The sequence below is a fragment of the Thamnophis sirtalis genome, unplaced genomic scaffold, assembly GCF_051295495.1.
Source record: "Thamnophis sirtalis isolate CommonGarterSnake01/CBP01778 unplaced genomic scaffold, rThaSir2_p1.2 scaffold_7, whole genome shotgun sequence".
NCBI classification, from domain to species: Eukaryota; Metazoa; Chordata; class Lepidosauria; order Squamata; family Natricidae; genus Thamnophis; species Thamnophis sirtalis.
Window position 1 is genome coordinate 35,969,036 of NW_028261387.1, and position 144,179 is coordinate 36,113,214.

General features: G+C 40.4%; 1 protein-coding gene and 2 long non-coding RNA genes across 4 annotated transcripts; 2 read left to right on the forward strand and 1 right to left on the reverse strand.

The window, feature by feature from the left end:
• The first annotated feature begins 1,967 nt into the window (after positions 1-1,967).
• On the forward strand, positions 1,968-12,905 carry LOC106540421 (uncharacterized). 2 transcript variants are annotated; one of them, XR_015697387.1, is made up of 5 exons: positions 1,968-2,265; positions 2,873-2,978; positions 8,556-8,676; positions 9,514-9,649; positions 12,200-12,905. It is a non-coding gene; the product is annotated as an uncharacterized LOC106540421 (long non-coding RNA). The 2 variants fall into 2 exon arrangements; XR_015697386.1 differs by lacking the exon at positions 2,873-2,978 and having other exon boundaries at positions 1,968-2,481.
• Positions 12,906-13,434: 529 nt separating this feature from the next.
• LOC148044601 (uncharacterized) lies at positions 13,435-60,021 on the reverse strand. The gene is made up of 3 exons (XR_015697388.1): positions 59,902-60,021; positions 14,489-14,615; positions 13,435-13,821 (listed from the first exon to the last, which is right to left on the reverse strand). It is a non-coding gene; the product is annotated as an uncharacterized LOC148044601 (long non-coding RNA).
• Positions 48,075-49,007, forward strand: LOC106544788 (SRR1-like protein). Its single transcript, XM_014061175.2, is given in 5 exon segments — positions 48,075-48,097; positions 48,289-48,496; positions 48,606-48,738; positions 48,741-48,837; positions 48,839-49,007. Coding segments are annotated over 5 exon segments (630 nt in total).
• Positions 60,022-144,179: the final 84,158 nt, after the last annotated feature.

A 144,179-nucleotide genomic window follows, 5' to 3' on the forward strand; every position in this document is an offset into this window, starting at 1 on the left:
ATGATCTTCCTTTTCAACATTCTGTAACGGTTTCCCAGCTAGTCTCACAATCCTTGCTCCCTCCATCACCCAGCAGCAACCACTTACCTGCATGCTGGGAAGTAGGAAGAAGGAGGAAGAAGGAGGAAGAAGGAGGAAGAACAGGAAGGGGCGAGTGGGAAGGAGGGAGGATTTTCAATGTTCCCTGCCAGCTTCTCACAAGGAAACTCAATGGTGCATCTGGAAGGAAATTGGAAGTCACTGCTTCTTTTTGGCCCACCTGTGGTCAGTCTGTTTCTCTGTTCACATAATGATATATCTCTGAAATAACTCAACATGGCACACTGAACTAGTACTTATTAAGAACAATATAAATAAAAGATATTATGGCACATCCTTGATGCAGGGAAAAAGGTTGTCTTTGGAAGCAAAATACCACCGGTTCAGATTTAAAACACTTTATGGCTCAGCCACAGGATTCATTATGTTTGTCCAGCTCTAAGATTAGCATTGAAATGGATCTGGTATTCTTTTTCACCCAAAGCAAGTAAGATGATAACACCAAGATTAACCCCAGACTATAAATTACCAAAAGTAACAATTGTGCTTTGAAAAATAGGTCAATCTTTGATGTGAATTTTCATCAAGATAGTTAGAATCTGACAGATCCAGCTTCTAAATTAGACTCCTAAAATTTTATCAAAAGGAAGCAGGGCTTTTTGAAATCATTAGAATAGTTTGATTGCATTTCCTCTATAATAGTAAATACCTATGTGCTCTTTAACCTCCCATTTTAAACATAATATCCCTCCAAATAACACCAGCAACAAAATGAAAGGAGCAGACCCTGACTCACCATAAAGAGAAGGTGAACACTGAAAATTCACTACCATTTTAATGAGAGTCCCAACTTTATTTATTTAACTAGGGCATATTTCTGAACCTTAAGGATATTAGTACTTCCCTGAAATGTTAGCATTTGTCCCTTGTTTCTTTTATCCTAAGAGCGTGTCACTATTCACTATAATGACATAAAGGAAAGATTCTCTCTTGCAGTAGATCAGCAGTTATGCCTTTGCGTATGGACTTTCTATTAAAGTAATCAAAATATCAGGTGAGAAAATAACTCTTTTTCTGAACTACACATAAGATAATGTAGAATGCAGAATTCCAGAATGGGGGGAGGGGAATAAAATACAAATAAAATAAATAATCCTGCACATGATTGTATGTAAAGTTTACATATTTGGCTTTACGTTTATCATCCTTCTTCTTTGAATTGATTGGAATTAGTGAAAAGAAACAGATTCATCATCGTCTACTAAGTAAAATATTGGTTCTAGTGAAATGAAGAAAAAAATATTCCATCTTCTGTCTAAGCACCACATTGTACCAATCATAGCAAGCATTTTAGGCAAAATTGTTTCTGTGACCAATGGAACAAATCTAAGTTCGTCTTGAAAAACAACCAATGCTAACAATATGTCTCAATCCGATCTATGCCAATATTTTACCTCGTAGATGATGATAAATCTGTTTCTCTCCATTGTGGAACAATTCCAACAAATTCAAAGAAGAAGAATGCTAAACGTAAAGCCAGATATGTAAAGCAAATGTACATACTGCTGTGCAGGATTATTTCCCCTCCTGACTCTGGAATTCTGCATTCTGGATTATCTACATGTGTAGATCAGAAAAAAGGTTTACTTTCCCACCTGATCTTTTGATTGCCGGAATTTTAATAGAAAGTGATGCCAATCATATTAAGAGTATTTGGGAGAAGAGCACAAGGGACATGTGAAACCATTTCAAAACCATAGAAGCTGAATCTAAGGTGATGAACAGATTGATCAAAGAATATTTAAAAAATACTAAGTGCCAAATGCTCATCAAATTTCACTTAGAATGCACAATACAAACACTTGGAAGATGTGTGTTGGAGAAAATACAGCCTTATTTATTCTCTTATGTATTCTATATACTGCTATCATCGCTAGAGACCCCTGGCAAACAATAATAATAAAGCAGCCAGACAGATACATAGTAGTAAAACATCCCTGTATCAAATCATAAGAACCAACTGCATTATTTTTATTACCTTTTTGCATTATAAGATTTGCATTTAGATATTCCCTCCCTACCAAAAAAAAAAAAAAAACCCCACCAGCAGAAACTCTAAAAATAGAGAAATCACCATCAACTTGATTAACATCATCAGCCTATTTTCTGTGATCTCTGGAACTAAGAGCATTGAAAAAGAAACGCAACCCCTGGGAGCAAAAGAGGGTAACTGCTTATTACTTAAAATAAATCCAAATGGAATATATAACTATGACATTTTGAACAGTTGCTGCTCCATTCTGCACCCACACAGTATTTCCTGTTTCCAGAAAATGCAGCTCAGACTCTCACCCTTCAATAGCCATTCATGGTAAGCTCACTTACGGTGTCTACAGGATATGGCCAAAAAAAAAGTGAAGACAGCAACCATCACAGTGTTAGGTGTGTTGTACATCTATAACCGAACCTTTGTTGTTGTTGTTGTTGTTGTTGTTGTTGTTGTTGTTGTTGTTATACCTTCTAGACATTTCTGGGTCAGTCCCTGCATTCTTTTAAATGAGAAGTAGAGACCTTTCCCTGTTCGTTTTCAATTACCATGTTTGCTTAAAATCCAAAAGCTAGTGTTATTTGAGGGTTGATGTATCAGAGTGAGAGAACAATTAGAGAAATACCAGTTCAATTTGAACTCTGTATGACATTTCTTGGATACTTGAGTCTCCCTATGTCAGGTTAAGGCTGAACTCAAAAGTCCCCTTATCCCAGCACTAGAGAAATCCCAAAAACTATTTTCAAGCAGACTTGTCCAGCATTTACATAGCTACCTATTTCATAGAGATATGAAAACAGTGAAGTGGGGAGAATGAAGGAACAAGCACTTTATGCCATCCTGAACGCCTTGCAGGAAGAAGGAAATTGAAATGAATCTAAGGATAAGAGAGGCAAGTGATAAAAGAAAAAAAAGGGACCTTTTTTCTATTTTGACAGCCGTAACATGCAAGCGAGCTCCGCTTGCTGCTTCTGTGGATTCTAAAGCATATTTAAATAAGAATGTTTCTGAATTTAAGCTTTAGTTGCAACATCGGTTCATCTACTTTAGCTTACAAAAGGAAATAAATAAATCACAGTTGAAAACCTTTTAAAATATTCTTTTGTTTCATACTTTCATTGGTTTTTTTGAAGATACATTTTTCCAAAGCAATGTGGCTCTTTTTCAGTTAGACTTTGAGATTTCTTTCACACCCAGACGCCATAACTGCTAAACAGGCTCCCATCTGCCCCTCATTAACCTCTATCTTTTGTTGTTGTTGTTGTTGTTGTTGTTGTTGTTGTTGTTGTTGTTGTTGATCCGATTGGGCATATTTCCAACCAAACAAAAGATTCCTTATTTCTAAGTCCGTTAGTTGCAGTTGATTTTCCATTAATAGTTTTAATGTAAAGTGTTAAAGAAAAAAAGTAACACAAAGAGCATCATGGAACCACAAGCGCTAAACAAAGAATATCTAGGCCCATTTTAAACGAATACAAGAAACTGTTACACTGAGACAATTTTGGGCTCCGTTAAACTTTGCATTATCTAGACAAGTGGATAAGTTTTTCTGTAGTTTTTCCCAACCATCCTAAAAAATGACAGGGAACCGTTCTATTTTATGATATAAATCATACAGTTACATAAAAGCTAAACAATGACCTGTTTTAACACATAAATAGGTCTAGATAAGAGGAATCGTACTGTCGATAATTCCTTGTTCTGTATTTCAGTTAACCTTTAATAGTTTCTTTCCCTGTCTTCTAAAAATGCTCACTGACAAAGTCATCCTTATTTGAACAAGCCACCTCTTCTTTTCAAGAAATACTCCTGAGATAATAACCATGTGACTCCTTTAATTGTCATTTATCCATCGTTGCCCACACTGGAATATGCTATGTTATAAATCAGAAATAAGTTACAAATTTCAAGATTTTTTAAAGTGACAACTATATTGCTTTGTCCTTGGCTTGTTGTATTTTAATGTTTAGGAAAACATAATACAAAATAAAAAAGAAAAAATTGAGTGTTTCTCTTATCCTCACCCCATATCACCCCTTCATTAAATACATTCTGCAAGTCTATTGTTCTGGCATGCTCCTTGCACACTCTCCTTTGTATAAAAAATAAGCCTAAAATCCTGGCGTAGTGTGGAAATGGTTTGCTGCTGCTTTTGTGATATTCCTTCAAGATATCAGTATAGTTATAGATCTGGGTTCTTAAGTGGTCTCCCATCAAAGTACAAACCAGAGAAGGGAGTTGCTAGCTTATATTGAACTTATTTAGAATTTAGAAGAACAGAATTGGAAGGGACATTGAAGGTCTTCTAATCCACCCCCCTGCTTAGGCATGAAAACCTACACCACTTCAGACAAATGGTTATCAATATCTTCTTTAAAACGTCCAGTGTTGGAGCATTCACAACTTCTGTGGGCAAGTTGTTCCACTGATTAATTGTTCTAACTGTCAGGAAATTTCTCCTTAGTTCTAAGTTGCTTCTCTCCTTGATTATTTTCCATCCACTGTTCTTGTCATACCCTCAGGTGCTTTGGAGATTAGCTTGACTCCCTCTTTTTTGTGGCAGCCCCTGAGATATCAGAACACTCCTATCATGTCACCCTAGTCCTTCTTTTCATTAAACTAGATATGGAGTCGTGATGGGTCAGACACGACTTCGCAACTAACAACAACAATAAGACATACCCAGTTCCTGCAACTGTTCTTCATATGTTTTAGCCTCCAGTCCCTAATCATCTTTGTTGCTCTTCTCTGCACTCTTTGTAGAGTCTCCACATCTTTTTTATATTGAAAAGTTGGTTGAATATTATCAACTTTTCCACTCAGATCCATCTATCATTTATACAAAGTCAAAATGAAAAAATAAATCTTGAAAACATCTTTAAAAATATTCTTTATATTTTTAAAATTCAGTTGAAGGGACCTTTGTAATTAATCAACTTATTCCTGAAGTTTCTTAATTGCCAACCTCACACTGTGTCTTGGTTGGTTGGTTGGTTGGTTGGTTGGCTTTATTTTTCTTATTGTCTGCGATTCAGAATAAAATAAGACGTTCAAAGTAGAAGCCCTAGAAAGATAGAAATGCAGATTGGAGATATATGTAAATAAGATTTACATGGAATATGTATTTTCTTCTATCCTTCATTTCCCTGGCAAAGTGTTATTTAAAACTGTAGTGGAGACTGTTGTCTATTGGAGCAGAGGGCACAAATGATTTCAGCTAGCTAGTTTGAGTTTATTGCCTGGTTCAGGTGTATCTAATAAGTAACCTCAAGGTCATTTCCCATCATTAAAAAGGCCATAGTCAAGGAAATGATAGTGAGATCATAAACTTATATTGACACAAGTAATTGTGCTATTGGTTCCTGCTATAAGGAGTTTATTTTCTCCCCCAAACAACTGGGGGAGTAAGTCTTAAAGAAAGTCCCATCTTTTGTCAAACCCTGCTTAACTTTAGCTGCTTTCCAATGTAGCTTAGATAACAAAGGACAGAGATGACCTCACAGTTCTTATGTTTTATACAGAGAGAGAAAAAAGCTTCAAATAAATACAGTGAAAAATTGAGTGAGTTTCCTGAATTATCCTTCCTTTACCAAGGACACCCATTATAAGACTAAGAAGCTATACTTGTGTTCTCTCTCTCTCTCTCTCTCTCTCTCTCTCTCTCTCTCTCTCTCTCCCTCCCTCCCTCCCTCCCTCCCTCCCTCCCTCCCTGTCTGCGTGTATGTGTGTGTCTTTCTCTCTTCCTTTTATGAGTATAAATATTAAGTGTTGTAGAAGTTTTATATATTTACTTTGAGAAGGGAAAAAATGATGTTGATGATATGCCATTTCATTTCTGAATGTTGTCAGAATTTGGGGGAATCATGAATTGGAACCAGGTTATCAGCCAAAACAACCGATAATCTTCAACTTGAATTTGCAGAAGCAGCAAATGAAACAACTCCTTTTTCCAGAGCAAAAACTAGCTTTGGTCTTATAAACTTAATTTTTCTATTTGCAAAATAATCTGTGAGTGTGTCTGCAAGGGACAAATAAGAAGTTTCTTCCCACCCAGTGATCCATGGCTCCGAGTTGATTGCCATAAACTCCAATGTGGTCAGAGATTTATTGTAAGTTGCCTAGTTTTACACTGAGGTGTCATATAGGAAATATTAACTAAACTATTATGCCCGTGAAAGCCATAGTTGAAGATTAAGCTCAGTTTTGACTCTTCCCGTACTCTGGGAAAATCAACATCAATGTTATATTGTGCTACTTACTACCATTCACACCACAAATATGGCCTTTTTATATGTATCCTAAACCAGTATAATTTGTACTTATTTAGGCTAACATTAGCTGGTTTAAGATAGCACAGGAGTTCATTCATAAGCAGAGAGACTTGGCTTTTGTACTTTATGCTTTTTTATGGTTCATCGCAGAGTCAGACAAATGTTTAAACTGGATTTGGCATTTTTATCCATCTGTCGAGATATTTCCCAAAACCTGAAATTATAGACAAGAAGACTTCACAAATTAATTAAAATCTACTTTGGAGTTTTCATACACATACCCACAAAATCTCAAGTGCAGTCAAAGTCTTCCATGCAATTTCCTGTGAGTATCTGAGGTAGTGTATGCAAACTGAACCAGCATTTTATTTTGTGCAAATAATTGTGTTTCTCACAAAATAGATTATGATGCTTTTCAGATGGGCATCAGAAAATAGCTCTGATTCCAGAGCCACACAAAATGAGCCAGAAAAAAAGAACCAGTAATGAATAAGATGCAGGCTTAGAAACAGTGAGGTCTAGTCCTGCCTTAGGTATGAGTGCCAGCTGGGTGATTTTGAGCCAGTCATTCTCTCTTAGACCAATTCATCTTACAAGGTCATTATTGTGGGGAAAATGGGAGGAGGAAGGAGTATCATGTATGTTCACAATATGAGTTATGTGTACAATAATAAAGGTGGGATTTTAAAAAACATCTAAAAATAAAAGTCCCATCATAAAGGCATTCATAGATTTCTAGCATTCAGAACTAATAGCCATAATAATTCTTTCATATATGAATGGCATAGAAAAATCCAAGGAAATAAAGGGCATTCATTTGTCTTTGAACAAATTCTTTGCTTGGATTCTCATTAATCTCAGAACAAGCTACATATTGCACTTGTTACACTGAAGTAATGTTCTCTGTGTGTAAATGCACATCAAGTAGAGATTTTATATTTCCTCAGGGTAGATAATAGATAATAGAATGTCAATCAATGCTGAAAATAGTAAAGCAGAAAATATGATTGCATTGACTGACTTAAGAAACAGAAATAAAGCAGGAGAATAACTTAACAAGAGCCGAGGTGGCGCAGTGGTTAGGGTGCAGTACTGCAGGCTACTTCAGCTGACTTATCTGCAGTTCAGCAGTTCAAATCTCACTGACTCAAAGGTTGACTCAGCCTTCCATCCTTCTGAGGTGGGTGAAATGAGGACCCAGAGTGTGGGGGCGATATGCTGACTCTGTAAACCGCTTAGAGAGGGCTGAAAGCCCTGTGAAGCGGTATATAAGTCTAACTGCTATTGCTATTGCTATCAACAGTTTCTGTCAATCTGATTTATTCACTGCTTTTAAATAAGCAAATTACACCTATATCCATGGGCATTGCCACACAGCATATAACCAAAACCAAATTGACTGTATTATTGGCGGTAGAAAGTGAAAAAGCTCAGCGAAATGGCAAATACGAGGTCATAAGTTGGACTATGAAAAAATGGAATAGAAAGAATATTGTTGCCTTTGAACTTTGGTGTTGGAGAAAACGTCAGAAAATTTCATGAATAGCTAAGGAAACAAATAAACAGATGGATCATAGAACCAATTAATTCAGAGTTCTCACTTCAGGTACAAACTATCAGCCACATATTATCCTGTTTTGGAAACATTAGACTTATCTCTCTGAATAACTTTATAATGCTGTGGGGAGGGTGAAAGAGAAGAGGAAAATAACCAGCGATGGTTGTGATGAGGCATCATTGGAACAGCTGACAAGCCAAGTTGAACCTAAATCATTTTGAAGAAAGGTGATGTACTCACTAAGAGTCAGCACCTACAATGACCATAATCAATCAATCAATCAATCATTATTGAGTTTTGGAAATATTTTGGAGGGACTACTGTATTGGGAATGTTTGGGGAAAGTCTTTCTTTCTTCTTTATTGAATCGGGGCCACTTAAGAAAACAGCTTGATTTGAATGAAAGGGCTTAAAACTAATTTCTATAACAATATTACTTCTATTTATCGTACACGGGGATTTGGGGCGGGATAGAAAGCCCTCGCGTAGATTTGGACACGACTGAATGGATAACATCACCATCAATTTTGCTTAAAAACCGACCAAGTAAATAGAGTTTTATTTTTTAACACCCAGGGGGCGCAATGGGATTATTCAACAGTCAACTAAAGCAGCTACTGCCTTTTTCCAAACTTTTAAGATAACAAAAGCAAGTGGGATTTTGAAGTAAAGGGATTTTAACAAGGCGATATTATGGCAAGGTCAAATGACTGACTTTTTCGCCGATCGGCTTTTCACGGACTAACCTCCCTCTGCAACAGGTAAATTTGCTGTTTCGATGCAACTCTCCTTAGCTTCTCACGTCGAGTTCAACTTCCCTCCCGCGCGTGTTTTGGGGAAGCTGTGGGGTGTAGAAATTCTGCTTTGATCCCATTTTCCAACATAAAGATAGGGGCATTTTCTTTTCTTTTCTGTAAAACAGGCTTATCCACACGCAGCCGGGAAACTGTTCTTATGTCCAGCAATGGCTTGATAAAATGCATATTGTAATATGTGAAAGTCCATTGTATTATTAAAGATAATAGAAACATTTAGGAAAATTCATATTGTATAACTTTCTTAAATTTTAACTGTGGGGAAATTGTTTGGTATTGTAACCGTGCTATTTGGAAATATATAAATTGCAGATACCCCATTTAGCTGTCCTTATAAAGCTTGAAACTAAATAAGAATGTAAATATAAATATTAGATATAAATTATCCTACATCTAGTTCTAGGAAATATGCCCCATTGAAGACAGTTTAAAATATGTAGATTGGACTGTTTTGTTTATATAATCAATTATCACAATCCTGTCTATACTTAACAATAAATGCCATTTTTGATCAGTTTGTTTCTAGTAATATACTGCATAGGATTGCTGTCTAAGAAAAATATCATGACAAGTAGAAATTTACTGAAACTGCAGATGCTCTATTTCTAATAAAAACCTAAACATTTTCTTTACTATATGTGTCACACTATATGTAGACTATTAAAAATAATTGCCATTTCCTCTTCCCATTTTTTTAAAGAAAAGTAGTAGATATAAAAATGAAATACTAAAAAAAATATTTTAAAAAAACAATTTAATGGAGAAGTTCTTTCTGTCTTTCAGAGATATATGGTACATTGTGTGATTTCACTTGGTACCACTTGTGCTGAAGAAAAAAAAGTTGGGCAGAATGGCTGCTTGCGATGTATGATGGCTGTGTCACACATATGATCCATTGTATGAAATAAGAAAGGTGCGTGTGAGTTGAACCAATACAGATGAATTGGTGTTTTGCAACTAGCTTTCATAATAGTACAGTTCTCTCAGAGTTCTGTGGTACTTTAGGATATGTGTAAAACTGGAAACTGAATGATTTTCTATTAAAGATTGCAATCACAGCATTAAAAATAAGCATATAAAGTTTTAAAAAGATATAAGAATAAAAAAGGGTAGAAGCTCCAGAAAAGAAAGAGAAAGAAAAGTAAAAATATAGCCGAGGAAAAATAGAAATATATAAAGTGATTTTCACTTTCATCATAACAAATATAAACAATTTTACTAACTTATCACCTTCTATATACAAATATATAACAAATGGTCTTTTCTTACCATATCCCATCTCTTATCTACAAACAAATCCATAAAGCATTGTCGCTATAAACAAATCCATAAACCCTGCCATCTTTTCATTCAGTATATCATACAGGTTATTTTGATAGAATGAATATAACTAGCATTGTGGTCCTCTTTCAGTCATTTTGCCCCTCATTATCCTGTTATATCTTTATTTAATACTCTTTTGTGTGCTTTGAAGTTTTTTGTAAGGTTTACATATTGTTTTGTTTTCTTAATGCAACTTTCAATCTGTGTTGCTCTTAAAACCCCTTTGATAGGGAGAAACAAGCATAGCTTATTGGACAGTCCAAATATTTCCTTTCCTCCTTTTCTCCTCAATGTTTATATCTATTTGCCGTATTGCAAATAACTTAATGTTGATTGATTGATTAATAATCCTGTCACATTTTCTTACTTTTAGACAAAGCATACCTACAAGGACATTGTTTTTTATAACCTGATGAGCAGTTATGGGAGAGAAGCAGTGGGGCTTCCCTCTGGTAAATGCTTAATGCAGGTTTTTTTCAAGCTTGGCAACTTTAGAATATGTGGACTTCAATTCCCCAAATTCCCCAGCCACACATCTTAAAAGTTGCCAAGGTTGAAAAGCACTGGAGACACAGGAATTCTGTTTGCTGAGACACACTGCTTTAACCTCAAGAACTACTAAACCATATTCACTCACCAACCAACCTGCAGCTTAAATGTCTGTTTAAAAGTGGCTGAGTTTATTTTAAGCCAGTAACTTTTCTCAGGGTTCTATGAAATGTCAGGTTGAAAAAGACAGTTTATGATCTCCAATCAACCAATCATTTAGATTGTTACAGCTACACTACAGAAAGCTAAGCTGGAAAAGGAGGAGCTTTCATTTCAGCTTTTCCTACCAAAAAACAAACAAACACCAATTTGCAAACTTTTCTGGAGCTGTGCCATTATCAAGCTGGCTCCCTTCAAACCCCCCCCCCCTTTATTTTTAAATTGCAGACATAAATTTCAAACATACTACTTTGAGTCATTGGCAAGATAGGCCAATTTGTCTTTGAATCCATTTGGTTCTCTATCACAGATGATATTATTTTAAGCAAACAAAAGAAAATAGAAAACCAGGGTTCTTAATTTGTTTCATTTCTTAATTCCCTGTATGAAAGTCACAGCTACTTTATAAACTAGTCTTTTCCATACAAAATCTCCCCCAACCCCTTTTAAAAAATAAATTTTTGAGGCTTTGAGATGCAGAAATTCCAGGGGATTAAAATTGACCAGTGTCTCTTTAAAAGTTCCCAGTTCCGTGTTGTAAAAATGTAGAAGGAAATGGTGCAATAGCTTCTTCCCATAGAAACTTTATATAAGGCGCTTTCAGTTTTTTGCACCTTTAACAACTACTTTAAAGCAAATATTGTAGAGAATCAACATTCCTCAAATTTGAATGTTTCTCTTGATCACATTTAAAATTAAAAATTTGATCCCCTCCCTTTCCTTTGACACGAAACTGCTTTTATGGATATTATAAAATTTTCAGAAACCTCTAGTAGTTTCTTGCCCTATGTCCAAGTGCTTGGCATAAGTCATCTGGATTAAATGGTGTTGTGATATTCACTATATGGTTTATCTCTCAACGTGTGATGCACGGGAGATCTAAAATGCCTTAAAATCAAGTGTTCCTTTGCTCTTAGGTCATTCTCATTCAGCTGGGGATAGTGATGATTCACCACCTGCATTGAAGTCAGTAGGAGGGCTTTAGTTAAGATCTTAGTTGTCTTAATGAGGTTCTGCCTCCTCTAACGTGTATGATTCCCCTAACCATGGAGTTAATGAGAGAGGATGCCCATGCCATGCACCCCCAGACAGTCTGCCACATGCATAGAGCTAACTCCAAAGTGGTGGTGAAGTACCCTCCAGTATTCCCACTCCCTTTACCCTTTACCCTGGTGATTATTCAGCCTCTTATGACCCTCCTGTCTATCTCTTTTATCCTGGCCTCTATGCCTATTCTCCTTGGCAGACACAGCTGAGCCAATGAAGAGTGCAAAGGAGTCCCTCCATCTGCCACTTTCTATGTGTGCCCCCACTCTAAATATAAATAAGGGTCATTTTTCTGGATCACACATCAGGGCCACGACAAATGAGTCCCAAAGGCTTTGATGCCTATGTTTGGACACAAGCAATTATCTCTAATTATTGTTTTTCTTTTCAGTTTGCCCAACATTAAAGAACCCTGTGAAGCAGCTTTAAAAAGGGAGCTCGGGAGAGTGAATAATATATTTCTTTAGACGATTGGGCCCGGCACATACACCTCCTCCTCCTCCTTTGTAACCTTCCCCTCCCTCAATGTTTCCATATCGATGGAGACACAATCTTCACAAATGTTCAACACATAATATGGATTCGGCTTGTGTGTGGGACATTTTTTTAAGAGCGTCCATGTGTGTAGATGGTTTTTAAGACAAGATGTAAACATTTGTATAAATAAGTTTCAGATGGCAAAGAACACGAGAGAGGAATATCTGTTAAAGGTGGTGAAAGTAAAAAAAAAAAGATAAAATTTTAAAACTTGTTTTAAATGTTTAAAATATTAACACTTTTCATGAGTCATAAAATATTAAAATATAGTCAATTTTCTCCACAAGCAAAAAAGTACTTAAAAATGAAAAACAATCAGTGGTTTATAATACATAATAGATTGAAGATAATCTCTGCAAACATATTCTGGATATTTTATAGACCATATTGTTAAATGTCACTATTAATATATCTGCATTAATGTCTATGAATAAAGGATGGACATGCACACAACAAACACAACCAAAAAATGTTCCAAACTTTGGAGATTTCAAACTGCATTTATTTAAGATGATTATACCATTGTTAATTTTAATAAAACTGAAAATTCAGCCAATAAACATTTATTTGAACTGTACTTACTAATGTTACATACAAAATCATAAGTATTGGATTAAAGCAAAAACAAATGTGGGTGGCTTTCTCCATGAATTTGTCATTATATGAGTATAACAAAATAAGTTTTGTTCTCTCTCTCATTAATGGTTTATTGAACCCTTGAAGCTTGTTTAGCCATTCCCAGTTGTAGGATAAACTTAAGTGAAAATGACTGAACATCATCTATCATCATGCCACTCTTTCTCCTTAAATGAGGATTCTTTATAACATTAGTTTAGTATTAATCTGAATGCAGTTTGTACATCTCTGTCCTTGCTCTTATGTGCCAATGAATCAAATGTACATGGAGATGTGCATTTTGGTTAAGTTTTAGACATAATAATTCCAACTACTCTCCATTAACAGCCTCTCACAAGGAGTTGTCTTATTTGGGGTTTAGATGGATTTGGTTCTTTATGCTGTATTTTTCCTTCAATGTTCTTGGGGAAAGACACAATAAGTTGTGAGGTGGACGAACACATTGTTGGTTTGGGCGGCTATCTTGACAAGGTTTTATGCGGGCTAGTTTAAAGAAGGATAATTATTTGATGGAATTTCATTCTCAGTGATAGAAGATGAGGTGCGAGTGGGATTATTTATTAGCGGTTCAACTAGTGTGAAATATTTGTTTATCTTTAATGGAAAAATACACAGAGACCAAAATGTGTCAATACAAATCATGTGCATATCTACATTTGTGTAATTTATCTACAATTACATTATATATAACATATTATTTGGCCAAAACTGTTATCCATATGTTTGAGAACTAAATGATAAAAGATGATTCCAAACGTCTTTTCTGTGTTGCAGAAAGCCGGGCAGGTAGCTTCATTTTGCCAACATTGCTTCTACTCAGCCTGTAGTAGGTCTCTGATCCTAGGAGATAGCAGAAGGAAAAACTATGCTAGGAAAAAAGTTCTGCATAAATGTAGATCCTCCAATCACATAATATATTTGTATAATTCTTTTACACAAGTGCCAAAGGTAATGCCACAGCACACTCCCATCAACATTTCTATATCTTTTAGATCCAGTCCAGAGGTGGGTTCCTACCAATTCGGATTGGTTCGGCCGAGTAGGTAGTAACTCAGCCTGCCATGCCCCTGAACCGGTTCTATCGGCCATCTTGATTTTTGGTTCTGCGCATGCACAGAACAATCTTCATTGCAAAAAATTAATTTTTTGCCTTTTCTAACATTGTGCACATGCGCAGACCTTTTTAGGTGCAAATGCGCATGCACGTGGAGCTGGAAGTAATGTCGGCAGGAACCCACCCCTGATCCAGTCCATGTGTTACACCAATTAACACAGAAATCAACAGTTTTAGGTAGCTTAACCAAAGACCTCACTTAGTTTAGAGCTACAACTTAAAAAGGTATTTATTCAGTGCAATCCAGTACATATGCATTATTTACTGATCAGAATGTCTTATTGAATCATAATTGGGCTTATTTCCAGGCAAGCCTGTCTAGGATTGCAATATTAGTTAATTCATTAATGGGGCTGGAAAATGAAAGGACACTAGTTTATTTTTTTAGGGTACCTTAAATGCCATAAGAATGTAATTGGTGCAAGGCGATTGACATGTTCCCATGATTGGAGGTAAAGCCTAGAGGTAACACCAACAGGAATCTTTTATTGATAGCATTTTAACCTCCATCTTCAAATAGCTAAAGAAAAGCAAAAAATAAAAGAAATCTGGACTGAGATGTCGAAATTATTTCCATGCTTCATACTTGGAGTGCTTCCTCTGGTGGACGATTGATTTGTTAAGTACTATCAATGTTAAGCAAGAAATAGAAGTTTCCAAACAATTGGATTTGAGATCGTGGAAAAATACATGTGGTGATTACTTTTTAATTAAATATTTTATTTGGCCGCATCCAGTATAATAAATACAAGGTCCTTTGCTGTAATTCTGGCAAGCTTTCTTCCTGGGAGGTTCTCCCTTTCGACTGTCTGCCTTTCTAAAGTGGCTTGACAGGATTTGCTATTGTCTCTTTGGATTAGGACAGAGACCTTACCTTCTAACTGCAGCGATGTTTTCTGCAGCACAGGAAACTAGAATCAAAACCCCAAGCTACAATTAAGAAATGGAACTGGGAAATGCAGCGAATTAAAAAGTTGCAGCTTAAAGGCAATCCATATGTTAGCAAATGCTTTCCAAATGATCTAGCCTCGACCCCCTGAGTTGCAGAAGGGAGGGGGGACTGGATGGGGCTCCAGATTGCATCTATGATCTGTAGATTTTACTTAGCTCCAGCTCTGCTGCGGTGTGGCATGACCCTTATGCCAGGGGTCGGCGCACTCACCCTGGGGGAGTGAGCATGGAAGAATGGCAGCTCCCCCTCCCTCGGACCCAGTGTGTGGGGTCTCAGCTCTGAACTGCTAATTAAACTCATTCACAGTTCCAACATTGCAGCCCCCATAGCCAAAAATCAGCTTTCTATCACTCCAGCACCCCTTGAGACCACACATAAGCAGGCGGCATCCCAAACCTTTGCATGAAAGCAGGAAAACTGAGGAAATCATAACGGGGTAAGATGCAAGCAGAAAGAAAGGTGTTATATACCCCTGAAGAAGGAGGAGAAAGAGCAAGGAAATCCTGGAGTTAAGCAAGAAGGGGCTAAATCCAGAAAAATTAATTTCTGCAATCCATATAAAACAAAACGACCAACCCCAAATACAAGTTTCCTAGTCCAATCCTCTCATGGCAACCAGCTGCAAACAACAACTAATTTAATGCAGTTACACTTCTGTCAAAAGATGCATTCCACCTATTCGGAAGGATCAGAAAAATATTTCATTAGACAACCACTCTTTGAATAGATAGAATATTTCAGTTTGCTGTCACCTTTTATGCCACAATATAATATAGTACACCACAATTCAGATGAAGGCATTAAAACTGATTATTAATATTGACATATGAATATGAATAGCAGCACCACAATTAAGTCGTTTTAGGCCTAGATCGAATGACTGTATACTCTACCCATTTCAGATATGTAGCTAGATCTCATCCAGAAATATTGTAGCTAAGTCATTTTAGATTAATTAATAACCCAGTTCTCTGGAAAAGCTTCTAATGCTGAGAAAGGTAGAAGAAAAAAGAAGAAGAAGAACAGCAGCAAGGTATATGGTTACAGAGGCTATGGGTGCACTATTGGGACACATGAAAGAACAGCTTAGGGAGCAAAATCTATGTTGTCATTAGGAGTCAAATAGCTTGGTGGTACATAATTATTTACTCATAAAGAACAAAGCATTTTTTTCTGGAAAAAAACTATTTCAACGATCTCATCTTGTGGACATTGTTCAGTCTATATAATATAAGGTAAAACTTTTGGTAACTTCATTGAGACTTCTATGTAGGATGAATATCAGAAGTTACTTGCCACACAATTTTTGCATGTACAAAATTTCCATTTTCTTAAAAGAACCATGTTGCCTCTCTTTTTCCACCTGAGAAATAGACAGACAATGCAAGGGATCCTGAGGGAACAAAAGAACAATGTATTTTTACTATGTTCCATCCAGCCTTCTCTCTCACCAAATTACATTTTTTCTCAGATCTAACTTTCATCATGGAAGCAATATCTTGATGCAGTATAAATTTCTCACCATAGACATTGTTGAATTTTGATCCTGCCTTTTCTCCAAGATCTAGAAGCCTCATGAGTTCTCTTTAACTAAGCTATACAACAACCCTGTGTCATAGGCTGGATTGAGAGAGAAAGACTAGATAAAAGTCACTGAGTTTGCACAATTGATGATGGACTTTGAACTGAATCTCTCCAGTCCCATTACCACACCTTAAATACTAGGCTATGCTGCTTCTCAAGTCATGCATCTAGATCTTTCTAGATGTAAAGATTTTTATTCTCTGTGTGTAAACGAAGATGTATAAGTTAAGAATATGTCATCGAAATAGTATTTAAATAAATGTTTCAAAATGCCAATTTACCTTCATTTCTTCACATTTTATTTTTCTGAATGGTCACATATTGAATTTTTGACATACTGGTACTAATTCATGTTTAAACAGGAATTTTATGTTTGTCAAAACTGATAATAAAATATGAATGTATTATTAAGTTACTACTAAAACAAATATTTAGGGCAAGCCTTTGCAAACATACTAGAGATTGATTACTGTAGATCCCTAAATTTGCTTCTCCATTCCTACAATTTGCTTTTGTGTGTAGGCTGAATTTCATTTTGTAAATTATTTAACATGCCTTCTTTTCCTGGATATAACAGTTTCATATATCAGCAATACTGTAGAAAGTTGATTGTAATATGTATAGTTAGAATAAAGGAATTGAGATTTGATTCAGGATCAGTTGATTCCTGCTACTGACTTGAAATTTCTCTAGCTCATCAGATGCATTTTTCCTAAATCATCACAGCTGTGACATAAAATTGTCCTTGAAATAGGATTACTCATGGGGTCTAAGACAACTCACTGGGACCAACTTGCTGTGGCCATCTTGCCATGGCTATCTCACTGCAGCCAACTCACCATGGAATAACTCACCAAAGACAATTCCATGTGGAATAACTCAATACAATAAATATTATCCATTATTTATTTGCCATCATTTCCATTGACAAAAATGAAAATAATGTCAAAAAATTAGTGCCAGATATTTATCGCATTGAGTTATATCACGTGAATTGACTGTGGTTTGATGTCCCACAGTGAGTTGGCCACAGCGAGATAGCTGGATGAATTGTCTCTTTCTGTTAATCATATAGATGTGGTAATAATGGTATTGTATTCAATATCAGTAAAAATTAAATAACAGTACGGCTTAAAATATTACTGTAGACATGTAGTCTTTGAGATGTATTTACATTCTGAAAATCCTAGTTTTAATCTGCCTTAATATTTCTGGCACTTCATTTGGAAAGAACACCATATTACTTACTACAGAAGACCTGCTTAGAAATTGCCTCTATGTCATTCAAAACATGATAATATAATTAAAAAGAAACTAACTCTGAAAATTAAACATATGTTCAGCATAACTGTCTTTCATACAGTTAAGACTATGTCGTGAATCTATCCTTATTCTAATAATATCACTACCATTAACAAGCAAGTACAGCAATTACCACTGTTTCTTTTAAAGGATTTTGAATGTCGTCAGAACTCGCCATTACACATATAAAGAAATGTAATAATGATAATGATCTCATCCACCTGATAGATTTTTTCTCTGTTTATTTGACTTGGAAGAATATATGATTAGCATTCCCATAAGATATACTATTTCTATGCTGTGCCATTACAGACTGTAGAAGTTTGTTTTATTTCATGACTTACTATGTTTACAGCTCATCTTTTCACAAAAATTACTCAACAATTATCTTAACCTATTTACAGATTAAGAGCAGCAGTAAAATTCTCAAGCATCAAAAAGAAATGGAATACACGAAGTAGCCAGCTTTTTGAAGATAAACAGATGTGAGTCTATATTTGGATGGAAGAATACCTGGGAATCTCATAATTTTGAATTATCTGGTGGAAGACAGAAGAAGTTTTACTATTTTCATGTCCTTGTTAGCTGTGCAGTCCCAAGGCAGTTGACTGATTCAGTTCCCTTCTGGGTTAGGAAAATATTGTTCTTTAAAATAGAGCATGGTTGCTAATTCAACTGGTAGGCCAGGCCAGAAGTTTTCCAGAATACTATGCAACTAATGCTGTATAGAAAAGAAGAAAAGGAGGTAGCAGTAGTAGACAAAATAGTTGATTCTAATACAAATATACTCTTAAGCTACATGGGATTCTCTACATAAATACTGATAATTAAATTCTATGCTTTATTTGACAACACAATACTTAAGTGTTAGAAATGAATGTGTTTTTCCAAGGAATATGATCAGCCTATGAAAATGTGCATTTCTTTTTACACTAGTGTTCCTATCATTCAGTAAATAATTATGAAAGTTGTGGGATATTTTTGGCCTAGGTCAAGTACTCTTCAAGAAAAAAAAAACATGCTAATGTGAGGAAATTAGTACAATGTCAAATGTCAAGGACTACAGAATAGCTGTTGAATATATACTTACTAAGACTCTTCTGGGAAGAATTGACATAATTACATGCTCTTAGCAAAAATTACAGTTGTTTGGTTTACTAGTAGCAATTTCAAAGTGAAGCATGGAAAGTGCAAACATTCTGGGAATGAAAACTGTGTGTCTAGATTGATCATGGTATTAAAATCATTTCATAAATTTACTTGCTGATTTGCTCTTCCAAACATTCCATACATGACAATTGCTTATTTTGGTGTGCCTTCTGCTTATAAATAGCAGCAAATTCCCAGATGATTTTCAATTTTGAAGATGGATTTGATCATAAAAGATCATTGTCTTGGAACTCAGCTCTGTCAGTTGACTGTAGTTAAATTTAGGATTAATTTTAAGGTGCAAAGGTGAAATGAAGGAAACCCACTGCTCAACAGTTCCAGCCTACCAACTGTTTGTTTAGACTGACTTCTCAGGCAGGTTCAGAAATATATATATATTAGAAAGTTGATGCAATTCTTTCAAAGTGTGAGCTACTATGATGACAATGGCCAAAACTAAGATAAAGCTATTTTATGAGTAAAGTTTGGAAACAGAATTGTTTCCTTGTTGTGGATTGCAGTGCAAGTAAAAAACACAATTAGGGACAGATCATGATGGGAAAAATATGTGTGGGAACCAGTATTTGACAGCTTGATGGCACGTAATGAAGAAACAGAATAATGGTCATTAATTGGTCAGTAATCAGTGAAGGCAAAAAACAAAGCAGAAATATTTAGTCAGTCCAAATGAGTTCTTGAGATTTACTGGCTCAAGAGAGGGCAGTATTATAATTCTACATTTTTTTATTCAAGGCCTAGCAGCCTGTGTCTTGACAATGGGCAATACAGATATTTATTCCAAACATTAATATTTCTTGGAAGAGAATTTAGAAACTTGAAAGTTTTGTGTACATGTATTACTTGCAAAGTTAATTAGCATATGCATTTAGGTAAATTGGCTGACCACAAGAAATATGGGAAGATAAAAAGAAGTATTCTGCCACAGTGCTCTCAAATCTGTTTGAAATCCACCCTTTTTTTTTCTAAATTGTTGCTTTGTATCTCCATTTTGACATCCATACTCACTTCCAATGTTGTTTCACCAGAAATGTACCATAGATCAGATTTTGGTTTTTTAAAAAAGCCTTTTTTAATACCAGGAAGGATGTTTCTGTCTTCCTCTTTATATTGTCAAGCAGTTTTAATCATTTGGAGGTCAATAACCATCAAACACTGTTAATTTCCAACAAATTATCTAATCCAGATGGTTGAACAATTTGGATAAACATTGGACCCAATAGGATCATAAAATAAATAAGCATGAAACAGTTTAAGGTTTCAGCTCTCGGCTCACCTAACCTAGGACCTCTGCAAGCTTCCCATCTTTCCAAACAGGAAAATGTAAATACGGTAATATGTAGCACGTGTTTGCAACGGGATCAACTTTCTGCTAGCATGGTGAAAGCCCACACACATAACTGCCTCAAGGGAGGTAAACTTCATTTAGATTAATATGTTAATCATGAACCAGGCCTAGTCTTTTTCCCTCCCTACTCTGTTACAGCTATTCAAAAATATGAATAAAGTAACAGGAAATAAGGTGTTATTCAATAGAATTGGATAGATTATTTTTACATTTCAGGCAAGAAAATGATAAGAATGCTAGTAATTTAGAGGATTGGATATAATAATGTAAATTTTTAAACTTTGTAATTCAGAAATGGTTCATGATACTTCATTTGAAATATATGCATCATCTGATTTTAGTTTAGTTAATTTTTCTAGCTTGAATTTAAATTATAAATAAATAAATCTGAACATTATTCTTAACTCAGTTAAGAATAATGCAGTTACTTGATCTTTGTTACAGAGCATAATAAAATAGGAGGAAGTATTTTTTATGTATGTTATCACAGTCAAAGTAAAATAATGTTCTTTTGTGTCATTATACCAGACTGAGAGTATGTTCCTATTTCCACTTATGTGTTTGTGTATTTCTATGTCAAACATGCATCAGGATGGGGTGCAAGTAATGTCAAATCAAGCCACAGTCTATGGGTTGGCTTTTGAATTTATTACAGTTTGAAAACATCTGTCAAGCACTTTGTGCTCCAGTTGTTGTCCTTTAAGGAATCTGGTATCCTTTTATCTTATAGGATCACATGGCAGTTATTTTGAACAGTTAATGGTTTTCAGATGGGCAACTAGATCTTAGAAAATGCAATTTTCTGTATAACCATGGTAATACAAAAACCAGCATAGTAACTGAAGAAGGGAAGTCAAAAGTTGACAAGATGGTTTATTGGGATTCATTTTTAATGGTATCTGTTGACCTGAAAACAAAGTAAGATCATTTTTACTCATATCTGAGGAAAAAAGAAAAAAAGTGTTTTAAAACATTTTTAAACAGTATTAAAATAGCCAAAGAAAAAAATCATCTCTTCTTTGCTTTGCCTACTTAAAACAAGGCTGTATTTTAGCAAAATAAAATGAGGTTAATAATCTATCAGATGAAGGATTTTTAAAAAATTTACTTCCATTTTAATTGGGATGACATAAGTTAAACAACATTCTCTCTCTCTCTCTCTCTGGAATATGTATGTATGTGTTATAGCAATTTCAACCAAACTTGGTATATAGATGATTTGCTCTCTGGAGAAAAATACTGTGGGAGTAAGACACCTCTAACACCCCTCGGTGTGTGTGTTCTTTTAAGATGCAGCCTATTGTGCCTTTCAATGGCTTCTACTGTACTGCCGTAAAATGGTTTCTACTGTACAGCACAGTGGAGTTGTCATGGTAAGGGCTTCACAGTACTCCACAAGGGGGCTCCCTCGGGTAAGGGGTAAAATCCAACATTAGAAATTACATTTGGTCTGGACATTTCCCCATATAAATAAATACCTGGGCAACGCTGTGCTTCGGTGTGTGTGTGTGTGTGCGCACGTGCGCATGTGCGTTCGTGTGTGCGTGTGCATGCGCACGTTCAGTATCCAATTCTTAATCTTGATAAAGAAGAAATTAGCTTTTACCAGCAAAATGATCATAATGATGATAACCCCCAGAAGTGCACTGATAAAAGACAAACTTTTTTCATCATTAGCATTCCTATTACAAGGCCATTAACTGTTATAGGATGTTATCTTGAAACATTACTATTATATTTCTATCTTGCCTTTTTTATTATCAATAGTACTGGATTTTCATTTTCCTTATAAAACCAAATGGCAGCAATTTATTTATAAGTAGCAAGGTGAAAGATACTACATGGAAATAATGTGGCATCAGGGATTTAATCTCAAAATCTATTCATATCTGCAGAGAGAATTCTATCTCTTTAATCTGACTTTGGTGATTAAATGGTCTAGAAGGAAAAAGCCAAGACTAACTCTTGTGGATGATACATGAAAGAAGGAAATGGGGTGCAAGTCCCTGGTTATTGTTAGCAGGGTGCAGACTTTTGAGCCTGCCTCATCTACATTTCTTGGAAAAATACATGGGAAAATTCCATTCACAGAAAATCCATTTAGGATTAGGATTAGGTCCCCATGAACTCATAGAGCAAAATGGACATCGCCATTGGATTCAGAGCTCATCGGTGTGGTTAGGAATGTACGTAGGTTTCCCAGAGGTGGGTTTCAAATTTTTTTACTACTGGTTCGGTGGGCGTGGCTACATTGGGGGTCATGTGACTGAGTGGGCGTGGCCAACCTGAGCCACTCACAGCCACTCAGTCACATGACCCACTCACCAAGCCATGCCCACCGAAACGGTGGTGAAAAGTTTTGACAGAGATGGGGGCTCCAGCCTCGATAGAGCTAAGGGAGCAGCTGCAAACTACCCAGCAAGAAAAAGAGTTTTTGTCCTCCCCGCCCCCCAGGAACACTCTGCAGGCTTCAGCAGGGCTGGGGAAGGCAAAAACACCCCCATTTTTGCAGAAAATGGGCTGTTTTTCACAAATTGGGAGCATTTTTCCCTTCTCCCAGCCCCACTGAAGCCTGCAGAATGCTTCTGGAGGCAGGGGAAATGCAAAAACACCTCCATGTTTGCGAAAAACAACCCATTTTTCACCCATTTACCTCAAAAACAGGGGCATTTTCCCCTTCCCCCAGCCCTGCTGAATCCTGCAGAGTGCTTCTGGAGGCTGGGGAAAGGCAAAAATGCCTCCGTTTTTGCAAAAAAAAGAGCTCATCTCGGAAACCTCTCTGGGACTGGCATGTGTACACCATTAAAAAAGGGGGGGGGGAAATACATTTTTTCAATGAAGATTTTTCTGTGCATGTGCAGAACAGAAAGTAAAGATGGCAGCGCCCAGGATATAACTGGTATGGTCACATGTCCAGCTGAGTTACTACCTATTCAGCCGAACCCATCCGAACTGTTAGGAACTCACCTCTGAGCTTTCCGCCGTGTTTTATCTACATATTCTAGCAAAATACATCTAGGAAAATCCCAGGGTTAGGGAAGGATCTCCATGAACCTGTAAAGCAAAATGGACATCTCCAATGGATTTGTAGCCTCTGGTTATGGTTAGGAGGGTTCATACTTTTCAAGCCTGCCTCATCTACATTTCCTTGTAAAATACATGGGAAAATCCTATTCTTGGAAAATCCACTTAGCATTAGGATTAGGTCTCCATGAATTCTGAGAGCAAAATCAACAGCACCAATGAATTCGGAGCCCCTCGGTATGTTAGCAGAGTGTAGACTTTTCAAGCTTGCTTCATCTACATTTCTGGCAAAATACATAGGAAAATCGCATTCATGAAAAATCCACTTAGGGTTAGGGTTAGGTCTGCATGAAGTCGGAGAGCAAAATGGACATCACTAATGGATTCAGATTCCCTGGTTATGGTTAGGAAGTTGCATACTTTTCAGCTTGCCTCATCTACATTTCCTGCTAAAATACATGGGAAAATCCCACTCATGAAAAATCCACTTAGGGTTAGGTCCCAATGAACTCGTAGAGCAAAATGGACATCACCATTGGATTCAGAACACATCGGTATAGTTAGAAGTATACAAATTTGTTTAGCCTGCCTTATCTATATTTACTGGCAAAATACATGGGATAATCCCCTTCATAAAAATCCACTTAGGGTTAGGTCCCCATGAAATCACCATTGGATTCAGAGTCCCTATGTATAGTTAGATGACTGCACACTTTTTGAGCCTGCCTCATCTACATTTCCTGGTAAAATACATGGGAAAATCCCATTTGTAGAAAATCCACTTAGGGTTTGGGTTAGATCCCAATGAACTTGTAGAGCAAAATGACATCGCCTTTGGATTTGGAGCCCATCGGTATGATTAGGAGGGTGCAGACTTGCAAAATACATGGGAATATTCCCTTTGTGGAAAACCCACTTAGGGTTAGGCCTCCATGATTTCAGAGGGCAAACTGGACATCGCCATTGGATTCAGAGCCCCTACGTATGGTTAGGTGGGTTCTGTTCAGACCTAGGCTTCCTGTTATAGTAAAAAGCTCACACCTAGTCCCAAAAACTCTCCTTTTATTTTAAAGGCTATGAATTATGTTCATTCGCAGACTAATGAGTCCCAAATAGTTGTAACATGTCCTTCAATAAGCTCCCAAAGTCCTTCAGGATAAGGCTGATAAGCACCCACCTTCATCTTCCTGGAAATGCTGCCAAAGACTTAATTGGCAATTAGCTTGGCAAGACCACACAGAGCAAAAAGTCAGAATGGAGCTTCAGGAGATAAACTCACTAGCATGCACCAAGTTGCTTCCTGCAAAGGCTTATGTGCCTTTGCTCCTCCTTTATGTCTTATGGGAGAGCAAATTACCTACAAGCCTTACTCCTGAGTCATCCCTCGTATCTTAACTGTTCTTGCCTTCTGGCAGCTCTGCATATACGTGTGCTGGGAACAGGAGGAGCCTATTCCTCTGCCTCATTGCTGTATGCTCTGGAGGCAGCACATAATTCCAGGATGGCCCTGCCCTGCCCCCCTGCATCCAACAAAGAGCCCTAATCCAAGCCTTCCCCAGACTCCAGGACTGGCCCATGTTCCTCTTCAACATCCTTGCTGTCTTACTCTACTGCCAGGTCTGCCGGCCGTCAGCAGACCACAACAGGTTCATACTTTTCGAGTCTGCCTCATCTATATTTCCTGGTGAAATACATAGGAAAATCCCATTCGCAAGAAATCCACTTAGCGTTAGGTCCCCCTGAACTTGTAGAGCAAAATAGACATCAACATTGGATTTGGAGCACCTACATATGGTAAGAAGGGTTCATACTTTTAGAGCCCGCCTTTTCCTAGCAAAATACATGGGAAAATCCCATTCGCGAAAAATCCAGTTAGGGTTAGGTACCCAGAACTCGTAGAGCAAAATGGATAGCACCATTGGATTTGGAGCCCATCAGTATGGCTAGGAGTATACAAACTTTTCGGGACTGCCTTATTTACACTTTTTAGCAAAATATATGGGAAAATTCCATTCATGGAAAATCCACTTAGGGTTAGGTCCCCCATGAACTTGTAGAGCAAAATGGACATCACCATTGGATTTGGAGCCTCTGGTTATGGTTAGGAGGGTGCATACCTTTCGAGCCTGCTGCATTGAAATTTGCTGGCAAAATACATGGGAAAATCCCATTCACAAAGAAAAAATACTTATTAGGGTTAGGTCCCTGTTGTGGCCAGCAGAAGCCTTTGGAGCTGCCATGAGACTCCGACAGCGAGGAGCCCTATGAGCCAGCTGTGGAAGATGTGGAGAACCCTGGACAGGGTTCCGACTCCGAGCAGGGCTCAAAGAGGCTGGTTGGCCACCAGGAGGCGCCTAAGCCTTGGACCAGTGGGGAGGAGACAAGGGAGTATGAGCCTGAGGTCAGCAGTAAGTTGTTCCTGGATGCCCGGCATCGAAGAGCTAATAGGCGTCAGGAACAGTTGCGCAAGTACAAGAGGTAATTGCACTCAGCTGATGGTCATTAGGCTCCTCTCCAGACTATAAAAGGACTACTTGTGTACACGCCCCTCTTGCAGAAGTCAACGCAGGAATTAATGTTGGAGAACATTATTGTGAGATTGGCAGGCTGGATTGCTGCCAAGCCTTATCTGTGCTGGATTTCTGCCTAAGCTTGCCTGTGCCAGTTTGCTGCCAAGGACCTGTCTGTCTGATAATTAAATGCCGTAACCAATGTTCCCTCTAAATGTTTTTCAGTGTGTGCGGAAAAGTATAGTGTTTGAGCGACACATTTTCATGCCTGAGCACCTGCATTTTTTTCACAGATGTCACCCAAGACAACAACAAAATCAGTGTTATTTGAAACTCAAAGTTATGTTTATTCAAGGTACTCGCTTAATTAAAAGTGTTACATAATATATAACTATATAATATATATAGTAAGTTGAGGACTACTTGTATTCAAGTTCAATAGATGCAAACCAATACCGTAGGTTAGTTTTCTGTTTCCTGAAAATTATCCCCTTCTTCTCTTGTGCCATTGGTAAAAAAACAGAAGACTAATTCAAAGCATTTAAAAAGAAAATACATAATGACAGCATGCAAGTGTCAGCAAAAGCAGACAGATAAGGGAAAGAGGTATATGACCCTACACTTTCAGAATCAACCAGAAAGAAATCCCTTCCCAGACTAAATGTGTGTGTGTGTGTGTGTGTGTGTGTGTGTGTGTGTGTTGGAAACTGCTGCGTGGCATTTTCTTGACATGACCGCGGCCGCGCAACCACGCAGCTTAGAGGGAATAGTGGCCGTAACTTATCTTTGGCTCGGAGTGTGTGTTGGTGTGGGGCGAGGGGAGTCAGAACAGGTCCCCATGAACTCATACAGCAAAATGGACATCACCATTGGATTCGGAGCCCATCATTAGGAGAATACAAACTTTTTAAGCCTGCCTAATCTACATTTCCTGGGAAAATACATGGGAAAATCCCATTCTCAATAAATCCACTTAGGGTCAGGGTTAGGTACCCTTGAACTCATAGACCAAAATGGATATCACCATTGGATTCAGAGCCCATCATTATGGTTAGGAATATACAAACTTTTCAGGACAGCTTTATTTAAATATCAAAATAAATGGTGAAAATAAATGGGAAAATTCCATTTGTGAAAAATCCATTTAGGATTAGGGTTAAGTCCCCATGAACCTGTAGAAAAAAATGGACAACACCATTGGATTTGGAGCCCATGGTTATGGTTAGAGGTGTGCATGCTTTTTGAGCCTGTCGCATCTCTCATGTAAAATACATGGAAAAATTCCATTTGTGGAAAATCCACTTGTGGGTTAGTGTTAGGTCTCCATGAACTCGTAGATCAAAATGGGCATTGTCAATGTATTCAGAACCCCTGGCTATGGTTATGAGGGTGCAAACTTTTTTCTTTTGATGTATCATCCTTTCATGTTTCATCCACAATAACTTTTCAGTTTTTTATCCCTTTTTTGAACTGCATATTTGTTTATATACAATTCCATATATCTTAGACAACATTTCTAGCAAAATATAGTCCTGTGGCTATCTCACAGTTTAACAGCCATGTCAATTCACACAATGCCTCTAACGTCATATTCATTAACGCTTAGAAATAAGTGCAGAACCACTTAAGTCTATGTTCCTACTACAAGTTGGTATCTCAAGCCACTTAGACATCCAGGAAGGATCAGCAGAATTGTAGCAGAATTGTATCTACAGATCATTGTTTTATGGAGTCCTATAAAAAAATAAACCTCAGTTATAGAAGCTGCACGATTATCGTGTGAATTGGGAAATTCTGCCAAGTAGTACTTTACTATGAATAGTTGGCCTGCTCAAACATAGATACTCCTGGACACTGCGATAAGCAGTTTATCATCAATATCTCTATTGTCTCTTTTTAGTTCCAAGTATTAGTTCAAGTATTAATTCTGAAACTTCATACAGTCGCCTTAAGAAGAAATGTTTCTATGGATAATAGTCCTCTAGTCTAGATTGATGTTAAATCCAGTTGATTAAAGCTGGACTTAGACAGTTCCAAATGGTCCATCAACCATGTGCTCAGCAATTCTTCCACCTATAGTCCCAACTGGTAGTTGCTTGATTATGACTAACCCATACTTAACAGATGATTAAATAATCAAATAAAAGATTGATTAGGAAAGATCAAGCCCAAAACATGGAGAGAGATTTCAAGTACATGCTCATAGGTATTTCTAATTTCCAATCCCAGTTCTATTTTTCAAAACAGACATCATAGTAATATGATCTAACATGGTTCACTCTTTGATTGCACACCTACCTACTTTTCTTTCTATGTATCCATTCCAGTGGATCTCAGGGAGTAAATTAAAGAAAACTATTTTAAAAAATTAATCATGTGTTTCTATTTTTTAAAAAATAATCATGTGTTTCTTCATGTTAGATATAATCCCTATTCTGATTTAGTTACTACTTACAGATTTAAAAAGTACGCTTAAACTAGCCATCAGTTTGTTTACTTTTGAAGGAAAAAATACAACCAATACAAGTTTCTGATCCAATCAGTAACATGTTCTGTACTGGAGCCCTACAGCTTTTTTCTCAAGATAACTTTGCCTATTGAAGATGCTTTTTTTTAGGTGTGAACATGTAATATTTTTCTCAAACATTATTGCAGTCTTCAATGCAAGCATTCTTGATAGGCCCGGAAAACAAGTTGGCATCCAAAATATTTTTGTAGCATGTGACGTGTCCTGCATGTACAGTATATTATATGTATAGTGTAAGGTGACCAGACATAATGCTTTTGGCGGGGCACCCCCGCTTTTTGATGCATTTTCCCGCGTCCCGCCCGCTTTTTTAAAAGGCATGCTTTTTTTGGCGCTGGCAGCTCCCGCCCATCAGCTGCTGGGCTGGCTCATCGTTCTGTTCTATGCTACCTACAAATTTAAGCCAGCCCTGCCTGCCGCTCACTGATTTGATTGGCTGGACTCCAGCCAATCAGTGAGCTGGCCAACCAGCTCACTGATTGGCTGGACTCCTTAGCTGAGGACGCAGAGGAGTCTCCATTTTATTTTGTATTTCTTGTTGGGGTTGCAGCTGCGCTTACTGGTGGTGAGTAAAATTAATCATGTTTTGTAAAAATTTTTACTCGGGAGTAAATTTTACTTACTCCCGAGTAAAAACTTTACTCGGGAGTAAAATTTACTCCCGAGTAAAAATTTTACTCGGGAGTAAAAAGCGGCTGCCGGTCGCGCAGAGAACTTCCACGTGGTTCCATCCAGACTTGCCGCCCGTGCTGGCTGGGAACTCCGCAAAGCCAAAGGGGGAGAAGGCAGGGGGCTGTCTCCTCCTCCCAGCCCAGCAAACAGTCCTTTTTTCAGCTGTGCAGACAACTTCCACGTGGCTCTCGCAGCCCGGCAGAAGCATTTTTTCGGGGGAGGGCTCTGCCTTAAGCAAGAATTGCATTAAAGACCAGAGCAACAGGTATTTCCTTATTTGCCTGGAGAGACAAATAATTCCTAGGGATACTTGCCATGTTCTTTCATCACCATGACGATCTTATTTTTTTGAGCTAAATGTATTTTTCCAGTTTGAATTGGGCATAATCTTTTTTTATTGATCCACTGTCAGGAAGAGGGATTATAATTTAAAACAGATGATTTCAGTGGCATCTTTTTTATTAATTTAAATTTCTTTCCGTTCTCCATACCCATCTTCTTGTATCAAATAATAGCTGTGGATTCATATGTTTGAAGCAGTGCAGGAAATCTTGAAAACTTATGAATTTCTCTCCCCTCTGTGGCATTAGGCCTTAGTATCTGATTTGCTATATAACTTAGCAGTAGTTATTAGCACTCTTGGTGAATGATTCCCTTTTCTCAAATTATCTTGAACAATAGTTTGCAGTGTTTTCATATCTTGCACCCAGCTTTTTAAATTTATTATTAAATAATTTGTATTCTATCAGGGGCTTTCAGCAGTTTACAGCAACAAAAATGCCAAATAAAATTATATTATTATAAAATCATTGTAACAATTCCACAAAAACAATAAAAAGAAAATCCAGTGATAAAACCATATTAAATCCCAATGGCTCTAGAAGACAGAATAATTTGTACAGCCTTCCTGAATGGACAGCAGGTTAGGGCTCCCTGCTCTTGGGGGAGGTTTCCAAAGGATGGGCACCAGCTGAAACCTTCCTCCTGAGAAAGCCCTACCTTTGTCATGAATGGGATTACAGGGCCTCCCCAGAAGATATTTAAAGCTCTGGTAAGATAGCTTTGAGGGGGGTGGTCTTTAAATATTTGGACTTTAAGCTGATTTTGGAACATCTGTAAATTTGAAAGCACAAAAAATGCTATTGGCTTGTTTCCAGATGAGTCATTTACTGTAAGGAGTATAGGCTCAATGTATTTTAAAATAATATTTTATTTATTGTGCATATGATTTTTTAAAATAGTGGTATTCTGTGTTGATTCTTTTTTTAAATTGTCTTAGACTATTTAAAAAAAGATTCTATCCAAAATAAATTGAAACAAGCCATTTTTAAAATTTCTATGCACAATACTTTGAAATGGACTCAGGAGTCATGATTGACACTGAGTGAATTTGCACTTTTAATAATCAGGAAGATACAATGGCATTGAAAAAAGTGACTGATGACCATTTTTCACACTTAGCGACCATTTTCACACTTAGCGACCGTTGTGGCATCCTCATGGTTACGCGATCAAAATGTTGATGTTTGGCAACGGATTCATATTTCTGATGATAGTTTGAAATGGTGACAGTATAAATTATTGCTGGTGTAATACTTAACAATGGTTTTTAAGGATTTCTTTTATTTATAGAATACCTTTTTTATTATTTTGGGGGGATTTTTACTTTTAAATTGTTTATAAAATGTATTTACTACAAGAAATGTTCCTTTTTGCAAATGTGATCTTTGCAAATCTTTGTGATGCAATATGTTCAGACCAGGTTTATGTGTCTCAAAGTGGCTGCTATTCTATGGGCAGGCCAGGTTGGTGCAAGGCAGCTTTGCCAGATTTGGTGTGTTTCACCCTCATTGAATTTTATATCGTATAAATAATGGAAGGAGGAAGGAAGAGAAAAAAGGAGGAAGGGAGTGAGTGAGGAAAGAAGAGGATGGAAGGAGGGAGGGAGGAAGGAAGGAAGAGAGGGAAAGAGCAGAAGACAGATAAGGTGAAGGTAGATAAGCAAGAGGAATGAAGGAAGAAGTGAGGAGTCTCGAGGAGGGGGAAAACATTTAGTGACCAAAGTTACAATGGCATTGAAAAAAGTGACTGATGACCATTTTTCACACTTAGCGACCGTTGCAGCATCCTCATGGTCATGTGATCAAAATTTTGTTTGGCAACAGATTCGTATTTATGCTGGTTTCAGTGTCCTGGGGTGACCTTTTGACAAAAAAAATTTTTTTTAATCAAGCCCCCCCCCCCCCCCCGGGTCAAGGGTGTCCCTCTTTTCCAATCTGAAAATCTGGTCACCTTAGTATAGTGTAACAAGTTACAATGCATGTTGTCCACTTCCTTCTAGATAGGCCACCAACACAAATGTTTTCCTTGTCCAATAGGCAGGCTGAATCCATCTTTCAGCAATTCGTGGTGGTCTCTAACCATCAACAAGCCAAAAAAAACATTTCCTCCAAATATTTGCATTAACCGGTTTCTTTACAGTGTGAAGAAATAAACCAGCTCCCCCTTCCATTGCCGGATTCCCTTGAAGAGAGTTCTTCCACTCCAAAGACTGCGCAGTTGCAATTAGAGCTATTCTCATTTAACTTTTCTGTTCTCCCCCCCCCCCAACCCCTCCTCCTTCTCCTGTAATCTCCATTTCCCTTCAACGTGCATTATTTAGTTTGGGAATTATGTCTATTTACTCTGAGTGGAAGTTGTACAAAGGTTATGTTTATGGGAGAAAATTATATCACTGACAAACGCTGATTGGCGTGTGGATCTTGCTAGGCAAAACGGCAAAGGGTGTTTTCATCAACTTGGAATAACACAATGATTGTGTTTTCAGCAGAACTAAGTGTTCACATACTCCAGTGCTTTCTGATAGTTGTTTATACAAGATACTGTTTCCCAGATCCAGGAAAAAAAACACCTAGAGAGAGATTAATCAAAAAAGCAAGAATAGCATTAACCATAACACATAAGCGGGAATTTTACTTTGGAATTTACATTCTAAATTCTGTAGAAACATTTGTATTGCTGGGATAATTCAGAGTCCTTGCAAGTATGGTGATTGCCTTCTACAGATCCTCATAAGACTGTTGACAAGAATGAATCAGGAAATATTTATTTGTTTGTTTCTTTGTTTTATTTCTCACGTCTTAACTTTCAGAGATTATATTATTCAAAACAAGAATTAAACTCTCATATTGAAAATATCCCTATAAAATCTTTTTAAAGTAAATTAAATAGTCTTGTTTTGTTAGCGATCAAGAGAATTCAGAAAACAGATTTATATAAAAAAAAGTCATTATTTGCCCATTTTTGAAATGATAGATTCAGGATAAAACCCAGACATATTTTTAATGTTTAAATTATCATGCTGTTTTTGCTATTATTTATATTTACTATATGTTTGCTTGTATAAATACTTAATACATATTTATTTTCCATCTTTTTATTTTTTAGAAATAACTCAGAGTGGCAAGCATTCAACACACTTTCCTCTTCCACTTTCCCCACCACAACAAGTCTGTGAGGTGAGTTGGGCTGAAAGAAAGTGATTAGCCCAAGGTCACCCAGCTGCTTTCATGACTAAGGCAGGACTAGAACTCACAGTCTCCCACTTTCTAGCCTGGTACTTTACCCAAGCTACTTAGCCATTTTTTTGTGACTATTTGTATCTTCTTTTTATTTTCATTGAACAATAAACCTATGCCTGGTGCACGCAACTTACAGTCCACAAACCAGTGGTGGGATTCAATTTTTTTTACTACCAGTTCTGTAGGCATGGCTTGGTGGGCGTGGCTTGGTGGGCATGGCATGGCTTGGTGGGTATGGCTTGGTTGGCATGGCATGGCTTGGTGGGTATGGCAGGGGAAGGATACTGTAAAATCTCCATTCCCTCCTGACTCCAGGGGAAGGATACTGTAAAATCTCCATTTCCTCCTGATCAGCTGGGACTCAGAGGGCAGAGAATAGATGGGGCGGGGCCAGTCAGAGGTGGTATTTACCAGTTCTCAAGACTACTCAAAATTTCCTCTACCGGTTCTCCAGAACTGGCCAAAACCTGCTGAATACCACCTCTGCCACAAACCAAACACAATTTATGTATTTGCACTCTGTTTTCGAATCACCAGCGACAGAGAGATACAGAAGGATTTAATTAGCTTGGATAATTAATTGGTTGCTGAACTTTATCAGGTCTGCAATATCTATTCTGGAAGTATCTGAAATTCTAATCTCAAAGCAGATTAATTCGTGCATGGTTCATCATTTGATCCTTCTTCAATTAATTATTTAGCTTGTGGTTCTCATCTAAATCTCTGAACATTTTCCTCAAAGGTAGTCATGTTTAAATTGGTACTGGATTATATGAGGTTTGGCTGAAGGTCATTTAAATGGCAATACCTTATCTGCTTCCATTGAAATAAAAGCAGTAAAGGGAAACTACATAAAAATCAGGCAGGCTCCAGGCCTTGTCTGGTCAAATCAGTAAAGGGATGATTTAAGTAAGAACTGTAGCATATACAGTAATATTTTGTCTGTGACTGAAGACTTTCAGTTTTCACTCTATCTATCCCAGGGCAAACTGCTATAGGGCTTCCCAGAGGGAGGAAATGGAAGATATTCAGCCTTATCTTTAAAGAAGCAAACAAAAACCATGAGCAAGAGTGGCTTGTATTTAAATGATTTAATGGTAACTGTTTCAGTAGTGATATTATTCTATAAAGCTAAAGAAGGGATCGTTCAGATTTATTAAAAGTTGAAAAAAAAAGAAGAAACAAAAACAGAGACAGGAGAAATTTCAAGAATATACGTAAAAATTATGTGGCAACGTTACCAATTACTCTATGAAAGCTATAATAAAATAGCCATGGCTATTACTGAATGCAGAAGGAACTTAATGGCACCCCATATTTCTTGTTCCTCTTTGTAAGATGTTAAGCTGAGAGTGGAATCAGTTGTGCACCTTTCCCTCAGGGTGTGTTTCTTTCTGTGTTCACTTTCTAACCTGCCCACATTTTATTTCTGTTTATTGTCTGGTGCATTCATCTCACCTCATAGGATTGTTGTGTGGGGAAACTAGAAGGAGGAAGGAATATTATGTATGATCACCACTGTTGAGGATTCAGAAAATCCTCCACTTACGACCGGGAGGCCAGCAACAGTCTAGGCTGTGCCCTGATTGGCTGAGGTGCAGCATAGACTGTTGCTAGCCAGCCGAGCCAACCTGATTGGCCAGAGTACTGCGTCAGCAGTTGCTAAACGCTACCAGGCCTCCCATTGGTTCCCCTGTTTGAACTACCTAGTATAAATACCTTGGCGCGGAATTGTTACATTTGAATTGCTGTCACTGCTGTTAAGAATAAACCTTGTTCGTGTTTGAAGTCCTGGCTCTCGTGTCTTCCCTTCAACCCTCGATCTTCTAAAACCACTTTGATTTATTTATAAAAATAATAATAAAGGTGGCTTACAAATAAATTAGTAAATTAAAATAAATCCACTACCATTTTTCACTACAACAGTTCCTGTGAGGCAGGCTGGGTTGAAAGGGTAACTAACCCAAATTTAGTTAGTTAGCTTCATAAGGTAAAGGTAAAGGTTCCCCTCCCACATATGTACTAGTCATTCCTGGCTCTAGGGGGCGGTGCTCATCTCTGTTTCAAAGCCGAAGAGCCAGCGCTGTCTGAAGACGTCTCCAAGGTCATGTGGTTGGCATGACTCAACGCCGAAGGCACATGGAACACTGTTACCTTTTCACCAAAGGTGGTCCCTATTTTTCTACTTGCATTTTTTACATGCTTTCAAACTTCTAGATTGGCAAAAACTGGGACAAGTAACGGGAGCTCACTCCGTTACATGATTCGAACTACCCACCTTTCTGATCAACAAGCTGAGTGTCTTAGCCACTGAGCCACCACTTCCCAGTTAGTTTCATAGCTGAGAGCAATTAACTTCCTGGGCCTCCTCAGAGCTAGTCCAACATCCTATTCACTACACCACAGTGGCTCTCATGATTTCTCTGTCTAATCTATTTTAGGGGGGGGAGGGCAAAGAAAACCCTCCCACTTCTCTAACTGAGAAGGGTGGAAGAACTTTTAGGAAGGCAACATTTTTGAACTGTTTTATAATTGGAGGTGGGTGGTGGTGGTGTTTTTTGCCAAGAAAAGAACATGGACAGAACTTACAGTATTTCTAGTTCAACCTCTTTGCTCCCTGTTATTTCTAACTTTCCAGTCAAATGCTTTTATTAGATTGAAAACTTTCGCTGTTCATTTTCTTTTCTCTTTTAAATCTTAAGCAGCATAATGTTCTACAATTATAAGACTGTCCCAGTGGTTCTGAAGTCTGGCAAAATAATATACTTTTTTTTCCTAAAAGGAGGGGGGAATGTCTGTGTATGTTGCCAATTAGTTTTGCTGTAAATACAGACCTCCATCCATCATCGGTCTCTGGGTGGCTATAACAGATCTAATTTGTTTCAGATGCCCTGCGCTTTCTGAGCTGTTCATCAACTCTGTTGACCTTCTGAGAGGACCAAAAGCTGCAGAAGAATGACTGACAAGGGAGAGCCTTCTCTGCCTATAGAACAGTCTGCACTAACGGTCCCGAGTGAGAATTAGAGGCCATTTCAGGAGATTTACATGCGGTCCCCTTCTTTTTCAGAGGCTCGGTGCTTCAGAAAAGATTTGAAAGGTGTAAGGCTCTCATTAGGGAGGCTACAACATGGTAATGGAAAACCCATTCTCCCCGTCCCCCTCCCCCCTTTCCCTTTGCTTTTACAAGCCTTGCTTAAGACCTCCAGTTCCCTAGGAATTTTATGAATGCCTAGGAGCAGCCAAAATACGCTCGTAAAAGAAAAGTTTGAAGGGAAAAAAAGGTCACAGACCTGTACAGCAAGTGCTAAGCAAGAATTATTTGAAGGAAGAAAAAAGTTTAGGACTGGAGTAGCATAAGATTCTGGCAAAACATCATTTTTTTAGCCAAAAGAAAAAACCAACCATGAATGGGCATTTAGAAAAGGGATTCTCCTCCCACTTCTACCAGTTTTAGCATCCCACCTGCTTTGCACCATTGGTAATGAAGCTTTACCACTAACTCTGAACCAAAGCCTTGATTGTTTTTCAGCTTCTCCAGGGCTGAGTTTACAAACTGTAAGGAGGACTGAGTTTACACAGGCAGAAAATAAACTTGTTGGAAGCTCAGGATCTGACATGGCTCAGAGAATCCATTCAGGAAGGCAGCATTGCTGGAGTTGAAACCTGATTTAAAGAGCAACCTCATCAGGTATTCACACATGATCCTATTACGGTGTGAGGAGGGGTGAAATTCTGGCTATTGCTGAGTTAATAAACCAATAAATTGCTTTATTAAAAGGTTCTGGAATATTTTCTGTTGATGCAAGCTGGGTGATTGTGTACAGACATGATATCCTCTTATTTTTGCTACCAGGTCAGAACCGGGAGCACCCGCACTTGCACTCTTGCTTTGCATGCGCATAACCTTCTGCGCATGCGCAGAGCATCCATGCTGACATCTGGTGGGTTGGTGGGTGGAGCCTCCCACCACCACCACTACCAGTTTGCCTAAACTGGGGCGAACCAGCAGAATACCACCTCTGATTGTGTGATGATCTAGGATATGTTTGACGGTACAGATTGTCATTACATTTTATTTAAAAATTCTAGAGAGGACTCCCAGGGTTTTCCTCTTTCTGTCACTCAAGCAAGGCTGTAGATTTTTAAACCTGTACTTAAGCAAGGTTTTACATGTAAGAAGCAGAAAGGAGAAAAAGAATAAGATGCCCCCAATCTCTGCCCCAAATTATAAATCGCTCTCCTAAATCATCCCCCAAATATTTTACACTCTGGAAGTGACAAGACCAGCCACAGTTTATATGCAAGATAATAATTCTGCTATTGTTCACACGATTGTTTATGCCAGCAGAAAAGAGTGTTAAGTCACTGCCTTTGCTTCGGAAGTATTGGCTCTCATTCAAGCCTCTAGTTTAGCCCTGAATGCATCAGCATAAATGATTGTATAAACAGGACTGTGTTAACACTTGCCAATAAGGATTCTGCCAAATGTTAATTTGAAGCCTCAGTGAAGACGCCTACTGTTGATGCCTCTTACCGCAGACCAAAGGACTTTGTAGAACACACTGCTGCTCGGTAAGTAGATGGGTTGATGTGCCTGCCCCCTTTTCTCTTCTCCTCCTTGGCCTATGTTATACATGGATAATGTCAGAAGTCAGCCTCATTGAATATTCCACAAGACCCATGTCTGTCTAGGGACTCAGCCAGGATTCCAACCAGATAGTATTTCTTTCTTGCTATCACTGCAGTTTCCCTGCTCTCAGCGTGCATATATGTGTAGCAAGTAGATAGAAGGAGAAAGTTGGTATGGCTTAAGGAAAAGAAGGGGAACTTAGTTTGTCCAAGGGAAGTCTGAGAGTTTGAAGCTGAGTTGTGTTGATTGATATACTCTTTAAGTCGAACACTGCACAAAATTTCATGGATGTCCATGGCATTTACCCAACTGGGTAATTGTAGCTGCTACAGATTCCATCACAATCCTGGGAGATTTGTTTCTAAGTTTTATCACCAATCTTTCCTCATTGTGGGGATATGAAGGTATACTGGTAGTAGTGAATTTATCTACCAAAGTGATTTTTATTCCTTGGAAAGGACTCCCAATGTCTTAGGAAAAAGCTCAGCTATTTTTGGATTTTTTTTCTTTAGATATCAAGGACTGATAAAAGATGTGATCTCATATCTTCACTTCCAAACTTTGGAAGGATTCCTTACACTCATTAAAATTCATTCTTCCTTGCATCATCCAGAAACTAACAGAGAATCTGAGAAGAATAACCAACTGTTGCAGCAATATTTTAGATGCAAGACAATTGTACCGATCTTATACCTCTTGCTGAATTTGCCTACAACAGTGCAGCACACTTCTCTGTTGGTAGGTCCCTATTCCAGGAAACTTATGGATTTTACCCATGGCTCTTACCACCAATCAGGCAAAAAGTACCAGTTCTTCATGCCACAGATTTCCTACAAAAGTGGCAAGCAGTCCAAAGCCTCTTAAAGGAACAACTAAAATTAGCAAAGACTGTGCAAAACAAAGGATGCAGACAAGAGTGAAATAGAATTACAGAAGGGGATTTGGTGTGGCTTTCTACTTTTTTGACATCTTCCAAAAAACTAGGCTCAACATTTATTGATCATTTTCCAGTGATTAAGCCAATACACCCAATAGTATTCTAATTGCAATTGCCAGTATCAATGAAGGTTCACTCTGTTTTCCATCAGTCTTTGCTAGTGAAAGAGTCCTTCACTGCCTCAGTGTTTTCCAACAACATCTCCCCCCCAACACACACACTAGTAAACAAAGAGGAACAATATAAAGAGCAAAAAGTGCTAGGCTCTAGGTGCAGAAGGAAGTTGGTTGAATACTTAAAACATTGGAAAGGCTACCCAGTCAGGTCATGGGAGACATGCATGCACTGCAATTTGTGCCTTAATTTTGTGACCAAATACCCTAACAAATCCCATCCTTAAAAATTACCAATGCACGAATTTGGCACTGACCAAAATGAATAGAAGAGATTATTTTATGAGATGGAGGGCATAGCAACAGCCTTGGGGGCACAGTGGTTAGAATGCAGTATTGCAGGCTACTTCTGCTGACTGCCGGCTAACTGCAATTTAGCAGTTCAAATCCCACCAGGCTCAAGATTGACTCAGCCTTCCATCCTTCCGAGCTGGGTAAAATAAGGACCCAGATTGTTGGGGGCAATATGCTGACTCTGTAAACTGCTTAGAAAGGGCTGTAAAGCACTGTAAAGTGGTATATAAATCTAAGTGCTATTGCTAAGAGACCAAGAAAGGGGCATGGAAAATTACCAATTACCTTCTACAATTGAAGAAGCTTCTTGGATGAGAAGCGAAGCGTCTTCAAAAACGTCAGAAAGTCCAGTTGCCTCTTGAAAAAGCACCTTTGGGACAACCATGATCTGGGTGACTGAGAATCTCTATAGATACTTATTTGCAGAGAACACTTCAGTGCTGGTTGAACTCATATATTTATTAATTCACACCCAACTATTCCATTTCATAGTGCCATATAAAGTTCATCCTCTGACTCTGTTCATAGTCACTCGAGGAATAGTGAAGAAAGAGAAATCCGTCTAAATTCTCCAATGTGTTTTATGAGAAAAACCACGATTTCATACTTTGGATTATACAAATTTTCCATAGGGAGGAGCATTCGATCGACCACTCTGTCAGGCTCCTTGGTGAACCAGTCCTTAAATCCTCTATCTTAATGATTCCCGGCTGCTAGATTATAGTCCCCTGGGCACCCCTTGAATCACTAATGTTTTCCTAATGGAAAACACTGTATCTGGCACATTCCTAAATTCTAGTCCAGGGTACTTCTAATGAAATAGCATTCCTTGTGGGAGGAAGGATGAAAAATACAGTCCTGTACATGTATGCCTCTTGGTTTATTTTCATCGTGTTGGGAGGGAGCGATATTCCCTTCAAGCCATATGGGGAGTTTTGACAAACATACAACTGGTAGTGTGGGGCATTCTGCAATGGGAATTCAACCCCTTGCAATTTATAGCAGTCACAAAGTAGCCCCTTTTCTTCCACACATTATTCTGTCAACATTGTATTTTTGTTGGAAAGCCATCTACAATAGTTATCATCTCTTTACTGAAAAGAAATAGACTGCAGGTGCTGTAGAGTTCATCCACGGGATATGAGGAGTTTAAACGTCCCCAAGAAAGGGAAATTTATGTCAGCAATGACTAATTGCTTGGCTTCCATTCACTGTATATATGTATTTTGCAAATTTGCTATTCCTTTAAAAAAAGACACCTCGTGCATATCCTCTGTTCATTTATGTTGAATATCTCTAATCTTTTTTACCATATATTGGTTTTATTAAGCTCCTTTTTCTTTACTTGTTTTTTTTATAAATTGCCTATTTATTTCATGCATTTAAGCAAAGACTAAAAGGAAATGGAATTATTTGGAAAATAAAAGCTGAGGTTAATTATCCAACCTGAAACAAACTAATCTTTGTGGCTGTTTTGTGCTATTGAAAGGCAGACTTTCTTCATTCACGTCAAATAAATGTATCCTATACGTACCAGTGATCTAGGTGTATAACGTTATCGCAAATCATAAATTTGTTGCTTTTCTTTTAACAGCTAGTATAGATAGCAGCCATTTCAGGATGGGTCTCTCAGGCTAATCTCCTAAAACAGAACCTTTTGGGCACCTAGAACTGGTTTCATAGAGAGCATTTTTTCCATGAACTTGGGGGGGGGGGACACCTGGCTTTGCATGTTATCTGGATCCCGTGCTTTCACGGATAGGATTTCGCTCACTTACACAGCCTAGTTCCAGGTGGGCCAAGGAACGGTGCCAGTCCATGAACTGGGATTTGGATAACCCTATTCTAAAATGTCCTGGACTGCTGCCTTTGGATATGAAATATGGAGAGGGTCACCTTGAGAAAGCTACAGATATGCTTAATAGACCCATAATACAACTTAAAAAGTATGTTTATGGTATATTGTGCAATCTAACTTTTCTCCTGAGGTAAACAACAGCTTGGAGGACAACCAGGGATGCTGAGGGAGATAACCTCTCCCTTTGTAGCTGCTGACTTTCTTGGTTTCCCTTTCTCATTTATTTCATTTCATTTATTAAATTTATAGGCCGCCCAATCCCAGAGGACTCCGGGCGGCTTACAATGAAAGAAGAAAAAAAGAAAAGCAAAATAAGTAAAAAAAAATAGTTTAAAATACACAACACACATACGATCTAATCGGGGCTGGACCTTAACACTAAGGTCAACAGCCCCAGGCCTGCCGGAATAGCCAGGTTTTAATAGCTTTCCTGAAGGCCATGAGTAAGGTCCAGACCTCTGGGGGTATCTGATTCCACAGGGACGGAGCAGCCACAGAGAAGGCTCTCCTGCGGGGGCCCGCCAGCCGACACTGACCGGCTGATGGTATCCGAAGGAGGCCCACCCTGTGGGATCTTATCAGCCATTGGGAGGTGTATGTCAGTAGGCGCTCTCGCAGATAGGCTGGTCCTAAGGGCTTTAAAGGTAATAACCAACACCTTGAATTGCGTCCGGAGACCAATTGGCAGCCAGTGCAGCTCACGGAGGACAGGTGTAATATGGGTGTATCTTGGTACACCCAATATCGCTTGTGCGGCTGCATTCTGGACTAGCTGTAGTCTCCAAACGCTTTTCAAGGGTAGCCCCATGTAGAGCGCATTGCAATAATTGAGCCTTGAGGTGACAAGGGCCTGAGTGACCGTCTGAAGTGCCCCCCTGTCCAAATAGGGCTGCAATTGGTGTACCAGGCGAACCTGGGCAAAGGCCTCCGTGGTCACAGCTGACCGATGGTGTTCCAGAGTCAGCTGCGAATCCAGGAGGACCCCCAAATTGGGAGCCCTCTCTGAGGGGTGTAAATTTTCATCCCCCAGGATCAAGGACGGACTGTTTGAACTGTCCCTCGGGGGCAACATCCAAAGCCACTCGGTCTTGTCGGGATTGAGTACCAATTTGTTCATCTCCATCCAGATCCTGACAGCTTCAAGGCATCGGCACATCATGCACTGTTCCCTCTAAGGTGCGCGCGTGCGCGGCCGCGCACATGGAAAGAAATCCCCGCGCAGAAGTTTCTAACTGCCGCACAGAGATTTCTACCAAAGCAAACGTGGGGAAGTCCTTTGCAGGCGGCTAGAACTGGCCTCCCGCAAAGGACCTCCCCAGTCTTGTTTTGATGAGCCGCCAGTCCTCTTGCTTCTTCTCCTTCATCAGCAAAGCTCCCGCTGGCTTCCCGGCCCATGGCAGTGGTGCCTCTCCCTCCACGCGGAGCACCTGAGCTGGCTCCCGCGTTATCCCTCCCCCTTCCTCCTCTGCCGTGCTTTTGAGGCCGCGGGAGCTAGTAGGAAAGCGGCGGAGGTGGAGGCGACGGCAGGGGTAACCCAGAGCCCAGCTGACACACCTTTGAAATGCAACCCCCTGGTCCCGCCGGCCGCGGATTTGATTCGGCGTAAGTGGGGGCCGAACACATGCGCAGTGAGGCGGAGTAATTAACCCCCCCCCCACAAAGAACGTGTGTGTGGGTGTGGGTGTGTGTGTGAGAGAGAGAGAGAGAGAGAGAATTGGATCAAACTTGGTGGCCAAAGGAGTGGAGGGAGGGAGGGAGGGAGGGAGGGAGGGAAGGAAGGAAGGAAGGGAGGGAGGAAGGAAGCCCTGCCCCCTGTGAAAAAAACTGAAGATGGAGCAGTGAATGAATAAACCATAAAAGCAACAAACAGTTAATGCCTAAGTAAGCTGAGGAGCAAGTTCTCAACTAAGGAAGCAATATAAGAAAGAAATATAAAAAGCTCAATATGCCAAAACACTTATTTTAGTCTTCATTTAATTACTTGTATTGTAGTCTGATGTAACGTCTTTTTAAAGTTAACGTTAGTTAGAAAATATAGGGTACAAAACTTAAATAATAAAAAAATTGTACATTCATTTTGAAAAATAAATGCAATACTTGATTAATTTCATATCTTTATTTAAAATAGTTTTGGCATGGCATATGATTTTATTGACTCAGTTGGAAATGATGTGGATGTTGTATCTGATTCTGAGGTATATATATTCTTAAGTAACATAACATATAGCATATTGTCCAAACTTGCTAGACTATTTAATTGATCTTACTACTTTAAAGGGGGAGAGTTTCATGATAAATTATTTTATTACATTTATGTTGCATTTATATATTATATTTATTACATTTATATTCCACATTATATATTTGTATTGTTATTTTAGTGTATATTGTCAATTTCGATAGATATTATATTGATATATCAATACTGATTTTAATCATACTAAATAACAATTACTGCTATTATTTATCAGCATTACATATTTACAGTTTTTAATATCGAGTTAGTCGTATTTTAGAATAATAGCGTTATCTTTTAATAGGATAATTGGCAAAATCTAATTCACATGTGATGGGTTGCATTCCAAAGGAATGTGAGAGGACAGGTTGCCTGCAAAATGCCAGGACCCAGGCCAGGACCCTGTTGGTGCCATGTCTCTCTCTAGCCAGTCTAACAATCTAAAAGCTGAGCAGAGAGACTTTTTTTTTTTCAGGGTGAGCGGAAAAGTATAGTCTTTGAGTGGCACTTTTCATGCCTGGCATTCATCAGGCTGAAACCTCGCTAGCAATCGGCGCTTGACGCTTGGTATGTTGCGCAAATGTCCAGCAGACGTGACAGCAGTTCAAACTGTGGCTCTCTTAGGTGCTCAGGCATGAAACTGTGCCGCTCAAACACTATACTTTTCCGCTCACACTGAAAAAAAATTAGAGGGAACATTGACATCATGTCTGCCGCTACACTGAGCTGGCACGGGGCAGATAGATACAATTGAGTATCATCTGCATATTGATGGTACTTTATCCCGTGCCATCGTATGATCTCACCCAGCAGCTTCATGTAGATGTTGAATAAGAGGGGGGACAGGACCGAACCCTGCGGCACCCCACATTTGAGGGGCCTGGAGGTTGACCTCTGTCCCCCGACCAACACCGACTGCGAAGTACCGGAGAGGTAAGAGGAGAACCACCGTAGAATGGTACCTCCCACTCCCACCTCCTCCAGACATCGCAGGATACCATGGTCGATGGTATCGAAAGCTGCTGAGAGGTCAAGAAGCACAGGATAGAGGAATGCCCTCTATCCCTGGCCCACCAGAGATCATCGATCAGTGCGACCAAAGCGGTTTCAGTGCTGTACCCAGGCCTGAAACCAGACTGAAAGGAATCCAGATAATCCGCTTCATTCAAGGTCCATCGGAGTTGAAGCGCCACCACCTTCTCAACAACCTTCCCCAGAAAAGGAAGGTTGGAGACAGGACGGTAGTTTTTCAGGACGGCTGGATCCAGGGAAGGCTTCTTGAGGAGGGGTCTCACCACCGCTTCCTTTAGTGGTTGCGGGAAAGACCCTTCCTGCAAAGATGCGTTGGTAATCACCTGGAGCCAGCCCCGTGTCACCTCCATGCTGGTCGAGACCAGCCAGGAGGGGCATGGGTCCAGTAAGCAGGTGGAGGCGCTCATCACTCCCATGGCCTTGTCCACTTCCTCGGGGTGACAAATTCAAACTCATCCCAGGAAGTCTGACTTAGACCTACTCTCGGCATCTCTGCTGCTATTGCCCAAGCGGAGTCAAGGTCTGTCCGAAACTGAGTGATTTTGTCCGACAGAAACTGAACAAATTCCTCAGCTCTTCCCTGCAGGGGTTCCCCCACCCCCTCACCTTTCATGAGGGAGCGGGTCACCCTGAACAGGGCGGCTGGGTGGGATCCTGCGGATGCAATAAGAGCGGAAAAATGCATGCATTTTGCCGCCCGTATCGCCACTAGGTAAGTCCTAATAAAGGCTCTTAGTAGTGTTCGATCAGATTCAGAGTTACTAGTCCTCCAACGTCGCTCTAGGTGTCTCTTTTGGCGCTTCATCTCCCGGAGTTCCTCGGTAAACCAAGGTGCCCTCCTGGTTCCACTGCTGCGGAGAGGCCTCAAAGGCGCAATCTGGTCCAGTGCCTCAGTCACCGCAACATTCCAGGCAGCGACTAAGGATTCGGTCGGATTGCGGGCAAGGGAGTCAGGTATCTCTCCAAGCTCCCTCTGAATTCCCATCGGGTCCATCAGGTGCCTGCGGCGGAACCACTTAATCAATTCCACCTCCCTGCAAACCTCAGCAAGGAGTGATCTGACCATGACAAGGGTGGGGTCTCTATTCCCCTTAATTTCAGATCACATTTTCATTTTTTTTTTCATTTTACTTTATTTGTATGCCGCCCTTTTCCCTGAAGGGACTCAGGGCGGCTCACAACTCAAGGGACGGGAAAAACAGACAAAGTTACAAAACATAAAGACCATACACAGTTAAAAAAAAAGCACAACAATCATATCATTCGAAGTGGGGCTGCAAGTCTTTAGCCCCAGGCCTGTCGGAACAGCCAGGTTTTAAGGGCTATGCGGAAGGCCTGGAGGGTGGTGAGGGTACGAATCTCCACGGGGAGTTCGTTCCAGAGGGTCGGAGCAGCCACAGAGAAGGCCCTCCTCCGGGTAGTTGCCAGTCGACACTGGCCGGCTGATGGAATTTGGAGGAGGCCTAGTCTGTGGGATCTTATTGGTCTAGTGGAGGTAATTGGCAGTAGGCGGTCTCTCAAGTACCCAGATCCAATACCATGAAGGGCTTTGTAGGTGACGACTAGCACCTTGAAGCGTACCCGGAGATCAACAGGCAGCCAGTGCAGCTCGCGGAGGATAGGTGTTACGTGGGTGAATCGAGGCGCACCCACGATCACTCGCGCGGCTGCATTCTGGACAAGCTGAAGTCGCCGAATATTCTTCAAGGGCAGCCCCATGTAGAGCACATTGCAGTACTCCAGCCTAGAGGTCACAAGGGCACGAGTGACTGTTGTGAGAGCCTCCCGGTTCAGGTAGGGATGCAACTGGTGCACCAGGCGAACCTGGGCAAATGCCCCCCTGGTCACAGCTGAGAAATGGTGTTCAAAAGTCAGCTGTGGGTCCAGGAGGACTCCCAAGTTGTGGACCCTATCTGAGGGGCATACTATTTGACCCCCCAGCCTGAGAGATGGAACACTTGGCCAATTAGTAGGAGGGAAGCACAGCAGCCACTCGGTCTTATCTGGATTGAGTACAAGCTTGTTAACCCCCATCCAGTCCCTAACAGCCTCGAGGCCCTGGCTCATCACGTCCATCGCTTCATTGAGTTGGCACGGGGCGGACAGATACAGCTGTGTATCGTCCACATACTGGTGGTATTTTATCCCGTGCCGTCGAATGATCTCACCCAGCGGTTTCATGTAGATATTAAAGAGGAGGGGGGACAGGACCGAACCCTGCGGCACCCCATACGTTAGGGGCCTAGGGGTCGATCTCTGCCCTCCGACTAACACCGACTGCGACCTGTCCGAGAGGTAAGAGGAGAACCACCGTAAAACAGTGCCTCCCACCCCCACCTCCCGCAGTCGTCGCAGAAGGATACCATGGTCGATGGTATCGAAAGCCGCAGAGAGGTCAAGGAGTACTAGGATGGAGGCATGACCTCCATCCCTGGCTCTCCAGAGATCATCGATCAATGCGACCAAAGCGGTTTCCGTGCTGTAGCCAGGCCTGAAGCCCGACTGGAAGGGATCTCCACTGCCCCGAGAGAAACACAAGGTCGAGTGTGTGTCCCGCTATATGAGTTGGACCCTGAACTACTTGGGTTAAGTTCATGGTTGTCATGGAGGCCATGGAGGCCATGGAGGCCATGAACTCCTGTGCCTCCTCAGAGTGTTTGCCGAGAGATGGTAGGTTAAAGTCCCCCAGCACCATTAGCCTGGGAATTCCACGGCCAACCCGGCTACTGCCTCTAGTAGCACAGGCAGGGCTGTCATGACGCAGCTGGGAGGTAGGTACGTCATGAACAAGCCCACTTGAACCCCTAGGTCCAACTTCAAGAGAAGAGACTCACACCCCACAATCTCCGGGGCAGAGATCCTGCGAGGAACTAACGACTCCCGGATGACCATTGCTACTCCCCACCCCTTTCCTCTGGTGTCGTGGTTGGTGGAGCACCTGAAACCCATCTGGGCACATTTCTGAGAGGGGGACTCCACCCACTTGGCCCAGCCAGGTTTCAGGTATACATGCCAGGTCTGCCCCCTCGTCTAATATTAAGTCCCGGATGAGGGGAGCCTTATTCACAACAGACCTGGCATTTAGCAGCAGCAACCTGAGACCAGGGCCCTGATCTCCTCTGCCACCAGGTTCTTGAGATGAGCCTGAGGGGCCGGAACAAGGAATCGCTGTAATATAGCAAGTCCTTCTTCCCCCGTAATGGCTAGCCCTACAGCTCCCATCATATCTGCCCCTCCCGGTCGTAACCGAAATGCTACGACCCTCTCCTCCATCCGTAGACCCTGCCCCCTCTCCCATGGCCCCCATTCTTCCCGGCAGGCCACACATACCATTCACTCTAGGGTGAGGGGCGGATCCGGGCTCCCATCCACTTCTGCTTCTGCACTCAGTGGAGGGGGCTCCAGGTCGCACCCCCAGTCCTCTCATGTTCACCCAACAAACATTCTACTCAGACGCACCCCACAGTAGTCATTAAAAATACAATACAATGATAAAAATAATTAAATTAATTAAATTAAAAGTGGGCACATTCACTCTCACAGTCGTACTATCATACACTCAGCACACTAGTTAAAATGCCGTTCTTGAGGCCGCAAAACAAAGGCAGTTCAGCTCCCGCAGGGCTTTGATGGTCGAAATGTAGAGGGTGATGATGTCCAAGTGTCCGAGATGGAGCAGCCGTTGTTCCAAGGCACTTTTCAGGAAGGTCAGGAGCTGCTGCCACTGATTGGTCCTTTCCAGGCAATGTTTCAGGTCTTCCACTGCAGGCTTTGACTCCCGGAAATCATGGATGATGCTGTAGAGCTCCTCGATGCGCAAGCTGGCATATAGGCGGTAGCAGAACCTCTGGACGTGGAACTGCCAGAGCTTCAGGGGGCTGCTGGGCAGGGACTCCCCAGCACTCTCTTGCAGGAAGACCCTGCTGAGCCAGCCGATGACCTTCTCGATCCACTCTTGGAACTCGGCGAGGAAGGAGCGCTCGCACTCGCCCCGGCAGCGCCACTCCACACGCTCCTCAATCATCTCGATCCAGCAGCACGTGGGTCACGGCGTCGGCGCTCACCCGCTCCAGAAGGTTCACCTCATAAAGGATGGCGTTGAGCTGCTGGAACTGCACCACCACTCTCCCCCCCCCCTGCGCAGAAGGCAGGATGGCGCTGAAATGCATCAACAAGTGAGTCTTCATTAGGAAGGCAGCAGTGGCGGTGGGGGGCAGCCGAGGACGAGAGGCCCGAGGCGGTGGGTGAGCAGCAGAGATGGCGGCTGCAGGAGGCGCTGAACCATCTTGCGGGCCCTGCGGAGTCCCCCAGCTGCCCAGCCAGAGACCCCTCTGGGAGAAGCGGCCCTGGGGGCTCCCGGGGGCAGAAGAGCAGGGGGACTGCACTGCATGTGCTACGGCCTCGGGAGCTTCTGCTCATGCGGGAAGGCGCGACTGCAGCTGGCCTTCCTCCTCCTGCTGCTGGAGGAGCTGAAGATTGCCCCAGGGAGCTGCTTCGTCTTCGACCCCGTCTTTTCCATGCTGGAAACTGAATTGCTGGGCGGCCTCAGCCTCACCATGCTGCAGTGGAACGAGGTGAAGTGAGGGGGGTTGGGGGTGGGGAAGCCAACACGCCTGGCCCCACAGTTGGGGTCTCTTTGCCAAGGTCAACCCTGCAGTCCTTGGCAAGCTCTTTGTTGCCCAGGAGGCGAAACGGAGCATCGAGGGCCCCACCCTCTTCTACATGATCCACTGTGGGAAGGCGCTGTACAACAACCTGCTGTGGAGCAACTGGTCTGCGGAGGCCCTGTCCCAGATGGTGGTCATGGGGAACAGCTTCCGGGCTTTGAAGAGAGGCTGCTGGTCAAAGTCTTCTGGGAGAATTATAGCTACGTTGCCAAGGTGTTGGAGGCAACCCAGGAGGAAGCCCTTCCGCCCCGATGTCTTCAACGGCACGTCTGTCCACTGTTTTCCTCTGCAGAAACTGAGGGGCCTCCCCCAGGACTGCTGGGACTGCTGGATGGAGCCCCATTACTCAGAAGACACTCAGCTGGAGATCATCAGAAACAAACCCCAATACCTGCACAAATTTTTCTTTTTTTTTTAAACATATTTTTTATTTCCATTTTCATAACATACAATCACATGTATACTATACATAGTCAGTATCATATAGTAATAAATAATGATTACATCAGTTCCTCTTGTCATCAACGCCAAAAAAATAAAAACCCATTATTAGCTCTTCTGCTCTCTGTATACCTCTTTCTTCTACCTCTCTCCTACTTCCTATCTTCCCTCCATCATCCTTTCCTACTCTACTTCCCCTTCCCTTCTCCTTCTCCTCTCTCTACATTCCACTCCTCCTTATCCTCATCCTCCTCATCTTCCCCCTTACTCTCTCTCCTATCCCTCTCTTCCCATCTTTCTCTCTACATTCCACTCCTCCTTATCCTCCTCATCTTCCCCCCTTACCCTCTCCTCTCCCTCTCTTCCCATCTCCCTTCTGTTTCCCACTCTTCCTCTCATTGGTGCATTTCCGCTTCTGAGCAAACTCCAATCTATGTTGATAGTATTTATACTTCCATAACAATATACTTAACATATTGTAGTTTTAAAGAAAAAATAAGAGAAAACAGTATACATGTGCAATCATATTACATTAAAATCTAACACCCCTCGTCAAACCTCCCTCCCTCCTACCCTCCCCCCCACCCCCCCAGCCTTCCCTCCCCCGACTTCCCAGAACCCATACACGGTATAAATCTTTAACAAAAACAGTCTAAAATATATTGGGGGGAAAAGTAAAAAATTGATAACTTCTTTACATTGAGCTTAGCTCCTCCTTGCTAAACTAACTTTAAACAATTTATATCAGTCCTGGTGTTAATCATAAGCTATCTGGAATTTCTTAGTCCCATATTTATTTTGAATATAATCAATCCATTTTTCCCCATCTCGTTTATCCATATTTATTTTGTATATAATCAATCTATTTTGCCCAGTCTCATTTATATCTCTCATTTAGTTGGTGCTTAAGATATGCAGGTATTTTAGCCATCTCGGCTAAGTTTGTGACTTTCAGTGTCCTTTCTTGAGTTATAGGCAAGTCTTCCTTCTCCCAGTATTGCGCCACCAGCAATCTAACTAAAGTTATTAAGTGCAAAGTCAAATTAATCTCTACAGCTGTACATTCAGTCCATAGATGTACCCTTATTCATATTAAAAACAAAGTATTCTGCTAACAATTTTTACATTCATTAGTATATTTCTCATGTCTAAATAAATTTTTATTCAATCTCCCAACCCCTTCTTGATTGCGTCACCCCTCCCAACTCCATCCAAACTGGGTTATGATCTGATGAAACTCTGGCATATATCTTTATCTTCTTCACATTAGAAAACAAATCATTGGTAATTAGTTGATTGTTTTTTTTTTAATTGTTGATCCATTCGTCTGGTAATCATAAGGTTTTGACTTTGTTCCTTGGCGCCTTGTACTTCTGAGGGAGAGAGATGATCCATAGTTGTGTAGTTTGCTGTCTATCTTGTCCTTCTTGTTCTCTTTCTCTAGGTCCAGGTGGGGCAGGATGTCCGGCCTTCAAGATATTATGGTAAAAGTCTCAAGCTTCCCCTACTGATTTAAGACGGTATCTTTGCCCCTCAAAGATGAATGATAGTCCAACTGGTGCCTCCCATCTGAACTGTAGCCGACGATTTTTAAGCTCTTCAACTAAAAAAACATAGTCTTTCCTGGATCTTAGCATTTGAGGTGGTATCTCTTTCAGAACAATCACTTCCTGACCCCCAATTTGAAGCTTAGTTTTTTAGGACTCTTGCAATATCATATTCCTCATGTCTCTTGTAGTAAAGTAAATCACAATGTCCCTTGGGAGCTGCTTCTATTTCGCCAGCCAGAAGTTAGCCCGATAAACCTTATCAATTTGCCAATCATAATTTCCCCCTGGTCTTCCCAACAGATTATCAAAGGCTTCTGAGAGAATCTGTTTCAAATTCTCCTGACTGTTTTCACGCAAACCTCTTATTCTTAAAGCAAACTCCATTTGTCTACACTGTAGCATAATAATTTCTTTTTTAGCATTTCCAACTTTTTGTTGCACCATGTCTATTTTCTTTTCTTTTTTTATTCTGTGGGTTAGAATATTTTATTTTCGTTTCCATGACATATAATCACATGTATATCATTACATTGACAATATCATGTTATAAAAGAAGACAATATGTGCATTCATACTACTTTAAAGTCAAACCTGGAATAATTCCCCCCCACCCTCCCCCCCGAACCCCCAAAACCTACCCCCCCCTGACTTCCCAGAACCCGTACATGGTATGGATATTTAACAACCACAGTCTAAGATATATTGATAAAAAATAAAAGTAAGAAATTAATAACCTCTTTACATTGAACTTAGCTCCTCCTTGCTAAATTAACTTTAAACAGTTCAAATCATTCCTAATAGCATAGCATAGGCCATCTGGAATTTCTTAGTTCCATATTTATTTTGTATATAATCAATCCATTTTTTCCAATCTCGTTTGTATCTCTCATTTGAATGGTCTTTAAGATATGCAGATATTTTCACCATCTCGGCTAAATTTGTGACTTTCAGTGTCCATTCTTTGATTGTAGGCAAATCTTCCTTCTTCCAGTATTGCGCCACCAACAGTCTCGCTGCCGTTATTAAATGCAAGATCAGATTAACCTCTACCACTGTACAATCAGTAATTATACCTAACAAAAATAACTAAGGAGTAAATTTTTAAAGAATATTTTATATAATCCACCATATTTTTATCCAAAATGCCTTAACCTTTTGGCAAGTCCACCATATATGAAAATATGTAGCATCAAGAGAACCACATCTCCAACATTTGGGTTGTAAATTCGAGTACATCGAGGCCAATTTTTTGGGATCTAAATGCCATCTATAGAACATCTTGTAGAAATTTTCTCTCAGGTTTTGGGCTTGTGTGAATTTCACATTCCTTACCCAAATTCTTTCCCACGTATCCAACATTATTGGTTCATCAATATTTTGAGCCCACTTTATCATGCAATCTTTAACTAATTCTGTTTCTGAATCCATCTGTATTAATACATTATATATCCTCTTTATATGCATTAAACCTTGGTCTCTTATTTGTTTAAATAGATTATCCTCAACTTGGATAAAACCAATTTTTTGATCTATTTTCCACCTGGCCTGTAATTGCCCATACTGGAACCATGTTTGAACGGCCTTCTCCTCTTTTAATACCTCTAAGGTTTTTAGTTGTAGCACCCACCTTTCCAAAATGAGAAGCTGTCTGTAAGTAATTCTATCCTGTTTTTGTACTATATTCATATTTTCAATTGCATGTCTAGGAATTGCCCAAATGGGTATCTTGTCATTTAATTTATGTTGATATTTTTTCCAGACCCGCAGTAAAGCATGTCTATTTTCGATACCATATTAGTCTTGGCATCATTAAGATCTTCTAATCTGTCTTCAATTTCCGAGACATATTCTGTTAACAAATTAACAACCCCCAGCATATCATCCCTGATCTTCTGAACCCGAGTCTCAAGTTTATCAGACAGATCTTTATGCGCAACCAATATCTCTTCCTTACGTTTTTTTTCCATCGTAGCTGCAAAATTTTTAAATGCCTCGGCCAGCTCCTTCTGAAAAAATTCTTTAGTCAGTAGCTCGCCTGTGGGGGGAGGAAGTGAAGACTGTGGTTTCATGCCAGGGACAAACGAACTTTTGAAGCCGGGGGGGGGGGGGTTGCTTAAAAGCCATTCCAAGTCGTAATCTTCTTCAACCAATTAATAAGTCTGTGTTAGTCAGTTGTGCAGCTGTTACTGATTAATTTAGTATTAAATCACTCCTTCCCTTTGAGGTTTTAAACTCCGTAGAGATTCAAAACTCGAGCAGTGTTACGAAGCTGCTCGGCGCCATTTTGAGTATCTCTTTAGAACGCAAGATATCAGAAGGAATTCTTGTAAAAACAAAAACTGAAGCTAAGAATTGATACAAACAATTAAACATTCACATGTATGGGGACCGCTCGTCTTGGAATCAATAAATCAAGTTTTGTTCTGAGGATTTGAGTGTTGCTTTGTGCTGCTAATGCAGCCGGAATTCCTGGCATGGAGGCAATTCTACCATCGGCTGGCCTCCCCCCCCTCCCAGAAACAATCTACGAGAATTGGTTGGCACAATGCCCGGCAGAAAGCTCACCTTATCTTCTGGCCCAAAGAAAAAGGTAAACAAACTGTCAGATGGCTGATGGATTGGTCATCTGACAGATAAACGTAATCAGGATTCTGGAGCTGTAATGACCAGCTCCCGTCAACAAGCAATCTCAAACTGGAAGCCCACAATTTTTTCTTGTATGCGGAATGAATGTCTGTATGTATGAAGATGAGTGATCCCACGTTTTATACTAAATTAATTTTATATTTTTGTATTACTGTTTTATTATATGTTTTTAATGGTTACAGTGGGGTATGTATGAGGAGAATGCCTGTGCGGTATATATGAGAGGACTGAGAGTGCGGCCTGGAGCCCCCTCCACTGAGTGCAGAAGCAGAAGTGGATGGGGGCCCAGACCCGCCTCTCGTCCTAGAGTGAATGGTATGAATGGCCTGCCGGGAAGAATGGGGCCTGGGGGAGGTTGGGAGGGGTCTACGAGGATGGGGGTGGGCCGGAGCATCACGGTTACATCTGGGAGGGGCAGGTACGATGGAGCTACAGGGCTAGCCATCATCGGGGAAGGAGGGTTCGCTACGTTACAGCGATACCTTGTTCCGGCCCTGAAAGCTCAACTCAAGGACCTGGTGACAAGAGAAGTCAGGGCCCTGGTCTCAGGTTGCTGCTGCTAAATGCCAGGTCTGTGATTCATAAAGCTCCCCTCGTCTGGGACTTAATATTAGATGAGGGGGCAGACCTGGCATGTATTACTGAAACCTGGCTGGGCCACGAGGGAGGAGTCCCCCTCTCAGAAATGTGCCCAGAAGGGTTTCAGGTGCTCCACCAACCACGACACCAGAGGAAAGGGGGGGGGGAGTGGCAGCTATTATCTGAGAGTCATTGGTTCCTCGCAGGATCCCAGCTCCAGAGACTGTGGGGTGTGAGTCTCTTCTTGTGAAGTTGGACCTAGGGGGTCAAGTGGGCTTGTTTCTGACGTACCTACCTCCCAGCTGCATCACAACAGCCCTGCCTGTGCTCCTAGAGTCAGTAGCCGAACTGGCGGTTGAGTTCCCCAGACTGATAGTACTGGGGGACTTCAACCTGCCATCTCTAGGCGAACGCTCTGATGGGGCTCAGGAGTTCATGGCTTCCATGACAACCATGGACTTGACCCAGGTAATTCAGGGTCCAACTCATATAGCACGACACACGCTTGACCTTGTGTTTCTCTCGGGGCAGTGGAGACGTGATCTTGAACTAAGGGGAATAGAGATCTCGCCCTTGTCATGGTCAGATCACTCCCTGCTGAGGCTTGACTTCCGGAAGCTACTCCCCCACTGCAGAGAGGTGGGACCGACTAAATGGTTCCGCCCCAGGGGCCTGATGGACGCATTGGGATTTCAGAAGGAGCTTGGAGAGATACCTGACTCCCTTGCCCACAATCCAACAAAGTCCTTGGTCGCTGCCTGGAATACAGCGGCGACTGAGGCTCTAGATCGGATTGCGCCTTCGCGGCCTCTCCGCAGCAGTGGATCCAGGAGGGCACCTTGGTTTACCGAGGAACTCTGGGAGATGAAGCGCCAAAAGAGACACCTAGAGCGACGTTGGAGGGCTAGCAACTCTGAATCTGACCGAACACAACTAAGAGCCTTTATTAGGACTTATTTAGTGGCGATACGGGCGGCAAAATGTACGCATCTTTCCACTCTTATTGCGTCCACAGAATCTCGCCTGGCCGCCCTGTTTAGGATAATCCACTCCCTCCTGAAAGGGAGGATGCGGGGGAACCCTTACAGGGAAGAGCTGAGGAATTTGTTCAGTTTCTGTCGGACAAAATCACTCAGATTCGGACGGACCTTGACTCCACTTGGACAGTACCAGCGGAGATGCCAAGGGAAAGCCTTGATCAGACTTCTTGGAATGAGTTCCAGCCTGTCACCCCTGAGGAAGTGGACAAGGCGATGGGAGCGATGAGTGCCTCCACCTGTTTACTGGACACGTGTCCTCCTGGTTGGTCTCGACCAGCAGGGAGGTAAACAAGGCTGGTTCCAGAGGATCATGAACATGTCTCTGCAGGAGGAAGCTTTCCCGCAACCTTTGAAAGAAGCGGTGATAGGACTCCTCCTTAAGAGGCCCTCTCTGGACCCAGCTATCCTCAAAAACTATCGTCCAGTCTCCAACCTCCCTTTCTTAGGGAAGGATGTCGAGAAGGTGGTGGCCCTTCAGCTCCGGCGGACCTTGGATGAAACAGATTATCTAGACGCCTTTCAGTCTGGGTTCAGGCCTGGATACTGCACCGAAACCGCCTTGGTCACGCTGACCGATGATCTCTGGCAGGCCAGGGATAGAGGACATTCCTCTATCCTGATGCTCCTTGACCTCTCAGCGGCTTTCGATACCATTGACCATGGTATCCTTCTGCGACGGCTGGAGGAGGTGGGAGTGGGAGGCACCATTTTACGGTGGTTCTCCTCCTACCTTTCCGGCAGGTCACAGTCGGTGTTGGTCGGAGGACAGAGGTCGACCCCTGGGCCCCTTAAATATGGGGTGCCGCAGGGCTCGGTCCTGTCCCCCTTCCTATTTAACATCTACATGAAGACACTGGGTGAGATCATTCACTGGCATGGGATTAAATGCCATCAATATGCAGATGATACCCAGTTGTATCTCTCCACCCCGTGCCAACTCAGTGTAGCGGTGGAAGTGATGTGCCAGTGCCTGGAAGCTGTCAGGGTCTGGATGGGAGTGAACAAGCTTGCACTCAATTCTGACAAGACTGTGTGGCTATGGATGTTGCCCCCCAAGAACAGCCTAGATGTTCCATCTCTAAGCCTGGGGGGTGAAACTTTACACCCCTCAGAGAAGATCTGCAACTTGGGTGTCCTCCTGGACCCGCAACTGAGATTAGAACATCACTTGTCAGCTGTGACCAGGGGGGCCTTTGCCCAGGTTCACCTGGTGCACCAGTTGCGGCCCTACCTGGATCGGGAGGCACTTCAGATGGTTACTCATGCCCTCGTCACCTCAAGACTTGACTACTGTAATGCGCTCTACATGGGGCTGCCCCTGAAGAGTGTTCGGAGACTACAATTGGTCCAGAATGCAGCTGCGTGAGCGATATTGGGTGTACCAAGATGCACCCATGTCACACCCATCCTCCGCGAGCTGCACTGGCTTCCTATTGGTCTCCGAACGCATTTCAAGCTGCTGGTTATTACTTTTAAAGCCCTACATGGCCTAGGACCCATATATCTGCGAGACCGTCTTCTGCTGCATACCTCCCAACGGCCGATAAGATAACACAGGGTGGGCCTTCTCCGAGTACCGTCGGCCAGTCAATGTTGTCTGGTGACCCCCCTGGGGGAGGGCCTTCTCTGTAGCTGCTCCGACCCTATGGAACGATCTACCGCCGGAGATCCAGACCCTTCCCACTCTCACGGCCTTCCGAAAGGCTATTAAAACCTGGCTATTCCAGCAGGCCTGGGGCTGTTGACCTCATGTACGAGGTCCAGCCCTGCCTAGATTGAGTGTATGAAGTGATCTTTTAACCTGTTTTTATTCTCTCTTTTTTAATTTTTACTTTTGAAATATATTTCTGTAAGCCGCCCGGAGTCCTCCGGGATTGGGCGACCTATAAATTTATTAAACAGTTAAACAGTTAAACGACCAGCAGGCACCAGCAGCGTTCCTCCCTGCAGCCACAGCCCCCGCCGCCCGCCTCCTCCTCGGCCCTGCCTCCGCTGCCGCGCTGCCACATGTAGAAGCGGAAGCTGCGGCCATAGAAGCGGTGGGTGGCCTCGTGGAAGTCTATGGGGGGCGCGAAGAAGAGGACGGCGTGCAGCAGGGCCCCGGCTCTCTCACGCGGGCCGCCTGGGCAGCAGCGCCTCGCCGGCAACACCCCGCCGGCTTTCTAACCCTTTCCTAAGTATTTGTTTGTATAAGTCATACCTACAAAATGCAATCATGCTCTAACTACAATAGGAATGGTCCAGAGTTTAACACATCATTACCTAAAATTTATTTTTGTTAGTAGTGACATTTCCATATCCAATCTTTTTTTCTCTGCGTAACAAAAACATAGCTAAGTTTATTTCTTAAGAGCAAAGATTTAGAAGCCCAGCATTTGTTTACATTACTTTATTGCTATTTATTACTATTTATTTATTACAATTTTTCCATTACTTTACTACCGTTACCTTTCCACTTCTTTTCATTTCTCCGTGTTTATTGTTGTAAATCACCTAGAGTAATCCCACAGCGAGATAGGCAGCAAATAAATTTAACGAATAAATACATATGCGAAGCCAGGTTAGGAAGGTGTTAGAAAGCGAGAAACTATAGTAAAAACAATACTGAACCGGTGTGCTGACTAAATGTAAAGTGGTCTTTCTGCAAATTAGGTCTGCAACATCAATCTATTAAACACTTAAAATCACATTTCTAAGTTTCCTTTAACACAGTGCAAATTGGTTTGGATTATGCGTGCCCAGATTGGTATTATAAAGACACTTTAAGTAAATAATTTTGAACTTTCAGGAAGGGCAGCTGAGGGCTGTTGGTTCCCACAAATCTCACAGGTAGAGATAAATGTCCCCTATGGGGTCCTCACTTTGGGGTATAAATGCTTCCCATTAATGTATCAATTTGAGAAAAAGTGACATGCTGGACACTTTGATTGAGCTTAATTGAGAAGGAATTAGAAAGTACAAGGGGAATGACAAAGTATAAAGAAAGTTAATAGATGTCACAAATTGCAGACATTTCTTTAAAATGTAATTTTGTTGCCTCATGTAGGAAGAGTGCCTTTTCTGAAATATGTCCTCTGAAAACAAAATATGCTTCTTGCTTTCATGAACAAAATAAATAATTAAAAGTAACGATTGTTTAAAAGGCATTTAGTCAAATTGTATTCCTCCCTCTTTCATCATCTTCATTGTCATCATCATTTGTCTTCTTTGAGTTGACCTGAAGTCTTGGTGACTTCATGGATAAAACTGTTACCTTTCTTCAAACCAATATATGGTGGTTTCCCATGCTATACTGCAGAATGTCTATCTGTGTATGTGTGTATTTGTGTCCTCCAATAGGATGTGTCCCAGTAATTGTTCAGAATAACACCCTTGAAGAGTGTTCGAAGACTTCAGCTAGTCCAGAATGCAGCCGCGCGAGCGATCGTGGGTGTACCCAGGTACACCCACGTTACACTTATCCTCCGCGAGCTGCACTGGCTACCCATTAGTCTCCGGACTCGCTTCAAGGTGCTAGTCATTACTTATAAAGCCCTACATGGCATCGGACCTGGGTACCTGAAAGACCGCCTCCTGCCAATTACCTCCCATAGACCGATCAGATCACACAGACTAGGCCTCCTCCAGATCCCATCTGCCAGCCAATGTCGGCTGGAGAGCCTTCTCTGTTGCAGCTCCAGCCCTCTGGAACAAGCTCCCCGTGGAGATCTGGACCCTTACTACTCTCCCGGCCTTCCACAAAGCCACTAAGATTTGGCTGCTCCGGCAGGCTGGGGGGCTGTTGAAATAGCCAGCCCCACGGTAACTATGAATGTTGTGTATTTTAAATTGTTGTTTGTCTATTTGTCTATTTATCCTCTTCCCTTGTTTATTGGAAGCCGCCCGGAGTCCTTCGGGAGTGGGCGGCATACAAGACCAATAAAATACAAATACAAATAATAAATACAAATAATTAGGGATACACTACAGCAGAAGTTCTTTTCTAGTCCTGGGTACCATTGTATGTTATACATACCCACCAGAGGTGCTATTCAGCAGGTTCTGACAAGTTCTGGAGAACTGGCAGTGGAAATTTTGAATAGTTCAGAGAATCGGTAAATATCACCTCTGACTGGCTCCACCCCCATCTATTCCCTGCCTCCTGAGTCCCAGCTGATCGGGAGGGAATGGGGATTTTGCAGTAACCTTCCCCTGCCACGCCCACCAAGCCATGCCCACAGAGTCATGTCATGCCCACCAAGCCATGCCTACAGAACAGGTAGTAAAAAAAAATTGAATCCCACGACTGATTCCATCCATTAGCAAAATATTTCTTGAGGTATCAAGCAGAATTTTGACATTTCCACACAAAATTGCCCAAATGCCATGGGAATTTGTGATTTGCAGGAACACATCTTGGGAGTTCTAGAAAGTATTCCATTGTTAATTCCTAACTTAGGAAAGTTGGAACTCTGTGGCCCATCAGAAGTTGCACTAAAACTTCAAAAGGATCTCATGCTAGCTAGAGAAGTCATGACTGGAGACAACCAACATTTGAGGACCACCCCTCTTGTACAGTTTTATGAAATGGAGACCACTGAAAAGCATTATTAATGTTGACGACCTGAACTACAAACCTAAATACATTTTAGATGACAGACTAAATCATACCTTCCTTCCTCCCAACACAAAGTATATTCAGAGCAACTTAAAATAAATGGGGAAAATATAATAAAATATAGAATCATAAATGAAAGCCAAGGGTAAAAATATAAAAAGTGGTTTTGTAGAGCTGAAGAATTAAAAGCTCCACTATAATTTTATTAAGGCCACAAGACTCTCTTGTTTGCTCCAACATTCATATTCTCCTCAAAATGGTTCCTTTTAAGTGGTAAAAATCCACAATGCTCCCAAATGTGTAATACTGCTGTTAAGCAGCAAACTTAAGAACACATATGTAGGACTGCTGTCCATTGAATGCAGAGCAACATTTTAGTAAACATGCAAAGGAACTGTACTTTAGAATGTCTTCGTCTTGATATCCTGGAAAGACTATATGTCACCATCAATCACCTACCTCTTATGACCTTTAATGCAGTTGCCGAGTTGATTTGCTGTACCTCCTCTCGAACTGGGGAGAATATGTTTGTAGCTGGCAGTGTGTTAAGCTCTTTAACCTTACTTCACTCTTTCAAATGAACATCACTTTTAAAAAAATCCAAATAACTTCTAAGAAGCTTCTATTCAGGTTTCATAACAAATAAATCAAGTGAATACTCCCTCTGGTAAATTAATAGCCAGACAAGACAGCAACAAGGGAATCACCGTAAATTATAAGGGGGAAGGAAAAGAATGATTCTGGAACACAAGGTCTCCATATGTCTCCATACACGTCTACACAGACTCCTGTGTGTAATTTATAGGTATCCCTGTGGAACAAGGGACCTGTCTCTGAATATGAACACATGCTGTAAAGGTTACAGAATGGGTGGCTCCTGGTTTCCTCATGTAGTCCCTTTCTCACAGCCTTCTGGGAAAGGAGTTGTTTCCAAAAATGAATCAATTATCGTTTACAAGGCCTCCTGCCACTGAACCTTGCAATATTAATCCTCATTCACCATCTACAAAGTGATTTTGTTCCAGTCTCAAGAGCTTTGAGGAGCTACAATTTTAGTCATTGGCCTGGGCAGTTCTGGAAACTATTTTCTCAAGAGGTTGCGAGCTCAGTGGGGCTGGGTCTATGAACACAGCTATAAACATGAGTCTTGATGCACAAAATCAATATTAAACAAGGGTTTTTTCCCCCAACATATCACATGGGAACATAGTTGTGTACTTTTTCTGGCAGTGGGTACCTCCAACTGTTTAGAATCTTAATATTAAAAACAAAATATTTGATTCCTTACTTGTAAGGAATCCTCTGTCTTCATTTCTATTTTCCCATAGTTTTTGTATAAATTTATAACTCAAGTCATGATCTAAAAAGAGTACATGTAAAGCAGCTGGTTTATTTCTTCCTCATAAGTAGATATGTAAAATGATTGTGCTATAAATCCTACTAAAGATAGGCTTAAATTTTTTATTACTAGCAGATCTGTGGAGGGAAAATTTTTGGCAGAAATGAAAGGCAACAAGTGTTCATTCTGTTTGTCCTTCCTCAGTAGAAAATCCAACATGCTTTTGAGAAAGTGTGATGGAGATAGAATTCTTGGTTCTATTTCTTTTTCATACTGACTGTACTATGTAGTTCTTCCTCCAAAGAATTTATACTGATATAACTCTTCCAAGAAGTATATTGATATATTCTGTCAATCAGCTCCATTTATGCTTATGGATTGAATAATAAGAAAAATCTGATGATGTATGTGCTCATTCAGAGAAATTACATGGGATAACTTTAAAGAATCACTATAATATCCAATCTGTTATGTTTTATCACCCAGCTAGATGGCAGCATCTAGCTGACTTTGGTGGATCTTCAAATGCTAAGCTGTGCTTGTCCTGGTTAGGACATGGATGGGAAACTATCAGGGAATTCCAGATTTATGGATTTCTAGATTAGGAAAACATTTCTGTAGAAGACAATTTCTTACTATTGCCGAGATCAAAACTTAGTTGTGCCCATAAAGTCATTAGGAGCTGAGTTCAGTTCAGAAGAGATCCTGTTTATATATCATGTTCCAGCCAGGTAGTACGTTATGTAGTAAAACAGCCCAGTATTATCAGTGGTTAATCTGTTATGAAGCAGAAATGGCCTTGGGAATGTTTGCTGCTGCTGCTTCTTCTTCTTCTTCTTCTTCTTCTTCTTCTTCTTCTTCTTCTTCTTCTTCTTCTTCTTCTTCTTCTTCTTATTATTATTATTATTATTATTATTATTATTATTATTATTATTATTATTATTATTGTTATTGTTATTGTACAATTGTATCACAGCGGCCAGTTGTTTCGCCGGATTTGGCATTGGTTACTAGTCGGGCCCCACCCAGGGGCCTAGGACGTCGTAACGTATTTTCGTAATATGCGTGCAGATCCAAGCAGTGCGGCTTTTTGCATTTGACTGGTGGTGATTTTGTCAATTTTTAACTGTTTTAAATGTAATTCCAGTGCTTTTGGAATAGCACCCAGTGTGCCAATTACCACTGGAATTATCACTGCTGGTTTGTGCCATAGTCGTTGAATTTCGATTTTTAAGTCCTGGTATCTTGCGATTTTTTCATGTTCTTTCTCGGCGACCCTGCTATCACCTGGTATTGCGATGTCTATGATTGTGACCTAATAATAATAATTATTATTATTATACAATTGTATCACAGCGGCCAGTTGTTTCGCCGGATTTGGCATTGGTTACTAGTCGGGCCCCACCCAGGGGCCTAGGACGTTGTAACGTATTTTCGTAATATGCGTGCAGATCCAAGCAGTGCGGCTTTTTGCATTTGACTGATGGTGATTTTGTCAATTTTTAACTGTTTTAAATGTAATTCTAGTGCTTTTGGAATAGCACCCAGTGTGCCAATTACCACTGGAATTACCACTGCTGGTTTGTGCCATAGTCGTTGAATTTCGATTTTTAAGTCCTGGTATCTTGCGATTTTTTCATGTTCCTTCTCGGCGACCCTGCTATCACCTGGTATTGCGATGTCTATGATTGTGACCTTATTTTTCTCAACCAGTTATGAGAACTGATTTCTAATATACCTGGAAAAACTAAGTTGGAGACAGCCACTGTAGTTCTTGCCTTCATGAATTAGTTTTTCATGCATCAACATTCTCTGGTGCTTATGAAGCTGGTGCCACAAAGCAGGGGTAGATAAATCAGAAATCAATGTATTTCTAGAAGTCAGAAACTTTGATAATGCTACTGTGAGATAAAGCAACTCTGATAAAATGATTTCATCAGGATAGCATAGGGATAGACTATACTCAAATAGTGTAAGAATTGGGTTCATTTATGGAAAGATGATCAATCTATTTAGTTGCCCCAGACAAAACTCGGCAAGCCACTTTTTCATTTTATGCCTTTAGCAACTCACAGTGGACTGATTAAATTCAACATTTTTATTTGGAGGTTGCTATTTCAAAATTAACAGCAAAAGGCAAAAAGCAGGATAATGGTTACATTACAATAATCTCTGTCTTGGGAAGTGTTGAATGACAGCTCAAGGGTCGTTGCAAAAGTTTGAAGTTTTTGTAAGACTCAAGAAACTTTTGTTTTAACACCCGTGTCAGGAAACAAATACCAGATGCAATGGCTTAATGCAAAATAAATAAATATTCGTCTATTGGTTCCAACTTTCTTGGCATCTGCTCAGTTTCCAGGCAAAATGACAATAGGATCAAGGTATATTTGGTCTTCTCTACTCTTTTGCCTTTGAATTTGTCTAAGGGCAGGGCAAAATGCAACCTAACCTTGTATCCATTGCCTTAGACCTCAAAGCTAAAGAATTGGTTCTGCTTACTGTTTATGGAATTACCTTCTTAAATGGTTGCATCTGTTGATGGCATTATCCAGACATAGAGACAATATTTCAACATTGTGCCATTTATTTTTGAGGTGTTCATCAGATTTTATTTATTTAGTATTTATTTATTTATCAAACATATTTATATGGCTGCCCATAGGTGGCTCCAGGGGATTTACAAAAGGTAATCTTGGTTTGAGAGTGTGGTATCTGATATGGCAATACTGGTTTTATAAAGAATGTTGTTTGAAAGTTTGCAATATGTGTCCGTGTGTGTTTGTAGGCATGTGTATGTATGTATGTCATCATCGTCGTCGTCGTCGTCATCATCATCATCATCATCATCATCATCATCATCATCATCATCATCATCTTAGCCATTGTCTATCCACTGCTGGATGAAGTCATCTTCCACCAATATGATCAATATGATCCTGAGCTTTCTTTTGCCAAATGGGCCCACAATGCTCATTGATGTTGTTGATCCAGCAGAGAGTGCTAAACATGCCAACAGGTTGGAAACATGTGGAAGGCAACCATTAGTAAGTTTGCTTTCAAAAATGAACATACATAGTGCTGGTACCATATCATAATGAACCTTAAATGGATCTATATGGGACTTCAACCTTCTGCCCTTATTTATCTCCTTTACAACAAACTATGAAATGTGATATTTACTGTATTCTGGAGGAAATTAGAGCAGCATTAAGCTTTGAGATAACTTTAGCATAACTTGAATCACAATCTTCCACACATGGACACATATCACTCCTGAGTGTCCGAGGATGACTTCATTGTATCATCACTTTTAGTAACAGTTCTCAGCTACTAATAGTAACATTAATAATAACAGTGCACCCTAGTTGGAATTGTCTCTATCCCTGCTATGGACCATCTGGATTTCTGACTTCCTCTTATTTAACAATAGCAACCACAAATGACTCATCTCCTTTATTGTGCTGATACGTCTGAAATTAAAAAAAGAATGGATTATGCAAGAATGGGTTGCCATTCTTTGGCTTTTGGAGCCTTAACACCATTGTACTCTGATATTTAAAATACCTTCCCGGTTCAATACTCTTTAATTTCAGTTTAGACTTAAATATTCTCAAGTTCTTAAAAAAAAATCTTCATAACCATGAAAACTCCCTTATCCTGCCACTGGAGATTGTACAGAGATGTAAACAAGTAAACCTTCACCCGCTAAAACTTTATACCCAAGTTCATATTTTTTGTGTCAAATTAGTGGACAAATATGCAGCTTAACTTTGCATGACTTGCATTGTTTATCCAACTCATCAGAACATTAAAATCAGTGAATCTCAACCTTGGAATTTTAAGATGAGTGACTTCTACTCCCGGAATTGCCCAACCAATATGGCTGAACTCCACCCATCTTAAAGTTGTCAAGGTTGAGAAATACTGCTCTATATAATAGCAGAAGTTCTGGAAGATCAATCCCTGATATGTATTGCTGCAGAAATGCTAGTATCTTTCTTTGTCTGCGTGGTAAGCATAGCATTCCTGCCCACAGGCATACCTCTACAACATGTGTTCGCTTAAAGTCCTAAGTATCTTGTAAAGAGGAGTTCTTTAAATGTGTAACAGATGCACAAAGAGACTGTGGGCAGAGAACTGTCATCAAGTTTCAAAAATGATGGCCAACATACGGTATTCTTAAAACAAGGTTAAAGGGTCTGTCATTTGATGCATCTCCAAGTATAGTTGTTTCTGAAAGTGATAATTCTATAAAAAAATTCAAGTGAGGTCAGTTGTCAGTATGATAGGCATGAATGTTTGGCAGCTGCTTTCAAATGCATTCAAGCCTCTTAAAAACATCCAGTGACTGCCTGGTTCCTGTTGGTAAGGCAGACACAGTATAAAGGTGTACCAGCCATATTTTGTCCCTCTTCTCCAGTGTCCCCTTTTCCATTTTTAATTTGTTTCTCTCCAACTACAAGCCAGGAGCAAAACAATATTGACTCCACTCGACATCAAGAAAGATAGGTAAGATACTGGTTTTTAGAATATGTCAGAAGCTTAGGGAACAGTTCCAGAAACATTCTCATTCCATGCCAATTTTGTTTTCTTCTAAAATTAAGAAAGAAAGAAAATAGTCTTGAAGATTTTTGTGTGGTGACTGAAAGGGAGAGAAATATTTTCTATCCAAATCCAAAATCAATAGTTATACCAATGGAAGGGGAAAAACAAAACAAAAAATAGCGCCTGGATTGTTTTCCCGTAGACCATTGAGCTAAATTACATATAACCTTATGAAGCGTCACTTTTGTAAGCTGCCAGAAAGATTAACTGGAAAACACATTAACTGGGAAAATGTGGATGAAGATTCTCAGTCATCCAGGTAGAGTTGTCTGGAAGCCAAGTCACAGCAACTGGACTTCCTTTGTCTTTGATTTGAAATGTTTTGATGCTGATCGAAGTAGCTTCTTCATTTCAAACCAAAATTTCCAAACATTCTGGGAAAGTGTTTTAAAACTGTCTTTTTTCAGATGGCATTGGGAAGACTAGAAGGTATTCTATTCTCATGTTTGAAGGGGTGGTTGCAATTAAAGGTTTTTGTATTTTTGATGTTTTCTTCAGTGGTGAAATTCAAATTTTTTTACTAACAGTTCTGCAGGTGTGGCTTGGTGGGCATGGCAGGGGAAGGATACTGCAAAATCCCCATTCCCACCCCACTGCAGGAAAAGAATACTGCAAATTCTCCAATCCCTCCCACTCCTGAGGGAAGGTGATTGCAAAAGCTCCATTCCCACCTCACTTTGGGGCCAGCCAGAGGTGGTACTTGCCGGTTCTCCAAACTACTCAAAGAACCCATCAGAGCCTGCTGAATTTCACCCCTGGTTTTCTTTATTTATGTGTTGTTCATATGAAATTGCAGGATAAAGTTCAACTGATCAAACAGATTGAGGAAGGGGGGGGGGACAAAGAGAGATGCACACATATTAGGTTTATTTTATCCACACATAAAAATTATGGAAGTGTTTATACTAAAATTAGAATCATTAACTGCTTGCTTATCAATATAGTATTAAATGTGTCTTGGATGAAATCTGTGTGTCCTGTATATACTGTATGAATCCAGAAGACAATCTAGCAGTGGGTTGGGGATTGGAAGACTGGCCTTTTGTAGCTACTTCACATTGTCAGAGGTTTAATCTTCTGGAAGGCAGCTCTGAACCTTTTTGGGATTGTGTGTGGCATGTTGATTATTGATTCAGTGGCTGATTTTTGATTTTGTAAGTTTATTGATGATAAATATTACATCAGTAATCTGGATTTTATGTAATTATGAGCCATGCAGAATATAAGACTGAAACACCATAAGAAAAATATATAAATGAATAAAGTCAGTGGGAGAGGCAGCTGAGCAAACAATTTTACTTCAGGTTTATGTAATTGGTTTCATATACCTGATTTTTTTCATTGGCAGCTTGCAGACACTAATATTATTTCATGTGATACTTGAAAAGTTGAACTGTCTTGCAAAGGTTCCCCAAATTTCTGCTCTCAGTGTTCAGTACTTCCATTGGTTTAAATATAAATTCATTTTTTTAATATATATTTGTGTGACTCGGCAGTTTTCAAACTTCTGCCATTACTTTGGAAAATACATGTGGGAACTTTCAAAGGCATTAGAATTAATGGTTGAATTCTATTCTAATAGAAGCCCAAAGAAAGAAACATATTTTTTCTGGTTACTTAATTTTTATGGTTACTTAATTAAAAGTATTTAATTAAAAACTTTTGAGCAAAGCAACTAAAAATAATAAATTACATTCTCCAATCTGGTTTGCCTTTGTTCTGAACAACCTCCAAAGTATGTTCCCTTTTCTAATATATTGTGACCTGTTTACACAATACTAAAGTTACTTTCAGGCAAGCAAGTTTACATTTAATCATGACAAAAATAAAAAAAAAATTTTTTTGTCATGATCAAATATTATTTTTGCCAATTAACTGCCAATTAACAGTGACAATTGAGACTGGAATTTCCATTGTTAAATAACACGGTCACAAAGCATATGTCACATAACTACCTAGTCACAGAAATTCTGACACTCTTAGTTTCCACATTAAGTGAATCACTGTGGGACATTAAAGGAGGATGTCACAAGGTTGCCATGTGCGACCTTCTGCTGGCTTCTTCACTGATTTTACTTGCTGGAAGCTAGCAAACAAGAGTGTAACATGGTTACCATTTGACCACATGACTGTGCAACAGCTGTAAGAGGGCCACTCATTCAGTGCTGCTACAAGTTTGTACAGTCAGCATATAAATAGTCTTTAAGGCACTTTAATCCCCACAATGGATGAATGGTTGCAAAAGTTAATGGAGTTGATTTGATTTGATTTGATTTAATAAATTTATAGGCTGCTCAATCCCGAAGGACTCGGCTTACAGAAAATAAATTTTAAAAAGTGAAGAGTTAAAAACAACAACGGAGGAAACAGATTAAAAGAAAGCACATCATACACCCAGTCTAATCGGGGCTGGACCTCGGTCAAGGGGTCAACAGCCCTAGGCCTGCCGGAATATTATTATTATTATTATTATTATTATTATTATTATTATTATTATTATTATTATTATTATTATTATTATTATTATTATACAATTGTATCACAGCGGCCAGTTGTTTCGCCGGATTTGGCATTGGTTACTAGTCGGGCCCCACCCAGGGGCCTAGGACGTCGTAACGTATTTTCGTAATATGCATGCAGATCCAAGCAGTGTGGCTTTTTGCATTTGACTGATGGTGATTTTGTCCATTTTTAACTGTTTTAAATGTAATTCCAGTGCTTTTGGAATAGCACCCAGTGTGCCAATTACCACTGGAATTACCACTGCTGGTTTGTGCCATAGTCGTTGAATTTCGATTTTTAAGTCCTGGTATCTTGCGATTTTTTCAAGTTCCTTCTCGGCGACCCTGCTATCACCTGGTATTGCGATGTCTATGATTGTGACCTTATTTTTCTCAACCAGTGTGATGTCTGGTGTATTATGCGCCAGTATTTTGTCCGTTTGTATACGGAAATCCCACAAGATCTTGACCATCTGATTTTCGGTGACTTTTTCAGGCTGATGTTCCCACCAGTTTGTTGCTGTTTTAATATTATAATTTTTGCACAAATTCCAATGGATCATTTGTGCTACTGAATTGTGCCGCAATTTATAATCAGTCTGCGCAATTTTTTTACAGCAGCTGAGTATGTGATCAACAGTTTCATCAGCTTCTTTGCAAAGTCTGCATTTGGCATCATCAGAGGATTTTTCGATTTTGGCCTTAATGGCATTTGTGCGGATAGCTTGTTCTTGCGCAGCCAGGATTAGTGACTCTGTTTCTTTCTTTAATGTACCTGTTGTTAACCATAACCAAGTTTGTTCACTGTCCACTTTATCTTTTATTTTTTCCAGAAATTGGCCATGCAGTGCTTTGTTCTGCCAACTCTCCATTCTTGATTTTATCGCATGTTTTCTGTATTCTTGTTTCGTCTGTTGGGCCTTCAGTAGATTTTTGTTCTTTACTTTGATTAATAGATCTTCTTGACTTTCTTTTAAATAATCAGCCAGTGCATGTTTTTCTTCTTCAACTGTTTGCTTCACTTGTAATAATCCTCTGCCACCTGATTTTCGGGGCAGATATAGTCTATCAGTATCACCACGTGGATGTAAACTGTAGTGCATTGTCATTAGTTTCCTGGTTTTTCGGTCCATAAGGTCCAAATCAGCTTGTGTCCAGTTAACTATACCAGCTGTGTATCTTATAACTGGTATTGCCCAGGTATTTATGGCCTTGATTGTATTTCCACCATTCAATTTAGATTTCAGAATTTTCCTAACTCTGTTGGTGTACTCTCGCCTGACAACAGTTTTTACTTCTCCATGCTTGATGTTATCCAACTGCAGAATGCCTAAGTATTTGTAGGCTTCATTTTCTTTGCATTTAATTAGTTGGCCATTGGGCATTTCAATTCCCTCAGATGCAGTGATTTTGCCTCTTTTTATGGATACAGTGGCGCATTTTTCCATGCCAAACTGCATTGAAATATCGGTGCTGAATACTCGGACTGTATTTGTCAATGATTGGATTTCTATTTCTGACTTTCCATAGAGTTTCAAATCATCCATATATAGTAAATGTGAAATTTTTTCAGCTTCTTTGGCTGTTTGGTAGCCTAATTTCATTTTTTTTAAGATTACTGATAGTGGGATCATTGCGATGATGAAGAGAAGAGGTGAAAGTGAATCACCCTGGAAAATTCCTCGCTTGATATTAACCATTCCGTAGATCTCATTCCCTATCCAACTGCAGAATGCCTAAGTATTTGTAGGCTTCATTTTCTTTGCATTTAATTAATTGGCCATTGGGCATTTCAATTCCCTCACATGCAGTGATTTTGCCCCTTTTTATGGAGCTGAATACTCGGACTGTGTTTGTCAATGATTGGATTTCTATTTCTGACTTTCCATAGAGTTTCAAATCATCCATATATAGTAAATGTGAAATTTTTTCAGCTTATTTGGCTGTTTGGTAGCCTAATTTCATTTTTTTAAAGATTACTGATAGTGGGATCATTGCGATGATGAAGAGAAGAGGTGAAAGTGAATCACCCTGGAAAATTCCTTGCTTGATATTAACCATTCCGTAGATCTCATTCCCTACTTCCAACTCAGTTCTCCATTGTTTCATCGCCTTTTCAGTAAAGGATGTAATATTTTTGCTAATGCCAGTTGTTTCTAAGCATTTTATGATCCAACTATGTGGCAGTGAGTCAAATGCCTTTTTGTAATCAATCCAGACCATATTCAAGTTCGTTTTTCTGTTCTTACAATTTTCTAATATCATTTTATCAATTAGGAGCTGATCTTTTGTGCCCCTGCTCCTTCTTTTGTTGCCTTTTTGCTCTTTTGGCAAGATATTGTTTCTTTCTAAATAATCCATCATGTTATCTGCAATAATGCCTGTGAGTAATTTGAAGGTTGTTGGCAAGCATGTTATTGGTCTTTAGTTTTCAGGTGTTGTTCCTTTAGTTGCATCTTTCTGAATCAAGTATGTTTTTCCAGTTGTCAACCATTCATCAATTTGGCCCTTTTGTAAAATTTCATTCAGTTGCCTGGCCAATATTGCATGTACACTGGTCAGATATTTGAGCCAGAAACCATGTAATTGGTCCTTTCCAGGTGATGTCCAATTCTTTACCTTTTTTACTCGATTTTTGACTATCTAAGTTGTTATTTCTAATACTTGCATTTGTTTGTTGCCAATGCTTTTCTCAAAGTCATGTATCCACTTTGCTTCCTTATTGTAGTCCTTTGCATTTTCCCACAATTCTTTCCAGAATTCAACTGTGGCCTGCTTTTCTGGTTTTTAACTTTTGGTGTCACCATTCACATTAAGACTTTGATAAAAACGGCGTTGGTCTGATCAAAATTGCTGATTTTGTTTATATTGGATGATTCGTGCCTCATATCTTTCAATTTTTCTAGCTGTTGCTGTTATCTGCTGTTTTACAATCTCTACAGCTTCATTGATGTTTCTTGTATCCAATCTATATCTTCTGATTAGCCGATCTATGGTTCTGTTGTTTTTAAGCCATTGCTCATGCATGTTCTTTAAGTAACTAGCATCTGCCCTTAATTTTTTGACTTTTTGTTCTAATCGGATTTTCCACTTTGGCTTTGATGCTTTTTCTGTTGTGTGACTAGGTACTCTGATTTTAATGCCTAGTTCATTAGTGACTATTGCAGCTGCACTGTACATTAACTGGTTCGTTTCCAAGATGAATCCCGATCCAATTGTTGAAAACACTGCATTAACCATTTTCATGATAGGGGCCAAAATTTTCTTCGGCACAGTTTTTAGTGATGGTAAACGTTGCCTTTCCTCATTAAGCAGAAAATGCTCCATGATCTTATACTTCAATTCTTTTTGTTTTTGAGTTAGTTCATCAGTTGATTCAGTGATAACTGGTTCTAGTGGTGGTGGTGTTATTTCCTCCCCGAGAGCTTCTTCTGGGAGTTCTACTATAATGTCTTTAGTTGTGTCTTGAATATCAGTTATTTCTGCTTGTGATATTGTTTTTTTGGTTTTGCAATTTGCCTGAATTTCCTCAAGTTCAACTTCACTAAACACTTTATTCCGTATAATAAATCGCCTTTGATCTGCTAGTCGTTGTTCACTAACATTTGAATCTGGATATTGTTGTTTCCATAATTCATACATTCGCTTTAAATAACCTCTTTTTTCTGGCTCTGAGTTGTAGTAACAGGCCATTATGGCACGGTTTTCATCTGCACTATATTTTTGTCGTTTTGTTGGCTGGTCCACTTGTAGCCCACTTGTCGACAGATATCCAGGGACCCCAACATCCGCCGCGGCCCTTGTTAACCCACGCGATGACCTATGCGGTATAAAATTTTTATTCGTTTCTTTCACCATATTGTATGGGTTGGCGGGGTTTTTTTATGGGGCCAGTTGCCAACCTGACCCCAACCCTCCTCCTTTCTCATCCGGGCTTGGGACCGGCAACAGCGGAGTTTGGGACCGGCAACGGTGGAGTTTTATCATTATTATTATTATTATTATTATTATTATTATTATTATTATTATTATTATTATTATTATTACACAATTGTATCACAGCGGCCAGTTGTTTCGCCAGATTTGGCATTGGTTACTAGTCGGGCCCCACCCAGGGGCCTAGGACGTCGTAACGTATTTTCGTAATATGCGTGCAGATCCAAGCAGTGCGGCTTTTTGCATTTGACTGATGGTGATTTTGTCAATTTTTAACTGTTTTAAATGTAATTCCAGTGCTTTTGGAATAGCACCCAGTGTGCCAATTACCACTGGAATTACCACTGCTGGTTTGTGCCATAGTCGTTGAATTTCGATTTTTAAGTCCTGGTATCTTGCGATTTTTTCATGTTCCTTCTCGGCGACCCTGCTATCACCTGGTATTGCGATGTCTATGATTGTGACCTTATTTTTCTCAACCAGTGTGATGTCTGGTGTATTATGCGCCAGTATTTTGTCAGTTTGTATACGGAAATCCCACAAGATCTTGACCATCTGATTTTCGGTGACTTTTTCAGGCTGATGTTCCCACCAGTTTTTTGCTGTTTTGATATTATAATTTTTGCACAAATTCCAATGGATCATTTGTGCTACTGAATTGTGCCGCAATTTATAATCAGTCTGCGTGATTTTTTTACAGCAGCTGAGTATGTGATCAACAGTTTCGTCAGCTTCTTTGCAAAGTCTGCATTTGGCATCATCAGAGGATTTTTCGATTTTGGCCTTAATGGCATTTGTGCGGATAGCTTGTTCTTGCGCAGCCAGGATTAGTGACTCTGTTTCTTTCTTTAATGTACCTGTTGTTAACCATAACCAAGTTTGTTCACTGTCCACTTTATCTTTTATTTTTTCCAGAAATTGACCATGCAGTGCTTTATTCTGCCAACTCTCCATTCTTGATTTTATCACATCTTTTCTGTATTCTTGTTTTGTCTGTTGGGCCTTCAGTAGATTTTTGTTCTTTACTTTATTATTATTATTATTTATTATTCATTATTATTATTATTATTATTATTATTATTATTATTATTATTACACAATTGTATCACAGCGGCCAGTTGTTTCGCCGGATTTGGCATTGGTTACTAGTCGGGCCCCACCCAGGGGCCTAGGACGTCGTAACGTATTTTCGTAATATGCGTGCAGATCCAAGCAGTGCGGCTTTTTGCATTTGACTGATGGTGATTTTGTCAATTTTTAACTGTTTTAAATGTAATTCCAGTGCTTTTGGAATAGCACCCAGTGTGCCAATTACCACTGGAATTACCACTGCTGGTTTGTGCCATAGTCGTTGAATTTCGATTTTTAAGTCCTGGTTTCTTGCGATTTTTTCATGTTCCTTCTCGGCGACCCTGCTATCACCTGGTATTGCGATGTCTATGATTGTGACCTTATTTTTCTCAACCAGTGTGATGTCTGGTGTATTATGCGCCAGTATTTTGTCGGTTTGTATACGGAAATCCCACAAGATCTTGACCATCTGATTTTCGGTGACTTTTTCAGGCTGATGTTCCCACCAGTTTTTTGCTGTTTTGATATTATAATTTTTGCACAAATTCCAATGGATCATTTGTGCTACTGAATTGTGCCGCAATTTATAATCAGTCTGCGTGATTTTTTTACAGCAGCTGAGTATGTGATCAACAGTTTCGTCAGCTTCTTTGCAAAGTCTGCATTTGGCATCATCAGAGGATTTTTCGATTTTGGCCTTAATGGCATTTGTGCGGATAGCTTCTTCTTGCGCAGCCAGGATTAGTGACTCTGTTTCTTTCTTTAATGTACCTGTTGTTAACCATAACCAAGTTTGTTCCCTGTCCACTTTATCTTTTATTTTTTCCAGAAATTGACCATGCAGTGCTTTGTTCTGCCAACTCTCCATTCTTGATTTTATCACATCTTTTCTGTATTCTTGTTTTCTCTGTTGGGCCTTCAGTAGATTTTTGTTCTTTACTTCGATTAATAGATGTTCTTGACTTTCTTTTAAATAATCAGCCAGTGCATGTTTTTCTTCTTCAACTGTTTGCTTCACTTGTAATAATCCTCTGCCACCTGATTTTCGGGGCAGATATAGTCTATCAGTATCACCACGTGGATGTAAACTGTAGTGCATTGTCATTAGTTTCCTGGTTTTTCGGTCCAAAAGGTCCAAATCAGCTTGTGTCCAGTTAACTATGCCAGCTGTGTATCTTATAACTGGTATTGCCCAGGTATTTATGGCCTTGATTGTATTTCCACCATTCAATTTAGATTTCAAAATTTTCCTAACTCTGTTGGTGTACTCTCGTCTGACAATAGTTTTTACTTCTCCATGCTTGATGTTATCCAACTGCAGAACGCCTAAGTATTTGTAGGCTTCATTTTCTTTGCATTTAATCAGTTGGCCATTGGGCATTTCAATTCCCTCAGATGCAGTGATTTTGCCTCTTTTTATGGATACAGTGGCGCATTTTTCCATGCCAAACTGCATTGAAATATCGGTGCTGAATACTCGGACTGTGTTTGTCAATGATTGGATTTCTATTTCTGACTTTCCGTAGAGTTTCAAATCATCCATATATAGTAAATGCGAAATTTTTTCAGCTTTTTTGGCTGTTTGGTAGCCTAATTTCATTTTTTTTAAGATTACTGATAGTGGGATCATTGCGATGATGAAGAGAAGAGGTGAAAGTGAATCACCCTGGAAAATTCCTCGCTTGATATTAACCATTCCGTAGCTCTCATTCCCTACTGCCAACTCAGTTCTCCATTGTTTCATTGCCTTTTCAGTAAAGGATGTAATATTTTTGCTAATGCCAGTTGTTTCTAAGCATTTTATGATCCAACTATGTGGCAGTGAGTCAAATGCCTTTTTGTAATCAATCCAGACCATATTCAAGTTCGTTTTTCTGTTCTTACAGTTTTCTAATATCATTTTATCAATTAGAAGCTGATCTTTTGTGCCCCTGCTCCTTCTTTTGTTGCCTTTTTGCTCTACTGGCAAGATGTTGTTTGTTTCCAAATAATCCATCATGTTATCTGCAATAATGCCTGTGAGTAATTTGAAGGTTGTTGGCAAGCATGTTATTGGTCTGTAGTTTTCAGGTGTTGTTCCTTTAGTTGCATCTTTCTGAATCAAGTATGTTTTTCCAGTTGTCAACCATTCATCAATTTGGCCCTTTTGTAAAATTTCATTCAGTTGCCTGGCCAATATTGCATGTAAACTGGTCAGATATATGAGCCAGAAACCATGTAATTGGTCCTTTCCAGGTGATGTCCAATTCTTTACCTTTTTAACTCGATTTTTGACCATCTCAGTTGTTATTTCTAATACTTGCATTTGTTTGTTGCCAATGCTTTTCTCAAAGTCATGTATCCACTTTGCTTCCTTGTTGTAGTCCTTTGCATTTTCCCACAATTCTTTCCAGAATTCAACTGTGGCCTGTTTTTCTGGTTTTTCACTTTTGGTGTCACCATTTACATTAAGACTTTGATAAAAACGGCGTTGGTCTGATCGAAATTGCTGATTTTGTTTATATTGGATGATTCGTGCCTCATATCTTTCAATTTTTCTAGCTGTTGCTGTTATCTGCTGTTTTACAATCTCTACAGCTTCATTGATGTTTCTTGTATCCAATCTATATCTCCTGATTAGCCGATCTATGATTTTGTTGTTTTTAAGCCGTTGCTCATGCATGTTCTTTAAGTTACTAGCATCTTCCCTTAATTTTTTTATTTTTTGTTCTAAACGGATTTTCCACTTTGGCTTTGATGCTTTTTCTGTTGTATGACTAGGTACTTTAATTTTAATGCCTAGTTCATTAGTGACTATTACAGCTGCGCTGTACATTAACTGGTTTGTTTCCAAGATGGATCCCGGTTCAATTGTTGAAAACACTGCATTAACCATTTTCATGATAGGGGCCAAAATTTTCTTCGGCACAGTTTTTAGTGATGGTAAACGTTGCCTTTCCTCATTAAGCAGAAAATGCTCCATGATCTTATCCTTCAACTCTTTTTGTTTTTGAGTTAGTTCATCAGTTGGTTCAGTGATAACTGGTTCTAGTGGTGGTGATGTTATTTCCTCCCCAAGAGCTTCTTCTGGGAGTTCTACTATAATGTCTTTAGTTGTGTCTTGAATATCAGTTATTTCCGCTTGTGATATTGTTTTTTGGGTTTTGCAATTTGCCTGAATTTCCTCATGTTCAACTTCACTAAACACTTTATTCCGTATAATAAATCGCCTTTGATCTGCTAGTCGTTGTTCACTAACATTTGAATCTGGATATTGTTGTTTCCATAATTCATACATTCGCTTTAAATAGCCTCTTTTTTCTGGCTCTGAGTTGTAGTAACAGGCCATTATGGCACGGTTTTCATCTGCACTATATTTTTGTCGTTTTGTTGGCTGGTCCACTTGTAGCCCACTTGTCGACGGATGTCCAGGGACCCCAACATCCGCCGCGGCCCTTGTTAACCCGCGCGACGACCGATGCGGTATGGAATTCTTATTTGTTTTTTTCACCATATTGTATGGGTTGGCGGGGGTTTTTTTACGGGACCAGATGCCAACCTGATCCCAACCTTCCTCCTTTCTCATCCGGGCTTGGGACCGGCAATGGCGGAGTTTTATTATTATTATTATTATTATTATTATTATTATTATTATTATTATTATTATTATTATTATTATTATTATTATTATTATTATTATTATTATTATTATACAATTGTATCACAGCGGCCAGTTGTTTCGCCAGATTTGGCATTGGTTACTAGTCGGGCCCCACCCAGAGGCCTAGGACGTCATAATGTATTTTCGTAATATGCGTGCAGATCCAAGCAGTGCGGCTTTTTGCATTTGACTGATGGTGATTTTGTCAATTTTTAACTGTTTTAAATGTAATTCCAGTGCTTTTGGAATAGCACCCAGTGTGCCAATTACCACTGGAATTACCACTGCTGGTTTCTGCCATAGTCGTTGAATTTCGATTTTTAAGTCCTGGTATTTTGCTATTTTTTCATGTTCTTTCTCGGCGACCCTGCTATCACCTGGTATTGCGATGTCTATGATTGTGACCTTATTTTTCTCAACCAGTGTGATTTCTGGTGTATTATGTGCCAGTATTTTGTCTGTTTGTATACGGAAATCCCACAAGATCTTGACCATCTGATTTTCGGTGACTTTTTCAGGCTGATGTTCCCACCAGTTTGTTGCTGTTTTAATATTATAATTTTTGCACAAATTCCAATGGATCATTTGTGCTACTGAATTGTGCCGCAATTTATAATCAGTCTGCGCGATTTTTTTACAGCAGCTGAGTATGTGATCAACAGTTTCATCAGCTTCTTTGCAAAGTCTGCATTTGGCATCGTCAGAGGATTTTTCTATTTTGGCCTTAATGGCATTTGTGCGGATAGCTTGTTCTTGCGCAGCCAGGATTAGTGACTCTGTTTCTTTCTTTAATGTACCTGTTGTTAACCATAACCAAGTTTGTTCACTGTCCACTTTATCTTTTATTTTTTCCAGAAATTGGCCATGCAGTGCTTTGTTCTGCCAACTCTCCATTCTTGATTTTATCGCATCTTTTCTGTATTCTTGTTTCGTCTGTTGGGCCTTCAGTATTTTTTTGTTCTTTACTTCAATTAATAGATGTTCTTGACTTTCTTTTAAATAATCAGCCAGTGCATGTTTTTCTTCTTCAACTGTTTGCTTCACTTGTAATAATCCTCGGCCACCTGATTTTCGGGGCAGATATAGTCTATCAGTATCACCACGTGGATGTAAACTGTAGTGCATTGTCATTAGTTTCCTGGTTTTTTGGTCCAAAATGTCGAAATCAGCTTGTGTCCAGTTAACTATACCAGCTGTGTATCTTATAACTGGTATTGCCCAGGTATTTATGGCCTTGATTGTATTTCCACCATTCGATTTAGATTTCAAAATTTTTCTAACTCTGTTGGTGTACTCTCGCCTGACAATAGTTTTTACTTCTCCATGCTTGATGTTATCCAACTGCAGAATTCCCAAGTATTTGTAGGCTTCATTTTCTTTGCATTTAATTAATTGGTCATTGGGCATTTCAATTCCCTCACATGCAGTGATTTTGCCCCTTTTTATGGATACAGTGGCGCATTTTTCCATGCCAAACTGCATTGAAATATCGGTGCTGAATACTCGGACTGTGTTTGTCAATGATTGGATTTCTATTTCTGACTTTCCATAGAGTTTCAAATCCATATATAGTAAATGTGAAATTTTTTCAGCTTCTTTGGCTGTTTGGTAGCCTAATTTCATTTTTTTTAAGATTACTGATAGTGGGATCATTGCGATGATGAAGAGAAGAGGTGAAAGTGAATCACCCTGGAAAATTCCTTGCTTGATATTAACCATTCCGTAGATCTCATTCCCTACTTCCAACTCAGTTCTCCATTGTTTCATCGCCTTTTCAGTAAAGGATGTAATATTTTTGCTAATGCCAGTTGTTTCTAAGCATTTTATGATCCAACTATGTGGCAGTGAGTCAAATGCCTTTTTGTAATCAATCCAGACCATATTCAAGTTCGTTTTTCTGTTCTTACAATTTTCTAATATCATTTTATCAATTAGGAGCTGATCTTTTGTGCCCCTGCTCCTTTTTCTGTTGCCTTTTTGCTCTACTAGCAAGATGTTGTTTGTTTCCAAATAATCCATCATGTTATCTGCAATAATGCCTGTGAGTAATTTGAAAGTTGTTGGCAAGCATGTTATTGATCTGTAGTTTTCAGGTGTTGTTCCTTTAGTTGCATCTTTCTGAATCAAGTATGTTTTTCCAGTTGTCAACCATTCATCAATTTGGCCCTTTTGTAAAATTTCATTCAGTTGCCTGGCCAATATTGCATGTAAACTGGTCAGATATTTGAGCCAGAAACCATGTAATTGGTCCTTTCCAGGTGATGTCCAATTCTTTACCTTTTTAACTCGATTGTTGACCATCTCAGTTGTTATTTCTAATACTTGCATTTGTTTGTTGCCAATGCTTTTCTCAAAATCATGTATCCACTTTGCTTCTTTGTTGTAGTCCTTTGCATTTTCCCACAATTTTTCCCAGAATTAAACTGTGGCCTGCTTTTCTGGTTTTTCTCTTTTGGTGTCACCATTCACATTAAGACTTTGATAAAAAGGCCGTTGGTCTGATCGAAATTGCTGATTTTGTTTATACTGGATGATTTGTGCCTCATATCTTTCAATTTTTCTAGCTGTTGCTGTTATCTGCTGTTTTACAATCTCTACAGCTTCATTGATGTTTCTTGTATCCAATCTATATCTTCTGATTAGCCGATCTATGATTTTTTTTTGTTTTTGAGCCGTTGCTCATGCATGTTCTTTAAGTTACTAGCATCTGCCCTTAATTTTTTGACTTTTTATTATTATTTTTTATTTATTATTATTTTTATTATTATTATTTATTTATGCAGCAGGAACTTGATTGTTCTTTCCCAAATATTCCAATGCATTAATAATTAGTCTTACATTACTTTTCATTTGTCTCCCTTGAATAAAACCTGTTTAGTCACTGTGTATCAATTGTTGAATAACCAACATTAACCTGTTTGCTAGGATTTTGGTAAAGATTTTATAATCTACATTAAGTAATGAGATGGGTCTATAGTTTTTTGGTTGAGTAATATCTTGATCTTCTTTGGGTATCAGGGATATGAAGGCTGTCTTCCAAGATGGGGGCACCTTACCTTCCATTTGAATCTTATTAAATAATTCTTTAAGAGGTTCTACCATTTCTAACTGTAGATTTTTATAGTAAGCCGCTGTCAAGCCGTCTGTACCAGGTGCCTTCCCTGCCTTTAACTGCTTAATTACCTGTAGAATTTCCCCCGAGGTTATTGGTTGATTCAATTTTTGCCTGTGCTCTTCTTTAACTAAGGGTATTTTCTCTTTATCTAAGTATCTCTCTATATCTAAACCATTGATTTTATCCCCCTTATACAACTCTGTAAAAAATTCCCGGAATGTCTTTTGAATCTCATCCTGTTGGAACACCTCCTTCCCTCTATAGATCAGTTTAGATATATTTCGAGAATTCCGTTTTTTCCTAATCTGATAAGCTAACCATCTGCCAGGTTTATTTGCATTGCAGAAGGTATTGTGTTTTGCGTATAACAAACTGGTAGCCACATGATCAGAAATCAACATGTTAAATTGAGCCTTTAATATAATAATTGCTTCCTTAATCTTTGTATCTCCTGGGTTTAGTGTTAACTCCAGCTCTTTCCTCCTAATTTCATCTTCCAATTTTGTTCATTTTACCCCTTGTTTATGTCTTTGTGATTTATTTATATTTATCAAGACTCCTCTCATATACGCTTTACTTGCATCCCATACAATTTCCATAGGTGTACCCTTATTCATATTAAAAACAAAGTATTCTGTTAACAATGTTTTACAATCATTAATATACTTTTCATATCTAAATAAATTTTCATTCAATCTCCAAGACCTTCTTGCCTGTGCCACCCGTCCCAATTCCATCCAAACTGGATTATGATCTGAAAAAACTCTAGCCGAGATCTTTGTCTTCTTCACCCTTCTTCTGCATTTCTTTCTCACCAAATATCTCTCAGTTCAAAGTCATCCATCATATCAAAAAAGGATTTAGGTAGCTTTGCTCCTGTCTGAGTGTTTGGGCGGGAAACTTTCTTGTCTCTCTTGGTATCTATAACACCGTTCCAGTCACCAAGTAGAATGCAGGACCTATAATCCCACTGTACTAATTTAGCATGAAGGTTTCTATAAAATCCACTTGTTGTTGATTAGGAGCATAAATTCCCAAAATCAATGTCTTTTTCCCTTCTAATACCAGATCTAACGCGATGTATCTTCCATGGGGGTCTGCTTCCATGTCTTTTCAAGTATATAACTATACCGTTTTTCTTTTCCATAGCGGAAGCTATAAAATATTGGCCAAGTCTTGGGTTAATCAAATATTTTTGATCGGTTGATTTAATATGAGTTTCTTGCAAACAAATTATATCATTCTTGAACTGTTTAAGGTAGTGAAATATTTTCTTTCTCTTCTGTGAGAGTTCAATCCATTGACATTCCATGTTAGAAGCTTAATTGTCATTTTTGGTTTCCTGAAGCTTTTTTAGAGCCTCCTGCATAGCCTGTTTAACCTTTGGCCTGGCTCCTCCCACTGCTTCTAGACTGGTTACTGTAGCTTCTTGACCGATAGCAGGTGGTTGTTGGAGTTGTTGCAATTTGGATTGTTGCTCCATTCGTCTGGTAATCATACGGTTTGGTCTTTGTTCCATAGCTCCTTGTGCTTCTAGGAGAGAGAGATGATCCACCTTATCTGGTAGTTGTGTGATTTGCTGTCTATCTTGTCCTTCTTGTGGTTTATCTCTAGGTCTGGATGATGCGGGATGTCCAGCCATCAAAATGTTGTGATAAAAATCTCAAGCTTTCCATACTGAGTTGAGATGGTATCTTTGCCTGTCAAATGTGAGCGCTAGGCCAAATGGTGCGTCCCACCGAAGGCCTCTTTAAATTAACATTTGGTTTAGAGGCCATTCCAAGTTTTATCTTCGACCAATTAGTAAAACTCTGCTGGCCAGTTATACAACTGTGGAGCGAGGCAATAAATCACTCCTTTCCTTTGAGGTTTTAAAACTCCGTAAGGCTTTACGATGAGTTTCAAAAGGTAAACATTGTTACGAAGCAGTTCAAGAAGCTCGGCGCCATTTTAAGTGTCTCTTTGATAGCTAAGAAGGAAGAAGGTCTTGTAAAAATGAAGCTAAGATTTGAATAAACAATTAAAGTTCTCGCATACCAGTCCTGCTCGCTTTGAAATCAATACATCAAGCTTTGTCCTGAGAAAGGGAGTGCTCACTTCGTGCTGCAAATGCAGCTGGAATTCCCTGGCACAGAGACAGTTCTGCCCTCGGCTGGCCCCCCTCTCCTCGCAGACACACAAACTGCAAGGATCAGACAACACTTTGCACAACAGAACCTGCTCACCTCCTCCTCTACCTGAAGAGTAAGGTAAACAAACTGCCAGACGTCTGATAGATGATCGTCTGACAGGAATGCGACCAGGAATTCGGGAGCAGCTATATTAAGCTGCTTCCATCAGTAAGCCCCTCCCCACGGAAGTCGCCATGTAGGGCTTTAAAGGTAATGTCCAGCACCTTGAATCGCGCTCGGAGACTGATAGGGAGCCAGTGCAGCTCGCGGAGGATAGGTGTAATGTGGGTGTACCTTGGTATACCCAGTATCGCTCGCGCAGCTGCATTCTGGACTAATTGTAGCCTCCGAACACTTTTCAGGGGCAGCCCCATGTAGAGCGCATTACAGTAGTCAAGTCTTGAGGTGACGAGGGTGTGAGTGACTGTTTGAAGTGCCTCCCGATCCAAATAGGGCTGCAACTGGTGCACCAGGCCCCCCTGGTCACAGCTGACAGGTAATGTTCTAATGTCAGCTGCGGATCCAGGAGGACCCCCCCCAAGTTGCGGACCCTCTCTGAGGGAAGTAACTTTTCACCCCCCAGGTTCAGGGATGGACTATCTGGGCTGTCCTTAGGGGGCAACATCCACAGCCACTCGGTCTTGTCAGGATTGAGTGTGAGTTTGTTCACTCCCATCCAGACCCTAACAGCTTCCAGGCACTGGCACATCACTTCCACCGCTACGCTGAGCTGGCACGGGGCGGACAGATACAACTGGTTATCATCCGCATATTGATGGAATTTAATCCCGTGCCGATGAATGATCTCACCCAGTGGCTTCATGTAGATATTAAATAGGAGGGGGGACAAGACCGACCCCTGTGGCACCCCATATTTAAGGGGCCTAGGGGTCGACCTCTACCCTCCAACCAACACCGACTGCAACCTGTTGAAGAGGTAAGAGGAGAACCACTGTAGAACGGTGCCTCCCACTCCCACCTCCTCCAGCCGTCGCAGAAGGATACCATGGTCGATGGTATCGAAGGCCGCTGAGAGGTCAAGGAGCACTAGGATAGGGGAATGTCCTCTATCCCTGGCCCACCAGAGATCATCGGTCAGTGTGACCAAAGCAGTTTTGGTGCAGTATCCAGGCCTGAAACCAGACTGAAAAGGGTCTAGATAATCTGCTTCATCCAAGGTCCGTCGGAATTGAAGGGCCACCACCTTCTCAACAATCTTCACTAGAAAAGGGAGGTTGGAGACTGGATGATAGTTTTTAAGAATAGCTGGGTCCAGAGAAGGCTTCTTGAGGAGGGGTCTTACCACCGCTTCCTTCAGAGGTTGTGGGAAAGATCCCTCCTGCAAAGATGAGTTTGTAATCCTCTGGAGCCAGCCTCGTGTTATCTCCCTACTGGTCGAGACCAGCCAGGAGGGACACGGATCCAGCAAACAGGTGGAGGCACTTATCGCTCCCATGGCCTTGTCCACTTCCTCAGGGGTGGCAAGCTGGAACTCATTCCAGGAAATCTGAGCAAGACCCTCCCTCAACATCTCCGCTGATACTGTCCAAATGGAGTCAAGGTTTGTCCGAATCTGAGTGATTTTGTCCGACAGAAACTGAGCAAATTCCTCAGCCCTTCCCTGTAAGGCACCCCCCGTGTCCTCCCCTTTCAGGAGGGAATGGGTTATCCTAAACAGGGCGGCTGGGCGGGATTCTGCGGATGTAATAAGTGTGGAAAAATGTGCACATTTTGCCACCCATATCGCCACTAAATAAATCCTAATAAAGGCTCTTAATAGTGTTTGGTCGGATTCGGAGTTGCTAGCCCTCCAACATCGCTCTAGGCGTCTTTTTTTGGAGCTTCATCTCCCAGAGTTCCTCGGTGAACCAAGGTGCCCTCCTGGATCCACTGCCGCAGAGAGGCTGCAAAGGCGCAATCCGGTCTAGTGCCTCAGTCGCTGCTGTATTCCAGGCGGCGACCAAGGACTCTGTCGGATTGTGGGCAAGGGAGTGAGGTATCTCTCCAAGCTCCTTCTGAAATCCCAGCAGGTCCATCAGGCGCCTGGGGCGGAACCATTTAATCGGTTCCACCTCCCTGCAGTGGGGGAGTAGCTTCCGAAAATCAAGCCTCAACAGGAAGTGATCTGACCATGACAAGGGCGAGATCTCTATTCCCCTTAGCTCAAGATCACGTCTCCACTGCCCTGAGAGAAACACTAGGTCGAGCATGTGTCCTGCTGTATGAGACAGACCCTGAATTACCTGGGTCAAGTCCATGGTTGTCATGGAAGCCATGAACTCCTGAGCCCCATCAGAGTGTTTGCCTAGAGATGGCAGGTTGAAGTCCCCCAGTACTATCAATCTGGGGAACTCAACCGCCAACCTGACTACTGACTCTAGGAGCACAGGCAAGGTTGTTGTGACGCAGCTGGGAGGTAGGTACGTCAAAAACAAGCCCACTTGAACCCCTAGGTCCAACTTCAAGAGAAGAGACTCACACCCCACAGTCTCTGGAGCAGGGATCCTGCGAGGAACTAATGATCCTCGGATAATAACTGCCCTTCCCCCCCTTTCCTCTGGTGTCGTGGTTGGTGGAGCACCTGGAACCCTTCTGGGCACATTTCTGAGAGGGGGACTCCTCCCTCATGGCGCAGCCAGGTTTCAGTAATACTGGAGTTAGGAGAGATGGCTAAATTGATTGCTTTGATCAAAGAAAAAAAGACACATTTTGCTTCTATTTGGAAACCGCTTCTGGACTTTGTGGTTGAGATGGAAAAAAATGAAACTTTGATTTTGGGTTTCACTGATTAGATAGATCTGTTGTCATACAAATGGCTAGTCTATATTATTATGTAAAAGTAAAAAGTTGAGGTTTCATGTTACTTTTTTTATTCTACTGCACCAAAGGGACTTGGAAGTCAATGTCTTTTCTTTCTTTTTCCCTTCTTTTTTACACTTTTCTCCTCCCTTTTCCCTCTCCTATTTTTACTTGCTTTTGTATTTTTGTATTTTATGTTATAAACTAATAACAATAAATAGTCATTAAAGGAGGACTGCCTGTATTGGTTTTTTTATTATATGAGCAAATGCTGTGCAGAGGATGAAATGTACATATTGTCAGGGTTCCAAATAACATCCAAAGTTAAATCAGAGTCCAAGGCAAAGTATTGCTCAAAGTTCCAATTTATTAAGGGAGTCATGTTGGCACATCTGTAAAAAACTGAATCTAAGCTTCCTGGTTTTCCACACCCAGTTGAGAGTTCATGATCTTGCCCCCACATCCACAAGTCCATCACATGGTCCAATCTTCCACTGCCATGCTGGCAGTTCCACCCATCCAAAGTATGATGATGTTTTTGCAGTTATTTCCTTAAGATATAACCTATGGCTCTAGGATCACATTGCTGGTTTGAAGTAGCAAGCTTGATTGAAACTGGCCTGTGTGATATGAACCTTCTAGTTTTCATTTCAATTTCTCTACTGAGAAACAATAACAGATGGCAGGATTGTGTGATCTTGAGTAAAAAACAGAACTGTATTACAAAGCAGAAAATAACACAAGACTCCAAATTATATAAAATTTGCATGGGTTGATTCATATCTAATTTAAATAAGAAATGCAAGGCATTTCAGTATAGTAGGGAAAATTGTCATTGGGTAACCTGTGTGCTTGCTTGGACTTCTTTCCAAGGGTCAGTAGACAACCTCAAGGCAACTCTCTTCTGATCCTTCATAAGCAAACCCCTTCAAATGGAAAACTATTGTAAAGAGAGAACTTGTCTTCTAACAGCAGCACAGTCAGATAATCTTTTTCAATGAAGTAATGTTAGAATGCAACTTTCCACACTTCAGTTTTCTGAACCTATAAACGTCAGATCACTAGGCATCTGCTGGGGTACAATTGATGAAATGTGTCATGACATGACAACACAACCTCTAATTTATGTACTTGTCTGCAAGTATGAAATGATTTGTGTGATGACATTTCATCCCTTTTTTCTTATCACAACTAGCAGCGAGTACCTATGTCAATAAATATAGGGAAATTAGTAGGAGGAATCTGCTTACCTCCTTTCCTTGTCTAAAAGATTTATCCTCATTTTTTGTGTTCCCTAGGGCATTTTTCACTTTGTCCTTAATCAAAATTTAGTTATTTTTCTTCGTGCCTCACCTGCAGAATTCAGATTTTAGCCTGACTCACAATAATATGGGAAAGTATTCTCGGTATCTTAAACTTTCCTATAACCAGAGGTTTTTTTCTTAATTACCTTTAGTTTCTCTTGCCCATAGACCAACCTGAGGAATATTTAGTTATGAAAGTTACACACCTAAATTAATGCTTCTCCAATTTGCTCTCCTGGTTTCAAGTAGATGATATGGCTGCTCTGGGTAGACATGTCAAACCAGTGGTGAAATTCAAAAAAAAAAATTTTTTACTACCGGTTCTGTGGACCTGGCTTGGTGGGCATGGTGTGGCTTGCTGGGCGTGGCTTGGTGAGCGTAGCAGGGGAAGGATATTGCAAAATCTCAATTTCCACCCCACTCTGGAGCCAGTCAGAGGTGGCATTTGCTGGTTCTCCCAACTACTCAAAATTTCTGCTACCGATTCTCCAGAACCTGTCAGAACCTGCTGGATTTCACCCCTGATGTCAAACAGAAGAAAGTGAGTCATGAACAAGCCAGCCTGAAAGAACTATAACCTACCAGGTCAGTTCCAGAGATAAAATGGGATTTTCACCATCCCCAACGACTGCAAAACTGATATCATGATCACTTCTCACTGAGAGCACCAAGAAAAAGTTCTCACCGAGGGCATGCTCTCAGTTTATGTTTGTAGTGCAGATAATAGTCTTTGAGAAATCTCAGAAGTCTCCAAACCACAGGCAACTTGAGCAAAAGAGTCAACAATATTCTTGACCCAGGCTTGAAAACAAGGCCAGATAAGCGATCATAATGTTGTCATTTGTACCCTGTTAAATCTTATATAAAAACAAAGCCGTTTTGGAAAGGGACATGTGAATTTTGTGGCAACAGGCCACCAGAAGTCTTTTGTCTTCTAATCAGTTTTGCTTAGCATAACATAAAGGAGGACCAAATGTTACTACTTATTGGTAGGTCTGAAACCTGAAATAGCCAAGAATTGTTTTTGGAAATAGTACAAAACTTTTTCTCAAATCTTGTCAGTAGACAAGGCAGCCTTTGCTTTTTATTACTCAGCCCAAAACTAACGTTTTCTTAATAATTTTCCAATATCAAAGAGATAGGTGGAGAAGGGGTGGGAGTTATACCATTTTGTTTTTCAACCAAAGGCAGCTAAATACTGCAGAACTCTAGAATGAACCAGTGCATGCCAAACATATGCTATTCATATATTTTAACACCTTTGATAATAATAAAAAATGCATGTTCTTAGCCACTTTCATTCAATAACAACAACCTCTGATTGCATGTTGTGTTTTCCTTTCATATTATTATGAACCTGTGTTTGATTCTCTTTGCCAGATTGGCTTTTTAACCTCTCTTTCTACATTCCACTAGTAATGTCTGATTAAGAAATTTAGCCTTTCAAGTGCTGTTTAAAAAATCCAAGAAATACAGTAACACAATACCATGGAGAACTGATATAATCTTTTCAAAACTATAAAAATTGGTCACCCAAAGGAACATGTGCATGTAAAAATTTTAAACAAACTACAGTGGAATCAGATAGCTCGTAAAGAACCAAACTTCTAGGGAAAGCATTGGTCGGTTAACTTTTATTTTATTTTACTTTATTTTTTGCTGTCATCCTGATTCAGAAAGGACTATCTTTCTAAGGTCTGTTGCTTCAGTCTTAGTTACCAGCATCTGGAACAAATTCCAGGATGGAACCCTGACATTTTTAAAAGGGAATTCAACCTTACAATAATCATTCCTTAAATCATTAATACAGCAAAAAACCCAGATGTAAAAGCATGAAAATAAAATAAAAACAAATAAAGCAAAACACACTCCCAGATATCAGTCAAGTCCCTAATGGGCATTGGTCTGCATTCCCAAATCATTGCTGTCTAAAGGATTTTCCTTTCTGTATAAAACTTCCCACTAACTTATTAAATCTAAGCTTGTTAGAGTTAGTATCCTTTTTCAAAATAAGTCCGGCTGAGCTTAATATTTTTGAGCTTTGGCAAAATAGTGTGTCTTTAGCAAAGTAAAATAACATAAAATAAAATGTTTTACATTTAGCCCAGGTCAGCGCAGATGTTGATATTTCAGAAAGTTTTTATATCTACCATTAATTCCAACTCTGAACAAGTGTCTATATCTACCATGAGGATATGTCAAAACATCATAAATCATATATGAATAATGGAAATTATGGAGCCAAACCAGCTCAGTATGCAAAGAAGTCACAATTATATTTGTCTAAAAACTAAATATAAACCATTTAACATTTAAGAAAATTCCATTCTCAGGGCATCAAGGCTCTATTTGCCTTTATTTATTCACTTTTGATTTGGAAGGATTTATATACCTTTCAGAGAGCTGGTCATTTGCATTCTTTTCAAGAGTTGTTGAGGCCACTTAGAGGTTTATCTGTGTCTTCGGGGTCATCTGAGCAAATGGGTGTGGAGCCTCCTTGGAATTGATGAAAAGGCTGTGTTGTAGGACTGAAGACACAGATAAGCCTCCAAGTGGCCTCAATGACTCTTGAAAAGAATGCAAATGACCAGCTCTCTGCAAGGAATATAAATCCTTCCAATCCCCACCATCCAGTCAGAGCTGAAGAAGCTTCTTTCATGAGAAGTAAAATGTCTTCAAAGAAAAACAAGCAAGTCCAGTTGCCTCTTGAAAAAGCCTGTCACTGCCCCTTCATTTAATAACCAAGAAAGGAACCACTCAACTCCATGTTTCAGAATTAAGTGTACTTTTACTGATTTCAAAAGATGAGAAGCAAAGCAAAGCTGAATCTGAGTAAAAAGGCGTGAAAGCAATAGATATCAATACATGATTCATTCCCCTCCCCTTGGTACCCCAGTCCATAGTCCAATCATAATTCACCCAACTGTCAGGTGGGAGACATCTTCAAAAATCATCATCAGGTTGGAATGCTGGACAGTTGACCTTGGCGGGAAACTCCCCTCCTTCCACATGCGCAAAGAGGCGGTGAGAATAACTCCCAATAAACAGTCCTCCAGTACAGAATGATTCCCTCCCCAAATACCACACCCTCCCTCCCCGTTTCAATGGCAGCCAAAAAACAGCAGCAGAGCAGAGGCTGACATCCGGCCCTCCTCCACAAAAAGACACTCACACCTGCAGAAATGAAAGAACACAGAAAAACAAACGAACAACATGACATAGAAGAGAAAAGGGAAGGGAAAATAATAAAAAAAATTCAAGTGAGGTCAGGGCTTGTCTGAGTAAGCAGAGTAGAACTTGCGGAGAAGTCGAAGAGCCCGCACATGGGACTTATCGACCCATTCAGCATGAGAGGGGGGGAAATGCTTCTAAGCCACAAGATACTGAATACGGTTCCTTTGTTTTCGAGAGTCCAAAATTTCTTTAATCTCAAAATGTTGCTCACCCTCAACCAAGTGGGGCAGGTGGTGCCGGGAAAGGAGCCCTCAATGGAGAAGTGTGTTCCGGCTGTAGGAGATTAACATGAAAAACAGGATAGACACGGTTGAGATATTTAGGTAATTGGAGGCAGACAGAGATAGGGTTGATAACTTTGATAATTGGAAACGGGCCAACATACTTGGGACCCAATTTCTTAGACCTTTGAGAAGTCTGAAGAAACTTGGTGGATAAATATACACGATCACCAACTTTATATTCTTTCAGCTTTGTCCTCTTCTTATCTGCCTGTTTCTTGTGTGCTGGTTGTACAGCATCGAGCGCCCGGTAAGCCAGAGGCCACATCTCCCGGAGGCGGTCACTCCACTCAGAGAGGGACAATATTTGTGGTTTCTCGCGAGGAATCTCAGGGATAGGAACAAAATCATGTCCGTTCACCACCCTGAAGGGTATAAAACCTGTGCTGCTGTGTACTGAGTTGTTATATGCCACCTCAGCATGAGGTAACAATTCTACCCAGTTATCCTGCTGGTAGTTGAGGAAACAGCGAAGTTATTGTTCCAGCATGGAATTGGTCCTCTCACAGGCACCGTTAGTCTGAGGGTGTTGGGCGGAACTTAAACCCTGGGCGGAGCCAATTAATTTCAGAAACTCTTTCCAAAACAAGGAGGTGAACTGGACCCCCCCTATCCGAAATGATGCGGTCCGGTACTCCATGCAGATGATAGATATGTGTGATGAACTTAGCCAGGGATTTCGCGGACGGGATCTTGGAACAAGGAATAAAGTGAACTTGATTGGAGAACAAGTCAGTGACAACCCAAATCACTGTGCTCCCTTGACTTTCTGGCAATTCAACAATGAAATCCATAGAGATATCCTTCCACGGTGCCTCAGGGTGGGCTACCGCCTGGAGCACAAGTGGGGCAACTAGCCACATAAGATTCAATGTCCTCTTTCAATGAGAGCCACCAAAACGGCCTCTTGACGAGGTGCAGGGTTTTCACAAACCCAAAGTTTCCGGCCATGCGAGAGTCATGAGCACGTTGAAGAACCATGGCCCTAATGGACTTGGGAACGTATAACTTAGCACCAATCCAAGCAAGTCCATCTTTCATGGTGCATTCATTCGTATGTTGGTGGAATCACTCATCATTTGCAAGAGCTCCTTTGAGGTTTGTGATGAGGTCTTGGGTGACTTCCAACTTGGAGGTGGCCTGACTCTTGGTGACAAGAGGAACGGCCAGACTTCTTGTAGGTATCACAGGCTGGACAACACTCAGTTTCGAACTGTTATACTGTGGAAGTCTGGACAAAGCATCAGCCATAAAATTCTTTCCTCCCGGGATATATTTCAAAGTGAAATTGAATCTATTGAAATGTTGTGCCCATCACATTTGTTTGGGGGACAGTTTCCTGGGGGTTCTTAATGCCCTCAAGTTTTTATGGTCAGTCCATTCTTTAAAAGGGTGTTTTGCACCCTCCAGAAAGTGACACCAGGTCATCAAAGCCCACCGAACAGCAAAAGCTTCCTTTTCCCAAATAGCCCAGCATCTCTCAATTTCTGTTAGCTTATGAGAGGTGTAAGCGCAAGCTTGCAATTTCCCTTGTGCATTCGCTTGAAGCAGTACCGCCCCCACTGCAACATCACTAGCATCAGCTTGGACCACAAAAGGTGAGTCCATGTCTGGGTGTTTGAGGACTGGCTCAGCTGCAAACAGACGTCATAATTTCTCAAACGCAGCCTGACATTCCATAGTCCAGTTCAAGGGCTTACTAGGTTTCGGTTTTGCCCCCCCGCTTGACTTCAGGAGGTTTGTAATGGGTAGAGCAATCTTAGCAAAAGAAGGAATAAATTGAAGATAGAAGTTGGCAAAACCTAAGAAGCTTTGTAACTGGTTATGCGTGCAGGGAGCTTCCCATTCGGTGACTGCTTTGACTTTTGCCGGGTCCATTTCTATCCCCTTGTGGGAGATGTGATAACCCAGGTAATCCACCTTCTCCTGATGAAACTCACACTTGGACAATTTAGCATATAGTTCTGCTGCATGAAGCTTTTTGAGTACTGTGCGAACCATATCATCTAGATAGACCATCACACCCTTGCAAAGGTGGTCATGTAAAACCTCATTATTAATTGCATGAAAACAGCTGGCACCCCCTGCAGTCCAAATGGCATAACTCAAAATTGGAAACAGCAAAGGGGCAATTGAATGCAGTTTTCCACTTGTCTCCTTCCTTAATTCTGACCCGATAGTATGCTTCCCGCAGATCCAACTTATTGAAGATCTTCCCCTTCCCCAATTGGGCTAGCATGTCCTTCCTCAGTGGCAAAGGGTAGACATTTTGGGCAGAAATGCCATTAAGGCTTTTAAAATTAACATAGAGACTAAAGGAGCCATCTTTCTTTTCCCTGAATAAGACTGGAGCTGCTGTCCTGGGCCTAGCTGGTTCAATGAAACCCCTTTCCAAATTTTTGTCAATGAATTTTCATAATTCGTCCATTTCTCTAGGGGTCATTGAATAAATTTGGGGTTTAGGGAGTTTTACCCCAGGCAGAATATCAATGGTGCAATCGGTGGGCCTGTGAGAGGGCAACTTATCAGAAGATTTCTCACTGAAAACATCTTTCAGGTCCCAGTATTCTTTTGGGATTTTCTCCTCCCCTTCAAATTTCTCCTGCCCTCTGGCCTCTAGTTTGGGGCCTGCTTTATCTGATTCTGGAATCCCCTCTTCCCATTCAGGGGGTGTGGCAGACTGAATGCACAACCAACCATTCCTCCATTCGCTCTACATGGGGCTGCCCCTGAAGAGTACTCGAAGACTGCAGTTGGTCCAGAATGCAGCCGCACAAGCGATAATGGGTGTACCTAGATACACCCATGTTACACCTATCATCCGTGAGCTGCACTGGCTTCCCATTGGCTCTGGATATGCTTCAAGGTGCTAGTGGTTACTTTTAAAGCCCTACATGGTTTAGGACCTGGCTACCTGAGAGACCGCCTTCTGCCATTTACCTCCCAAAGACCGATTAGATCACACAAACTGGGCCTCCTCCGGGTACCATCAGCGGGTCAATGTCGGCTGGCGACCCCCTGGGGGAGGGCCTTCTCTGTTGCTGCCCCGGCCCTATGGAACGATCTCCCTGTAGAGGAGGGAGACCCTCACTACTCTTCCGGCCTTCCGTAAAGCCACTAAGACCTGGCTGTTCCAGCAGGCCTGGGGCTGTTGATCAGCATCCAGCCCATTTTAAGTGTATGTATGTTGCATAATTTTAAAATGGTTTACTTCTATTTTTAATTTTTAATTCCCTTGTTTCTGTATGCCACCCAGAGTCCTCTGGGAGTGGGCGGCATACAAATACCAATAAATTGAAATTATGTGTGGGTTCCATTTACGGAGCCAGGGTAGTCCCAATATAAGGGGCCTGTCAGCCTCTGCTTCACTGCTGCTTTTCGGCTGCCATTGTAATGGGGGGGGGGGCATGGTATTTGGGAAGGGAATCATTCTGTACTGGAGGACTGTTTAATTAGGGAGTTATTCTCACCATCTCTTTGTGCATGTGGAAGGAAGGGAGTTTCCTGCCAAGGCCAACTGTCCAGCATTCCATCCTGATGATGATTTTCGAAGATGTCTCCCACCTGACAGTTGGGTGAAATATGATTGGACTATGGACTGGGATACCAAGGGGAGGGGATTGAATTTTGTATTGATATCTATTGCTTTCGCGCCTTTTATTCAGATTTTGCTTTGCTTTGCTTCTTTTTATTTGTAGCCAGTAAAAGTACACTTAATTTTGAAATATGGAGTTGAGTGGTTTCTTTCTTGGTTATTAAATGAAGGGCAGTGACATTAAGCTGAATCTCACCTCGCATCCATCCTGGAGCGAAAACTTTCCGAGGGGGGTGCAACCAAAGAAAAAAAAAGGAAAATGTCCCTCCACGACAGTGATCAAGAGGAGGATATGGGAGCAGCTGCAGCTCCTACATTAACGGAATTATTGGCTGTCCTGCAAGTGGAAGAACCGACTGTTCGACCCAGGTGGACTTGGGGAGTGGGACAGAAAGAGGAAACTGAAGAACCGTTAACTGGGATTACGGTGAGGAAACCCAAAAAACCAGAATGGCTGAATGGCGGGGTCCTGAAGAGGAGGATTTCATGATGGCCTAAGCCATGAAACTTCTCGAAGGAGCATGGGAAAAACACCGGACTCGAGAGAGTGGGGGTGACAAAGAACTGGAGGAAGAGCCGAAAAAAAGGTACACATTGCCTAGTTTTAAGGAGGCTGGGGGAGCCGAAGGGGGATGTGCACAAGATGACCCAGAGCTGATCCCTCCTCTGGCGGCTAGAGACATTCCAAGAAGGGGGTGGGGGGCCTCGCCGATGCCGAATGGCTAAGGTCCCTCCTCTAAGTGTGAAATACACCAGGGACCCTAAAGAACTCGGGTTGTTTTTGATTCAGGTCTGGAATTATTTGCAAATGTATGGTCAAGACCTCGGATCAGATGACGCTAAAGTAAGAATCGTGTTAATGGCTCTGGAGAAGAAGGCAGCTGACTGGATGGTTGGATTACATAATAATGATTCCCCTCTCCTAAGAAACTTTAACGGGTTTATGGCAGCGTTGAGAAAGTGCTTTGATGATCCTCTCACCAAGCACAGGGCTAAATTTACAACCCTTAGACAGGGTAAGAGAACTGTGGCTGAGTATATGCAGGAATTCCAGGAACTGTCAGCTTATATGAGAGGATGGTCTGAAGAGGCCTTACTAGATCATTTCGCGGATGGCTTGAACAAAGAAGTTTACCAGCAATGTGTAAACAGAAGGCCCCACCGCCGTTTGCAACCTTGGTATGAGGCAGCAGCAGATGTTGAAGTTGATTTAGCCAGACTTCATTACAAAGGAGAAGGAGAAAATGAGGATTCCCCACCTCCCACAAAATCCCCCCTCCCAAAGATGCAAAAAGGGGGAAGGGGAGGATTTACGGGCAAAGCCTCCCGTCTGCTTCTGCTGTGGGAAGGAGGGGGCACCGTGCTGTAAATTGCTGAGTCAAGATGAGCCACACCGCTCCACCACCACCACCACCCCGGAGAGAGAAAAAGCCAGAGAAGCCTCCCAGCAGGAAGAAGGAACCAGTTTTGATGGGGGAGGAGATTTGTCGACGCTTCGACCCGGAGAAAGGAGAGAGCGGGAGCCCCAGTTCGTCTGTCGACAGTGACTCTGAGGACACGGACCTCTGGATAAGTTCCTGTTTGGGGCCCATGCTTGTCCCAGTTGAATTTAGAGTGCCCTCTTCTGGCATGCAAGAGAAACTTCTTGCTCTTTTAGACTCTGGTTGCTCACGTTTCATTATAAGCCCAGAAATAGTTGAAAAAATGGGGTTGAAACTGAAAACTTTGAAAATCCCAATTGCATTTTGCCAATTAGATGTCTCTATTGCGGGGGGAAGTCCTGCTCATTTTGCTACTGAACCCATTGAAATGTGGATGGGGACCCATCAAGAAATGATAACTTTTATTTTTCTTTTGTTTTAGTATAAAACAAATAGACCAATGAATACTAGAAATACACCGAAGCGAGGTGTAGAGGGAAAGAAGAGGGGGGAATTAAGAGGGAGTGAGAAGGGAATGTAAGGAGGGTGAGATGGTGGGAAGGGGAGAAAGGAATGGCTGAGGGGGAAGGGAAGTAGAAGAGGGGATTGTTGGAAGGGGGAAATGAAAGTTGGAGGGGTAGAAGGAAGGGTGCATGTAGGATAGAAGTGTTATGAGTTGTTTATTGTTTCTTTTTTTTTAACTGCACAGTATTTAAGTGATTGTATAAAGGAAAATGAAAATGTAATAAAAGAAAAAAATGGCTAAAAAAAAAAGAAAAAAAAAGAAATGATAACTTTTATTGTGGCCCCAGGAATGGACCGGTCCCTTATATTAGGACTCCCCTGGCTCCGTAAATGGAACCCATGGATAAATTGGAGAAATTGGAGGTTGCGCATTCGGTCGGCCATACCCCCTGAGGGAAAAGTGGAGGACTCGAAATCAGAGAAGGCAAGCCCCAAACTAGCGGCCAGAGGGCAAAAAAGAATTGAGGGGGAGGAGAGAATCCCAAAGGAATACTGGGACCTGAAAGATGTTTTCAGTGAAAAATCTTCTGATAAGTTGCCCCCTCACAGGCCCACCGATTGCACCATTCACCAGGTGTGAAACTCCCTAAACCCCAAATTTATTCAATGACCCCTAGGGAGATGGACGAAATGAGAAAATTCATTGATAAAAACTTAAAAAGGGGTTTCATTGAACCAGCTAGACCCAAAGTAGCAGCTCCAGTATTATTCAGAGAGAAGAAAGATGGCTCCTTCCATCTCTGTGTGAACTTTAAAAATCTTAACTGCATTTCTGCCCAAATTCTCTACCCTTTACCACTAATGAAGGACATGCTGGCGCAACTAGGGAAGGGGAAGATTTTCACTAAATTGGACCTGCCGGAAGCATACTATCGGGTCAGAATTAAAGAGGGGGAAGAGTGGAAAATTGCATTCAATTGCCCTCTTGGTTGTTTCCAATTTCGAGTTATGCCGTTTGGACTCCAGGGGGTGCCAGCGGTTTTCATGCAATTAATTAATGAAGTTTTACATGGCCATCTTTACAAAGGCGTGATGGTCTATCTAAATGATATCCTTATTTACATGGAAACACGTGAGGAACACGTGAAACTGGTTCGCACAGTGCTCAAAAAACTACATGCAGCAGAACTATATGCCAAGTTATCCAAGCGCAAATTTCATCAGCAGAAGGTAGATTACCTGGGCTATCGAATCTCCCATAGAGGGATAGAGAGGGACCCGGCAAAGGTTAAAGCAGTCACCGAATGGGAAGCCCCACGGACACATAAACAGTTACAGAGCTTCTTGGGGTTTGCCAACTTCTATCTTCAATTTATTCCTTCTTTTGCTAAGATCCCTCTGCCAATTACAAACCTCCTGAAGTTGAAAGGCGGGGCAAAGCCCAAACCTAGCAAACCTTTAAACTGGACTATGGAATGTCAGGCTGCTTTCGAGAAATTGAAACGTCTGTTCGTAGAGGAACCAGTCCTCAAACACCCAGACATGGACGCGCCTTTTGTGGTCCAAACTGATGCTGGTGATGTTGCAGTGGGGGCAGTACTGCTTCAAGCAAATGCACAGGGGAAATTACAACCCAGTGCTTACACCTCTCGTAAGCTAACCGATACTGAGAGATGCTGGGCTATTTGGGAGAAGGAAGCTTTTGCTGTTCATTGGGCTTTGATGATCTGGCGTCACTTTCTGGAGGGCACAAAACACCCTTTTGAGGTATGGACAGACCACAAGAACTTGGAGGCGTTAATGACCCCCAGAAAACTGTCTCTCAAACAAATGCAGTGGGCACAACATTTCAATAGATTCAATTTCACTTTGAAATATATCCCGGGTGGAAAAAAAATTTATGGCTGATGCTTTGTCCAGGCTTCCACATTACAACAGTTCGAAACTCAGTATTGTCCAGCCTGTCATACCTACGAGAAGTCTGGCCGCTCCTGTTGTCACCAGAAGTCAGGCGACCTCTAAGTTAGAGGTCACACAAGACCTCGTCACTAACCTCAAGGGGGCTCTTACAAATGATGACTGGTTCCAGCAACATACGAATGAGTGCACCATGAAAGATGGACTTGCTTGGATTGGTGCTAAGTTGTACATTCCTACATCCATTACACCCATAGTCCTTCAACGTGCTCATGACTCTCGCATGGCCGGACACTTTGGGTTTGTCAAAACCTTACACCTCGTCAAGAAGCAGTTTTGGTGGCCTTCATTGAAGAAGGACATTGAATCTTATGTGGCTAGTTGCCCCACTTGTGCTGCAGCAAAACGCCCGCCGAGTACACCCCAAGGATTGCTCCAGGCGGTAGCCCACCCAGAAGCCCCGTGGAAGGAGATCTCTATGGATTTCATTGTTGAACTTCCAGAGAGTCAGGGAAATAGAGTGATTTGGGTTGTCACTGACTTATTCTCCAAGCAAGTTCATTTTATCCCTTGTTCCAAGATCCCGGCCGCCAAATCCCTGGCTAAGTTGTTCATCACACATATCTATCGCTTGCATGGGGTTCCGGACCGCATCATTTCAGATAGGGGGGTCCAGTTCACCTCACTGTTTTGGAAAGAATTCCTGAAACTGATTGGCTCCACCCAAGGGTTAAGCTCTGCCCACCATCCTCAGACTAATGGGGCCTGCGAGAGGACCAACTCTGTGCTGGAACAATACCTTGTCTGCTTCATCAACTACCAGCAAGATAATTGGGTGGAATTGTTGCCTCATGCTGAGGTGGCATACAACAATTCGGTGCACAGTAGCACAGGTTTTACACCCTTCTGGGTGGTTTACGGACATGATTATGTGCCTATCCCTGAGATCCCTTGCGAGAAACCACAGGTGTTGTCCCTCTCCGAGTGGAGTGATCGCCTTTGAGAGATGTGGCCTTTAGCGTACCAGGCACTGGAGGCTGCACACCGTGCACACAAGAAACAAGCGGATAGGAAAAGGGCAAAACCTAATGACTATAAAGTTGGTGATCGTGTCTATTTATCCACTAAGTTTCTTCAGGCAACTCAAAAGTCTAAAAAATTGGGTCCCAAATACGTTGGCCCATTTCCAATTATCAAAGTTATCAACCCTGTCTCCATCCGTCTCCAATTGCCTAAGTATCTCAACCGGGTATATCCTGTTTTTCATGTTAATCTCCTGAAGCCGGAACGGAGTTCTACATTGAGGGCTCCTTTTCTGCCTCTACCTGCTCCACTTCTGGTTGAGGGTGAGCAACATTTTGAAGTTCGGGAGATTTTGGATTCTCGTAAACGGAGGAACTGTATTCAGTATCTTTGGCTTGGAAACATTTTCCCCCTTTTCACACTGAATGGGTTGACAAATCCCATGTGCGGGCTCCTCATCTGCTCCGCAAATTCTACTGTACTTACCCAGACAAACCCTGACCTCACTTCAGATTTCTAATTTCCCCCTTCCCCTTTTCCTCTTCTATGTCGTGTTGTTCATTTGTTTGTCTGTGTTCTTTCATTTCTGCAGGCATGACCATCCTTTTCTGGAGGAGGGCCGGATGTCAGCCTCTGCTTCGCTGCTGCTTTTCGGCTGCCATTGAAATGGGGAGGGGGGGCATGGTATTTGGGAAGGGAATAATTCTGTACTGGAGGACTGTTTAATTAGGGAGTTATTCTCACCATCTCTTTGCGCATGTGGAAGGAAGGGAGTTTCCCGCCAAGGCCAACTGTCCAGCATTCCATCCTGATGATGATTTTCGAAGATGTCTCCCACCTGACAGTTGGGTGAAATATGATTGAACTATGGACTGGGGTACCAAGGGGAGGGGATTGAATTTTGTATTGATATCTATTGCTTTCGCGCCTTTTATTCAGATTCAGCTTTGCTTTGCTTCTTTTTATTTGTAGCCAGTAAAAGTACACTTAATTTTGAAATATGGAGTTGAGTGGTTTCTTTCTTGGTTATTAAATGAAGGGGCAGTGACAGGGCCGGTCCATCCCCGGGGCTACAATGAAACTTATCATTTCTTGGTGGGTCCCCATCCACATTTCAATAGGTTCAGTAACAAAATGAGCAGGGCTCATTAGCCATCTAATTGACAAAATGCGATTGGGATTTTCAAAGTCTTAACCCCATTTTCTCAACTATTTCTGGGCTTATAATACAACGTGAGCAACCGGAATCCAAAAGAGCAAGAATTTTCTCTTGTGTGCCAGAAGAGGGCACTCTAAGTTCAATTGGGACAAGCATAGACCCCGACCGGGAACTTACCCAGCATTCAGTCTCATCAGAATCACTGTCATCAGACAAGCTGGGGCTTCTGCTCTCTCCTTCTTCCGGGTCGAAGCGTCAAGAAGGCTCCTCCCCATCAAAGCTGGTTCCTTCCTTCTGCTGGGACGTTTTTCTAGCTTTTTCTCCTTCCGAGGGGGTGGGGCAGTGTGGCTGATCTTGACTCGGCAGTTTACAGCACGATGCCCCTCCTTTCCACAGCGGAAGCACACGGGAGGCTTGGGTTTGCCTGTAAATCCTCCCCTTCCCCCTTTTTGCATCTTTGGGAGGGGTTTTTTGGTGGGAGGTGGGGATTCCTCACTTTCTCCTTCTCCTTTGTAATAAAGTCTGGCTAAATCAATTTCCACATCAGCGGCTGCCTCATACCAGGGCTGCAATCGATGGGGGGCGGGGGCTCCTGTTCACACATTGCTGGTAAACCTCTTTGTTTAAACCATCAGTGAAACAGTCTAGCAAGGCTTCTTCAGACCAACCCCTCATATAAGCTGACATCTCCTGAAATTCTTGCACATACTCAGTCACAGATCTTTTCCCTTGTCTAAGGGTTGTAAATTTAATTCTAGCTCTGCACTCGGTGAGAGGGTCATCAAAGCGCTTCCTCAAAGCTGCCATAAATCCGTTAAAGTTTCTTAAGAGAGGGGAGTCATTATTATGTAGTCTGACCATCCAGTCAGCTGCTTTTTTCTCCAGGGCCATTAATACTATTCGCACTTTAGCTTCATCTGATTCCAGGTCTTGACCATACATTTGCATATAATTCCACACCTGAATTAGAAACAAGTTCTTTATGGTCTCCAGCATATTTCACACTTAGAGAAGGAACCTTAGCCATTCGGCATCGGCGAGCCCCCCCCCGCTCTTGGAATGTCTCTAGCCACAGGGAGTGGGGTCGGCACTGGGTCATCTTGTGCACATCCCACTTTGTCCCCCCACAGCCTCTCTTAAACTAGGCAACGTGTACCTTCTTTCGGGTTCCTCCTCAGGTCCTCTGTCCACTCCACTCTCTCGAGTCCGGCGCTTTTCCCAAGCTCCTTTGAGAAGTTTCATGGCTTGGAACATCATGAAATCTTCCTCTTCAGGCCCCCGCCAGTCAGCTGTTTTCTGGGTCTCCTCACCATGATTCCAGTTAACGGTTCTTCAGATTCCTCTTTCTGTCCCACTCCCCAAGTCCACCTGGGTCGACCAGATGGTTCTTCCACTTGCAGGTCAGCCAACATTTCCATCAATGAAGGAGATGCAGCTGCTCCCATGTCTTCCTCTTGATCACTGCCGTGGAGGGACATTTTTTCGTTGAGTGCACCTCCCTTGGAAGTTGTTCGCTCCGGGATGGGTGTGAGGTGAGATTCAGCTTAATGTCACTGCCCCTTCATTTAATAACCAAGAAAGGAACCACTCAACTCCATGTTTCAGAATTAAGTGTACTTTTACTGATTTCAAACAATGAGAAGCAAAGCAAAGCTGAATCTGAGTAAAAAGGCGCGAAAGCAATAGATATCAATGATTCATTCCCCTCCCCTTGGTAACCCAGTCCATAGTCCAATCATAATTCACCCAACTGTCAGGTGGGAGACATCTTCAAAAATCATCATCAGGTTGGAATGCTGGACAGTTGGCCTTGGCGGGAAACTCCCCTCTTTCCACATGCGCAAAGAGATGGTGAGAATAACTTCCAATAAACAGTCCTCCAGTATAGAATGATTCCCTCCCTAAATACCATGCCCTCCCTCCCCGTTTCAATGGCAGCCGAAAAACAGCAGCAAAGCAGAGGCTGACAAAGCCCCTTTGGGACTTCTTAAGGAATTAATTCCGTTTTTGCAACAAGCTTCAGTGCCCTCAATTTCAGCATCAGTATGATTAATTTTGAATCCTACTCAGTCATTGGGATGTAATTGATTAGCAAACCCTGATCAGCTTCCCTTCTGCACAGAGGGAGAACATGGGAATAATCTCTCTGTACCTAACACATGCATAGACCTGATGGGGATTGACGCTTCAGCCTGCCATGACTCTCGATATTTATTTCTTTTCCTTTCTCATGCAGGAAGGTCAGTTGAGCATCAGATTAATATTTCTTATGCTGTATGTAACAAATTGAGGAGGAGGTTGAAGGAGATAAAGTGCATTCCATATTCCAGCATTCTTTGCATTTAAGTGATGCAGTGAGGCTTTCACTCTCCCTCCTTCAGTGAGATAAAAAAGGTGCTGACTGAAAATGTCAGACTTAAGATTTAAGGAAAACATACGACTACAAGGTCAAAGGTTGCAATGTTATATAGAAATTAATTATGGTTCATAAGGCCCCAATGATGGGGGGGGGATTTTTAAATAAATGTATGGTTATTTCCTTTCATATTTCAGTGACATGAGAGGTGACTGCCAAAAATAAAATAAAAAGGAACCTCATTATTCACATATGAACCAAGATAATCTTTAGCTTATTATGCTATGGTTGCAGTTATTTTCTATTTTTTTTGTCAGTAAATAATAATTCCAAATTGTTCCAGGGAATTAGAAAAGTTCTACCATTTTCTGTTGTAGAACTAGAGATTATTTTAGGATAGAATAGGATAGGATAGGATAGGATAGGATAGGATAGGATAGGATAGGATAGGATAGAATCGGACAGGACTGGACTGGACTGGACTGGACTGGACTGGAATAGAATAGAATAGAATAGAATAGAATAGAATAGAATAGAATAGAATAGAATAGAATAGAATAGAATAGAATAGAATAGAGCTGGAAGGGACCTTGGAAGTCTTCTAGTCCAACCCTTCTGGTCAGACAGGAAACCATATACCATTTCTGATAAATGGTTGTGCAGTCTCTTCTTAAAAGCCTTCAGTGATGGAGCATCCACAACTTCTGGAGGCAAGTCATTCCACTGATCAATTGTTTTGTCAGAAAATTTCTCCTTATTGCTTAGTTCTAAGTTGCTTCTCTCCTTGATTAGTTTCCATCCATTGTTTTTTGTCCTATCCTCAGGTGTTTTGGGTAATTATCTTCTTTCTCTTCACATGCATTGGTGTTACTGTAGACATTTCCTGCTGTCATTTTTTGGGGAAGCTGAGTCTCTCTGCTTCCTCCTCAATGTAGTGCAAAAGTACTGATTTTTGGTGAAAATAATGTAAATCCATTGAAAGACCCTATCCTTCTTAGGGAGAATAATTGCCCAACCTTCTCCCTGAAGCTTAGATCTTCAGTCATCCTGACAGGTACTCTAAAGAGAAGGCTGGTTTCATGATTTGGTATTGCCCACTTATACAAGTTACAATGTCAGATTTCGCCCATTTTCTTCAGGCAAAACCCAAGCTACTTGCTGCAATTATATTTCCCCCCTATGGATGTGAGGTACTTTTGTTTCTGTAAGACCTTAATGTCTTGAGGCAGGGTGGTGATTTTGTCTCCTTGTTCTCAGCAAGACTTTCAGCAGAGCAAATAATTATAGGTTAGTTTCAAACTGGCACTGAGACATAGAAACTCCATTGGGAAATAATTTTCATTTCAAATATCATTGAGGTAAAACTTATCCTGAGATTATAGAGTTATGTGCAGTTACAATATTGCTGAGTTTTAAAAATGTTGACGGCTATATTTCTGCTTTCTTTCCCATTGTATACATGGTTGGATGATATAAGTAACTGTCAGAATATTCATGAACTGGCAGAGACATAGTAACAGGTCAGCCAATGAGGCTTATTTGGAAACAGAAACTTAGGTAAGAAGTCTGGGCGTGACTTAGCCGTATTAAACTCTGAGCTCTGAAACGAAACTAGTCTGTGCTGAAAACAAGTCTGGACTTGTTTGCTGATCTGAACTGAAATGAAACTGTTCTTTGCTGTTGGTATTGTATATATATTCTTGTATATAAAGATGTTTCTTATTTAAATCAATCCTGCTGAATCAGTTATCTGTGTGTGTTTTCTGGACTTGATTGTTGCTGCAAACTCTGACAATAACTTCATGCGCAGCACTCTGAAAAGATAAATAATGACATCATTGACTCAGTCAAAGAAGCTATCTTCCTGGGCTCTTCAATTTGAGCACTGGAAATGTATCCGTAATCAGGGGTGGGTTCTAGCTGGCGTTACTGCTGGTGCGCTTTGCAGTGCGTGCATGCGCAGTTCAATAGAAATTGTGCTGCGCATGCGCAGAACTCAAAAACAAGATGGTGGCAGTGACTGCAGTGACTGCGGCGACTGCAGTGACTGGGGAACCAGTTCATAGGCATGGCCAGTCTGGGTCACTGCTGGTTCTGCGACCCAGGCTGGCATGCCACTACTAGTTTGGCCAAACTGGGTTCCTACCGGTTTGGTCCAGTTTGGCCAAACCAGTAGTGGCATGCCAGCCTGGGTCGCAGAACCAGCAGTGACCCAGACTGGCCACGCCTATGAACTGGTTCCCCAGTCACTGCAGTCGCCGCAGTCACTGCAGTCACTGCCACCATCTTGTTTTTTAGTTCTGCGCATGCGCAGCACAATTTCTATTGAACTGCGCATGCACGCACTGAGCCTCCACATCTCACTACCACCAGGTCCCTTCCCTGCATGACATAATGCCCTTGAAAATTAGTTATTTAAAAGAACTTGCAACATAGCAGAATGGGCCTGTTTTTCAGGAGGAGGTAAGCACAAGCCCCACTTTGTATATATCAGCAGTGTAGTCCTCTAGAGCAGAGGTGTCTAACTTTAAGTCCTGTGGACATCAACTCTCAGAATTCCTCAGCCAAGTCTTAAAGTTACCAAGGTTGAAGACCTCTGCTCTAGTCTTACCAACAGCAAGACCATAGAATCAAATAAGTCATAAAATATCTAGTGCAGTCAATAGAACTAAAGGTAAAGGTTCCCCTCGTACATATGTGCTAGTCGTTCCTGACTCTAAGGGGCAATGCTCATCTCCATTTCAAAGCAGAAGAACCAGCACTATCCAAAGAAATCTCCGTGGTCATGTGGCCAGCATGACTAAATGCTGAAGGTGCACAGAGCGCTGTTACCTTCCCACCAAAGGTGGTCCCTATTTTTTCTACTTGCATTTTTACATAATTTTGAACTGCTAGGTTGGCAGAAGGTGGGACAAGTAATGGGAGTCCACTCCATTACATGGCACTAGGGATTTGAATCACCTAACTGCCAACCTTTATGACTGACAAGCTCAGCATCTTAGCCACTGAGCCACTGTGTCCCTGTAGTTCAATAGAACTACAGGTAAATTATTAGTCAAATCTCTTGAAATTTAAAAAAAAGAGAAAGAAACATGAGATATACCTAAGTAGTCCAACTTCCTGCCATTACCATAACCCTAATGAGGGCTTCCTTTTCCTGCCTTGTTTTTAGAGTCCACTTGATTGCATGGTGATGTGTGAGAGAAGGAAAACACACACAAAGGAATCTTCATTGTTTGTTTTAATTAAACTTTAATAACAAAAGGCCACCCAAGGAAGTATATTCTGAGTTCAGAACATGGAACCACAGAGTAAATTCAAGTAAAATAAAAGATGAGCCATGCAAAGTAATGTCTCTTATAGCATTTCTCTGGTATTCATTCAGTTGTGTACATGTACATTTGTTATTAATCAACAGCTTGCATTTTAAATACAGTGAATTGAAAAGCTGAGGAGACTATTCCATCTGTAAACTATATTAATATTTGCTTGAATAATCTACAAATAATCTATTTAAGATGATGCCTGGACAGCAGTGTGGTCTTCTTGGCAATAAGTACACACCCAGCTGGTGGTTTTAATATTGTTCTGTCCTCTATTACTTTCATATTGTGTTCCATTTTTTTTTGTTCAGATTGGTCCAGTTCTTTATAGAAACAGACTTTCCACTTTCAGATTCATTTCCAGAATTTCTATTTTTAATCACAATAATATATCGTTTCGTTCATTTCGTTTATTGGTTTTGTATGCCGCCCAATCCCGAAGGACTCCGGGCAGCTCACAATAAAACAGGGAAGGGGATAAATAAGACAATACAAACAATATTAAAATACACAACAGTCACAAATGGAGCGGGGCTGGCTATTTCAACAGCCCCCAGCCTGCCGGAACAGCCAGGACTTAGTAGCTTTACGGAAGGCCGGGTGGGTAGTAAGGGTCCGGATCTCCACGGGGAGCTCATTCCAGAGGGCCGGAGCAGCAACAGAGAAGACTCTCCCCCGGGGGGTCGCCAGCCGACATTGGCTGGCAGATGGGACCCGGAGAAGGCTGAGCCTGTGTGATCGAATTGGTCTTTGGAAGGTAATCAGCAGGAGGCGGTCTCTCAGGTACCCAGGTCCGATGCCATGCAGGGCTTTATAAGTGACAACATATGAATATATCATGTATTCATTCCTAAATAGTATGGGCCATATTTCTGAAGCATCTACACAGTTTATGGAATGTATCTTAGATAATTCCAGAATATTCATCCATCCATATCTCCCTCCCTCCCCCTCCCTCTCCCTCCCCCTCCCTCTCCCTCCCTCCCTCCCTCCCTCTCTCTCTCTCTCTTTCGGTCAGGTGTGTCAAACTCGATCCCATCATGAACCGTTTCAGGATTTTGTTTACCCTTGAGGCTCCAAGGTGGGCATGGCCTGGTCATCACAGTTGACTGGATGGATCAGTCAGGGTGGCATGGGCCGGTCTCTCGCAGTCTCTGGGACAGCCCTGTGGGACAATTCTGAGCATATTGTGGGCCAGATCCAGCCTGCAGGTCACCTGTTTGATACTCCTGCTCTAGGTAGTCCTTGACCTATAACCACAATTGAACCCAAAATTGCTGTTGCTAAGTGAAACAGTTGTCAAGTTAATTTTGCCCCATTTTGTAACCTTTATTGCTATAGTTGTTAAGTGAATAATTGCAGGTGTTAAATTAGTAACAAGGTTATTAAGTGAATCTGCATTCCCCATTGACTTTGCTTGTCAGGAACTCGCAAAAGGTAATCATAAGACCCTGGGACACTGCAACCGTCATAAATATGAGTCAGTTGCCAAGTGTCTGGATTTTGACCATGTGACTATGGGGCTGCTGTGATGGTCATAAGGGTGAAAGCCTGTCATAAAACATTTTTTTCAATGATATTGTAACTTTGAGCATTCTGTTAATGAATTGTACGTTGAGGGCTGCCTATGTGTGTATGGATATACAAGTATTTGCAACTCTACAAAATTATACATATGCATATTTTGCAGATATGCAATGTTTATTTACTAAGCTTTTGAAGATAACCTATAACGGAATACATAGTCAAACTGCCAAAGTCACTTGAAGAAATGGAATAGACCAGCATGGGACTCCGCTTACCAAGAACAATTTTCCTCCTTACTGATAGTTTTGGCATCATTTGTTTTGAACAGAGAGAGCTGGAGTGGAAGGAATGTACTAGCTGGTCAAAGTTTCATTTTATAAATAAACTTCATAAAATTATTTAATTCAAAAATAAACAAAACTTTGAAGTATAGCTTATGAACAATAGATCTAAAATTAATTTAATGAAAAAAAATATTTGGGATGAGTAACTGAGGGAAACTAGCAAAAAAGCATGACTAGAATGCAGAAAAAGGTTTTTTTTTAACTTTTATTTTTACTTCAATAAAAGTTATATAGCAATGCATTTGCATTGCATCTGACACTCAGTATCTTCCTCAGTCCTTCTCACATCTTCTCTATTGCTATCTAATAAATATAATAGAAAAGAATATAATTATACTGCAAGAAAAGGATATGAAATGTTGGCTACAGCAAGAACAGGAGAAACATATGCAACTTCATTTGTATTTCCACTTATTGTGTGTGCCATGAAATAAACTAGAATTACATTTTTTGTGTGGGAAGATTAGTTTTCTCTAAGTGTTGAAGAAGATAGAAATTATGATTCACACAATGCTTACTCAGAGGTGGGTGTACTAATATTTTTTTTTAATAAAATAACTTACCTCAGAAGTATCTTATTGTAACTATTTCTCCTGTAAACATAAAAGTAATGGCTCCATGATAGGAACTGAAAATGGCAACAAGGTTGGAGAAAAAACCCTGAGACTACACAGAAATTTTATGGCATTCTCGATGATCACACATCTTTGGTATTCACATCTTTGGTGTGCTATTGTTTGGGTTTCAAAGCAGACCTAATAAAATATACCTAAATTAACTGTGGACTATGCTCTGTGTCAAGCAATATTTCTAACTTAATCAGAGTGGAGATGGCCTGAAATTGTATTCAGTGGTAGACAAGACAACTATTATGAAGCAAAAGTTCTAGGCAAGAGGAAGCTCTTCTTGGATCTTAAACTTGTGGAGTTCCCACAACAGCCTCTATTGAGAATATCCTGTGCTTTGTAGCTTTGGTTCTTTTTATCTGGCTTATAACCCAGCTGCTATATATTATCTTATACATTGGGCCACAAAGGTGCTTTCTATAAGCATGATTGATCCATTACTAGCATCCTTCCCCTGTCATTCACTGCCTTTCAGTCTAATGTTTGGAGACCCCGTTCTCAGCCACTTGTACATTTCAGCACTTGAAACATACCAAGAGGGACAATCGGCTAACTAGTATCCATACCCCCCCTTCCTGTGTTTCTCTAGCTTTCTCCCCAATTCATTGTGTCGGCTGATTGTGCTGTCATAAAGATGAGAGTTTGGGGCCTGTTTTGCTCAGGAGAAGGACTGTGCAATCACTAGCTTTATTGCATACCATACCATACCATCCAATGACCCCTGCCTCTCTTCTCTCTGTTCTTATCATGAGAGCCTATTCAAAGGAAAATTACACCAGACTTCAATGGGAAAAGGAGGGGGGTTGTCCCGATGTTTTGGAGGCTATTCATTGCCACAGCCACAAAAGGTGAGAACTGAAGAACAAGCCTCTTCTGCTTTAATTGTAAAATGTTTCAAACGAGCAGGGGGGGGGAGGGCGACCCTATTGAGATCGGATGGTCCCATTTCCCAAAGACAAGCAAGTTCAATAATCTACTGGTCAACAGAGTTACCCTATCCGGACGAAGCTTTTGTTGTTGTTTTTCCAGAAAGGACTAAAATAACCACTTGGAGATGTTAAACTAAAGCATGGCATTTTAATACGAAAATGGAAGCCTAAGATATCTTGGTCCTCCATCACAATGACTGCCCTCAATTAGATCGTTTAGGCTTGGCAAATTGGTTCCTGCAGGCTCCTCTAATCATAAAAATTAATCCATCCATATTTATAGCAAGCTCTGTTTTTGCCAAGCTGGTTTTGCTCATTTCCATAGTAACAACAAGTGCCTCTTTTGGCTTGGTGCCATGGTGTAATATTCAAGAATGTTCTTTTCATCCCTTTTTGCAAGAGAGGCTGGTATGAATATTTATATTGCACTTTGCATTTTGATGGCAACCTCTGTATTTTCTCTTGATTGAAAATGTGAATTTTTTATTACACTAAGGACATGTAACGCAACAATTTTTAGTGCCAGTGATAATGATCTCTCATTTTGAGATAATTTTTAATGGTCCTAGTCTCTCAGGGTGATTTATTGGTAGGCTCAATCCAGCAATGTTTGGGTTTCAGATATGGAAATAGAGTGGAGAAGATCAGTGCTTCCCCTTCTCTATTAAAAGAGGAGCCCACCCTTAGTTGTGAATCATAAAATCCTCTTAAAAATAAAAGTGTTTTGCTTTAAAAGAATGTTTTTGGGTCAGACCAATCCCCATCAATTTAGAATGGTACATTGCAATAGAATGTCCCTTCAATGGGAATCAACTCTCTTGAATTCCATACGGCTTAATTCTGAGAGCAAGTAAAGATACAATGAAGGTGTCAAAAGAAAATGGCATCTTCTAGCAGCATCCATAACAAATGACAATGGTACCAAAATGACAACACACGCTTCATCATATCATCACAAAATGACATATTTGTGTCCTGATGTCTGAGAAAAATGTATTAGTCGCAGCTGATTTGCATGACGATATTGTCACATATTTGACACCCATAGGTGCCCATAATAAGATCAAGAAGCCTTATGGTTAAGGGAGTAGTCCATGGGATCCACTCCCGCTATAATGATGTGCTGTCTCCATCTCCATTAAGATCAAAGGTAAAAAGAAAAATAACAATTTATTAGACACTTGGTTAACTTTTTACTTTTCTTTAAAACTATACAGTCACTTTCATGATTTAAAATATAGTTTGGGTTATTGTCAAATGGTATACTTTTGACATTAATTAATGTATAGATGGAGAGATTCATTTCTATGACCTAAACCCTAGAAGACATCCTCCTGGATTTAAATTATATGACTATGTATTCATAAATAACAAAGGGAGAGAGAGAGAAAGAGAAAGAGAAAGAAAGATACCATTCACGATCATGTATATTTTCAAATATAGAATACAAAAACACTTCTGTACAAAACACAGAAGTACAAAAACTTCTGAAGCCCGATGATCATTTCTCAGACCTTGGAAAAGGTAGCTGTTAGTTGGCACTATTCTTTTTCCTGAAAAAGCTGCTAAGAGTTTGCTGGTTTGAATATAGGCATGGAAATTGCATAATCATTTTCTCTTAATACTCTTAGGGCAGGGAACTATTAAGAGTGAGAAAAGAAATGATTGAAAAGAAGTCGTGGGAGTATGGTGAGATGTCACTGCATAGTTTACGTATATGTTATATTCCAGAGAGAGAGAATGTGTGAATAAATGTATTAAACAATACACTGGTCATTCTTACAGGGGGTATGTGTTTTCTCCAGTCTCTGGTCCTCTACCCCTGGTAATAGACAAGGACCAGAAGACAGATGGGGCTAGAAGTAGTGGTACCATGTAATAGCAACAGGAAAAATTAATATGAGAAGCTGGAAAAGTACCTAGGCCTGAAGAAGGAACTAGAGAGGGTGTGGAAAGTAAAGCCCAAAGCAGTCACAGTGGTGATAGGAGCACTCAGGGCTATGATTATTAAGTTGAGAGAGTGGTTCCCAAAAGACATAATGGAACAGTTTGCCAGAGCCAACTTGCTGCGGCCAACTCACCACAGCCAACTCGTTCCAGGACAACTTGCCACAGCCAACTTGTTGCAGGACAACTCACTGCAGGACAATTTAACAATTCTATTTAATTATTTAAAATAAATAAAAAATATTTTAATTTGCCCTTCACATTTCATTCTGTCCCTCCTTTTGCATCCTTTTAAAAATGATTCTATTCCACTATTTCGTTGATATTAATATAACTCTTGTCCTGCAATGAGTTGTCCTGTGGCAAGTTAACTGTGGGGTATTGTCCCACACTGAGTTGTCCACAGCAAGCTGGCTGAGGTAAGTTGGCTGGGGTGAGTTGGCCATGGCTAATTGTCATAGACCCTCCACAGATCCCAGAAACAACATCAGAGCTCTCTGCCTACAAGAGGACAGTGTTAGGAAAGCAGAACCCTTGAATTCCCAGGCCTCTGGAAAAGAACCCATGATTGAGACACTCACACACCAGGGATAAGAAGAGATTTTATAAAAATATAGATTCCTTTCCTTAACTAACAAATACAAAGACTAAACCAAGACAAATACCAAACGAATTTCAAATCAGATGGCTGTTACAAAAAGGATTACCTTTGTTGAACATTTTACTTCATGATACATACTTTTTATGCTTATGCTTCCTCCAGAACAACTTGCATCCAGCAGTTGTGAATGCTCCAACACTGGGAGTTTTTTAAGGAGATATTGGATAACCATTTGTCTGAAGTGGTGTAGGGTTTCCTGCCGAAGCAGGGGGTTGGACTAGAAGACCTCCAAGGTCCCTTCACTCTGTTATTCTGTTACTCAAAAGCTTATTTCATTTACATGTAAAACTGTAAAGCTTTGTAAATAAAGTTTAAATTATATAACTATAATAAAATGACTTGATGTGCCCCCATTACTTTCACCCTAGATCCTGAAGAGGATTCACTCAAAGTTTTAAAAAAGGAACTCCATAGAGTGCTTCCCTTAGCCAATTCTACCTACAAGCCAATGTCTCTAGACAGCTTGTCTGCTCTAGTATTCTTGCTGAGCAAAGAGTTTTGCTCTTTAACTATCTGACAATAATTTAAAGGAATAAAAAAAGATGAAGGATTTAATAATGGGTTACTATGTCTAGATTTTAACCATTCTTGGTTTTACCAGTGCCCATAGAAAGAAACATCAAAGGGAGAAGATCCTAATTTATAGGCGAGCTCCTTTTTTCAGTCTTATTCTATCAATTGGATTTTAAGGAAGCAGGGAGACAGAGTAGATTTACATATTCTTGACTGATGTGAAATCCTGATTTCTCCATTGTCTTTTTCCCTCCCTTTCTTCCATCCACAGTGAAGGCAGTTTTCAAAACAGGCACCGAGAAATGCTTCCTATCCTCAGAGGATGCACTTTATCTCAACCAATTCATTATCCAGTTAAATTATTGGTTCTTTATTTATTTACAAGATGTCAGTAGAACAGTTTCAGTAGAGCAGGGCTTTTTTATTTCACATAAAAATCCATCAGCAGGTTTTTTCTTGGTTCAAAAATTTTTTTTATTTCTTTTAAAACAAACATTTCATCATTCCTCAATCAGTAAAACATCGAAGTACAATTTTTTGTATGTCAAGATAGTTCTAGTTTCTAGCCTAATGTGTACCCCTCCCTCCCTCCACCCCCAACCCCCCTCCTCCTTTCCCCCCCGACTTCCCAGAATCCGTACACGGTATGGATTTTTAACAAACACAGTCTAAAATCTATTGAGAAAAAAGAAATAAAGAAATTAATGACATTCTACATTGACCTTAGCTTCTTCTTGCTGAACTAACTTTAAACAATTTAAATCATTTCTGATCTTAAGCATAGGCTAACTGGAATTTCTTGGTCCCGTATTTATTTTGTATATAATCAATCCATTTTTTCCAGTCTCGTTTATATCTCTCATTTGAGTGATCTTTAAGATATGCCGATATTTTAGCCATCTCGGCTAAATTTGTGACTTTCAATGTCCATTCTTGAGTTGTAGGCAAGTCTTCCTTCTTCCAGTATTGCGCCACCAACAGTCTTGCTGCCGTTATTAGGTGCAGAATCAAGTTAGTCTCTACCACTGTAAAGTCAGTACATATACCTAGTAAGAATAACTGAGGAGTAAACTTTATCCTTCTTTTAAAGATATTTTGCATAATCCACCATATTTTTATCCAGAATGCCTTAACCTTTTGGCAGGTCCACCATATATGATAATATGTAGCATCGAGAGAACCACACCTCCAACATTTAGGCTGTACCTTTGGATACATAGAAGCCAGCTTTTTAGGATCTAAATGCCATCTATAGAACATCTTATAAAAATTTTCTCTTAGATTTTGAGCTTCTGTGAATTTCACATTTGTTACCCATATTCTTTCCCATGTATCCAACATTATTGGTTCGTCAATATTTTGAGCCCACTTTATCATACAATCTTTAACTAATTCTGTTTCCGAATCCATCTGTATTAGTACATTATATATCCTCTTTATATGCATTAAGGCTTGATCTCTTATTTGTTTAAACAAATTATCTTCAGCTTGGATAAAACCAATTTTTTGATCTATTTTCCACCTGGCCTGTAATTGCCCATACTGGAACCATGTTTGAACTACCTTCTCCTCTTTTAATACCTCCAAAGATTTTAGTTGTAGTACCCCCCTTTCCAAAATGAGAAGCTGTCTATAGGTAGTTCTATCCTGTTTTTGTGCTATGTTCATATTTTCAATTGTATGTCTAGGAATTGCCCACATGGGTATTTTGTCATTTAATTTATATTGGTATTTTTTCCAGACCCGCAGTAAAGCATTTCTTAAAATATGACTTTTAAACTTCCTATCCAGTTTTTTGTTGAACAACAAGTAAGCATGCCAACCATATACCAGATCGTATCCCTCGATATTCAGTATTCTATCATTAGTTAAATGAGTCCAATCACTAATTACAGATAGCGCCACTGCATCGTAATATAATTTTAGGTTAGGTAATTTCAAGCCTCCTCTCTCCCGTGCATCTTGCATTATTTTCATCTTTACCCTCGGCTTCTTTCCTGCCCATACAAATTTGTTGATACCCTTCTGCCATTCTAAAAGATTCGCATCTTTTTTAAGTATAGGTAACATTTGAAAGAGAAATAAAAATTTTGGTAAAATGTTCATTTTCACTGCTGCTATTCACTGCTTTTCCATCTCTATCTGTATACTATGCCAAAGTGGTTCATAATTATGTTTATATAATTTCCCGTTTGAGGTTAAAATATTGACTCCAAGATATTTGACTTTTTTGACCACTTCACATCCTAGCGTCCCTCCTAGTTCTTCCTTTTGTTTAGTATTCATATTTATAGCTAATATTTTGGTTTTTCCTAAATTTATTTTAAAACCAGATACTTGACCATATTGATTAATCGTATTCATTAAAACCCTACTGGATTCCTGCGGTTGTTCCAATATTATGACCAAATCATCCGCAAAAGCGCGCACTCTGTATTCTTGCTGCCTAATCTTGATCCCTTTTAGACCATCCAAGCCCCGTATTTTATTCAACAATACTTCCAAAGTTATAATAAACAATAGCGGGGACAAAGGACAGCCCTGTCTTGTACCTTTTCCAATTTGAAAGGAGTCTGTTAAACTTCCATTGACTATAATTTGTGCTGTTTGCTGTTGATATATTGCTTTAATTGACTGTAAACAATTATCTCCTATCTGCATTTTTTGCAGTATCTTCAACAGAAATTGCCAATTAACTTGATCAAAGGCCTTCTCAGCATCCAGGAATATGAACGCAGCAGGGATCTGGTTGTTCTTTCTCAAATATTCTAATGCATTAACCTATTTGCTAGTATTATAGTAAAGATTTTATAATCTACATTAAGTAATGAGATAGGTCTATAATTTTTTGGTTGGGTAGTATCTTGATCTTCTTTGGGTATCAAAGATATAAACGCTGTCTTCCAAGATGGAGGCACTTTACCTTCCGTTTGAATCTTATTAAATAATTCTCTAAGAGGTTCTACCATTTCTAACTGTAAATTTTTATAGTAAACCGCTGTCAAACCATCTGTACCTGGTGCTTTCCCTAACTTTAATTGCTTAATTACCTGCAAAATTTCCCCCGAGGTTATTGGTTGATTCAATTTTTGCCTGTGCTCTTCTCTAACTGAAAGTATTTTCTCTTTATCTAAATATTTGTCTATATCTAGACCATTAATTTTATCCCCTTTATACAATTCTGTAAAAAATTCCCGAAATACCTTTTGAATCTCTTCCTGTTGAAACACCTCCTTCCCTCTGTAAATCAGTTTAGATATATTTCGAGTTTTCCTTTTTTTCCTAATCTGATAAGCTAACCATCTGCCAGGTTTGTTTGTGTTACAAAAGGTATTGTGTTTTGCATATAATAAATTAGTAGCTACCTGGTCAGAGATAAACATGTCAAATTGAGATTTTAATATGGTGATAGCTTCCTTAACCTTTGTATCGTCTGGATTCATTGTTAGCTCCAACTCTTTTCTCTTAATTTCCTCTTCCAGTTCTGTTCGTTTTAACCCTTGTTTATATCTATGTGTTTTATTTATATTCATCAGCACTCCTCTCATATACGCTTTGCTTGCATCCCATACGAATTCCATAGATGTACCCTTATTCATATTCAAAACGAAATATTCAGATAACAATTTTTTACAATCATTAATATACTTTTCATATCTAAATAAGTTTTCATTCAATCTCCAAGACCTTCTTGCCTGCACTACCCTTCCCAACTCCATCCAAACTGGGTTATGGTCCGAAAGGACCCTAGCCGCAATCTTTGTCTTCTTGACCCTAGAAAGCAAATCATTAGTGGTTAGTATAAAATCAATCCTTGAAAGGGATTGATGCCTATCAGAGAAGAAAGTGAAATCATGTTCCTCTGCATTTCTTTCTCGCCAAATATCTCTCAATTCAAAGTCATCCATGATGTCAAAAAAAGATTTGGGTAACTTTGCTCGCATCTTAGTATTTTTATCTGGCTTCTTATAAGAAGTCTTCTTATCTCTCTTAGTGTCTATCACACCATTCCAATCACCCAATAGTATACAGGAACTATAGTCCCACTGTACTAATTTAGCATGAAGATTTCTATAGAATCCATCTTGCTGTTGATTAGGGGCATAAATTCCCAAAAGTAATGTCTTTTTCCCTTCTAGGATTAGGTCTAAAGCGATATATCTTCCGAAGGGATCTGCTTCAATTAATTCAGCTTTCATGTCTTTTCTTTCTTCTTTTCCATAGCAGAAGCTACATTCTTCTTTTCCATAGCAGAAGCTACAAAATGTTGACCAAGTTTTGAGTTAATCAAATAATTTTGATCAGTTGATTTGATATGAGTTTCTTGCAAACGAATTATGTCATTCTTAAACTGTTTGAGATAGTGAAATATTTTCTTTCTCTTCTGTGGGGAATTCAATCCATTGACATTCCATGTTAAAATCTTAGTTGTCATCTTTGGTTGGCTGAAGCATTTTTAGAGCTTCCTGCATGGCCTGTTTAACCTTAGGCCTAGCTCCTCCCACTGCTTCCAGACTTGTTATTGTAGCTCCTTGATAGATGGCCGGTGATTGTTGATGTTGTTGCTTTTTAGCTTGTTTCTCCATTCGTCTAGTAATCATGCGGCTAGGTCTTTGTTCCATAACACCTTGCGCTTCTAGAAGAGAGAGATGCTCCATCTTATCTGGTGGTTGTGTAGTTTGCTGTCTGTCCTGTCTTTCTTGTGGTCTTTCTCCAGGTCCAGATGATGCAGGATATCCAGCCTTCAAAATATTATGATAAAAATCTCAGGCTTTCCATGCAGAGTTGAGACGATATCTTTGCCTATCAAATGTAAGTATAATGCCAAATGGTGTGTCCCATCTATACTGTATCTGATGATTTCTGAGTTCTTCGACTAAAAAAGCGTAGTCTCTCCTGGCTCTTAACATTTGAGGTGGTATCTCTTTCAAAACAATCAGGTCTTGACCGCCAATTTGAAGCTTAGTATTATAAGACTCTTGTAGTACCATATTTATAAGCTCTCTTGTAGTGAAGTATATAACGATGTCTCGAGGAAGCTGCTTCTGCTTTGCCACCCAGGAGTTCACGCGATAAACTTTGTCGATCTGCCAGTCGAGGTTGGTCCCTGGTCTTCCCACCAGGCGGTCAAAGGCTTCTGATAGAATCTGTTTCAGGTTCTCCTGTTTCTCCTCACGCAGCCCCCTTACTCTTAATGCGAACTCCATTTGTCTATACTGTATCATAATAATTTCTTTTTCAGCATTTTCCACTTTTTGTTCCACCGCCTCTGTTTTCAATGTCAAGTTGGTATTGGCCTCATTAAGATCCTCTAGACTATCTTCAATTCCAGAAACATGTTCTGTCAATACAGTTACAAGTCTCAGCATTTCATCTTTAATTTTAACAACCCTGGCATCAATTTTCTCATACAATTCCTGTTTAAGTCCTTTTATTTCACCTTTAATTTCCTCTTTTATTTCTTTTATTTCCTCTTTTCCCTCCTGTTTTATCTCCTGTTTTATCTCCTCTTTAAGATCTCTAAGTTTATCTTCCATTTTAATTGTCTGTGCATTAAGAGCCACACTTAGTTCACTCAAGAAGAATTCTTTCGTTAACAAATCCCCAGCAGGGGGCGTAGGGAGCGGAGGCTGCAACCTTGTGCCAGGCACTGGGGATGTGCCCCTGGGAATAGAGGGTGACGGTTTCAAATTAGGATTTGGTTTTGAGGCCATTCCAAAATTTATCTTCCAGCAATTAATAAAACTCTGCTGCCTGACTATGCAGCTATAAGTAAAGATGCTGAATTTCTCCCTTTACTTTGAAATTTGTAACAAGACAGTTCAGCAGATTCATCACCATTTAAGTTCCAGACAAGCAAGATTAATGAGAGAATGAAAGTCTTGTAAAAATGAAACTAATTAGAAGGCTTCTGCTGGCCGATTGTAAAACAGGTGATAAGGATGCTCCTTTGAAATTTTAGAGTTCTGTAGCATTTAGCAAAAAGTTTAAGAAGATAATCATTATTACCGGAGAATCCAGTCTGCTCGGCGCCATTTTAAAAGCCTCTAAGTAAATAGATTTTCAGAGGAAGATCTTGTAAAAAGAGGAAGCTAAAATCTTGGTAAACAATTAATTTCCACGTAGACAGATTCAGCTCGTGATAAAATCAAATAAATCAAAGCTTTGAACTGAGTGGGGGAGACCTTACTTTGTACCGCACAAGGCAGTTTGAAGTTCCCAGCACGGACGCCATTCTGCTTTGGGCTGGCCCCCCTCTCTCTGCAGGCACAAAAGCTGCAAAAATCGAAGGGCATTTGCCAGCAAAACTATTCTTCTTCCCTTCTTGCCTGAAGGATAAGAAAACCTGTTAAGACGTCAGATGGATGATCATTTAAACAGATACGTGACCAGGAATTCGGGGGCAGCTAAATTTTAAGCTGCCACCATCAGCAGGCTCCTCCCAGGAAGTCCAGCAGGTTTTTTCTTCATAGCTCTGTGTAACTAATAAATATCTCTTTAAAAGAAGGAGTCTATTCTACAGTATATCCTGTGCCAATACAGGTTGTTCCTGTATGGAGCTTTTTATGCATGGGGGCTAGTGCTGCTTATATAAGTTTATACAGATGACCTGGCTGGTTGGTGACTTTCAGAAATGCTCCAACTCCCCCCATTAGTATATGATCTCTATTCAGATGTTCCAGCTATTATGACTTCCCACTTAGAATTTAAGTGATGGGGAGAAAAATATATTTCAAATAGTCCTTGAAATCTACTACTGTCTCCTTCTTTTCCCTGGTTCCTTCCAAATTATGCCTCCCTAGAGTTTGAAAAGCTATAACTACAGAAGCTAGAGGTCAAACAGCAGTAGCAGTTATTTGGACGAAGAAATAAACACCCCAAATTCAGAGATTTATTAGATCAATATAGATGCTACAGTAGTTGCAAGTTTTTATGTTTCTTAGAGACATAGTTAAAGCAGGTGGAAGGGAAGACGGGAGGAGAATGGGTTAACTGATTTTAAGCCAAGTCCATACCAGCAATGTTCTCATCTACTCACAACTTTCTTCCCTTAGTACAAAATTGGTTCTCACTTCCTTCTCCAAGAGGACTTTACAGGTCCATTCCACAGACTTTGAAGTTTTGGTAATTTCACACCTGAAAGTTTGCATTTTTAGATCTGTAACTGTGTAGAACAGTGGTCACTATCTGGTGGTCTGTGGACCACTGGTGATCCGTGAGAATTTTTATTATTATTAATTTTTTATTTATTTTTAATTTAAAACAAACACAATCCTTCTTTACATGGTGTAGAAAGTGTATCAGTTGGTTACAAAAAGACTTTCGTGCATCTATTCCACAGTAAACAAACATACTTCATATTAACTCAAGAATTTTAACTCAAATATTTAAACATGTCACCATCATATCTCCATTTTCATTTGACTATAATTGTTTAAGTGTCCTTCATCATAAAATATACCAAAGTTTAATACATAACCACATACTGGCCTTTCAATTACTATTTCTAAGATCCTCCACTAACACTAAATCCTTATGTCCTATTCTAGCTAAACATCCATAATATTTAATAACAAAGTTTTCTAATCCTCCTTTCCAAATCACTATTTAAAATTTACATCCAGTTTCTATATTATACCCATTTCTATATATACATTGTTATTCTTATCCCTCCTTTATTTGACTATATCCTGTATCATAACAGTTTCCCCCTAATAGTCGAAACTTTAGCTGCATCTAAGTTGGTTCCCTTTTTAAAAAATTAAACTTTATGTATAATCCAAAGGGATTTCTAATCTTCCTTACATGGGTAAGGAATATTCATATCCAATTATACTAATCATAACACTACACATTGTATACATTAATAACATTATCAATTATTTATTTAAACTATATCTATTGTCAATAAATTTCACTAAGTTTAACTAGTTTTAAATTATATTCTTCCATCTATCAACCTGTAGCTTTCCAATAGCAAAACAGTCTCATATCTTTTGCTATTTGTGGTGCCAGTCCTCTAATCATCTCCTTGATCAACTTTGTATGGACTCCTCTTAGCAACTCCTTGCTTATAAAATCTCTCATGTAATCTTGATGCCCTTCTTCTGTTTCCTTAATCGGCTTATCTTTGATTGTCAGTAGTGTTATCCATGCTATTGCTAATGAGATTTCTCTCTTTAAATCCATAGATTCTTTGTTTTTTTTTCTTCCTCTGTGTCTTGCCCTCTGGGATAAATTTCCCCTCCCTTTAATTCCTCTTTCAGTATTCCACTCTTTCCATTTTCAGAGACCGGCCAATCACCATAAATATCAGCAAATTTAATCTCTTTATATTCATTTTACACTTTGATTATTTTGAGTTTTAACCACCACATTTTGCATTTGATAAACATCTTCAACTTCTTCTTCATATTTTGCTATTATGTGCTCTAAGTCTTCCAACATCTATCCTCTCATATGTATTTGATAATTTCTGTATTTCTGAAAATATATTTTGCAAGCTCAAGGTTTCTGTTTGCTTTTGAAATTGTGCCATTCTTTCCAGCTAACAAACACAGCTGGTCTAGCTTGGAAGGTTAAAAAAATTAAACATAGATTCACAAAAATGTTTGTTTTCACTTTTCTCTGGATAGAGATATACTTCAAAGGGACATCTTCCCTTCTTATCACTGTCTATAACCAAGCAGTAAGACCTTACAGTGCCAAGCCAAAACAATCAGCAAAGAAAAAAAAATGTTCCATTTCCAGTACACAAACTCCAATAAACAAACCCTCAGTGTTTGGAGCAGTGTTACGTTGCAAATATTATTTCTTTTGTATCTTTTTTGTATTTCAAGTTTAAAAAAAAGAGTCCAATCTTTAAATGAGTTAGAAAAACACTCACAGCAATGAAAGAGGAAAACTTTAGTCCATAGGTTACAGAGAACAATAAAAGAAAAAATAGAAGAAGAAAGCTTAATCCATCTGTTTCAAAAGGCTTGCATAAATTCCATCCATGAAGATAGCATTTAAAAAGTAAGATAACCACTGTCCAAAACCATTCCAAATTTAATTCCGCCGCTGATTTCTTCTGTTCTCCAATTTGAATTAATTTTACATTTTTTATAGGCAGTTTCTTTTTAAAACAGTAAAAGTTCCTCACCAGCTGGAAACACTTTCTCTTTCCGTATCCTTCCATTTTGGAGCCACCCTGACTTTGTCAGCTTTGGATGGATTTCTTGTCACCGGCTTGAAGAACTTCTCTTGCTTCTATCAGAGACTTTGCAATGTCCCTGAGGTCAGCAAGATGTATTCTTGTTCACCATCTCTGCGGGACGGTTTAGGTCTGATTGGACCACCCAGTGGCAAAAGTATTGGCTGCAGTCTTGGAGCATTGAGACCGCACGTCCATATCATCATGAGAAAATTTTGATGGTCCGCAGAAAAAATATTCGCATTTTTTAAATTGCACTAAATAATATTTATCTTTTTAAAAATTCATATTAGTGGTCTGCGGGATTTAAAATTATGAATTTGGTGGTCCCTGAGGTCCGAAAGGTTGGTGACCCTGGTGTAGAAGACAAAAACAGTTTTATGTTGATATCAGACGTGAGCTGCAAAAATCCAAATGACCACAAGATGTCAGCAAAGATCCAGAGAAAACTCTTCAAGTGGCCACACATAATGTGAGGATAAAAGTCAAAATCACAATCCCTATGATCAGAATAGTGCCTCAAACTATACAGAGGGAAAAGATTAGCTCAAAATAAAGTTCCAGGATTATGATGTAGAACTTCATGTTGAGTTCACCTTTTATTTTGATTACAGACAAAACAATAATATTTCATCATTACTGGGTCTTATAATTATTTTCATTCTCTTTTATATACCTACTGTACAAGAAGAAAATCCAGATGTCCTCAGCAATTTTAATACTGCATTTACACTCAGCAAGCAATTTTTCTTGTCCTAACTGTGAACTCAAGGCATGGAATCAATTAGAAATAGTTTAGACATTATCTGTTTAGCTTGACGAAAAGACTTCAAATTATTGCAAAATGACAACCCCAATATCTTGATTTCAAAGATTCCTCAAAGGCCTCTATTATATTGCCTCAATGTAAAAAAAATGGAGCACAATATATTTTATTATCAACTCAACAATTCAAAATGGAATTACTACTGGACATTTGAACATTTGAAGAGCATATCATTTGCAGTAGTTTACATTTAGAACAAATAATCTGGGATAAATTAAATATTGTGAAACGAGTCTACTCTGTATCAGAACCACTGCATACCAGCAATATGAAATCTAATTCACCCCAGCTCCTTTTTTTAAAAACAATTTATTATATTCATATGAGAACATATTTAAGAAAGAAACTTTGTAAGCTCTGGGTGATGTTTTTAAATTCCATTATTCTCATGCGAAAGATAAGATAGGAAAATTTGAATCCCCTCTTTGAAATCATATACATATGTGCAGCAATTAAAGTCTGGATTACATAAAGTGGTGTTTATAATTAAACATACAAAAATAGGAAATACAGCAGGGCATAATTTGTATTATCTAGTATAGCCTTCAGAATAAAACTCATATCTCTGATTATTTTTAATGTCCATAATTCTTCCATGAGAAGATTCTCCCCTGTGACTTCCTGTGGGAGGAGCCTGTCGCCGAGGAGCTCAACGGAGCCCCTCTTAGAGTTCTGGTCTGTATATCTAATTAAGATCAATAGATATCATCCCTTTCTGGCAGAAAGGGACAGGCAGAAGCTCAGGTGTTAGGATTTATTCGTAGTTCACAGCCCTTTTCCTTTTTTGGGGGGCTGCGAACAGAGAATGGATCCAGCGTAACTGAGCTCTTATCTCCAGCCAGTTCTTCGCAGCTGCCTTTTTGCAGCCCTAGACAGCCGACTCCCACACTCAGGACAATGATAAATTGTTTTTAAGATAATACGAGCGGGTCTCACTTCTGTGATGTGTTTTTTTTTTTTAACTATCTAAACACCAGCCTTGTTTTTCCTTTGAACTTCTCTGCGCAATTGGGATACAAAATGGCGTTTTTACTGTGTTGGTGATTGATGACGTAATTAACTGGCTTTATTTCCCCGGAGACCGCTACTCATTAATGAGCAAAATCTACAAATAATTTATTGAGAACTGACCAGCTGAAGACACTGTTTATCTGTCTATTCTCAGATTTTATCTATAATGTCTCCCAGGTCTAAACAGGCAAAAAAATCCTCCCCCCTCGTGCTTAAAGAACTTGTTACCAAATCGCTGCCTTTGTCTCCTACGCCATCTACTGGAGATTCTTTGACACAGGAGCTTCTCTTTCAAATAATTAATGACTTTAGAAAAGAAATTAAAGAATTTGTGTTGGATTTATGCGATAAAATACAGACCAAAATTACCCAAATAAATGCGAATATGTTTGAAGTCACGTCTACTTTAACAGATTATATTGAAGAAATAGAGACGAAATTGGAAACTTTGGAGGGGGCCAATTTTAATTTGACTTCTAATATTCAAGCTTTACAACAAGAGATTATTAATAATCAAACACAACTCACAATGATAAATTATAACAGGAAGGCGTTTGCAATAAGAGTCAGAGGACTGCCTGAAAAGAAAGGAGAAAATTTGAAACAGACTTTTGTAGAAGCTTTCAGCCAAGTGGTGGGAGGTCCGGGACTTAATTTTGATTGGAATATTCGAAAAATCTATCGCCAAAATTCGCATGTAGCAGAGCAACGACAGCTCCCAAGAGACATAATTATATATTTTTTCACAAGAGAATCCAGAAACGCGATCTCACAAAAGTTTTATAATAGCAGGCTCCGAATCGATGGCCACGACTTGTTCGTCTTTAAAGATATCCCGCTTCAGATGCTGCAAGCAAGGAGAGGTTATACTTTCTTAACCCAAGAACTTAGAAATCGTCAAATAAAGTATAAATGGGAAGCTCCAGTTGGAATCACAGTTACACTCGAAAATCAAAGATTTCGTATTAATTCTGTTTCGGAAGCCCGGGACTTTTATTATAAAACTCTGAAGGCGGGGCTTCTTGACTCACTCGGAAATGCGGAAGGACAAGGTGAAGGAAAGATAAGCAGCAAGTCACTTGGTTACAAGAAGGAGGGAGTTGTTCTCCCCCTACTGGAGAAGCAGAAGAGCGGAAACTGAGGATTCAGTTATATTTTCAAAGCAGCGGGACACGTGGTTATAAGGCAGAGGGTTGCCTTTTCTTTCCGGAAGGGCAGAAGAGTAAAGAATATAGACCCAGCGACGTCTTTAAAATACTTTCTAAGCTTTTGGACTGATTAAAACTTTGGGATTTCTGTTTGGTATGAAATGGTAAAGCTGTGTATTGATGAGGAATGGAAAGAAACATTGCTTATTTTAGACAGATATTATACGGGACTTTTACAAGACTTATTTGAATTTCAATCCAAACTGCGCATGAAGTGTTTTCTGTGAGGAAAGTGGGGACTAAGATTTATTTGAATTGCGGTTTGGGATGAATGGAGTTGGGAAGACTGGGGCAGAAAGGAAGGTGGAGCGGGATATTGATGAAGGGATCTTGGGATTGAACGAACTGGTATGGATTTTGGGCACACATTTTACGAATTTACATGTTTGAAGTATAACATAAAAAGCTCAGGATTTTAAAGTGAAGAGCGAGATCCTAATCTTATGCAATTTGGGCTTGGGAGGAATGGAGACGTGAAACGAAGGATAGGAAGATGAGTAGCGAAAGTATGAAGATAAATTGATTTTTGTATAAACTAATATTTGAATATAAGGTTAAGAAAGGCTATCCGGAGAGTCTACAGGAAGATGGGGGTAAATATCAAAGAAGTAAGGGACGAGGACAAAATATAAATGGAATGATTCACACTGTTTAAATTTTAAGAATGATGGGAGGCTGAGCATAATGCAAAAGATTTTTCAATTTTTTTTTTATTTACTTTTTTGTTTTTGTCTTTTTTCTTTTTTGGAGTGTTCTTTTTATTTTATTTTCATTATTACTGTTAATAAGATATTTTGAAGGTGAATGGTACTGAACTGTGCCGGGTGTGTGACCTGGGAAGTCGGAGGGGGTTAGGGAGGGGGGTTCATTGGGGGGGGTGGGTGGGTGGAGATATAGTTTCAATATATAGAATAAGAAGAATACACTTGTATACTGTTGTTCCTTATCTTTTCTTTTTATTTTTCTCTTTTTTTTTCTTATTGCTTTTTTCCTTTCTTTTTTCTTTTTGGCGTAAGGAATAGAGAAATGCACCATAGTGAGAAGCAGAGGAAAGGAAGAGGGAGAAGTAAGGAGGGAGGAAGAGGGGAATGTAAGGAGGATGAGAGGGGAAGGAGGGTGAGGAAGGTGAGAAAGGAAGATAGGAGGGGAAAGGGAAGTAGGAGGGGTGATCGTTGGAGGGAGAAAGGAAAGTTGGAGGGGGAGAAGAAGGGGTGTATGAAAGCGATAGGTTGGGTTTATGAGTTGTGTTTGTTGGGGTTTTTTTTTCTTACTATTATATTATTATTGCAAATATCCAGTATATAAGTGAATGTACAAAATTGAAAATGAAAATGAATAAAACATTTAATACAAAAAAAAAAAAAGAAGATTCTCCCCTATGATTATAGATATCCTTTCACACATTACTGACCTATTAGGAAACAGATTTTATCTAAGGCTTTCTTTTTTTTTTGCATAGGTTGGATCTGAAATCCATTGCCATTCAGGAAACCAAGTAGTAGCTCTACAAAACTATCAAGATAATGAATTAAAACAAGTGATAAATGCTTGGCTTATATTAGCTAAAAGGACAAAAAGAATGGGTATCTGAATTAAAGGTGAGGTTTGGTATTAATCACGTTACTTATTCTCAACTAAACCTATAATTTTATTTTATTTTTATTAACTTTTGTCATGTTGAATTGTATTCCAAAAATTTCTTGTAAATAAGCCAGGGACAAAAAAGGTCATGAGATAGAAAATGTCAGGGATGACGTGTCCAAGTGTCTGAACAAGGAAGAAAATAAATATCCCCCTGGATTAGTACAGATAGACCACAACTGTGTCTAAAATGTATGTGGTTAAGCAAAACATTTGTTGAGTGAGTTTTGCCCCATTTTACAACTTTTCTTGCCATGATGCTTAAGTGAATCATTGCAGTTGTTAAGTTAATAGCATTGCTGTTAAGTGAATCTGGTTTCCCTATTGACTTTGCTTGTCAGAAGATCACAAACTTTGACCTTAGACACTGCAACTGTCATAAATAGGAACCAGTTGGCAAGTGTCCAAATTTTGACCATGTGACCAATTGGATGCTGCAACAGTCATAGGTGTGAACAACGGTCATAATTCACTTTTTTCAGTGTCATTATAACTTTGAATGGACACTAAATGAACTATTGTAAATTGAGGACTACCTGTTGAGAGTTGTCTTTTGTTGATGCATACAACAAAAGATAATTCTTGGGAAAGGTGGATGACGGCAGGGAATGCCATGTCAAACATCCTGAACCCAAAGAAAGGACTTTCGTTTAGGAAAAACCAAGGAAAATAATTTGGCATTGTAGTAGGAGGATATAGAGAATCCCATGACACTGGTCTCTGGTGCAGTATATTTGTAGTGTCAATTCTGAAGGACTGACTCTAAACAGGGTTCATTTCTGAGTCGTGGCTTTATTAGCAAATAACAATGGAAATGTGGCTATAATTGCTAAAGGTTATTGTCTCTTAGTCAATTACATCTGACAACCTGCATCACTGAATTGCACAAAAATGCCCGCATCTTCTCTTCCAGCCTTTGGAAAACCTAGAAATCTGCTGATTGCCTGTCTTGCAGCTTTCCTATTTATTGCAAGGGGCTTAAGATAATTGAATAAATGACAATCAATTAAAATTAACAACCCACTTCATCTGGGAAGAAAAGGAAAACCTATCTATGTTCCACAGTGATATATAGAATTTAGAATTTATATATTGTAGCCAGTGATGGGTTACAACCAGTATGCCCCGGTACATGTGTACCTGGGCCTGCCGGGAGCAGTTCTGGTACAGTGCTCCAGAGGGCCCACCCACCTGCGCTCCTTACAGTATTTGAGCTCTCTGGGGCTTCCGTGCATGTGCATGGAGCGTATGGCAACTCCGCGATCCTCTTCCGAGCAGCTGGAGCATTGTGGAGGCGTCCAGGAGTGTTGCAGGTGGTAAGTACACATGTGCGTGCTGCGTGCGTTCATGTGGTGGATGCCGGGCCCCGTTGCACTGTACCGGTTGCAACGGGATCCGGAACCCACCACTGATTGTAGCCTCAACTTATATCTTAAACAATGATGTGCGGTGAGGTTTATGGCTGGTGAGGCATTGACACAGTGGTGGGTTTCAAAAATTTTTAGAGCCTCTTCTGTAGGTGTGGCCTGCTTTGTGGGAATGGCTTGCCGGCCATGTGACTAGGTGGGAGTGGCTTGCCGGCCATGTGACTGGGTGGGAGTGGCTTACCGGCCATGTGACTGGGTGGGGTGGAAAATGTGGTAAAACTCACTTAACAACACTCTTGCTTAGCAACCAAAATTTTGGGCTCTTCTCTCTCTCTCTCTCTCTCTCTCTCTCTCTCTCTCTCTCTCTCTCTCTCTCTCTCTCTCTCTCTCTCTCTTCTTTCTTTCTTTCTTTCTTTCTTCCTTTCCTTCCTTCCTTCTTTCCTTCTTGTGTCTCTCTCCCCAACTTATTTTCTTTCTCTTCCTTCCTTCTTTCTTATCTCTCACTCCAACTTTCTTTCTTTGTTATTCTTTCATTCTCTTTCTCTCTCTCTCTCTCTCTCTCTCTCTCTCACACACACACACACACACCATTTCCCTCATGTCTGCCAGACTGCCACTGCCAGCTATCAAAGAGAAGGAAGGACTCCTGCCTTGGGAAGGGGTTGGACTAGATTATCTCCATGTTCCCTTATATACTCCTAGGTCTACTCTATTCTACACACATATGTTCTGCTCTGTGCCCGTTGAAACTGTTTTATGTTTGAGTGTGAGGGGATGTTGTTAGAAACCACCTTGAGTATTCTGACGAGGTAGGGCAGAGTATTAATAAAAATGAACAAATTATTATTATTTAATATTTTATCCTACGAGTTAAAAGCATATTTTGGTATTGTTTAAGTGATGAAAATGATGAATAGTTTTAAATAAATGAATAAATTACTTTTTTAAAAGGCAGGTTTCGGTGAAATTCACACACATAATATTTAGGCTCACCACTGAAATTGGGAATGAGAGTCTGTAGCTCTACGTCTCACGATCTTCTTCCCCGCCTCGGTTCTGCGAGCAAGAGGTGCTGCTGCGGTGGCGGCGGGGGAGTCGGGTCGCTGCCCACCGAGCAGTGCAACCCATGGCTAGTCCAGGAGCACTAGCCACCACTGCCATCGCTTGCTACCACTCAGGCCGGTGCCCGGGTGCCAGGCGAACATGCAGAGTGGGTGTAGCGACAGTGACAGCAGCCGAGCAGGGGAAACACTTTGTCAAAATGTGATATCTCACATATCTTACCATCACATTGTTGTTTGTTTGTTTGTTTGTTTTATTGGTCTTGTATGCCGCCCACTCCCGAAGGACTCCAGGTGGCTTACAATAAAAAGGGGAAAGGGATAAATAAGACAGTACAAAAATTAAAATACGACAACATTCACAGTTTAAAGTGGGGCTGGATACATCAACAGCCCCAGGCCTGCCGGAACAGCCACGACTTTGTAGCTTTACGGAAGGCCGGGAGGGTAGTAAGGGTCCGGATCTCAACGGGGAGATCATTCCAGAGGGCCGGAGCTGCAACAGAGAAGGCCCTCCCCCGGGGAGTCGCCAGCTGGCATTGGCTGGCAGATGGAATCCGAAGAAGGCCAAGTCTGTGCGATCAAATCGGTCTTAGGGAGGTAATTGGCAGGAGGCGGTCTCTCAGGTACCCAGGTCCGATGCCATGTAGGGCTTTAAAAGTAACGATTGTAGAGAATAGTAAACTGCAATAAAGCATGTCTTATATATCTCCCCAGCTATTCATGCTGATGTTTGCTGTGCTTAATATTTCTTCTGTTTTCCCAGTCTAAGGTAGATTTGGTTTTGCTCATTTTGTCATATGCTCATATAGTTGAGGGTGGAGGTGGAAAAGAACAGCCGTAGTGGCTTCATTTCTACTTGGCTTCTCTGCAATTTCAATGTCATCTTGGGACAGAAAACTGATTAATTAACCCCATGGTCAAAAGTCCACTTGACACAACTAACTAAGGAAATTGTTTTAACCCTATGAAAACTATGTCTGCTTAGGGATAAATCTTATCTATCCAGTGTCTAAATGGATGAACAGATTCTTTTTGGAATCCACTCATCCCACTGGCCAATCAAGCCATGGACAATAGCTTAGAGTTATAGCCAAGAGATTGCAGGGGGGAATTTATTTCTCTTCTTCTTCATTCTGTCTGCAATCACCTGGGATCTCCTAATCTGGGATATGAGAATGCTTTGGGAACGCTTTGGTGGGTGCTGAGAAAAGGAAGGAATGAAGGAGGCTGCAGGGCAGACTCATTTGCCTCGGCTAGACTATCTCATTTCGTGAGGCAGACAGAGAACGAAAGGAGATAGCTGAGGCAAATGAGCCTGGCCTGCAGCCTCCTTCATTCACACAAGTTTGGGCAATGTGAGGGGGGGGGGCTTTCCGAAGGCATGCTGGGCAGTGGGCAGGGAGTTGGAGGGCACAGCACTGCAGCTCTTGGAGCTCTTCTTGTGGGACATGCTGGCTGGCGCTGCTTTAGGGTGCCCCAGCCTCCGGCTCCTCTGCACGCAGCCTGGCTTCTAGCGCCACAGTTGGTTTTTTTGCCGGGGGGGGGGGGGAGAGAAATCCCCAGAACCAGGTTGCCCAGCACCCTGAAGAGGTCTGCGTGGGGCTGCAGTGGCTGCAAAGCACGGCATGAGAGGCTGAAGTCCCTGAACCCAGTGGGGCAATGCAGCTCCAGCAGCCCTCACTAAGATTTCCCTCTTCCTCCGCCCAGCCCTCCTTTGCTTAGGCTTCTTTGTCAAGAATGGTTTTTGGGGCTAATGGGAGAGGAGAGTGCAAGGGTTCTCAGCATTCTAGGAAGCTGTGAAAGCGGCTGGGAGCCCACACCTCCACCATCAGCAATCCGTAATGAGTCACGCTCTGTGGCTGTCACTTACCCTGCTGCTGCTGAGTCACAGGAAGAAGGAGCACTCTCTACTATGAGGCAGGAGAACTGCTTGCCTCATCTAGTCTGAATTTTTAGGCGTTTTATGATCGCTCAGCACAAGAAACACGTTCCACACATAGCGATCATAAAAAGCCTAAAAAGTCAGACTAAGTGAGGCATGCCTCATAGTAGAGGGCACTTTTTAGAGGCTTTTTTTTAACAGTTAAGCAGAATCAGCAGCAGCTAGCTCAGCCTCACCTCAGCTGTCGCCTGAGAGGCTGAGCTGGCTAAAGCCTCACCGCAAACTCTCGCTTGACTAGTTCAAGGGTAAATTTATTTTTTCCTTTTATGTTTTTTTCTTTTCATGATGAGAGGTGAGGCTCTGCTTCACTTGCCTCACCTGACTGCACGTCACTGGTCTTGAATTCATTTTTCATTCATTTTCAATTACTGTTATGTGTACATGTAGTGTTGCTTCTGATGTACCCTGAAATCCACCATTATCCTGCTCTTTCTTACTGAATATCACACTGAAAAGAATTCATCTGTCGATTCTGCATTGATAAAAACCACTTTTTAAAAAAAACAAAAAGTCCAGAATGGACCTTGGGCTATCTCAGTAGAAATATTCTTAATCTCCCTCTTACATTCTTATACATTGTAAACTCTAATATATTTAAGAGAATTGGGCATTGAATTCCAGCTTTGTAACCCTGCATTATACATCCTGTGGGCCTCATGTGGCGTCACCTTATTTTTGTAGTCCTTAACCCCCATTTGACAATACATGAAATTTCCAAACTGCAATTTTTGTAATTAGTTGGTACAATTTCATATGTTTTTGAATTTTGAATATTTTGAATATTCCCAGTTTTGTCCTTTTTGATACATTAAATACCCATTTCATATCATTGCCAAAAACCAGTACTGAAAATATTGAGTGCAGTTCCTGGCCATCAACTTTACAAGAGTGGACATAGTGAATAGATATATTCAGTAGAAATAAATCTTGCTAGTATCCCTATAGGAATAAAAAATGTATATTTGGCTCAAGAATCCATAACATATTTGATTCTGAATAGCAGATAATTCAACCAATATTTCTCTTACAAATTCTATATTCATTTCCCTCATTCTCTTTTTTCAGCCAATACTTGGTGGAGATCCATTTGTGTAAGAATGATTTTTTTGGCGGGGGGGGGAGAACAAAATCAGTCAAACTAGTAAGGAAAGAGTATCAGCATGTTAGGAAAGCTGAATATAAATCTAATGGATTATGATCATCTCCTCCATCTTAACACAGAAGAAAGGAAAATGCAGAACAAAGCTAAAAATGTTGCATTGAGAAATAGTTGCAGCAATAGAAAAAATGAGGAATGAATTAGTAGTTAGATGAATGAAGAGCGCTGATGGAAAGAATGTATCCATGTGAATTAATAAGCAGAATCAATAACTCTTCCATTCTGCTATCTTGGGCGTATACTGATTTTAATACTGGGTAGAAGGAAGGATTGAAAAGTTGAGAACTTTTCTCAACTTCCAAATATTGAGGATTTCTTTAACTTTTCATTTTTCTTTTTAAAATAAGAATGTACTGTTTTAATTGCTGACTACTATCACAACCTTGTCTACAGCCAAAAGTACTCTGTGTGTGTGTGTGTGTGTGTGTGTGTGTGTGTGTGTGCAGACCAATATACAAAGTCGCAGACACAAACACAGAATTTTTATTAATATATTTAGTAGCCATACTTAGTGGTATACTGAAGTAGCCTTCATGTACGCCCCAATGTAGGCCATTTCTGATATAAATAAAGGCAAAGGAGTCCCTTTACTCCACTAGTCGTTGCCAACTATAGGGAGCAGTGCTCATATCTATTTCCAGGCCATTGAGCCAGGGCTGTCCAAAGATAATTTCACATCATGTGGCCAGCATAATATCTCGGAGCGCTGTTACTTTCCATTGAGGTGGTACCTATTTATCTACTTGCATTTCCATGCTTTTGAACTGCTAGATTAGCAGGATCTGGAGTTCACCTCATCATGTGGTGTTCAAGTCTTGAACCAGGCTGTCAGCTTTTCAGCCAACAAGCCCAGCTGTCAGGGTTCTGACCAATGCCCTAATTAAATCATGAACCCCAAGCCAAGCTTCAAAAGAAATCTTAACCATTGAGCCACCGTACCATCCCTAATATAGGAAGATGGTTGAAATATAATATTGAATAAATAAGTAATTGAATAAATCAATAATTGATCAATAATATAATAAAGTATGTGCCTCTATTCTACTAGTGTCAAGATTTGTTTCTTGCAATAGTTTTGGAGTTAGTCTAAAGTTTCTTCTTCACTCAGGATTCTTGGTTGCATGAGCTACAACAGATATTTAAATATCTGCATCGTTCCAACATTATCATTTAGGTTCTCCTCATATCATAAAATGCATTTTTTTGGGGGGGAGGAATAGTATAAGAATGTTGTAAATATTTTCCTGCTGGATTCAAGGTATAGCTTGTATGTACTATGAAGACGTTGGCAGTGAGAATTGGACTATATCTGGCTAATGCATGCTTAGCTGCCCCAGTGATTCTTTATTCCTGCCATATCAAATTTTCTTGTAGTCTAAACTGTTGACTGGGAAAGTTGAAGTTCACACATCTGCTATTACTGATTTCCTGATCTAGATCATACCTGAAGAGATACTATCAGAATTTACTACCAACCCCTAGATTATTTTAAGGAACAACTGTCTTGTTTCAAATGCCTCATACCTTGTCTATATCTTGCTGTGTTTCTTCTTAAACACAAACACTCATGTAGGGAGAGGGAGGGAGAGACAGACAGACAGGCAGGCAGACAGACAGACAGACAGAGTGAGTTTTCTGTCAAAAAAATCACAAATAACCAACACTAAAAGGTTGGGAATGGGTTGGATTATTTTTATTTCTTTTTTTTTTTAAGAACGTGTATTTTTTTAAGACAGAAGAAGCTGCCTTTTTCTGGAAATAGATTGATGGAAGATGTCTGTTAGAATTTAAAGCTCTGACTATATTTTATCATCATACTGTATATAAACCCAAGGAATTGTTTTTTTTAAAATCAGATTAAAGCTGGAAGGAACCTCGGAGTAGTGAGGTTCAAATAATTTAACAACCGGTTCTCTGCCCTAATGATTTCTTCCAACAACCAGTTAACCAAACTGCTCAGAAAGTTAACAACCAATTTCTCCAAAGTGGTGCGAACTGACTGAATCCCACCACTGCTTGGAGGTCTTCTAGTCCACTCCCGCTGCTCAAGCAGGAGACCCTACCTGTGGCCGTACACTCTCTTCTTAAAAGATTTCAAAGATGAAGCACCCACAATTTCTGAAAATAAGCTGTTCCACTGGTTAATTGTTCTCACCATTAGGAAGTTTCTCTTTAATACTTTTTAATTAATTAATTAAGTTTCTTTTTAATTATGTCTACTAAGACTCCAAGGTCCCTCTCATAGTTACTGTTTTTGAGCTAGGTTTCATCTAATCTGTACTTGTAACTTTGGTTTTTCCTGCCTTGCTTTTCTCCACATTAAATTTCATTTTGTTGGATAGGACCCATTATTCAAGTGTGTCAAGATCCTTTTGGATCCTGAGCTTGTCTTTTAAAGGAGGTAAACTCTGTAAATGGATGTTGTGAAATGAAAGAAATGTAACTGTAAGGTATGTATTGCCTTACCAAAAGATGTGAATAATAAACAGCCTCATGATTTCAAAAAGAGTTACTCATATCCTGTGGGAGGAGAAAATGGGGCCTTGACTTTAAAGAAAAGTTGCATCTTCCATGTCTGTGGTAGGTCTTTGAGGGATTTGTGCTATTTGGGGACAAATTCAAAACATATTTTGTGACAATCTACACTTACAGAACAAAACCATATTATAACAACATGTTGTAATTTCTTGTAAAAAGGAGGAAGCTTTCGGCAGAACAGGAAGCACAGTTGTGCAAAATTCTTTATTCCATATAGTGCCATTCTCTTAGCTGCCTCGGTGACATTTTTCTGCCCATGACAAAAAAAACCACCTCTGAAACAGAAATATGGACAGAGAGTGTTAGTGCAATACCATTTAACTGATGATGGAATACACTACTAAATTATCTACAAATGTGTTCTTTCATTTCTTTTTTTTCTTAGTTTCTACACTCTTCACACATTTCTTCTTTCCAAATTCAATACATGAAGCTGCATTTTATATTTGACACGTGACCACCTTGCTTGTTGGGTAAGATGATTCACTGTTTGAGATTTGAACCTGGGCTCATATGCAGAATTGTCTTCTCAGTGCCAACCGCTCCCTCCAAAACCCTGAATAAAGGAGACTATTTGTAGCTTAGGGTTGACAGGAAGGATCCTTGGTGCTGTCTGAGCTTGGTGCACTGATGATGTTACCTAGTTTGGTAATAAAACATCTGCAAGAAAACAACCAAGCTCAAAGAGCACCAAGGACCTGTAAAAAAAAAACCCCAACCCAATAACAAAAACACAGTAAAGGAAAAATGAATGGGGTTTTAGAACAGCAGTGGCCATACCACTTAGAAAGTATATGGGGATTGTAATTGCAATCCATCTGGGGAGGACTACTTTGCATTATGCAATTAACTGGAGGATGTATCCTGGAGCACTAAATGAAAAAAAAAAGAAATGAAAGAAGTTATGTTGGAAACATCGGCTGTCTCGGCCACTTATAATGACCCATGCACATTTTTGAGACTCTTGTGAGCAAGTGAACAAAGCTGAGGAATGGGACAGTGGTACAAAGAACAGTTGAAGTAGGATTAAAATTTGCTTCTGCTAGAATCTAGCCTTAACTGAACCAGTTGCCACATATTCTGCACTTTTCACAAAGAAAGAAAATGCCAAAGATCAGGAACGGCAAAAACTGCATAGGGATTTAATTCTTAAAACTAAATATTTTCACTGTGAATATGTTTCCTAAAGCCACAGAAAATTTTGCCAAAGGCATGATTTCTATTTATTTTCTGAAAATAAGAAAATGGCAATTAAAAAAAAAACTTACTATCTGGAATGTCATACTTTACAGTGATATTTTGCAGCTGGTCATCTTTCTCTAGAGTATCTGTCAGCACAAGGAAAGAAGATATTACATGTTATACGTTTATTTCATTCTGTTTGATATCCTGTTTAGTTCACAATTGACTACAATTCCTTGCCTTCCTGCATATTGGTCCTAGAAAGGTCACACACCCATGTTTCTGTAATTTTGGACTCAATTTAGCACACTTTAGTTATATATGCTGCGCTAACCTCTGTAAGCAGATGATAACCAAAGTTCCTAATCAATTAATAGTTCCTTTCTATACTATAGCTCTTTTTGTTCTATTGAAAATACATAATTGAATTGTGGGTCAAATTGCTTAGGCACATGATTATCCCAGATGTTGTTGTTTCTATTATTTAACAATGCACCCAAGGAAAGCACTGTCCTATGATATTATAAGATGACCACCTATAGACACACTATCACTGGATACAACAGCAACAACATCAGCAGCAAAGGAATGGGTAGAAAGATAGACATCTGTTCATAAGGATAGGTGAGGTGAATTTAGTCTTCCACACTCCAAGGCTACAAACTGGAATTAAGTGGGCAATAAAGTTCTATAGATAAATAAATAAAATAATGATCTTCTGGGAAGGCTGCAGATGCAACTTCCTACTGGTTCTTACTTTCCAGACCAGTGACAGAAATTAGAATATGAATTTCTTTTGCTCTGCAGAGAATGAATGAGTGAGTGAGTGAGTGTGTGTCTGTGTGTCTGTGTGTGTGTCAGTGTCATTATCGATGTAAAATGACAAATATGGAAACTTTGCCAGGATTGACTATCTATCCCCAATGTTGCTAAGCTTCTTTGAAGACTTAAAGATGCATTTATTTTTCATGGCTTGCTCATTAACTTTACTTATATATCCTTAGAGAAAGCTGATAAAAGGATTGTTCTGAGCTGGATGTTTTCTAATGTTTCAGAAGTGTATAATATTCCAAAAAGCTATCTTCTTTGAAAGCTATCCTAAAATGATTTGACGGTATCGTTCCCTCCCCCCCTCCCCACTCTTTGCAGCAGCAAAGACAGTTTATGCTTGACTGGTAATGAAAATATGCCAATATGATGAAGCTATTTTTCAGTCCAAATCCATCTCATTGCCGTGACGACATGAGAGGAAATTCAATGAATGTTGGAAATAGCTGCCTAGCAAGATGTTATTGGATAACTTCAGTATACATGAGTGTTAGTACTCAGCAAAGAAGGTAAAGGTAAAGTTACCCCCGCACATGCGTGCTAGTCGTATCCGGCTCTAGGGGCAGTGCTCATCTTCATTTCAAAGCCAAAGAACCAGCACTATCCAAAGATGTCTCCATGGTCATGTGCCCAGCATGATTCAACACCGAAGGCGCATGGAGTACTGTTACCTTCTGTTGTGCCCCGGCAGGAGCCGTTGGAGCTGCCACCAGACTCAGACAGTGAGGGGCCTTATGAGTCGGCCCTGGAGGATGTGGAGGACCCTGGACAGGGTTCCGACTCCGAGCAGGGCGCAGAGAGACTGGTTGGCCACCAGGTGGCACCTGAGCCTTGGATCAGTGGGGAGGAGACAAGAGAGAGTGATCCAGAAACCACCTGTGAATTGTTCCGGGATGCACGCCGTCGAAGGGCTACTCGGCGTCAAGAACAACTACGTAATTACAGGAGGTAATTACGCTCAGCTGATGCTTATTAGGCTCCTCTTCAGATTATAAAAGAGACTGCTTGTGCCACGCCCTTCTAGCAGAAGTCAACGTTAGAGACTAACGAGAAACAAACTTGGGAGGCTGGATTTCTGCCAGAGTTTGTTTGCATTGCTGCCAAGGTTTGTAGGACTTGCTGCCAAAGTGCTTATCTCTTTGTTGATTTGGTTTTCAGCCAACGAGAGTCTGGACTTATTAAAAAACATTCTCATTTATGTTTGTCTTGGCTTTCGTTCCTGGACAGAGGAGGGGGGTCAGAACACCTTCCCACCAAAGCGGTCCCTATTTTTCTACTTCCATTTTTACTTGCTTTCAAACTTGTAGGTTGGCAGAAGCTGGGACAAGTAACGGGAGCTCATCCCATTAGGCAGCACTAGGGATTCAATCTACTAACTGCCGACCTTCTTATTGACAAACTCAGCATCTTAGCCATTAACCCACCACGTCCCAGCAAAGAAGGTAGGTTTTTTTTAAATTTTCTCCTTTGCCTTACATTGAGCAATAATCCAGAAATATGAAGGAACTGCTCAGATTCTGCACATCTGACTATAATACCCATTGGTCTAAGACTGTCAGCTATTCATTCTGCCTAAAAAGACTGGTACTGATCTGTGTTTTCATTCAACATTCCTGGAGAAAAGCTGTTTGTGAAAGACAGTCTTAAATTCTCCACAGGTCTAAAAATAAATAAATCACTAAACATTGTCTAGATGCCGTCAGACCCGAGGTGGTGTTCTACCAGTTCAAACCGGTTCTCCCAAACTGGTAGCAGAAATCGCGGGAGGTCCCACCCACTCACCTCCGCTCTACAGCATCCCATTTAGGCCCTTTGTTCACTAAAAGCGCATGCGCATGCTCATATTTGCAAACCGGTAGGGAAGGTAAGTCAATACCACTCCTGCCTCAGACCCCCAGGTGGGTGCATGCTACAGCTTTAGTAACCATGGGATGTTGAAGTAGGAAGTGCAGAGAAGGAAAGGAGTCATGCTCAAAGGACCTTGTGATCAAGGGATGCCAAATTTAGACAAACACTGTTTGGTTTCATTTTGTTGAGACTTAGAATAGTCCAACATTGGTTCACCTTAGGTGTTATTTTGTTTCCATAAGTTTCCATTTTTTAAAAAAGAAATCTATTATAACCAAAGTAGTCAGTAGCTGAAGAAGACCTGGATCTCCAATCAGAAGATGAATTTCTCCCCAATAATAGACATTTGAGGAATAATTTAGTTGTTATTTAGGTGCATGGGAGTCAGGAACACAATCATGCATTCCAGTAGGAAGTGTTATCCTGCTTATTTTTCATTTGGGACACTCCTTTAATACACCAAGTAGTGCTAGCAAATTAAGACTTTTAGTGAATGGAGACACTGGAGATGAGATTAGGCCTCCTCCGAGTTCCATCTGCCAGTCAGTGTCGACTGGCAACTACGCGGAGGAGAGCCTTCTCGGTAGTAGCTCCGACCCTTTGGAACGATCTCCCCATGGAGATTCGCACCCTCACCACCCTCCAGACCTTCCGCACAGCCCTCAAAATCTGGCTATCCCGTCAGGCCTGGGGTTAAAGAATGTAACTCACCCCCCACCCGAATGGTATGAATGTTGTGTTCTATTTTTAATTATGTATTGTCCTTATGTGTTATTGTTTGTATCCCCCTCCCTTTGAGTTGTAAGCCGCCCTGAGTCCCCTCAGGGAAAAGGGCGGCCTATAAATAAATTTTCAAATACTCAAATACTCAAAATTTAAAGAAATGCCAATTTATCCCTTTTCTCATGCCCTGGAAATTGCACAGTTTTGCTTCCTGCAGCTCATTGTTTAATCTGCTAGCAAATGCAACTAGTGATTTTTTTTTTTTTTTTTTTTAGTGATTTTATTGAAATTTGTAGGCCGCCCTTTTCCCTGAGGGGACTCAGGGCGGCTCACATAAAATCGGGGAAGGGGAGATACAGACAATAACAAAGACACATATAATAAAAACAGTAACCAACATGCATTCATCATTCGGGGGGGGCAACTATCTTCATCCCCAGGCCTGACGGGCTAGCCAGTTCTTCAAGGCTGCGCGGAAGGCCTGGGCGGTGGCGAGGGTACGAATCTCCACGGGGAGTTCGTTCCAAAGGGTCGGGGCGACTACTGAGAAGGCCCTCCTCCTTGTAGTTGCCAGCCGACACTGGCTGGCCGATGGAATACGGAGGAGGCCCAATCTGTGTGATCTTATTGGTCGCAGGGAGGTAATTGGCAGAAGGCGGTCTCTCAAGTATCCAGATCCACTACCATGTAGGGCTTTATGGGTGATTAACAGCACCTTGAAGCGCACCCGGAAGTCGACAGGTAGCCAGCGCAGCTCGCGGAGGATAGGTGTAATGTGGGTGAACCGCGGTGCACCCACTATCGCTCGCGCGGCTGCGTTCTGCACTAGCTGAAGACGCCGGATGCTCTTCAAGGGCAGCCCCATGTAGAGCACATTGCAGTATTCCAGCCTAGAGGTCACGAGGGCCCGAGTGACTGTTGTGAGTGCCTCCCGATTCAGGTAGGGTCGCAACTGGCGCACCAGGCGTACCTGGGCGAATGCCCCCCTAGCCACAGCCGTTAAATGGTGGTCGAATGATAGCTGTGGATCTAGGAGGACTCCCAAGTTGCGGACCCTCTCTGAGGGGTACAAAGTTTGGCCCCCCAGCCTGAGAGATGGAATATTGGTGGAATCCTTGGGAGGGAAACACAACAGCCACTCGGTCTTTTCTGGGTTGAGCACAAGCTTGTTAGCCCTCATCCAGTCCATAACCGCCTCCAGACCCCGGCTCATCACGTCTGCCGCTTCATTGAGTTGGCACGGGGCGGACAGATACAGTTGAGTATCGTCCGCATATTGATGGTATCTAATCCCGTGCCTGCGGATGATCTCTCCCAGCGGTTTCATGTAGATGTTGAATAGTAGGGGGGATAAGACCGAGCCCTGAGGCACCCCATATGTTAGGGGCCTAGGGGACGATCTCTGCCCCCCCACTAACACCGACTGCGACCTGTCCGAGAGGTAGGAAGAGAACCACCGCAACACGGTGCCTCCCACCCCCACCTCCCGCAGTCGTCGCAGAAGGATACCATGGTCGATGGTATCGAAAGCCGCTGAGAGGTCAAGGAGAACCAGGATGGAGGAATGTCCTCCATCTCTGGCTCTCCATAGATCATCAGTCAATGCGACCAAAGCGGTTTCAGTGCTGTAACCGGGTCTGAAGCCTGACTGGAAGGGGTCGAGATAGTTTGCTTCCTCCAAGGACCGCTGGAGCTGAAAGGCCACCACCTTCTCAACAACCTTCCCAAGAAAGGGAAGGTTGGAGACTGGACGATAGTTATTAAGGACAGCTGGATCCAAAGATGGCTTCTTTAGGAGGGGTCTCACCACCGCCGCTTTCAGTGCGGCGGGGAAGTTCCCCTCCCGAAGAGAGGCGGTCACGACCGCCTGGATCCAGCCTCGTGTCACCTCACTGCTGCTGGTAACCAGCCATGAGGGACACGGGTCCAGTACGCAGGTGGAGGCACTCACAGCCCTCATGGCCTTGTCCACATCCCCGGGGGTAACATCCTGAAACTCAACCCAGGGGTGTTCCATCTGATCCTCTTGTGCCTCGGCTGGAACTGCAGGGGTGGAGTCCAAGTCCGACCGAAACCGAGCAATTTTGTCCGCTAAGAATTGGGCATAATCCTCAGCTCTGCCCTGTAAGGGTTCCCCCGCCTCCCTTTTATTTAATAGGGAGCGGGTTATCTTAAACAGGGCGGCTGGGCGGGACTCAGCGGACGCAACCAAGGTGGCTATATGGGATCTTTTCGCTGCCCTAAGCGCTCTGGTGTATTCCTTGGTGCAGGTGGTTACCATTGCTCGGTTCGATTCGGACTTATTGGACCTCCATCGGTGCTCTAGGCATCTCCTCCGGCGCTTCATCTCCCGGAGTTCCTCGGTGAACCAAGGAGGTCTCCGGGATCCGCCGCCTCGGAGGGGCCGTAGTGGCGCAATCCGGTCGAGGGCCTCTGATGCTGCCGAATGCCAGGCAGCAGCCAAAGTCTCTACCGGATTGTGGGCGAAAGAATCAGGAATGACCCCAAGTTCCGTCTGGAACCTTAATGGTTCCATGAGTCGCCTGGGGCGGAACCACCTGGTCGGTTCCTCCTCCCTACAGTGGGCAGTAGAACAGTCTATCGGGATTCAACATCTGGCCTGCACGTCTTAATTTTAAGGCAGTATGGCAGTACTGCCCTTCCACTGCACAGCAGAAATTAACACATTGACTTCTAAAAGCATAAATCTAATGGGTAGCATGTTTTCCCTACAGAATTGTACTAAGAAGGTTTTTTGGCCAGGAGTAAGAAACAGAAAGCCCAGGGAACATAAGGAACTCATTGAGTATAAGCCTTAAAGAAAGCACTGCAGTCTGTTCTCAATTCACAGTTTCAGGTTTCTAATATGACCCATGGATGGCAGGTATTCATTTTCTATGTCCTTGATTAGAACTGTGAGCATTGCAAATCACTTGAAATTGTTTTATGTGGACAATAGGTGCTGAGAACTAGTGCAAGAACTTGAAATATCAATCAACATGACTTTGGGGGATCAATTCCTATTATGACCTGCACATTAATGATCCCACAATCCAGATTAGACTTCTAGTAAAACACACATGGTTTTATCAGGGTTCTATTGCCCCATTTAGGATTGTTCTATAGCATGTTGCAGCTGCAGAATAACAGTTATTATTGTTATTATAGATAGTCCTTGTTTAATGACAGCCTTATTTAGCAACCATTTGCAGTTATGAGAGTGATGAGGAAGTAGATTTACAGCCTATTCTTCTATTTATGACCTTCACAGATTTGTAAAGCAGATGAAAGCTTTACAGTAAGGGTGAAAATAGGATCATAAACACAGCTGCAGTTTCACTACATTGGTGGTCCCAATTGTGGTTGATCAACAATGACTATTTCTATGATTATTGTTATGATTATTCTTAATTAAATTGATATGCTCCCAACTCCCTGCAATTCTAGATGGATTACAAATTGTTGAAAACATTTTAAAACAAGAAAATAGCATTATCCCCACAACATTGCTGAACTAATTTCAATTTAAGTTGATATGTGTTGAAATTTTGTAATATGAAGGCTTGGTGACTAAACATTTTGGAGACGAGGGGTCCTTTTTCCTTCCCTTTTTTCTTTTTTTCTTTTTGCCATCATTGTTGGGTCTTTCAGTTCATATATTAATGCCAATTGCTGTGTTGCTTGTTATTGTATAAGCTTCTTTGCAATATTTGTAGGTAGATTATGATGCTTTAATTAAGTTGAATGAATAATATGAACATCAAACTACTTAGCAATCAAAAAGTATACTACTGCAAAATACTTCACATTTTGCCTCTTTGTACCAAAGTTATAAGGGAGCAGGGTATATGCATTCTTTAAATGTCATGATATTATTGTAAAGTTGTACAATTGCCCAAACAAGCAAATATTTTTAAAAGATACAAGCAATACAAAAAAAAACATGCATACAAATGAATAGAATAAAGGAAAGAAAGCAGCTGAATAAGAGGATATAACTATATATCTATATTTACCTCTAAAATATCTGTCCCAGGTTAAAACATTTAAGATGCAGAAATGTCTGCCAAATCTAAATGTAGTTTAGGTATATAACATTTATCTCATTTACATAAAAGTTTGGGATTTCTTTTATTAAATAATCTATGTGATGTGCACTAAGATTTGCCCAAAAATAGGTATAATGGAAGTAAATTATCCAAACCAATCCATAAAACAATGGATTTTTCTGTTATTTGTTCTAAAGTCCAAAATCAGGTTTTGTCCACTGCATCCAAAGTCTATTGGGTGAGGGATTTGTAAAATTGGGATTTTATTGTACAAAACTAAAACAATATTCACGTGAAGTGTTAATACCAATTTATAATGCCTTGGTAAGGCCACACTTGGAATACTGCATTCAGTTTTGGTCACCACGATGTAAAAAAGATGTTGAGACTCTAGAAAGAGTGCAGAGAAGAGCAACAAAGATGATTAGGGTACTAGAGGATAAAAGATATGAAGAACAGTTGCAGGAATATGGGTATGTCTAGTTTAATGAAAAGAAGGACTAGGGGAGACATGATAGCAGTGTTCCAATATCCCAGGGGCTGCCACAAAGAAGAGGGAGTCAAGCTATTATCCAAACCATCTGAGGGTAGAACAAGAAGCAATGTGTGGAAACTGGTCAAGGAGAGAAACAACTTAGAGCTAAGGAGAAAGTTCCTGACAGGCCAATTAATCAGTGGAACAACTTGCCTCCAGAAGTTGTGAATGCTCCAACACTGGAAGTTTTTAAGAAGATGTTGGATAACCATTTGTCTAAAGTGGTGTAAGGTTTCCTGCCTGAGCAGGGGGTTGGACTAGAAGACTTCCAAGGTCCTTTCCAATTCTGTTATTCTATTCTATTCTAATATAAACATATAGACCAATTAACCAGCAATCCAAATGAAAATCAGAAAAACATTAAGAAAGAAAAAGTTATAAGAGAAGCAAAAATAGGGGGTGCTTAGTCCATGAAATGGAAAAGAAAAATTCTGAAGCCCCCTCAAAATACCCCTTTAATCCTTTGTCAGGTTTAAGAAGAATGGAAGCTGATTCTGATGAAATGATACCATATCTCTGGAAACTCAGAGAAGACTGATCTTCGGGGTAAAGAGACTAATCGGGAATCCATGACTGGTAGGATGGCTTATGTGAAGAGGGCATTCCAGTAGCTTGTTAAAATGACAGGAATGGGAGAGTTACAGGGCTACTAACAGGGCTCCCAACACCAAAAGCAGTAGCTTCCAGAAGAGGACAAATAGTTTTAGCTGCTTGGGAGTCAGGAGTCGCTGAAAATAATTGTATCCTATCCTGGCTTCATTATTTGCAAAAGCCACTGAAACCATCTACTCTCTCCCTCCAAAAATTGTTTTGAAAATAAGATCAACATTGCATGAGATTTCCAAATTTAAACTGATAGACAGGCAGACTATAATACACCAGACATTTGTATTGTAAAAAAGAAGATATCCTTTGCTGATGCAGTAAGTTTTGGAGACACTTAGAATGATGAAAAACAAGAGAAATTAAAAATCATTTAGATATTGAACTCAAAACATTCAGTGTAAGAAAAAATCAGTTGTATCAAGTATAATGGGAGCTCTTGCTGCAATACCAAAAGAATCCACGAAATAATATTAAATTTACTGGAACTGGCACCACTAATTTTGCAAAAGACTATCCTACTTGGAATAGCACACATATAAGGTTCCATCTCCATGACTTTTAAATCCTGGATTAAGACTCAAATGGTTGGTGTCATTACATATTATGTATTCAACTAGAAAGTGATATTCATTTGGATGATGATAACAACAATGTCAATTGTCAGAAAAGGGGACTGGATACACTTGTTCTAAATTGTTTAAGCATATTACAAGAGCTGGGGACATGATTTCATGTGCCATTTTTTGATATTACTGTGAGATAAATAATAATCTCATATCTAAATGTTTTAATGTGTTGCCTGTCCTCCCCTCCACTGTGTATGTGTTCGAACCTGTATATGTATGTGTATGTATATATGTAAAACATATGGAAAAAATGAATCATTTACCACTTGAATGCAACACTGCCAATGATTATCTTCTTGTCTTGTGCTTCTGAAACAGTATTTCCTATTTGTATGCTGATTTATGAATACATTTAGCCCAGATTGGAAACTGTGGTTAGGTTGTACAAAGGACAACGAAGTCCAAAAGTACCAAACGATTGCTTTTCATTTTATACCTGGATTTTGAATGCAGAAAACCCTGTGCAATTTCTAAAATTCCTCTGAATGCAATAGGTTTTAAGAGCTGCAAACATATTTACACCTTTACACCTTCACAAAACAAACTTAATACGTCACTAGATTCACCCATTTTGAATTCAAAGAAT